This window comes from Epinephelus fuscoguttatus, linkage group LG3, assembly GCF_011397635.1.
Source record: "Epinephelus fuscoguttatus linkage group LG3, E.fuscoguttatus.final_Chr_v1".
Classification (NCBI taxonomy): Eukaryota; Metazoa; Chordata; class Actinopteri; order Perciformes; family Serranidae; genus Epinephelus; species Epinephelus fuscoguttatus.
The window spans coordinates 11,472,340-11,595,173 of NC_064754.1; the positions used below are offsets into that span (position 1 = coordinate 11,472,340).

General features: G+C 41.3%; 3 protein-coding genes across 3 annotated transcripts; all 3 read left to right on the plus strand.

Moving 5' to 3' along the window:
- Positions 1-6,740: 6,740 nt before the first annotated feature.
- rnf38 (ring finger protein 38) lies at positions 6,741-34,858 on the plus strand. The gene is made up of 13 exons (XM_049571863.1): positions 6,741-6,869; positions 7,848-8,529; positions 20,634-20,695; positions 26,746-26,948; positions 27,495-27,888; positions 28,157-28,321; positions 28,608-28,778; positions 29,117-29,299; positions 29,429-29,532; positions 29,653-29,737; positions 29,952-30,073; positions 30,190-30,289; positions 31,222-34,858. Exons 2-13 carry the CDS (start codon positions 7,929-7,931, stop codon positions 31,282-31,284), a joined length of 2,253 nt encoding a protein of 750 aa, XP_049427820.1. The 5' UTR covers positions 6,741-6,869; positions 7,848-7,928; the 3' UTR covers positions 31,285-34,858.
- A 15,835-nt stretch (positions 34,859-50,693) lies between these two features.
- On the plus strand, positions 50,694-71,724 carry chrnb5a (cholinergic receptor, nicotinic, beta 5a). The gene is made up of 8 exons (XM_049571182.1): positions 50,694-50,862; positions 57,115-57,260; positions 62,658-62,702; positions 62,796-62,905; positions 64,240-64,766; positions 67,010-67,500; positions 69,069-69,214; positions 70,814-71,724. Exons 1-8 carry the CDS (start codon positions 50,817-50,819, stop codon positions 70,827-70,829), a joined length of 1,527 nt encoding a protein of 508 aa, XP_049427139.1. The 5' UTR covers positions 50,694-50,816; the 3' UTR covers positions 70,830-71,724.
- Positions 71,725-87,355: 15,631 nt separating this feature from the next.
- On the plus strand, positions 87,356-118,054 carry chrna6 (cholinergic receptor, nicotinic, alpha 6). Its single transcript, XM_049572599.1, has 8 exons — positions 87,356-87,555; positions 101,993-102,132; positions 104,918-104,962; positions 108,387-108,496; positions 110,515-110,722; positions 112,177-112,788; positions 114,857-115,129; positions 117,835-118,054. Exons 1-8 carry the CDS (start codon positions 87,498-87,500, stop codon positions 117,958-117,960), a joined length of 1,572 nt encoding a protein of 523 aa, XP_049428556.1. The 5' UTR covers positions 87,356-87,497; the 3' UTR covers positions 117,961-118,054.
- Positions 118,055-122,834: the final 4,780 nt, after the last annotated feature.

Below are 122,834 nucleotides of genomic sequence, written 5' to 3' on the forward strand. Positions count from 1 at the left end.
GGTGGAAACAGACAGAGCTCGGAGGAGAGAGATAGAGAGAGGGAGAGAAACACTGGCTCCTCTCCTCCGTCTCCTCTGGTGGGTTGGATCTTGCCGAGGCCAAACCCTCCGACGCCGGCTTTGAGAATTGTGTGCGGGGGGGACACAGGAAGAGGCTCAGGAAAGAAAACGGCTGGAAGGATTCCTTCTTCCCACACATAAATGCACTCTTGATCACATGTGCATACACATGAAAGTACACTCACGCAGATAGACACACACACACACCAGAGCAAAAAGGAGGCTTTGGAAGGCTTCCTTTCCCCCCACTCACTCACACACACCCACTCGTCATCACGTTTCACTTCTTGGCATCCTCCTTTCTCCCCCAAGCCCAGAATATGACATGGCTTTGGGGTTGCATCTCAGCTGCATACACACAATCAGGCTCGCAACACAAGACATATGGCAAACAAAATCATGCAGCATTTCAAACTTTTGATAGATGAAGATAACCAAAGCGCCACATGGCGATTTACTTTGTGGTACCTGTTTGAGGAACTTTTTTGCTTTCCTCTGATATTGTCATTTGTGAAAATATCAGTTTTCACAATGACTTTTCCTTGCTTCTTTTGAATCACCAGACCATTAACCGCAGAAAGGGAAACAGCTTAAGCTTTTCTATCCAAGCCAAAGAAAATCTCTCACCCTTCCCTGTGTCAAAGCCATTGTGGTGCTCATCTGGCACAGCCGGTTGGATATTTTGGTGCACCATGGTGTGGCAAGCCATTTCTGGGGTATGTTTTCCACAAATATCCCCTCTGTGATGGCCTTTCTGGAGTCAGACGATCTAAAGGCTATAATCCTCTATTTAGGGTATCAGCGGATGGAAAAGTCAGGAAAATAAGTCCTTGTTTTTCACTATTAATCTGGCAAAGCCTATAAGTCCCCTCGTGCCTCTATGTGGTGATATGATTATGGCATGGCAACTATTACATGATTAGAAGCTGTGAGTAGCTGGGTCAGTTAGATTGCATTATGGGATATTTTGTTGTTTTGTATGGTCTGTGCAGAAACCAATGGAGGAATGTTCTTTGTTTGTGTGTGTGTGTGTGTGTGTGTGTGTGTGTGTGTGTGTGTGCGTGCCAGTGGCATAAATTACCCAGGTGTTGATGCCGCTCTGACTTTCAATTCTCTTTAGGGCTGATATGCATTACCAACCCTCCAAATGACAACAAACACAACACTTGAAATAACATACACACACATTAAAATACACATCATGCCATACATACCAAGAACTAAACTTCTACCCTCCATTTGTTGTTGACACACTATTAACTCCAAGAGCTGCTTAACAAAAGAGAGTAAACACAGTAAAGGCCAAGTTGAGATTATTTAATGCATTTTTAGCTCAGCTATTGGCAAGTCGCTCAGTCAATCGGCCTGTTCACCATTTTGGTCCAGACTGAAAAAACAAGTACTGGATGGAAGGCCAGGGAATTTTGTACAAATATTCATGGTTCCCAGAGGATGAAGGGCTCATTTGTGCTTAACGTTAGAGATGGAGACGGACAGAGCCTTCTGTCTGTACTCATTCTGGCTGCATTCATTTCATCTGTATTTGTGCATGCTTTCTGAAAACTTGAGAAGATCCAGAAGATCATGGAGGCAGCTCAGCGTAGTTCAAATGAGATACAACTGTAGGAGACAATGAAGAAATTGAATTAATGGTGGACCGGAATGAATCAGTAACATAGTGAAAAGAATTCTCAGTCCACATGTCAGGATATATGTTCATAATGGCCGCACAGACCACCGCCATCTACAGTGCTGCTTCCATTTAAAGGTACAATATTTCGACGTCCTCCACCATTACCTTGTTTGTCATTGTGTGAAACTTTTGACTCTGCCCTCAAGTGCCTTCTATTGGCTGTATCTAAGCCATCATAAAGGACGAATGAAAGTCTGAGGGCAGTGACGTTTACTTTTAAAACTATTTTTGTACATAAAGGGAGTATAAATTACCCTGAATCTTACTTACTTTGAAGATCCTCTGATATTTCTTCTCTAGCTGCCATACCTTTTAGTAAAACATCTATACAACTATTAGATGGATTGCCGAGAAATCTGATACTTCTCACTGAGTACCACCAGCAGGTCACCATTTTGACTTGTTCAGTGAAATACTGCATTATCTACCAGATGGACTGGCATCATTTTGGTACAGACATTTGTGCCTCCCTCTGAATGAATTACAATAGCCTAAGTGGAGAAGCAGAATTTTCTTCTAGCTCCATGATCAGGTCACATCTGTGTGCTATAGGCCTACTTTGGTTTATGACTAAATATCTGCAAACTAATGTCATTCCCATCAGCCTCAGCTAGCCTCAGCTATACTATTTTATTTTTACTGATTATATGTTAGCTTACTAACACACTAAACTAAGATGTTGAGCACGGCCAACAACATACTTGCAGAACATGATGTTAACATTTAGCTCAAACCATTGCGGTGCCTAAGTGCCATGGATATACTTTATAAAGAGAACTGGATACAGCATTGGAGGTGGGGCCCAGTTCATTCCTATGAAAGTTGCTCAGTGGTGCATGAAGCCAAAAAAGTTCAACTTTCTGGATATACAATTTCACGAATCTTCAGTATTGTTCATCACATAAAGCAAGTGCATTAGAGACCTCTGTAGGTCAAGCAGCTAACTTCCAGTTTAGCCCTTCACTAACTTGAATGGGAATGTTGTGATTTAATTGTGCGGCTCCTCTGGACTTTCTAAATGTTATCAGATCGAATGGCTCATAGTGAAACAAGATATTTCGCAAGATTTGTCCTGCTTGAAAAAATGCATCCACTGATTTACAGATATCTCTTTCCCAGTATAAGTCTGTAGGAAAAAGTATATTTAGGCCCAATGGCATCATGCGATAGACCTCAAAGTTGTAGTTCCACGGTTTGGCCACTATGTCAAATTGCCTTCAATTGGCTGGCACTGTTCTGGGGGGCTCGCTTAGTACAGCACACTAGTGTGGCTGCAAAGTTGCCTTGTTCTAACACGACACACACAAGGATATTTCCAGAGTGTAACAAATGATCTAGAACTTTTTCAGTGACACTAGAGACCACACAGTGTGACCGACTAGTTAGCCAGTCATTACAAACTCAGGCCATGCAGCGAACATTGATTAAACCTGCTGAACTTTACATTAAATTCTAACACTGCAGGAACCATTCACACAAATGTATGCACTGTGGCCAAGGCTACCACACAAGGTACAACCTGCTCATAAGATATCATTGGGAGGGGATTCAGTATCTTACTCAAAGATACTTTATCCTATCACTTCCGATTGGTAGACAGCCGCACTACCTCCTGAGCCACAGCCTCCCCTTATAGGACTAATGGAGACTGCAATATTTTGAGAGGCCCTCAAAATGTGAGACTGAGTTTGGTGAAAATGTGTATAAAATGATGAACAAGATATCTAAAATGTTTCCAGTTGACTGAATGATGAAGCCCTGAAAACACTTCTTTCTTTCTTCTTAAGTAAACGTCAAGCTTCATCAAGAGTTGGAACAATCAGATACAGAATATACAGTATATGACACAGCCAAACCGTTTGGAATAAAGTGATTTTAACAGCCTTAAAGCTACTTAGGAGAAAACAGAAAAAGGAAAACAGTATATAAAGAGGATGATACGCTTATTATACACAGTTTCAAACTTAGAGAGTCGACCTCAGTCACTCAGTAGGGTTCTCATGGCTGGTCCCACCTATTGTTTAGATCTGCTTGGGGAAACAGAGAGGCAGGCAGAAGGAAAGAACCTAATGTGTTGCTTCTTGCCTGTGCATTCTTGGCATAGCTCTTTGCCCTTTTCATTTTTTGACTGTGATTTTTTTTCTTCCTTGCTTTAATAGTGAAGCCAAGGGTCCACAGCCAGCCAAGTCCCACCGCTCCAGTCTGGCTAAGCCACAGAAAGCTTGGCTTCCTCCACTCTCTGCTCACTCTCTCTCATTCTCCATGTATGACTACAGTGTGCGTCCCTCTCGTTTTCTCTTTGGATGTTTGTCTATGTCGCTGTGGCTCTCCTGTTTGTCTCTTCTCCTTTCTGTTTCATTTTTGGTGTCCGTCTGCGTTGGTCAATCTGCCTCTTTGTCTCAATTTCTCTTCTGTTTTTCTCGTGTTCCCTTCTGACACACACACACACACACACACACACCCCACACACACACACACACACACACACACACACCACCCTCTCTATTTCCCTGCCTGTCAGTCTGTCACAGCCAGCGGACTGGTTTAGCAGGCGGGGTTCAGCTGGGCTCCACAAACACATGGCTCTCAATCTGCCTTCTTGTGTGTGCTGGAATGGTATTTCGTTTTCTATGCTGTTCGTGCGTTCTACTTAATTTTCTTTTAATTTATGGACATGTTTAAAGGCAGGTCAATGTTTTTACACTTATACATATGGACAAGGTAGATGCTGTAGAGTGTATGGCCATATGCTTTTCTTTTTGTAGTGAACTTTGTGTCAAAGCTCAACCACTTGGATCATTTGAAACGCCTTATTGTCACATATCGAATTCAAAAACATATTGCCTAATGAGTAGGCTAGGTAACTCTGGAAGGTATGAAAGGAATGACGTGTCACCTAAAATTCAGCTGCTTCTCAGAAGACATTCAGTCTTGTTCTACACAATACGAACAAATTTGAGTCCATAAGAGACAGTGTTGGCAATTTGCTTCTCTCTGTCTCTCAAGTGAAATTGAATTATAGATCAAGAACCCCTTATGCTCACCAAAAACAGAATTCTCCAACTCAAACAAAAGCCTGCGCCCTCTTCTACTACGCCCATTTCTATCTGATCAGCACCATTCATTCCGCCACTTAGACAGGAATCTAATTAGACCAGAATATCAACATTAAAACACATATCTGCCCCCCTCCCTCCTCTCTCTCACTCTCTCTCTTTGTTTCTCTGCTCTTCCCTACAGCTGGTGAGAGTATGGTTTGTGGCTGCCCCTCCCCCAGCGTTTGAACAAGCCAATAAGAGAGCACGTCAGCAAAATAACCCCCCCTCCACACACACACACACACACACACACACACACACACACACACACACACACCATCCCTCGTTTTCCCTTACCACCCCATCCATTCCCAACCCCATCCCCCAGAGCCCTCTCTCCACCCCATCCCCCTTTCCTACCACCCCTAACCCACTTACTCATCCTGCCTCCACCCTCCTGCACACCCACGAGACTTCCCCGCCCTCTCTACTTTCTCACCCGTGTTCATCCTCCCTAGCCTCCTTCCCCTCTCCTCTCACTCTGCTTCACCCTTTTTCCTGGACACCCTTTCTTCAGACTCTCCTTCATTACACCCACTCGCCATTTTCCTTATCCCCATCTCTGCTGCTCCCCTTCCTTCCCCCACCTCTCTCTCTCTCCTCCCTCCCTTTCCTCACTCTCTCCTCTCTCTTCTGTGGCCTTATCTTATGAATATCGGTAGCACACTGGGTGAAAAATTGATCCTCCCCGCCTGTCTGTGGACGCTGCCACAGTGCATTAGCCTGTGTGTGAGTGTGTGTGATGTGTATGTGTGTGTGCAGGCTTGCTGCTTGAGGGAGGGAGGGAGGGAGGAAGGGAGGGAGGAGAGGAGGAGTGAGGGAAGGAGGGTGGGAGGGATATTTGCATATCATCAAAGTAGGGAAAGGGAGTGTAATGAGGAGAGAATGTGTGTGTGTGTGTTGGGTGTGTGTGTGTATTAGGAGTGGTGTTGATGGGTTGGGGTTGAGTGTGTGTGAAATGAGAGAACAAGACCAAGGGAATATAGTATGGGAGGTGAGAAAGACTGGGATGGGTTTTAGGTGTGTGTGTGAAAGAGAGAGGACAGGCAGACAGAGATCACATGCATGTTTCCCTTCACATGTCATCCATCACACCCCTCACAAACTCGCACAGAGGATGCACAGAATATCAACACAATATGGCATACACATACATTTCTGTGCAGGCCATATCCTGACCTTTGACACAAAAAACAGTCTCTGGTTTCATTCATTGCTGGTGAGAATTTGCCATATCTCTGTACATTTCACTAATGTAAGAAGGAGCAAAAATTGTGAGCGTGGGGGTGAAGACACATGCACAAGCTTGTTCTATCCGTTGAGATATTTTGCTCACAAGCAGTGTGTCACACAAGCAGACTCGCCTCCCTTTTGCCTTGATGGTGAGAATTGAATTAGGCCAATATATTTCAGACGTGCTCTTTTTTCCCCGTTTGTCACTATGCTATTTATTTTCTTTATGTCTCCGTCTTGTTTTCTAGCCGCTGTAAAACGGCACGCAACTTTTGCAAACACAGCGAATAGTTATTCTTAAGGCGAACTTTCGGGCTCCAGAAGAAACAGCTGCAATGGGTAGGCTTGGTATTTGTAAATAAATAATTTAAAGCCCCTTTTAGCCTGCCTCTCTGCTATCCGCAGCTTCTGATTTAACAGGAAGCATAATCGATCGCCGATCATCCACCGGTTCACAATGCCGGTAAACTCGTGTTTCTGAGGCAAAGTGGGTGAAAACAGACCATAATGGACACTTTTAGATGTAGTTTCGTGTTGTTTTGTTCTCAGTGACTGTATTGGAGAGGCGTGTGCTTAAAAGCAACTACAAACGCTTTCTGTTTTCCAGTATCGATTGGGCATGCCTGGTGAAATCCGACTTGAGCGTTGACGGTCTGTCACATTTCACGCTGACACCAAGCGAACACTGGGCGCATACACACACATTCGCATACACTCACACGCTGGGCTCACCATATTATCGACAGATCCGAGTCAGGAGTACAGTCGAGGAGAGCACATTGAAGGTAAGTTGTTGTGAAAAACTACTCAGGGCAGGGAAATGAGACCGGGTTTCAGCGGTAGACTCAGAGGCGGGGTCATTCCTTAAGATCGTGTTAATTTTAGCCGTGGTTCTTTCTTTGTAATTTTAGGTTGACCACTTTTTATCTTCCTCTGTGCGCTTTGCTGTTCGCCCCTTCCCAGCTGGGAAAACATTACCGGTTCGCCCTAACTCAGTGAAATCACCCCGAGTAAGTTTTTTAAAAAGCCTTTTTGTTTTGTTACTACTAACCAAGCAATTTAAAGGGATTCGAGGCGTGGGTGGCTAGCTACGGGATTTTTCTGTGTGTTGGTCGGTGGAGGAGGAGGGGTTGGTTTGGCTTGCCAAGCTAGTGAACGACATTACGCAGACTGGCTAAACAAGTTTAAATGGTTGTTAAAGTAGGTAAAGTTGGCTTAAACTCATCTTGGGGAATGATACGGTTGTGAGAAAGCGATCGGGTATGATAACACGGTTGTTACACGGTTAGAATAAGCGTTATAACGCGTTTACCACAGTATGCTATGCGCACTAACGTTAGCATGTCCCCCCAGCGTTAGCCTCCTGTGAGCTAGCGAGCCACGGCCGTACTCGGTGCTCGGTTGTTGTGAACTAAACGTCGCCGGTGAACCATGATATTTAACGCTACTATCATGTAGAAGTAGCTGATATTTTTAAACCCAAGTTATTGCCTTTTGGTCACTGTAGAGTTCAGTTAAAAGTGAGAGAGTATCGATGTTTTCTCGAATGGACGTCGTTTAGTTAGTTGTTGAACCAGTTTGGGGAATCACGTTGTGTTTAGTAACGTTACTTCGACAAACTTGAGGGAAGTAGACACCTCCAAGTTAAAGCACACATGCTTATCTAAATAAGCAGAGGCAGTTTACGTTAAGTGTTTGTGTGAACAGCACCAAAGAGCCCAGTTTGACTGTTAGCCTCTCTCCAACTTTGTGTTTTCACACAGTGGCTAAAGAGCTTCTTCTGTGAGAGGAAACCGGAGGAAAAACGCAGAAAAAGAGAAACAGAGGAAATCCCCCGAAAGGAAATGCCAATCGCAGCCGCTGGACAGCCAACGACTCAGGAGCCTAGAGTGTGCCCCCGGCTGCCCTCCACCCCGGAGCCTGTCCCTAAAGGGGCTGATTTATTCGACGAGGCGGGGGCGGCGGAGTCGGCGGAGCGAACAGAGTACGGGGGCGCGGAGGGGGGCAGAGGACTCGGGGGCTATAGTTACAGCCAGAGCGGCGCTAGGGGCTTTGTACAGCCCGGATCCACCAACGGCTCTCCGCCACAGTCCCCAGCCGCGTCCTCCTCTTTTCTCTTCCATCCACTTCACCACCCCCACCAAATGGCCATGGAGCCCCCAAGGACTCGATCGCGTTCTCGGTCTGGATATTACCAGCAGTACGGTGGTGGGAATGGGAATGGAATTACCGGCAGCGGAGTCATGGGATCTAACCATCACCACCACCACCTCCACCATCAGCAGCAGCAACTACATCCACAGCAGCAGCACGGTGCCGGTTGCGCACCGCTTGGAGCTCACAGCAACCACCCGGAGAACCAGCCTCGAGCCCCAGGAAGTAACGCCTCTTCCGGCATTCAGAGGCTGCCTTCGGTTCCCGGAGCGCACCGCATCCCGGCGGCAGGTAAATGTCTCCACTTGTCATTGTCATAGACTGTGTATGTGGTAGTGTATCCTCGACCAGGAGAGGCAGATGAATCACACGTTTTATTCGACTTTTATCTATGCACAAGCACCAAGTTAAAGGGATAGAGGTCGAGGTGTTTAACACCATGGGGGTGTTTTTAGAGGCAAATTAAGAGAAGGAGGGGACTGTCCAGGGGCTGGCATGACAAAAGTGTCTGTGCATGTGTGAACACATTTGTTCTATTCTAATGAGACAGGGTGTTTTATGTGCTTGCCACAGAGCTGCAGTGTGGATGTGGTGCACACAGTTCACACATACAGTAGGTAAATGAACAACAGCAGTCTGTGGTGTGGACCGGGGTAGCCTCAAGCTTAGTGAACTGCTGTGCATAGTTAGTTACCCAGACTGTGTTTCTTAAGGCACTGTGGCATGTCTACTTTTAGTCAACTACACAAATATTGATGTAGCTAGGTAACAAGGCTTACTGTGGGAACAGGCTAATCTTTGTCTAAACTAGGCATAGGTACAACATGATGGCTAGATAACCCTGGATTGGCTTTCTGGGCTGTTAATTTAACTTGTGGGCAAGAAACAAGACAGAAATCTTCCCTTTTTATATCATTCTGGTGACACAAGTTCATTTTATAAACAGACTGTTTATAACAGACAGAATCAGCTAAGTGACAAAAAAGGAAGTGTGATGCTGTATAAAAGTAGATAGCCATGGCTTCTATAATAACAGACATACTTTATCCTAGAGCTTGGTATATTCTGTTTCAGACAGGGGGTTCTCTGCTGGTAACTATCTGAGTGAGCCATGCTTTGATATCTGTGCCTCACTGCCAAACAAAACTTAGCGAGAGTGTGCATGGACTGGTGCTGGGTGTAGAATACATGTGAGGGCACTCTGACACAGCGAATGCAGTGCAGTGAACCACACAACATAGAAACAGCGCAGCTAGAGTTTCGCATTCAGCAAGGCAATGGAAAAGCTTTTCTTTCATCACACCTAACAGGCTTCTCAGGTTAAGAAAATGCTTGGTCGGTAGTTGTCTCCTGCTGTGCTTTGGGGTAAGTGGTAATTTCTTAATGAAGCAAATGGAAAAGGTGAAAGAAAGATTTGACTTACTATTTTTGCACAGTTCCTTACAGGCATGAAAAAATAAAGCATAAATTTGATTTATAAAGAATCAAAATTTAAGGGCTAAATGAAAGGAGGGGTTTAAGAGGCATTTCTTATACGTTCTTACCCAAAACCTTTTGCTCTGTCCTGAGCAGACTCACTCTTCATACTGATTTTACATGTTGGGATAATTTAACATGCACTGACTAAGAACCCAGTCATTCCTCTCATTGAGCAACTCACGATGTAGATTAGTCACTACAGGTGTTTTTTTCTTCCAGGCCCACAATCCAACCACACAGTGAAATTATTACATTTGCATATAAAATCACAAAACTATTTTCTACCAGTCCAAATTTCACATTTACAGCTCCGAAAGTCTGTGTATTGACTGACACCTTTAAACAAAAACTGTTTGCATGTGTGCATGGGAGACTGAGCAGTTGTGTGTGGGGACTGGAATTACCTGTCTGGGAGAGTGAGAGTAAGAAAAAACAGCTGAACATACATAAACAAAGGCCCCTTCTCAACTGCCAGCCTATTGGTTATCCAGCAACTTGTGTGTTACGGGCAAGGCATAGCTTTGTAGAGGCTTTGCTGGCTTTGTGTTTGTGTTAGAAAGAGAGACCTGGAAGAACTGAGACACAGGATTTAAAAGACTGAATTAAAAAACAGATCAGTGTGGCAAGTCGCACTGCATCACCACAGACAGTGAACTAGTCATCAGCTGAGTTTATTGGTCTGCTGTGACCTACGACCTGTACTCTGTCATAGAAGCTTGGCTATGACATGTAGGATAGCACAAATCAATGGATAGAATGACTGTATTGTATTTCTAACCAAATGGATTTCGATCTAGAGGGGGAGGCACTGGCTAAAAATTCTATAGACGCTCACTCATTATCTGAATTAATTTCAATTAGACCTGAAATGCACAGCACACAAAAGAACAGTAATATGGGAAAAATTATAGGTGTGTGTCTTTTTCAGTGGAAATAATAAAGGCTGTAGTAAAAGAACATGAAAAAGGGTATGCGTCATCTAGTAGTTATGGAGCGCTTCAAATGTAAAGCAGTTGCTTGATATTGAAATAAAAAACAGACAGCATTTGAGTGCTATTAACGTTGTCAAATTAGCCAGAGGAAGCCTTAAGGCTAATTTATAGTTGAATATTCTCTTATACAAGTGAAGCAGCTGGCTAGCCGGACATCTCCCAGCACTACACACCTTTTATTAGACCCTCTTTCCATTTCTAGAATGGGTCCTGCTTGTTGGGAGAGAGTGGGAGAAAAGGAGAGATACTTAGTCCATTCTTTCTGTGCTAGTCACCTGCGTTGGGCATGAAAGCTAATGATATCCTGTACTCTTCAATCCCTCCCCTCTCTCTCTCTCTCGTAGTCTATTCTAAATCTTTTGGCCCCTTTGTGCCTCGCTCTTTCATGCTTGTTTTAAACAGTTTGTAGTGCTCACATTTTTTTCTACCCCCTTTTTGACATTCTATCTCATGTACCGTTCACACCACTTCGCTTACCATTTTAAGGAAATTAACATGTCTTGCAAGGTAAAAAAGACCCTTGAGAGCCCACGTCTGCAAAATTTAGACTCAAGGTGCAAAAGAGAAGCACAGAAAATGTACTTCATCTTAAGTTCCCAGCAGATGCTTAAAACTGCTGCCAAATTGGTCCAAGTGGATAAAAACATCCTCTGTAGCAGCTGATATCCAATCCTGATTCTGACCCAACTCTGTCACAGCCTGTCCCCTGCTAGTCACACTACCCCTCTACCCCCCACCCTGCACCAGATCAGTCAACCCTTTCTGTACCCCTCCGGTCCATTTTCTCTGGCCTCCTCCCTCACATTTGTCTAATGGAGGGATCGTTTTAATGGATTGCCCAAAGCAACAGAGGGGCAGACACTCCTGCCACTCTACCTTTACCCCTCCACTCCACTCCTATCCTCTCCATCCTTCTGTCTGCAACAGAAGTGGAAACATGCACTCTTTTTTTTTCTTTTTTTACTTTCCTTTGTCTTGTCGCCCAGGCAACCCCCTCCGGTTTGAAGAGAAAGTCTTTCACTTGGATCGACCAAGTAGCAGGGGTTCCCTGCTACTCCGTCACTCCAGATAAACAACAAAGCAGTCACTTTGGTCAGCGAGAGGAGATCCTGGGGGTAGAGGATGGTGACCTAAAATTGGCCTTAAACCCAATAGATGGGCTCTGCTTGGGTTTGAAAACAAGATGTACTTAAGAGGGAGCGGGAGAGAGAATACCAAAGGTCACTAAAAGCCTTAAGTAAGGTAAATATAGGGAGTATACAAGAGGGAGGCCAGGGAGAAAGCAAAAACTGGACTGGAAATAGAGACAATATGAGAGTCAGCTTTTAAAGAAGTCACGGGTTGGATTAGGCAGTTATAAGAGTTGATGTTTGGAGGAAGTGCAGTGTGTGAGATTTAGGAAGGTCAGGCGCAGAGAGAGGATGAGGAAGGAAAGGGAGGGATAATTAGATGGAAGCACAGGAGAAATGGCCAAAGGAGGAAGTTTCATGGAAAAGGGCTGGAGGGAGACGCAGGACATCATGAGTATTACTGTAAGCTAAGCAAAGAGAGGAAGCATGCTTCACAGACAGCAATTGAGTGTGCAACCCTTGGAGGAGGAGTGGATACTGTGACTGGACAGAGAAGGATGAAGATGACTGGGTGGGAGCAAATGGAGGCTCCGTAGAGGGTGGGATATAGGAGGCTAGAGCAGAGACTAGAGGCAGTTAAGTTTGTGTGTGTCGGTGGAACTATGTGTGTGATAAATGCATGAATGAATGTACGGAGAGTTAATGAGAAGGGAGGGAGGGGAAGGTTGTTTGCTCCTGCTGTTTGCATGTTAGCCTCCCATCCCAGTTGATATGACTGGGAATGTCCAGCAGATGTGGTTTGGTTGTGACATGGATGCAAATCCATGTTTCCAACGTTCACTGGATGCAGTTGAGAAGGAGCATGTCTTGGGGCAGCTGGATTTGTGTTGTTTTGAAGCTTGATCTCACAGCCTCTCACTGACTGGACTGTAAACTTCATATAGATTACCTTGTTATTATAATGTCAAAACCTGTGCTGTAGGTATCTGTCAAATTTTATTGGAATTTTCAGAAAATCGCCAAAAGAAAATGCGCTTTTCCATCCACTGCTGTTGTTCAAATGCAGGGAGTTGACTCATCAAGATAAGCAGTAGATGGCATTAATTCTCCAGTCAGAAGAAGAGGGCGCAAAAAGATTATGTAATCGAAAGAGCGCCAGTCAAACTATGGATATATAATAATGGAGAGTGTATGAAATAATGAAAAGAGAGAGTCATAACAAACTACTATTACAGCTCTTTGCTCTTGGAGGAGTTCTGGTAACCGCTCTGTGTGCATACATGAGTGTTTTAAAAGTCATCATGAGACGACAAAGAGAACCGGCAGTGGCCTATGTAGTGACAGTACGTCGTGATACTATATCATCATTTATAAAATGAGTCCATTTCCATTGTACTTAGTCATATTTCTCTTTAATAGACACACAACCTTTTCCACCTCCCCCAAGCTTAAAAACTTCTGAAATATTTCAAGGTTTTATTTTTTTGTGCATGCAATTTGAAATCCAACTTACTATAGATTTAATTATCAACAGCCACAGACACCAACAATTCTACCATTTGTTGGTCTCTCACTTTTTAATTTTAAGCTCTAGTTGCTTTTGTAGCTGTCCTGTGTCGCAGCAGTTTGTTAGCATCAGGGATGTGCAAGATTAGTGGACTAGTCAATAAAACACAGCTACCCTCCGTAATCTCTATTTTATGTAGGATAATGTCAGCTGCATTTAAGATAAGATTTGGTTATTAAAAAAAGAAAGGATTAATGATTTCAAATGGCTCTAATACACAATATTTTTCCGAACAATGTTTAAACTTAGAGGTAAGTTTTTGCTAAACTTCCAATTTGTCTTTGAGTGTTTTCTTATTTCTAGAGTAGTCAATTAGTCTACCTTTACACTTAGCGTTGAAACGTCAGGAAAATTATTTAAGAACATCCCTAGTTAGTTTCTTCAGCTTTTTCTTGTCATTTCAACACAACCCCTGTTTGTGTCCTTCCTTATTTCCACCTCTTGTTGCCCCTTTCCGCCTCTGTTGTAATGGTTATGCAAAGAGAGTTTGCACTGCTGCCATACCCAGACTGAGACTGAGTTCCCCACTGCAAGTCCGTGCTAGTCAGCTACTCTAAGTTTACACTTCTGTTTAAGCATCAGGAAAAGTATTCAGCACAGATGTATACATACTCAGTTCCCCACTGCAAATCTCTGTGAATGCTGATTTAGGTTGTAAATCATTTTTTGGTTGTTTTTTAGACTTTAAGTTGCAATAAAACATCCTTCTCTTTTTGTATTTTGGCAAATGAAGGACTGTTTAGAACATACTGACAATATCTTTTCTGATTTTCAATTCACTGATTTGGACAAACCTCTATAGACTGAATACGTGAGCATATATAACTGTTGTACAAAAGCCAATGCGTGTGTGTATGTTCGTGTGTCTTTGCTGTGGTTTGTCTTTATTCAAATAAAGTGACACCTACCTTTTATTATTAGCACCATAAAGCCGTGTAGTGCAGTATCTGTGGTCATATACTGAGCTAAAACTGAAGAATACCCAAGCAAAGAATGATCTCAGATTTAGAATAAATGATATTTTAATTTCAAGCTCAGCTTTCATAGATGTACTGCCACTGATCCTGGGGCTATAAATTGTGCATTTGTCGCCCCAAAGACACAGAACAAGTACATTTCTTAGAAGTTATTTCCATTTAGCTCCTTGGAATGTTGTTTCAATGAGATGATAGCTCAGTTTGTGGTTGTAGTGTGGAGATTTATGATTGAAAAAGAGAATTAAGACTGTCATCTTTCTCTGCCTTTCTGTCCATTACTTTATCTCCCCTAACGCTCCCTCTCAGCTGGCTTCTGTCTTTCAGTGGGGAATAAGGAGGGAGAGGGAGATAGTGAGGACAGGAGGAGGAGTGAGAAAGAGTAAGGAGTGTGAGGGAGTATGTGTATGTTCATGTTCTCTTTCTACTGACTGTGTGTCTGTATGTGCACAGGCCTTGTTTAGTAGCTGCCTGGGTGGGCTGGGAGCAGGAACAGGAGTGTCAGAAACGTATGCATACATACATGCAGATTGACGTCACCGTAGAAACGCTTTTACTGCACTGAATGAAGTTAACATAAGTGAAAGCAAGAGGGCAGAGGTAGGGTGCATGTAAACTAAAGTGTTCTGGATAACATGCATAGAAGCTACTTTAAAGGTTCCTTTTCAAATGAAAACATTTTGAAGGATTATTTTTTCATGTATTAGTGTTTTGTATGCCTACAGCGTGTTAGGACGAACAGCCGTCTCTATTGCTGCACACAGCTTCTCAGTTTTGTAGCCAGAAATATAACAACAAGATGATGAGGTGCAATGGGTTAATTTTGGGAGTCGCTAAAGACAGCTCATATACTGCCGCTATGAGTCTTAAAGATAAACTTTGCAGGCCTACGCACATAGGGTCTTTAAAGTGAGTAATGGAATATTTTTCAAGACCCCCTGAATCTAAGAATGTGCAAATGTTTTTCAATTCAGCAGTTCAGCTTCTGGACACAACATGCCTGTCATTTCACTGAAAAGTCCTTTCTCAGTGTGTGTGCGCACTGGAGGTTTCAGTTTTCAACATCACACTTGTGCACACCGCATACTTGATCGCGATCTGTCTCCAAAGAGGTTGTGATGCCAAGATATCGTCCTTGTATGCACATGTCTTAAACTCCAATCTAAGGTGAGCACAGAGAAATGTTCCCCTTCAGGAGATGAATGAAAAAGTGATCGTCTAGCGTCAAACTCTGCACATACACCCTTCTGCAAACAGTAAGTAAAATCACAACAAGCAGAACCGATTGTGGTGTGAACCAGGACTCTAATATTTTAAAGCAGTGTCTCTTACTTTGAAAGAAACATAATGAGGCAAACTAATGTCTTTTTGTAGGGTCTCTCAGGTAGGAGCTTTCTATAAGGCTATATAGGCTGTTATTAACCATGTGAAAAAACACTCCAAGCTTAGGTATGTCAGGGGTGTGTCAAAGGGCTCAAACCAAAACATCAAAACATGCCTCAGCAAAAATGACATACATTTATCCGTGTGAAGGGTTACATGAAAAGAGTTTCTCGGTAGTTCACGTGTGCTTTTAAATTAAATACCATGCTCACCTTCAAAATTTCAAATTCACATCATGTGTATTTGCAGTGCTGTGTGACTCAATCCAGCTGTGACTGGTTGGTCAAGGAAGAATTAGCATTACATTTATTTTCTCATGCATTTTATTTTATCTAGATTCTAGAGTTGAAAACAGGTTGTGTGTCTTTGTGTTTCCAGTGTTTTCTCAGTGCGGCCAAAGCAATATTGCCGCCTATAATAACTTTGCGATCAAGTATGTTGAGTGCGAGCACCTGCGCGTGTTCTGTGGGATGTAGAAGCGGTTTTCAGACTTGAGAAGAAGTGCGGGATGGAGGAGCAACCTCAAGGACTGCAGCAGTCACAGAACAGAGAGGAAGATAATGAGAAAGATAATGAGGAAGGAGAGAACAATAAATAGATGGAGGAGGACAATGAAGTGGGAGAGAGGTAGAATCAGTCCCAATTCTATACACACACATACACACACACTTGCCATCAGGCCCGTGCGAAGCAGTGTTAGGCAGGTAATGGCTGGGCAGGCGTTACATGTCCGCCTATTTTAAGCCTGTATGCCAGCTTGTTACTCGACTCGGCTTTGCACTAGGGTGTGAAGTGTGCTGTGACATGTGTTCAGGAGGCGGGGTGATGTGAGAGGTGCGTTATATGCGTGTGTGGGTTACACATATGCCCCACTGAAATTTGTCTTTACTTTCTTAATATGTAAATTGGTGCAAGTTCTGCAGCAGTCGGCAATGTTTCCACCCATTTGTTTCTGTTCACCTGGTGATTTGTTAAGTTAGCCCGTCACTTATCCATCATGTTATCTATCCAGCCATCCTTTCTATTCACCCCCTTCCCCCTTTTTTTCTGTATGACACGAGAAGGGAAGTTTAATAGAGAAAGACTGCAACAGAGAGGGTGATGGAGATCATGGACAGAGATGGTGCGATAGGGAAAGCAAGGAAATGTGGGTGCTGTGAGATAAAGCAACAGGAATATATGGAAGAGAGAGACAGGCCGGGCAGATAGGGAAATAGATCGGCGGCAGGAAGGGATGGTGATGAAGTGATGGAGAGTGTGAGGAGGAGGAGGAGGATGTGTGAGGAGGGTGTCTGAGCTGAGTGCAGGTGGGGTGGGGGGGGATGAGAAAGGGAGGGAGAGGTGGAGGAAATGGATAGAAATAGCTGATGCACTCTGAGGCTTACAGAAAATCAATAGCAGTCAAGAGGGGAAGCCACAACCCCCACCCTGCTCCCTCTTCCTCTCCCTCTCTGACTGCTCTCTCCCCCTCCAGTCGTCTTCCTTATGTTTTTTCCTCCACTCTTTATCTTTCCCCACCTCCCTTTCCTCCTCAGTGCTCTCTCCCTTTCATGTGCATTTCCAACCTTGTCCTCTTCTTCTGTACTGCCACTTTGCCTTCTTCTTGTCCCCCACATTCTCTTCCCCAGTCCTTTCTGTCTCCTTCACACCCCCTCTTCATCCACACCTCCCATCACTGTTGTGCCGGCCTTGTCTTTCACCCTCTTTCCAAGTCATCCTCGTTTCTTTTACGGGTTGCTTCACGCATTAGACGGAATAATCCGTGTCCATGATTTTCTTAATTTTCCAAAACAAACAATTGAAGTCAATGGCAATTTTCTGCAGCTGGTGCAAGTATTTCAAATTGTCTGGTTAATAGAGCAGAAAAGAAGATCACAATCGCATCCCTCGCTATGACAGACACCTTCTCATCCCAAATTTACATTTAGCTTGGCAGTCTGTGCTTAAAGCATGCACTCACCTTCTAAGCTTGTTAGAAGTCTTCAAATAGTTACTGTAAATGAAAGCTGTTCATTAAAAAAACATGTTTGTAAAGGCCTCAACACACCAAACCGACATCAAAGAATGAGCGGTGATGAAGGCCAAGTGTTGCATCGCCTCACTTCTCATGTGCCTCGGCCAAAAAGTTGCACTTGAACACAACGCAAAGACTACAGCCAGCAGTCGACCAGCACATATGTACTGTGCCAGTATGAGAGGAAATAACTCTCCGTATCGGCAGTCGTGATAGTCTGTATATTTCATTAAAAAAGGGAAAACTCAAGTTAGCACATTACCAACACATCCCAATGTTGACAGAACAAATGATATTTAACTTGCACTAGTGAACAATAACAATTAAGAACCATCTCTGCTAAAGAGCTCAGTACCTAACAAACAATCTTACCTAATATAACAAGTGTGTTGAGATCTGACACCCTCTTGACGGCAGACGTTTGTTTGCTTCCCTTACTTCTGTTAATCTTCTTGTGCGTTGAGCTAAACTGCTGATGAGAGTGATTTTTTAATCACAGATGGGTACCGTCATCTCTGATACGGAATTGGCTGAAAACCAGTCTACAAAGGCCCACAAGGGCTGACTGGGGCAAATGGTTTAGGACACACTGCACCAACTGGGGGGACAGATCCTCACCGATTGCCTGGCAGTGGCTGAAGGCCAACTGTTGTCTTGATGTGTCAGGGCCCTAAGGCATATGATTGTTCAATGTAATACATGTCCATTTCAGATGGGCTTTCCTTAATCTAAATCTTAAATCAACAATAAAATCTTAAATAACAATTACTTAACCCCTGGTTCCTCTCCTCCACCCATTTCCTTTTCTTCACTTCTTTTCACTACTTCCCACCAACATATGTGACATTGACATCGACTCTGCCTACAGTGTGTCTGTTTTGTGTGTGCATAAGTCTCCAGTATCTTCCCTGACAGAGTGTGTGTGTGTGTATTTAAAGTATTAACATATTTTAAAGTTTATAATATTCATGAAATCGCCCGTATTAGCATTTTATAAAATTTCCTAGATGTAGGCGAAGAAATTACCGTGTCCGCACACATTGAAATTCATACCGCAGTCCCACTATTCAACTTACCTTGAGGCCCTAAGTGTAGACACTAAACTGTGTGTGCTGTGCTGTGTGCAGTCTGTTAGTCCAACAGTGGACATGATGTCATCGAAACATTTTAAACCTGTTCTGTAGCTTCTGTGTCGCGCTCTATAGAGTGACTCCGACTGAATGACTCGTCTCTGACTCAATTTACCGGAGTCCGACAATGTGCAAGTGAGACCATATTCAGGGTAGGAGCTGGATTTTTGCCTATTGTCACCGGTGAATGAGTGTCGTACAGAAGAGCGCTATGCAGCCGGCGAGTCCCATGAATGCTTCACCAGTACTCCGTCCCAAATCATCTTGGTGAAAATAGCCTTTTAGCCGGTTTTCACTTCACTAATGTAAGCTTTACTTAACTCAACCTTTTCAATCCATTTATTTTGCCTGCTCTAGGGATTGGAGAGGAAATGCTTTTTTAAGGATTGAGGAATTCAGTTGTGAAAACCTCACTCTGTCTGCCTCTTCTTTCTCTTTCTCTCCCCCCTCTCTTCTTTGTTGTCAATCACAGCTTTTCTTCAAAGAGGGAGGCTGTGAGCAGGAAAAATCCCACAAACAAACAGCCGAGAGGTGAAAAATGCTCTTTTAAAAAGGCCTTTTTGCATCTATTCCCTTCTACTTTAGCTCTCTTCATCCCCATCGTAAAGGTAGCCTTGTCTGGAGTGCCCTTGGGAGTGCTTACCCTTGGTGTGTACACCACTGCCACCATCTGTGGTGAGGACGTCCCCAGCTAAAGACGTGCCCATGACAAAGGGAAAAACAAAAGCCAGAATGAATAGAAAAGACAATAAAAAGATGAAAGGATTGTGGAAAAACAAAAGAGTAAAAGTCTTAGCCGTGATGCAAGCGGCGGTATCATCAGAAAGCTTCTCTAATCCAGGATTACTGTGTTTATTTTGTGTGTGTGTGTGTGTGTGTGTGTGTGTGTGTGTGTGTGTGTGTGTGTGTGTGAACCCACATCCACTGCCTCTGATCTAAGACTATACCATATGTGTTTTAGTCACTTTTGTGCCATACACACGGTCAGCACCCGTTCTCACAAACATGTTGTCATTGTTTTTTGCTGCTGTGTATTAAATCCAAGTTGCACAGGAACAATAACAACAAAAGGATTAAACACACTGTGTGTAGATAAACAAGAGTCTCACCACAATGCCTGGGTATAATGGTGCTATCAGTTTCAACAAAGGTATTACCAAGATGTTTTGTATATTGTATTGTAAAATAATACACAGTACAGTGATAATTAATACAGGAGCTGTATCCATACAGGTGCCAGGGCTCATCTGTAAATATGGGGAAGTGTTGAAAAGCAACTTAATGGTTTCTCTGCTCACATCACCTTGAGGTCTTTGTTTTTATGTCAGATGCATCTGGTTGGTGGTCCAAATTGAATCACACTTAAAAAAACAACAGCTTATACATTTCTTCACACTGATAATTAATCATAATGTATGAAAAAATACACGTTTTCAACAATTTCCAGTTTTGTGTGGGGGGAATATAACTCAACTTACATGGTCTTACAAGCACTGAATGCCTTAATGTTCTGGCAAATGAGCGGATGCTCTGTTTTAATGAGACATATACGGTGATGAAACTTTTTTTTTTATATATTGATGTATTTGACATTCCAAACAAAATCTTGCATTGAATAAAAATGAATTCATTAATGAAAATCAGATGTGTAACAGTTATGAAATGTAGAGCATGTGGGGTCCCTGAGCAAGAATAACATTTTATATAAAAGCGAAGTTATAAACACTATGCTCTACACACTTGGGTATATGTCTCACTGTGTTTTCCCTTTACCTTCCCTGTGTAGGAGCCTCTGGCGGGTCCTACCACTGCCACCCCGATCATGCATACGGAGAGGAGAGCGATAAGGTAAGCCACACACTTTTAACATGCTTACATGTCATGATATGAAGTTAATGGGTGGTTTTAAGTTGCACCCTATGCAGCCTGATTGAGCTCATGCTGTGCAGTGACTCAATATTAGATAATTCTTCTCTGAGCTGTTGCTGGGTGAAGGACTGAGTCGCATACACAAAGAACTAGTTCCCAGCAGTGTGTGCGTGCGTTCACGACGTATATGCAGAGTGCAGTGTGTGAGTCTCCTGCTCCCCCAGTGAACTCATAGTTGTCTCAGAGAGTAGGAGGTTGAGTTGTAGCCAGTAAAAATGACTGGAATTATTTTGGTTGTGGTGCTGCCACAGCCATGAACTCAAGCAACCTATGGCTTTCACTCATTGTGGTGTGGAATATCCACTGTCAGAAAATGATGACTTCTTGTAAAATTTTGTCCAATTAAAGTAACTTGAGAATTTCTGCTACAGTTGCATCAATGGGGAAACACTGCTTAGGCTGAAGTAACTAAATGACAATGTAAAAATCTGAAGTTTTTCAGCAGAATTTGAGCTATTTTGATTGGAAGTTTAACTCTCAGGTTGTTAATCCTATTTATTGTATATATGCTTTTAACAGTAGTACCTCCTTGAGAAAATCAAACACAGCACAGTTTGCAAATCTCAACTCTGCTATATGTTTAGCAAATGCTGAAGTATGTTTATACAGTATACGTTATACACATTATACAAGCCTAGAGAGCCTGCATACAGAGCATGAGCCTGTGGCAAGTATGTCCCCTAAGGATGGAGAAATGTTAAGTGTGTAAGCACATTCCTTATGAGCTGCTGTGCTCACATCGCTCAACGCAGTTTTTGTTTTTCCTTCTTTTCATTTCATTAAAAAGGACATTGTCGGAGCTGACCATGCTTTTAAGTGATCAGTCAGTTGTGGAAACTTTTTGTTTTATCAGCTGATTACTGAAATGAAACATCCATGCACCCCTCATGTCTACAATGTCTACACTTAACATATAGTTTTTCTCAGACAGTGCTTGTTATTTATTAGACACTATGAAATTAAATTCACAAGAAAAAAGTTTACATATTGCACATTTTAAGCACAATATCACTGATCATTTTGAAGCAACCAGTGTCAGATCAATGTAGCTAGCTGGCTAACCTTAGCTTCTCTGCTTGTTTGGGCAGGCAAAATCCTATCTGAGTGGATACGATAGTTGGCTAACTTACCAAATAACTTCACCAGCTAACTGATCCATGATACTAACTTGTGTATTGTGACAAACAGTATTGATTTAGCCAACAATAAATGAAGCAGTGGTACAAAGCGCTTTCTACTTAAGCCAGCTAGCAATAAATTAGCTACTCAACATAGATCTGTCGTTTGTAGATTCATAATGTTAGATGATAAAGTAATTTGCAAACAGCAAGCTACCTAGTAACATGGAGCCAATGGTCCAAATGAAATATAGGAACACTGCCAACAGTTTTGTTAATCTGAATATGATTTTAACTAACTCTCCAGCATTCTGTCAACATGATGTTGATCTATCTGGCCAACTTGCAGGTCCTCTCTCATGGCTTCAGAGTGCGAGCACCGGAGCGCAAGCAATAGGATGATGACTACAGTTCACGTAGGAGCCTCAGAGAGAGAGGTGTCACTAATAACAAGGCTTTTCTGAAAGTTACAGACAGAACCTTTAAAAAGCAAGCAGACGAAGCAGAAAACAGCAAAGAAGGAGAAGAGGGGAGGCAGGATGCTGAGGAAGGTGTTGCAGAAAGCTTCGAGGGAGAGAGGGGAAGGGAGGGAGGGGGGGAGGGAGGTGAGGCCAAAAACAGGGAGGGGGTATTGCTAATGATTTCACCTCCAGCTGTGGGACTTGGTTGGAGTGAGGGAAGGGAAAGGAGGGGAGGGAGAGGGAGGAAGGGAGGAACAGTGGCAGAGGAAACAAAATGGGCTTTGAAATCTTGTTGATGGAAAGAAAATAAGTGGGGGAGGGAGAAGTGTTTGAGTGTTAGTGGAAGCATGTCTGCAAATATTAATGAATCTGTAAAAGCAAATGACCATATTTGCTCAGTGTGCAGTGTGCACATTCATGCGCAATTTCTAGGGCACGAATGCTGGAAAAGAGAAACCTGGGCTCAGTTGTATTTCTTAGGTGTGTGATCGCATACACTCAGTGGGCCTCTCTTTATTTTGGTTCTCAGCAATGACAGCGAAGCCACAACAGCTGCTGGCCACAGTTACAGTGTGTGTGTGTGTGTGTGAGAGAGAGAGGATGCATGCACATCCCAAATGTGGACATAGTGAACTAGAACGTGGTAGGGTGTGTCTGTACTCGTGCTTTAGGATATCTGCCCAGCCTGGTGTGTGCACATGCTGAATGTGGACACAGTGAAAGGAATGGAGGGTGTGTATGTATGTATGTGTGTGTGTGTGTGTGTGTGTGTGTGGTCTCCACACTGTGAGCACTGCAGAATGTGCTGTAATATCAGCCATAGAGCTGTTCACAATGTTTCTGGGCCGCGCCAGGAGTCACCGTGTGTGTCTGTTTGTGTATCTATGTATGTATGTATGTATGTATGTATGTGTGTGTGTGTGTGTGTGTGTGTGTGTGTTGAGCCTCTGAGAGTCAGCAATTTTTTTTCTCTATTTTTCTGGCTTTAGAGGAAACATGTTTGGACCAGACGTGAGTGTGTTTATGTTCACAACCAGCACTCTATTAGAACATAAGGCCACATTAAGGCATATTGCTTGAGGACACACACACACACACACACACACACACACACACACACACACACACACACACATGCACACACACTCCTTTGTCTGACACCGCTCCCCTCCAACTAACGCGGGTAGACAGGCCCATCAAACTTTCATACTAATGGGCAATAGTCTGCATGTGTTAAACCAGTGTGTGTATGTGTGTGTGTGCTTCTGTGTGTGCGTCCTGTCTAAGAACTTCTTGTCTTGTCCCCTCAGATTTTAAGTCGGGGTCTTGGACAGGATAGGACAGACAGAGGAAAAAGGGGGTGGGAGCAAAGGAAGAGGGGGTTCAGCTTATCTGATGGAAGGAAAGGGGGGGATGGGAGGATGTTGTTGAGGAGGTTGGGGAGTGTGTGAGGAGGCAATATGTCAGGCTTGGGATGGAGGGGGTGGCTTAGATATGAAAATGGGCACAGTAGATGTCCCTAGGGTGTTGATGTTGGGGCTAGGCTGGTACAGAGGTTGTGGGGTGTCGGTCGGAAGAGAGGGGGTTGTTGTTGAGAAGAGCAGAGAGGTTTGGGGGTTGGGGTGGATGGCTGGTACCCTCCAGCCTGTGTAGACATGGGCATAGATAGAATGCGCCTTCCATGTCATTTTTTATTATAGTGTGTATCATAGCTTTACTTAATGAAGAAGTTAAGTATATATCTTTTTTTTAATTTACCAAAAAGAATATGCAGAATTTTTTAAATGTGTCTTTATGTCCAAATCTCTTTGTGTAGGACTCATCCTATGCTCAGACACTGTACATTAAATTGCATTTTGGGCGAACAGATTGCAATCAGATTGTGTTTGAACACATGGAATCATGGATGTACTGTGATCACGCTTGAGCACAAGTGTAAATGCGATTGCATTTTCAAGCTACATACAACAACTACGTGGGCTGAAATACATAATTGCGCGCAACTATTCTAAACCAGTGAGGCAGCAGCCAATAGCCAGTTAGTGAGCTAAGCTACCAGCAGGAAAGCTTGGGGATATTCAAGACACTTGTGGATGGAGTGAAGACAGAAGTATACAAGCAGATCTCTGCAATTCATGAGGCAATTGCAAAGAACAGTTTTGAGCAGAGCGATCTGATCTCAGTGTGGGCTTAGCGCAGCCAATCACTGAAAGCGCTCTTTGATTTAATGGGATACGTGATTGGCCCACTACCGCAGCAACTACAACCCATACAGTCTGTGGTGGGTGAAGTCAGGCGCGGTGCATTTGACAGAGTTGGCAGTTCAGTGAGTCAATATGCCACCAAAATGTTTGCAAGTATGACTACACTACACCCCTGTGGTATCTGGTGACATTTTATGTAACCCAGATCTTCCATTCACATGATGGGTGTCAAATGAAGTAGAAATAAAAGGGATCAAATGAGGTGCTTTGATGGTATTTGTTTCACTTTAAGAATACTGGTTTTGGTACTGGTATCGTTTTTAAAATGACACCCCGCCCTAGTAACAACTATGAATGTTAGAATTGTTCAAGGCTGCGACATGTGGGAATGAACTGGAAAGAACTGTGTTTGCGCACAAACAGTATGAATAAAAAATAAACATAAAACCAAAAATCCTTGTCAGTTATGTAAAAAAATTTTGGGTCATTCCACTGCACTATTTCAAAAGCTGGCTGGTAAATATATTCTGCTATTACTTCCAGAAAGAATGAGGGAACAAAAATGTGTTTTGAACTACGGAAAGGGCAGGTGAGGATGCCTGTAGGTGTAATACAGTTTTGAAGCGTTGGGACAGGCTCACCAATGCATCAGTCATCTTAGAAAAAGAAGTTCAGGCGTGGTAATTTGGATAAGATACATCTTTATTGTCAGTGAAATTCAGACGAGCAGACATAGACAGACACGCTCCAAATCTTGGTGTGTAACCCTCGATAGGAGCCAAATGTGTTCTGTCATTAAGGGTCTGGTGTGCCCTGAGGCTCCACCAAGCTTCTCCTCTCTGTAATCTGTCTCACACACTCCTTCTATCCATACTTTTCCTTTTCTTCCTTTGTCCTTTCTGCTTTCCATTCCTCTTCTATCACTCAGTCCACTCTGGTTAAGAGTTAATGAAGTCATTGTTATTGTTTGTCTTTCCCATAAGCTGGTCAAGCCTAGGTCACATCCAGCACTACGAGCAAGCGATAGAGCCATTAGTGTACAGTGTGTTTAGGCCTTACAGTCAAAATACATTTCATCCACGTTTGTTAGAACAGCAGCGTCTGCCTCTAAAGAGCTTCAGAAGGTATTGTTCTTTATAGGCTGTAGAACTCAAACAGTGGCAGCTGCCCATGTGTGAATGTGAATTTGCGCATGTCTGCGGGCGTTTCCATAACTCTGTGTGTGTGTGTGTGTGTGTGTGTGTGTGTGTGTGTGTGTGTTTCTGCAGCCTGCTCTCCAGCTGTTTCCTGTTAGCTATCACACTGCTCTCAAGGTTGCTGAGCTGTGTATGTGTGTGTCTGTGTGTGTGTTAAAAGTCACAGCCGCTGAGTCATTTTTATCACACTTTTACAACGTGTCTCTCCCACGAAGAGGAGAGGTGGAAGCACGGATCAAGTAAGTGGAGGGGGTAAAAAGTGTTGAGATGGTAACTATGAGGAAATGTGTGTGTGTGCGTAGAGTCTCTGTGGTGTCTCTTAAAGAACCGATGTGTTCTTCAGAACACAGCTAAGGTCTGCGTTAGGGCGAATGACTAAGAACTGACACATGAGCGTGAGTGTGTGTGTGCTCTTGCCTCACCAAGTGCCAAGTGTGAGAGTCACTGCTTGACTGTAAGTGAAGTGACTCACAGATGAGTTGATAGGGTTGAAACAGAGTATATGATAACTCAGTCCAAACCTGGATGACTCTGTGTTCAGCTATGTCACAGTTTTTCTGCGTATCGCTGACTTTTTTTGATTCTCAGAGAGAAAGTATTTGTTGAGCTCTCCAGTTGAGGGTGTGTTCGTATGACTCGCACATGGACTTGTGAGTGCTTGTCTTGCGTTTGCATTTCCTCACTCCAAGAGGAAGTGACTTTGCAGCCTCAGGGCCTCTGAGCGCTGGTGGTGTAATATGCTCTCTTTCACACACACATGCACACAAATGCATATGAGCACACACACTCTGGATCATACAGGAAATGCCATGAGTCACAAAGGAACTTAGTGTCTATGCACTAGTTTGGATTGTAGGCTAGAGGGACTGTAAAGCATGGTGAAATTGATTTGATACGAGTGCTATGGGTCACTAACCACAACACTCATCCTCTCTCCCACTCTCCTTTCCTTCCCTCTTTTCCCCCCTCTGTTCTCCGCCTCCTCTGCAGAGTGAGGAAAGCCCCAGTCCAAAGCGCCAGAGGCTGTCCAGTCAGTCTGTCTTGGAACAGCTAACCTCATCCGCCCCCCCACCATCCACTCCATCTCCCCCAATCCGCCCCTGGGAGTCAGGACCCCCAAGTCGGAGACAACCGCACCCCCACACACACTACCACCAGGAGAGATGCCTCACTCCTGCTCGGCACAGACGCAGGTAAGTTGGTTTCTTGGTTTCCACAACTTGTGCCAGCCATACACTGGAAGACTTTGAAAAGACTTTGAAATTACTTAAAGTCTGAAACCCTCTCACATCTAAAGACAGTGTGTTTTACAGTTTGGATTTTGTCGCCTCAACTCTGTATTGGCCTCTGTTGTTTGTCAGTGCTATTTTAGTGGAAGAAGACGTGGAAATAAGAGGCAAACCTTTACAAAATTAAGATTTCTCACTAAAATAAATGCGGGCAGGTGGATCAGATACACACAGAAATAAACATGGACTCCTGTTCACTTCACAGCTCAACCGGTCTCTCCTCAGTTTTCACAGTACAAGAGAACCTGAAACTTGTTCACATTCTTGCGCCTCCTCAGAGTCCCCTCCATGTTTACTGTCCACTTGCTTTGCTATGTTTTGTTTGGTGAAAACTGCCTAAGATGGTGAAACCGTTACAAAAGTCTATGGTGTAAGGCTGGCCTTAGTTCCACTGTAAAAAGTAAACTGAGTATCCCAAATGTAAACCTGTCCCTCTCTTCCCACCTCCAGCCCGCCAGCAAGGCGACAGCGCGGCCGTCTCTCCAGACCCACCCGTCACTTGCCTCCCCATCACCACCCCTCCACCCAAGGCCCCGCACCTCGTCTGTCACCGTCAGAGCACCAGGATGAAAACTACCACCACAACCTCCATCCCTCCACACACCAGACATACCCAACCCACACGCCCAGCGCCTATGGCCAGCCTCCCACAACCGGAGGTGCGGGCGCAAGTTTGGAGGAGCCCCGAGCTTTCCACCCTCCCACCTTGTCGCCGCGACTACTGCACCCGGCTGCTCACCACCACCACCACCCCCATCATCATCATCACCATCATCATCATCAGCAACAGCATCACGCAACGCAACAACAGCAAGGAGCCATGGTCATGGACTTACATGAACAGGTAAGTCTGCAAATACTTTCAAGTTATGTGTGAGACTGACATGAGACATTGTGTGTGTGTGTGTGTGTGTGTGTGTGTGTGTGTGTGTGTGTGTGTGTGTGTGTGTGTGTGTGTGTGTGTGTGAGAGAGAGAGAGAGAGAGAGAGAGAGAGAGAGAGAGAGAGAGAGAGAGAGAGAGAGAGAGAGAGAGAGAGAGAGAGAGAGAGAGAGAGAGAGAGAGAGAGAGAGAGAGAGGCTGCATATTAACTGTGGTGTGTTTTCTCCCTTAGCTGCAGCAGGCCAGTGTACCAGTCTCCTACACAGTGACCCCAGTCCCTCCACACGGTCTCGCAGCACCTTTGTGTAGTGGCCAGCACCTTCCCCCTACCTGTTCTTCACAACAACAAGTCCCCGCCTGCAGTGTGGTCTTCAGCACTGGACAACACTACCACCCGGTGAGAGGAACACAGCAGCGTGCAGTTTGTAGGAGTGTGTGGGTTTGCTTGCTAATAAAAACAGTACACTATGTGCTGCACAGTCTTGCTTCCAACTTAACCACAGAAAAAGTTCTCAAAAGTAAAGTGGGGTAAAAGTAGACCTAGAGAACGGTTCCCTGTCTGAGGGGGCTTATTATCTTCCAGGTCTTGGCTGCCACCTTGTGGCAATATATGGCACATTACACATGCATTTAAAATGTTTCTCATTTTCTTTCCTTTCTCTTGTTCTCCACCACTTTTCCAGATGCTACCGGCGTGTTCAATGCAACATTTGCCGGTGCCGTATGCCTTTCCCTCGCTGCTGTCCAGTGACCCTCAGTTCCTGCTTCCACATCCACCCCACCTCTCCCACCACCCACCCCATCTCCCCACACCTGGACAGTTCCTGCCTTTCCAGACGCAGCAGCCACGATCGGTACGTGAATGGTTTATGTTTTTATAGTTTATCTGGTATTTATTTATTTTTACTTGCGTTATTCTGTGCGAAAAATAATGCCAAAACATGAACTTGGGTTTGTAAAAAGGAAACCATTAATATAGGTGAAGTTTTTGTTTGCTCACTAGTAATTGTAGACCTAAAAAGCAATTCTAACTAATAATGAATCCCCAGGTGTGATAGTTTTCTTGTCCGATAACAGCGGGTATCTTCTACCTAGAAATGATATTAATTTATTATCATTAAAATACCTTTGGCCCAGTTATTGTGCCACCACTATCATGACATAATTGATAACGTAGTGTGTTTCTTCTCAGCCCTTACAAAGGATCGAAAATGAGGTTGAGCTTCTAGGAGAGCAGCTTTCAGTGGGTGGAGGCTTCAGCTACGCCCACCATCACCACCACCATCACCACCAGCCTCCCTCCACTCTGCCGCCCTCCACCCCCCTCCAGTTCCTTTCACACCATGACCCCCTGTCGCAGGAGCTCTTTACAGTGGTGAGTACAAATTCATTACCATGACATCATCATCATTTGTTTGCATTATAATATACAGTTATGGTAAAATGAAGCTTTAACACTTGGTTGAATAAATTGATTTTCTTTTCTTTGTCCCACCTTTCACAGCCCTATCCCCACTTTATGCCTCGACGATTCACAAGCCGGCGATACCGCTCTCAGCAGGCTGTACCACCATCACCATACCACCCCAGCTTCCTGCCTTACTTCCTGTAAGTGTTTTTCACTTCCTCAAATTTATGTTGGAACTGCCCAGGTGAATTTGCAATTAATTTGAATATAGCACAGAGACGTAGCAAATTAATTTTGTGTACCTTGTCTTCCAAATACAGGTCCATGCTTCCTATGCCCCCAAATGTGGCCCCTACTATCAACCTAGAGCTGGATGTAGACGACGGAGAGGTGGAGAACTATGAGGTAAGACAAATTGTAGCCATAGCTTTCAGCAGCATTCAGTACATTAAAAAAATAGTAATAATAATACATGGTACAAGGTAGGATTTCATTGAAGTCTTTATAAGGGACTTTTGTTCTCATCCCATATATAACACATGTATAATTTGTTATCCAGTTTATGAACATGGCCAGAACTTTGTTCTCTAAACTTAATATTTCTGTGTGAACCCCTCAGGCCCTTTTGAACCTCGCAGAACGTCTAGGAGAGGCCAAGCCCCGTGGTCTTACTAAGGCAGATATAGAACAGCTTCCATCATACAGGTTCAACTCCAACAACCATCAGTCTGAGCAAACACTGTGAGTACCTTTCTGCCTTTAAAAATTCTCATGTGGTGAAGAATCTTTCATGTGGGTGGCTGTAGGTGTGTACAAGATGCTGTTTTAAATGACACCGACCTTGCTTTGTTTTCCAGGTGTGTGGTATGTATGTGTGACTTTGAGTCTCGCCAGCTCCTGAGGGTCTTGCCGTGTAATCACGAGTTCCACGCCAAGTGTGTAGACAAGTGGCTCAAGGTGAGTAAAGACACTCAGCTATTTGGGTAACTGTAAATGTATGGACTGTTTCCCACTTTGCCCTTAAAGCCAGGTCACACCAGATAGTGACACAGTGAAATTCATCCATGTGTCTTTGCATAACATTTAATTCTGGAAGCTTGGTAATGTAGCGACTACCCACAGGACTAGTTGGCAAACTACTGTAGATAGTGAGTAAATGGCTGACATGCTTGCCAGCTGGAACATGCTACCACTAGTCTGTCACAATAACTCTCTGGGCTTGTTTCTGTTTCATCAGTACAGGGCCCTGGTGTTTAGTTTTCAGGATATTACATCTTTTCATTTAATTATTGAAGGGAGAAAAAGGCTTTCTGAGTTAACAAGCTAGCTAACTGACAGTTAGCAGACATTTAGCTAGCTTCCATAGCTACCATCAACTCCTGTCTCATACTGATTACAAACCATTCCTGTTTGTGGAGCAGTTTTCACTCTGACATGTAATATATGTAACAGTTCAATAGAAGAAGATGGAGCAACACAGCTAATAAGCGATGATAGCTTCATGGGATTTAGACTCTTGAAATCAGCAATGTCAAAACTGATATTTGACAGATACTGGTGTAGCTATAGCTTGCTATTGGTCAGTGCTGTAAATTTGGGTGTCTACGTTTACAAAAATTGAAATTAGTGCAGATTTACTTTATGCTCCTATAACCAGATCCTTGATTGCTGCAGTGCAAGTGCAATGAATTTATTTTGCCACTAAATTTTACTGTTTTTAAATACTGGTGTGACTGGGCTTTTAATCAGCTGACTTCTAAACGGCTTCCATAAACAAAAATTCAACACTTTTTTTAACCGTGGTGTTCACATCTAATATGTATTCATATTTTAGATAAATGTGTTTTTATCGGTTTAACGCTCACCTCCTTATTTTTCGTTCTCTCCAGGCTAACCGAACCTGCCCTATCTGTCGAGCCGATGCCTCTGAGGTCCAGCGGGATTCCGAGTGACCTCATATCAACACCCTGAATCCCCGACTCCCCTTCTTGGATGCACCAACCAATCAATGAACTTCTCTCCCTCTGTCGTATGCCTCCGTTCACACATTCTGCCACATAACTGGGACCAGTGCTCCTATTTTCTTTCACTCTTTATCCCCCAGGACACTGAACAGTAACTCTCACCTGGGATCAGCAACTTTCTACTGACTCGTGCTCACTTTATCGCTGGACTTCCTAGGCCTTCTGTTTGGACTATTACGCCCCTACTACTCTGCCTTCTGCTCATGGTTACCCCTTACTAAGAATTGCCTTTGAAACACATACACTCAGTGTCATGTGCAGGTGGACATATATATATATATATATATATATATATATATATATATATATATATATATATATATATATATATATGTATGTGTATTTTTTTTAAACTCGTTATGAGCCCTTGACAGAAAGAAAGACTGTCTTTGAAAAACGTCTGTATAGTTGTACTAACAAACATTTAGGGAGAATTGGCAGTCCAAAGATTATAATAATTCCATTGTTATTGTTCTGGTTATGATTAAGCATTCACATCTTGGCTTGCAGAGACTGTCATTTTTTACTAAACCCATTATAATTGCAGTTGAACAGTATCAGTCCATTTTAATATCTTTATGTGTATTCTTGCATTCCTTGGCGTGAGAGCAGTCTGTATGGGGTGAAACAAAGATACTGTACACTGTGTATCAAAGAGTGAGCGACTTTGGAACAGTGAAAAATAGACTTTATTTTCTCTATATGTGTGTCTGTGTGCAAGTGTGTGCCAGTGTGTGTCCTTGGGCTTGTGTGTGTGCGCGTATGTGTGCGTGTGTGTTACTCCTCCTGTGGTATTTATACAGTTCATGTGGTACAGTGCATTGACTTCCTTAATCCTGTTTTTTCCACTCTACTTCAGATAGATTTAGACTCACTGGAAGCTGAGGGTAACTTCAGACCTTTTATAGCCGAGATCTGTTCAAAAATCAAAGTTTAAAATCAGAGTGTAGGACCAGGAACACCTCCACGGAAGTTAACAATGCTTTTATGTCATGTTTCTTTCTTTTTCTTTCTAAGCCACGCATCATTGACACACTTCGAATCCCATCACTTCATGTCTGGCCATCTGCATTGTTTTTGTCCCATATGAGTAAAGGAAACAGATAGGGACTATTTTTCTTTATTTCAGCACATCCACCAAGCTCTCCCTCAAGACACATTTATGTGAATATAGTTGGATCTTACAGGGCTGACAAGGTGGATGCAAAACATTCATGAAAACTGTCACCGAAATACTCACACATGCTCAGTTTACTAGCTTTCTTACGGGAATGAGGCCTTTGAAAACACGCATCTATATCTGTCTTATATCTGCACCCATACAGCGTTTTGTCGGTGTTGGTAGATATACATGCAATGATTTCTCCATCATTGACAGGGAACAAGTTTGAAGAGACTTAAAAGGTCACAGCTAAATCTACTGTTTCAGCAGATGGTGGATGTGACACTTCAGCACTTTAATACGTAGATTTAAGACCTACACGCTCTTTTCATTCTGAACAAACCACTGATCAGTTTCCCACAGTCCATGTTTGTATGAGAACAAACATTCAAACGCATTAAATACATGTATGTTCTCCACAATGACTTCCAGCACCTACAGTATCCCAGTATGTCAGTTCCTTTATATTCTCACTGCACATCTGTCTATTTTTCAGAGTTTTTGGGGCTCAGTTTCTTCACAGTTCTGTATTTCTGTAAGGCCCATGTCAGCATGTGATAATGTAACTCAGAGATGTTCACCTCATGCAAAGAGCAGGCTTCAAATGTAAACATGGCCGCAAGCAGCAGTCCTGGGTTCAGCAGCAGCTCAGTTGCCAAAAGCAAAGCCACAAGTAGCAGTGAATGGGTTTCAGGCTTCAAAAAAACTGAGCAAAGTCACTTTGGCTGGCCTAATTTTCATTAGTTTCTCACACAGTCGTTTCATTGTTACAATGTAAGCAACACTTAAATAATTGCACACTTAAAGCCCCACCTTTGCTCTGCCTTTATTGGATGTGAATGAACCTTTGGATGCTTGTTCAGGATGTAGTGCCGGATGTCTCCACTGAGTTTAATCGGGATTCCCCCAACACAGCTTGACTTATGGCCAATTTCCTGCTAAGCCCTGCCCTTTGCGAAGACTTTTTGATGGATGGCGGCCATGTTTTTGACAGATCTTGCTCATTTGTAACAGAATTGTGTCGCTCCGTCCTGCAATGCTGGATACCAAATTTGTATTGATACTGTCAAATTTTAAAAAGTAGATCTCGCATTGCTGTTTTTCCCTTGTGCAAATTAGCAACAACTCCGTCATGGTCGCCTTTATTGTCCGAGAGGCTTTTTGTTGAGCACATTGAGGTGTAGAAGTTATTCAGACTTAGGTAGTGTGGGGTGTGGTCTTTAAAAATGTTAAAATATGGGTCCGCCATCAAGCTGATTTGGATCAAATTTGATGTGAAGCACTGGGACATCGTTTCCACCATTGGTGCCAAATTTTGTGTCTCTAGCTTGTTCCAGCTCACAGCAAATTGAGCAGCACCACGAAAAAAAAAAAGACTAACAGGCCATGCCCACATGCAAGTATCAAAATGACAGGTCAGATCCTTGTTAATACTTGTCCCCACAGTATGTGCACAAAATTTGGTGAAATTCTGTCCCTTGGGTTTTGAGGTACACAGTTCTTGCATTTGTGGCACCCTCTATGGGTTGGGCTCGTAATGCCTGGGTAGGCCTCTTCCCCAACACATACTGAAGATATCCACCAAGATTTATGGTGATGAGTTATGGCCAATATCCTGCTCATCCCTGCCCTTTGCAAAGACATTTTGATTGGTGTGTCCTGTGCTACTATGAATACTAAATTTTCTGACACAAAATTACAGTGATGCTAATTTTATTTTAACCATTAAACATGGGCAGAGTAAAGTAGATATCACTTCACAGTGAAATGAAACATGTTCAGGAACATATACAGACATTTATTGACCATTAAAAATAGTTTCATCACAAACTACACTCTCCCATCTCATCACATGTGACAATACATTACCTTACCTTCATCTTTGCCTCCACATGTTGACGTCTGGTACGCTCTCCGGCAGTCATCAAAGTACCAGGCAACAAAAACTGCACAAATACTGTATTGTATACCAGGACCAACAATGATGTAAGAAGTGTTAATTATCTCTGGCTTAAAATACATTTAACGTCCACTCGAGGGGTGTGTCCAAGTGTACGTCCTGCTGGTGCAACCAATCCACTTAAGGAACCACTTTTGTGGGCTATGTGTGACACGTTCACTATTTCTCTACTGCTTCCCACAGGCTCTGGTAAACATTTAGGTGTTCAGAGTCATCCTTTATTTTTTGGCCTCAGGGTGGTGCTAGGGAAAGGTAATAAAGTATTTTATATCAGCTGTTTGTTTTTTTTTTTCTCACAGAAGTACATGACTTTCTCAATGAATTACCAGATTTTTTTTTTTTTTTTTTTTTAATGAACTGTATTATTCTCATATGCGTTTATCAACATGCTGATTGGATAAATCCATAAATGCAAAATAATCCATTTAGGGATTTATCAAATAAAATCTGTAAATGAAAAGAAGCTGTTTTTTTTTTTTTGTTTGTTATTACAATAGATCCTCATTAGTTGTTTACTTGGTAATGACTAACCCACTCTTCCTGGGTTACAAAACAGCATTGTATATTGCACTCACACTTCATGCAGCAGACCTCCATTACACAGTTACAGCGACAATTTCACCTCTTTAAACAATAAAATCACACACACAAAAAAACAAATTTATGACAGAGATATAAATAAAATTTAACAAAATAAAACAATTTTTACCATAACCTTTTGCAGCGGTAATACTGTTAAATTTGTCACACACGTTCCAGGATATGAGGGCTGATACTGATGATTAATGTCAAATATTTATCTACCATTCAAAATCATTTACAGTGTTTGAACTGAAACAACACTCGAGTGTCCCACAGCATCACCTGTTAGCTCAGGGAAGGTGATATAAAGCTGAATGGACTTCTAGGACAGCATTTACAAGTGGACAGTTTGAGTGCAGCTGACTTTTTTTTTAATCTGGTAAGTGCTTTTGACACAAAATTGATGCCAAAGATACAGAGAGAGTCACACGTTTTCACAGCAGAAACTGTCACCTTCTTTGTCAAGACCTACATTTCTCTATATTATAATAATTTAACAGCTGATGCTTTAATTGAAAGCGGCTTGCAACAAGTGCTTGTGGATATAATACCCTAATTGTAAAAATCATGCAAGTAACATTACATCAGTTTCTGCATGTATACTGAACTGCTTCAAGTGCTAGCTTACATTTAGAAACAAAGCTCTGGCATCACAGAGTCTGACAGGTTAGATGAGACTGAAGTTTTTGTAATTGTAAAATAATTCTATACTGTTTTAAGTTGCCTTTAAATGAACAGATAGTTCAAATAGGGGATGTAAAGGTTTAAGGGTTTAAGTTCAGAATGCATCTGTATCCCACCTCTAAAATAACCTACATAGTAATTCCAAGGAGGTTTTGAGTATGCAGTGTGGTCCCACAGGAGGAGCTACAACTGAAATGTGGCTATAGGCCTACTTAATAAAACAGTAAGTGTGCACATTAAACCATTTCAAAATTCATACATATTTTTGGTTTAACAGCCAAAAAATATCAGTTGCCTAAACATGAACAACTTCCTGCCAAATTCGAAAACTAGAGTGCTAAAACGCAAATTTGCTCTGTCATCAAGTGTAAAGTCTGGAGCTGCTCCAAAGACAATGAATTGGGAAAGATGTTATAGACAACACTGAGAGCACCCAGGGGATTGTTCTGAGCATATGGGTACATTTTATGTGTCAGGACAGAGCACGACAACAGAAAAAAGCTCATTTGGGTTTTTAAAAAATTAAAAACATTTTGTGGGTCCACAAAATCAGGTTCCCCTTCATTGTTTATGGAGCAGCTCCAGACTTTATATCCTATGACATCACAAGTTTGAGACTTGCTCCTCTGGTTTCTGGCTTTGAGAGAGTAGCTTATGATCACAATAGTGATGGAACTTTCCTAGCCTATGGAAATAACTTATTTGAATTCAGTGTCCCACAATATAGTGCGCAGAGTGAATGAGGGTGCTGTTTGCAGTTAAAAACACTGTGAAGAGTGAAACAGCTTGAGAAACAACAACAGAAAAGTATTAAATCTTTGAAAAATATATATATATTTTTTCTGGCAGTATGAACTGTGTACATAAGTGTACATATTTCATCATTTCCTGAAAGAACAAAATGGCAAAATACATAATTTATTGTAAAATAATAGCAAAAACAACGCTATGAATGCAGGCTACACACATGCTCAATATGTTATATGGACATCTGTCGCCCTCTGGAGGAGGAATAGTGCAGTACAGTGACCACAGCCTGCTGTCTTCAAAGATCAAGCGTGCATTCCCTGTTTAAAAGTAGCTCATAGTTGAGTTCCCTCAATGTGCTTTTTTCTGTGTACTATCTATCTGCTGTCTCAGGCAATGTCTGAGGTGTTTCCTTCTTCAGCTACCATAAGAATCCCATCATATATTGCATGAAAATCAATTTTTATCACTACTTCAAACAACAAAATATTGAATACAAAAGTCAAAATGAGTATATATGAGTGCTAAACGATGTCGCTGATTTATTCATGTTCGTATTTATTACTGAAGGAAATCACTGGAAATTGTTCTACACATCATTTATCCTGAGTGATGCCAGCCTGCTTGTCCTGTGCTGGATGGTCTGCAGACAGTGTTGTTGCTGCAGTGTTGTTCCCCACCATGCAAGGTGGGCTCCTGTCCTCTGGGACTTGTTTATGCTCCATTATCAGGTCCCCATTCTCGAGGCTCAGGTGAAGGAAAGAGAGGTGATGATGCTTTTAGTATCAGCCTTCATCTCTTAATCCTTGAAGAAGATGGAGTGTCATTTGATCTTAAGTAGCACATTTCCTTACAACACACCTTGGACTTGAACTGTCCTTGTCCACCGATGCAGTGAAGACAGGTTTGTGGGATGCCACCAGCAAGTTTGAAATCATGGTGACAGAGAGACTGTGAGAGTTCTTTTACCTTTATATGTGTTTGTGCATCAGTGTGTTTGGTGATTTTGGTCAGAATTACAGTAAAAGGATTTTACTGTTAACTGTGGACTCCCAGTCTTTGCTCAGCTTCCACATGACTGGATTACCAACCGGGCAAAGCGGGCAACTGCCCTGGGGCCACAGGAACCGGCTCTACCAGGTCTTTCTAAATCCAATTATGTAGGCTAGTTATGACGCATGTGATGACTAAGTGGAGATGAACACATCACTAAATTCAAACAGGTTGCACCACTCATGCTACTCATTTTAATACATGCTAGGTGAAGCAGTTGTTTAGTTAAGCAAAACAACTCACAAAGCTAATATTAGCTTGCTAATATATGACTCATATATTGGACCTGACATCTTATCAAATACTTGTTGATAATAATGCAAATCGGAAAGATTTTAAGTTACATTTCACAAAGATAACACAACACACTGTACCTCAAATTATAAACTTGTGAATAATATTTAGCTAAATAACCAAATAATGTTAGCTAGATTTATGCAAGGAAACTTTAAGGCAAAGGCAACTCAGAGTGCTTCAGAAATAAGTCAAGTCAAAGTTCATTATAGCCCAATAACAAAGCCTGAAAGGGCTGGCTAAATAATAATTGCAATTCAATTTCAATTTATCTTTAAAGTCCAATATCACAAATCACAATTTGCCTCAGAGGGCTTTACAGCATACGACATCCCTCTGTCACTGGACCTTTAAAAATGTTTGTTTCCTTGGGTTAATGATAGCATTAGGCCCATTATCATTCTAAATGGCATAAATTCTACTAACTCTAAAATGCACATACATTATTTCTACATGTATGCATAATAAAGTCACACATACATTGCAAATTATATATGAAACATAACTGTGAATCCTTTGTCAGTTTGTGATTCCACAGTGACTTCCTGTCTACATTGTTGGTTGCTTTTGACTGGACAGGGCTACAAATGTTTCCTTGCAACTGATTTACTTTGACTTTTATAGTTTCCGTGTAAGAGACCCTTCATGTGGTGCTGTAACAATCAGAAAAATTTGTTTCAGACATAATGGGAAATGCATGTGAATACCCTCTCTAGTTGGAACAGTAACTTGGAAATTTTGGAACACAGCCTAGATACAGAAATATGGCAGATGTTTGATTTATGGTTAAGAACTTTTTACTGATTTACCCATAGCACATACATTTTTGCTCACGAGTAACTTGCAATGTGGTATGAGGTTGTACCTGTTTGTTGCTGTCCACATAGCGTGACCTCGAGGACATTCATGTGAGCCACACTGGATCGTTTTGTGGGCTAACTTTTCAAGCAAGAGACTGTGAAATACTGTCCACCTCAGACACAAACATCATATAAAAATATATGAATCTGCCAAAAGTTATCATTTTGATAGCTTAGTATTGTATACACCAATGATTATGTTTATACATGGCACTTTATATGCCAACCTTCACGTTATTGTAAGCCCAGTTTAATATGCAACTCAATTTCATATAATGTAGGCTACAGTATGTAGTAGGGGGTCACTGCTCCATCTCTTTCAGCTAAGGGATCCTTGCCTTGAAAAACATGGAAGACAACTGGTCTATGTTGTTTGCACATTATGACTGTCACAGCTCATGAACGCACCAATGTCAGAGAAATGACATCCAAACTCAGGACATGGGACCATCTGAGGAGCACATGAATGCAGCATAAGTCTTTACTAAGTAAGAGATTTGTCAAGTTTTAATGGTGCAACCTGATTCACTAAATCAACAGTTTGAGTTACACTAAGATTTACACTAAGAATTTTACACACACATTTAGTGGTTTATGAATAGCTGGTGCAACGCAAACCCCCAGGGACCACTAAACACCCAACATACATTGTGTGGAAATAATAAAGTAAAAAGTCAACTAATGTTACAGGGACTTCAGATGGGTCTTATACCATGACCTAATCTTGAGGCCCTGTCAAATCATTCTTTATATTTCAGCTGATGCTGTGCTTACATGGGAAATATGTTAATTTGTGTTAATCTTATTACCACAAAAAACCCGGGGCAATGTAATATTTCAGCATAGTAATAATGTACACAATGCAGACAGAGTGAGAGGAATGGCAGGTTAATGGAGGCCTTGCTGCCTATTTTTGCCTAGGGTCCTCCAGCAGGATGACCAAGTCATAAACTTCCACATAAGTCACTACACGAGTGTTACAGGAACAACCACAGTCTGCCTTCAAACTGTAGAGCTATAACATTAATCATTAGGCTACTATGGCCATCTAGTGGTGATACAGTATATGCATGACCACATAAAATGCATGTATTCACTTCTATACCTCTTACCTTTGGCTTCAATGAGCTTTAATTTTTAGAAATCATATTTAAAGCATACAACAGGTAATGATAGAAAATATAAACTGTTTATTTTACCTGCATCTTTGGGAGATTTTGGTCTTGACTGTCTGTATATCCACCTTTACACTAGCCACCACATACAGAGCTGTTGTGGCAGGTCAAACCGAGTCATTAGCTGATGTCTGACCGAGATGACTTTGCAAGAAATGTCTGATTGTTTGAACCAGATCCAAGCTGCTGTCACGATGTATCAGTAAAGTGGTAGGTGTTGCACAAAGAGTCAGCTAATCTGCCTAATCTGAGTGACACCCTTCCATAACATCAGGAAATGTAATCAGCTACACTGAAACATCGTGCCAGCGAATGAGATAGATTCATTTTAAGGACCGCCTTTCAGAGACATCACCTCCGTTGCTACCTGAAGTGAACTTACTGCTGTTTGAGTTCTTAAATGCCATGGGTTATGATCTAACCTGCCTTGTGCACATATCCAGGTGCCACCAGCAAGTTTTTAACAATCTCATTGATAATCCAATCATGCTCCATGGTCACTGAGACAATATCCTCTTCCATTTCATTTCATGGCCATGAACATCATCTGTAACTTGCGAACATGCCTCAGTGAGCCAAGAGATGTGTGTTATTCAGACAACAGAGTGTGTTCAAGTATGTTGCTTGATTCAACTTTTGGAAACTTTTCTAGACCGTATTCAGTTTGTCCAACAACATAACAACACATTCATATATACATGTCTGTTCCTGTACTGTTTGTGTAATACAGGCAATGAGTACGGATAAGCATTTTATCCATCTTAAAAACCCTTGAACTATGTTGAGCGAAATGGAAAGGGAAGCCTGTGAAGAACAGAATCCGAAGGTTCTATATAACATAATATTCTGCAAGTTAAATGAATGTAAGTCAAAAATAGTGAGGTAGTGAGGAATTTTGCCAAATCAAATCAAATCAAATCAAATCAAATCAAAAAATAAAATAAAATAAAAACCTAATATAATAACTAGTAAAATGCACCCGGAAGAGTACAGATCTCCACCAGGCACCAGGCTGATCGCAGCCATTCTGGACAGTTCTGTTCCAGCAGCCATGAAGCCATGCACTTCAGCAGCATCCCAGAAGCTAATGAAAATACACGCCTTGTCTATTTATGACGGAAATGCAGCGGGTCACACAGAGCAAATTGAATTCCCCTGCTAACAGGCACTGCATGTGAAATATAGATACAATGTCCTTGAGCACGCAGTCATAAATGTGCATACAAAATATGAGATTGGTGCAGTAGTTTGCAGCTGATAAGCTGCGGAAAGACGAATACACACACTCACACACATGCACACACATTCACACACATAGACACACACACTCATATGACCATACGCATGATACCCTCCAGGCTCATGCCTGGCAGAGATAATAATAATAATTACACTCCCATAAAAGGCCACAGAAAGTTAAACACGTTTGGATGCACATGCACTCACAAAAAACCTAATGTGATGATGTAAGAGCACAGAAGGAGGACTAAATGCAGGATAAAAGCTCTGGGGGCTTTGATTACTGTGACATATTACACCTGTTACCCTTCTGTGTATATGTGTGTGTGAATGTTTGTTCCTTTGCCTGCTTGTCAGTGTCAGGGCTTTATCTCTGGACTGCAATGTGTTACTACAAATAAACTACCTTAATATATAATATTTTAGGTCCAAACATTTGACTTATTTTATTGCTTGTTTTTTTTTTTTTTTTTTTTAAATCCACAGGGTGTGAATAATCAGAAATACAGAAAATTGGAGATGCATGATAAAACCAGAGATCTGAACACAGAGGTTTGGCAGGACACCAGCAATTTCTTCCTCACACTTACCATTTGCACTAAACCCTGCAACTGTGCCATAAAAATAATTCCCAGATTAGCAGGTTTTGTGTTGACAAACAACATAAAATGCAGGTTTGGTGAGCTGGTGCCCTTGGGTCTGATGTTCTGTGTTTGAGCCGTATGATTACACTCATCAGATATGTGAAGGGGAGCAGTACATTTCTGCGGGCTTCAGTCTTTATCTGCTTCTCACTCCAGTTTACTTTATCACAACATCCCTCACCTCCCATTACTGTGCCAATGACACTCAAATCTAGTCCACACTTCCAGCCTCAAGCCCCCAGGCTGAGGTTTATGTATCTTATGCACCTCTTGCACTGATCCACTCTCAAGAAGATGGAGTGACTCTTCTCCGTGGAACAGTCTGCCCTGCACATAACCTCCACATTAAGACTTGCGAACCCGTAGTGACATCCTTTCAAAAATCTTGGTGCGATTTTGGAAGACAATTATCTGGTGCCTGGCTATTGCTTTTGGTCTGCACTCAAAAAATTTCCCCATACAGGTTACGATGGGAAATGGAAAATGGACTGGACTTTTTGATTAAGACCATCCCATCAATTTTTAGTATATTCATATAATTTCATGTGATAGTATACTATATACGACTGGTGTAATAATTTAAATTAATCAGCACAGCAGTTTAAAGGTCCAGTGTCTAGGATTTAAGGGATATATTGGCAGAAATTGAATGTAATTAGTGTAAAGAACCTTTTAGGGCCGACGTCACAATGACATAATTTTAGTAGCTGGAGGCAAAACACGACTCGCCCCCACAGGGCTGTAGGCTACATAATACAAGTCTTAAAATGTTATCTTGTTGTGTTTTTGGGAGCCAGAATAGAAGGAGTCATGGCTCACAACTGAAATTTTATTGCATACCAGCCGCCACTGTCCGTCAACAAAAATGAAGACAACTATGTTTAAATACGATGAGATGAAAGGACCGAACGGTGTCGATCATCAAAAATGCTCGTGTGTGTAGCGTACATTTCATATCAGGTTAGGGAAAAAGTATTCACTGTTGTAGGGATGAATAATGTTATGTGTATTAAGAGTTATCATGTCCACCTCATCAGAAATTGAGGAGGTATTAAAAGGAATATTGGATTTTCTGCAATGCTAACTTTTAGCACATTTGCTAAGTTAGCTTCGATAGCAAAACAAACCGGAGGAAACCATTCAAGTGTTGTCCGCTTTTGTAAGATTTGCACAGTAATAAACCACAAAGCCGGCCACCCCACCTTCAGCAGTCCTGTCAAATCATCCATCCACTGATTGAGAGCATACAGGTCGGCCAGTCTGGTCCCGTTGGTCAGTGTTTAGTTATTCAAGTAACGCTCGCAATCCCGGAGAGTGAGTGACCTGACATGGTGCATTCATGAATTCAGTCTGACACTCCACAGTAAGGTGAGAGCCCTGCTGGTTGAAGGAATGGAGCATTATACTTCTGTTCTATATGATTCACTCTCCTCGGCACTCTGCTGCTCCGTCTCCTCAGACAGAGTGCCCAGAATGCACTCTGCCACTCTGCACTCTGGTTAACCGAACGGTACATTCAGACAAAGCTCTGAATTTACGAACGATCCAGTTTGTCCTAGAGTGTGCTCCTACACTCAGAGTGAGTATTTCAGAATGCACCACTCGCATCTTCTTCCTCTATTGTCTAAAACAAGACAACAGAACTTGCTAGCTGATGTCTAGCATTAGCCTCCAGCTAAGCCTTAGAATGAGCCGTTTATATCGACATTAAGAGTGGCTCCTCTTCCACTGAGTCTGCCATGCTGTTTCTACAGTAGTCCAGAACAGACAAATGAGACACTGGCTCTAGATAGGGCCTTTTGAATGATCACGTTGGCCACCGGAGTACTCTTACATGCTTGGCACATTGGAGAAGTTTCAGTCAGTTGCAGTCTGCAACCTCACCACTAGATGTCACAATCTTTTAGGTTATGTCTCCTCATTAAATTATTGTGCAAGAAAAAGCTCTACATTGGTGGTCAGTCTCTAATTTGTTAATGCGAAGTACTAACTAACATGTCCGTAATAATAACCACTCATGCATAGGAATGAGCTCAACATTTCCAAAGTTTGCTGCAGCACATCAACCTTTTTTAATGTCCCACCCCATCCAGGCCGTGATTGGTCTGTTTAATCAAAATGACACAGACAAGCGCATTGACTTTATGAAAACTTGAATATGTTTTAATAAAAGGCACCTAACATTAACAGCCAGCCAGACAAATCCAAGCCTTACTTATGCTATTCCTACTGTCTTCCTATCTCACTGCTTCAGCTGCAAGGCCTTGCCTAGCAGTTGAACTGGTATCGCTGGGCTCATTGGGCCGTGCTGTCTGCTCTCCCTACTGCTGCCGGTGCCTTCAGACTCACCAGACTGTGAAGATTTACTGGCAATGCTGCTAAATAAATAATTAGTTATTTTAAAGCATTTGGGTGCATTAGCCTCAAGTGACTTCAATGTCTTATCTCAGCTTTTCAGCATCACCTTTTCGTTCATTTTTTTTTTCCTTTTCTCTGTACATCTTGCTCCATACTCCATGATTTCTCCAAATGTTACCTCCTAAGAGAGATGGGAAAGAGGCGGGATCCAAAATGACTGGACCATAAGTAATTGGCTGGGAGAGCAAAGCTGACAGATGTAATACCTGACCGCATTGGGTTGGCAGCCCACACGTCTGTGCCAGTCAACCAGACAGCACCTGGTTATTATTTTTATGTATTTTTTGCGTTGCATCGGTCCATTTGTCAAGCGGCCCACCGGGAAAACTCCCGGTGCTCCAGATGGCCAGTCCGACTATGCCCCCATATGACTCTTATGATTCTTTGGAATGGCTCATTGTTACATTTCATGCTTTGATGCACACCCTTGGTTGTTCCCTGCTACCTTTCTGTGTGCTCTGTTTCTATCCTCATGCTCCTCCTACTGGGCTGCATATTTACCTGCTGCTCTGCTGCCCATATCCCCTCCACCACATCTTAATGAATCTATATTTTTTTCTGCAGAAATTAGATATTTTTAATGACTTTATGAGGCACACCACTGTGGTGATGATGATGAGATGATGACGATGACGAGAAAAAAACACCTGATGATGTCATATACCAAATTTACACCTGACAATATCTGGATATGTTTTACATATTAAGATCCGATCAGAATGTAGGCACAGTCAAGATGACATGAAGCACATTTTAATACCAGGCCTATCTGCAAAGACCCATGGACCGCGTGTCAACATCCATACATACAGATGACAAAGCAGGTGTAAATGGAGGCTTAGTGATGTCATCAGGGTTTATCTAAACTTGGGCTTGGTGGCCACAAATTTATAACTAAAAACCTGCATTATAAACAGAGGGTGTGACAGTGTTTGAATCACATGGGTGTTTATAAATCATGGTGGATCTAATGAAAATATTATCTGGAGTTGCATCATGGGAAATGTACGATAGGCTTTAAATTGGGACTTAAAATCAGGATATCTTGTCCTCTGCTGCTTTAATTTTAACCATATCAAAAAAAATCTGTCTCTTGGACATTCCCCAATTTTAAAGAAGTGTGACAAACACCCTTTAAAGACCTGAAGTGCCCCTTTAAGACAGACTGACACTGGTATTGACAAAGCTGACTCATGTTCTGTTTGATTTAGGCTATGAGGTAGAGAAAGGTTTCACTCCCTGTGTATTTGTATTAGAAGGACTTTTAAGATGCTTTTTTGAAAGCTAACTATTGCATATAAGACTTCTACATGAATTTCCTGCAGTCTATCAGTTGTCAAACCAGTCAGTATGCTTCTTGCAGCTCAGTCACTGGAAGACAATGTTGGCAAACTGTGGATCACTGTTTGAGACCAGCCAAGAATAAAACCAGTTGTTTTTTTTAGCAAGTCAGTACTGTTTTTCCTATGGCTTTTAAAGCACCAAACGTGGGTGGTTTTCAGTGACCCATCACTGTCTTTCAAGGCGAGGATAGTACTAAGGAAAGCATTCATTATTTTTTTAACCAAGACATGCTGCTTTCCAGCATAGACAGTGCCCTCAAACCTGGGTATTTTAAGCCTGAACATGATCTTTTCCTAACAAAAATGGTTTTAGTGCCTAAAATAAACCACATGCTAACAACAGCCTTGTTCAAATATAAATAATAAATAATAAATAATAAATAAAGTTTTAAGGTATCCTCCAACATGGTTTGCAGAAATATAAAATGCCTGGTTACGTCTTGTCCCTCAGACATTTCTTTCTCAATCCTCTTGATTTATTAAGAATGCAGAATGGGCAGGTAACCTTTGGCACTGTATTTATTACTGTTAATAAGAGAATGAGGGTATCTCTTCAAAATGAAACTTAACAAATGTGTGCATTAGAAAAATAAAAAATAAAAGTAGATAAACATTCAACAGAAAGCAAGGACTGCTGGAAGGCTGTAGATGCACATTTTAGTTGACAAAATGATAAAACCTGTTTATAATTTGATGTATAGGCTATTTTTACAATTGGGCAATGTAAGAATCACTGTGGGCTCACAACAATTATAAATGAAAAAAAAAGTAATAAAATAACCATTATCCATATGATTTTCCCATAATTCAAAGCCACAGGGAGACACTGGAGAGGGGCTACCCCTTAGGATGGCTTTAGTTCACGCACCCAGGTGTGAGTGTGTTCATGAGTGGGAGTGGAGGCTGTTTGCTGCCGGCTCAGCAATCTTTCCAACATGCACACTCAGCAGACCTCATCTGGATAAATAAAGATTAAAACCCAACAAGCACAGAGCTCTAACAGAGTAACTCCTCCTCTGTAAAATACATTGATATATGGGTCCCTCCAAACAAAGAGTGTCCTGATTGTAAATATATAAATGTGTCAGGTATGATCTTGGCACTGTTATTTAGCAGCCTGAAGCTGCCTGGTGGTGATGGAGCAGTGGAGTTAGACAGGGAGGGGAGGGTGTTGTGAACTGTCGTAAGCTCTGGCGCACTTGTGCCTCTTAACTTGACTGAAGCAGACACACACGCTTCCATTATGGCGGATTGAAATGTCCACTGGGCCGTGTAAAGGAGTAATGTGTTAGCTATATGGCCTGGACTGTGAGGGATTTACGCACACGCTAAACCCATCAGTAACGGCACCAGAGTAAATCTCTTATCAGTCTTTGTTTGGACATCATTATTTCTGTTTTTTTGGAGTTTTTGTGAGAGCACATTCATTAGGAGATTGTGTGCATGCATGAGTGTGTTTGTATGCGAAAGGAAGTGAAAAATTGATTTAGATTCTCTTATGAAAATGTGTTTAATTTTTCCTTTTGGTTTTTGACACAAGAAGATCCAAAAGGTCATTTTTTGTTTTGGTTTGCTTTTTAAATAATCCATCTTTTGCATTGTATGTTTCATTGTCCCTCACAAAACAAAAGCAAACCTCTAAATCCCCCCTGGAGAGGAGAAATCCATGCTTGCGACTGTCAGCTGCTGAATCTGCAATGGGTTATTCATGAGCTACAAGCAGAAATATCTAAAAAAGGTGCGGCCTGTTCATGTCCTCATGTCTTTATTGCTTTCACACCAAGCCTCCCTCTCCTTTCACTGTGACTGTGCAGCAGAGTGGCCTGCGACATGACTCTCCTCTTAGTGTGATGGAAAATCATAGCCATGTGCATCCAGTCCAACTGTTAAAAATACACTTGGCGTGAGTATAAAGGCAAGCCCACACACACACACACACACACACACTCATAAATACACATAACAGCATAGTTACAGCATAACTGAGTACTCTGTATAGCAGCTCTGAGGTATATGATATAGGATAGTGAGATGAGCCAGAGACATTGGCTCTTTTATTTTAACAGAAACGCGTACAATAAATTCCTAAGAAGAGCTGATTAATATTCTTACAATAGAAAGTAGAGATATAGAAAGTCCGCTGATGGTGAATGAATAAATAAATCTGAGGTTACTGTGATTCATCCCATTGCTTTGGGATTTTAAAGGAATCCTTTATCTGCAAAATGACCATTTGTATAACAGTAATTCACCACGTTATATGGATTCATGAAGAAGCTTTGTTTTACTCAAATGCCAAAATGGAGAATCCAGAAGATGAACATTTTTCATGAATTTAAATAAATGAGGACTGCAGCATCTTATTTCAGCTCCTCATCATCTTGCCTTCATCATTTAAAAAAGGTTGTTGACAGACATTTTTCCTCATAGTTTTTATTAACAAACACTGGCAAGTACTAAGCATTCTGAATAACTGAGACTTGGATTATACTGCACATGCTGCACAAGTTGTGTTAAAATTTGTGAACTGTTGTTTGATAACAGGGCAGCATGGTGGGAGTTTGCATGTTCTCCCTGTGTCGGTGAGGGTTTTCTCTGGGTACTCCAGCTTCCTCCCACAGTCCAAAGACATGCAGGTTAATTGATAACTCTAAATTGTCCATAGGTGTGAATGTGAGTGTGAATGGTTGTCTGTCTCTATGTGTCAGCCCTGTGATAGTCTGGCAACCTGTCCAGGGTGTAACCTGCCTCTCGCCCAGGGTCAGCTGGGATAGGCTCCAGCCCCCCGTGACCCTCAACAGGATAAGTGGTTATGGAAATGAATGAATGAATGAATGAATGAATGTTTGGTAACAGTGGCGGATTTTCCTATAGGCAATGTAGGCAAACACCTAGGGCGCCACCCAGAGGGGATGGGCGCTGAACTTTTTTTTTTTGACACTCAAAAAAAAAAAAAAAAGAAAAAGAAATTGAACATAAGGGAACTGGTGGACGGGAGGGGAGGAGTCAAAAGTGTCATAGTGAGGGGAAAAGTAGGACTGATTACCCAGGATCCCAATGAGAGAGGGATCCCTTGAAAATCCTGAAATGAAAAGTTTGTCTTTGTTTGCAACTTTGTATTTCCAAGTAATTAGCACCATGACTGCATTCAGTTTGACTAAACTAAACTGTATGAAAAATAGTGGAGGCTCTCTGAGGCCTCTCTCACACCTTAAAGGCAAAAAATGGTCCAGTCTGTCCCTGCCCTAGGATTTATTTGTCTCTAAATGCAACTATACCCAAGTGTGTGATTGCTTATGCTGCAAGAGCACCAACATACACTGTCATGTTTTTCCTGACATTTCCAAAAAAGAAAAAAAAAAGAGACAGAAAAGGCATGTAAGAGAGACATGGATCGAGACAAGAAGGGCAGGGGGCCCAGAATTTGGTGCTACACCGGTGGGAAGTGTACTTGAGTGAGAGAAAATGAAAAGGTAAAAGCCAGGGAAAGCTTGCCTAGGGTGCCAAATGTGCTCGGCCAGGCACTGTTTCATGTAGTTTAGCTGTTGTTAAATGCCATCTATGATGACTTCAGTTTATAAAGATTGTTGCCTTTTCAAACTGTTCCATTCACCATGGAGGCACGTGAGAAAACTTACTAACACAAGGTGAGTAACTGAATTATGCAGGTGAAGTATTTGACATTTTTTGTGGAAGAAAACACATCAGACAATGTAGTTGAGGTAATCTTTAAAGATAAACATAATCAATCAATCAATCAATCAATTTTATTTATAAAGCCCAATATCACAAATCACAATTTGCCTCACAGGGCTTTACAGCATACAACATCCCTCTGTCCTTTGGACCCTCTCAGCAGATAAGGAAAAACTCCCCCCAAAAAAACCCTTTAACGGAAAAAAAACGGTAGAAACCTCAAGAAGTATCTAGGTGCTTACCAAACTGGTGAAGTGTGAAGCAATGCCTGAAGAGGCTGACTGACTTTCTGCAACACCATTTTTTTTAAATTATATGCTTTATTGTGCTTCTTTTTATTCCATTTTCACATTTTCAGTGCTTTTTTGGCAGAGCAGTGCAGAGAAATCCTTTCCTCACCCCTCCCTCACTCCCTCCTCTCTCTTATTATGAACACATCTGCTCACAGCTGGCACTCTGTGGGTGTCCGCTGCTATTTCAAAACATATTACAGTGATCAAAAAGCTTACATTCAAACTAAACTCACTTTGAGCTTAAACAATCATCTTAAAATAACTTGTGCTTCTTATAATGGCATTTGCAAGTACAGAATGGTGCACACATTTCTGGTTACAGTTATGTGCTGTTGTCTCTGGTGCGTTTTCCTCTCTGTATTGTTCAAGTTTGGGTTCACTTAATGCCATGAAAAGTAGGCTATGAAAGCACCACTGGCAGAACAGAGGCCATCCAGAGCAGACAGACAGCTGAACATCAGTTCAAGCCGTGACGTGAATCTTTTCCACTCCTCAAGGAACACACACACACACACACACACACACACACACACACACACACACACACACACACACACACACACACCTCCCCTCCCTGACCCCCACCTCCTCCTCCCGCTTCTCCTCCTGGCTTCACCTCCGGGCAACACGGACTTTCATGGGAAATCATCCCTGGCCTCTTTGTGGACTTTACCTGCAGGTAGTTACCCCGAGGTGACAAATGTACAAACGTCTTGTGTGCACTTTCTACAGCTGCGCCAGTTTCTTAACGCACTACAACTTGTCTGCGCTTCATCCAGAGGAGAGCGAACTTAACGCAGGTGAGCGGTGATGGTTTAATCCACAGAAAAGGAAGAAGTTCAGTGAGGATTTTCTTTTGGGCGACGACAACAACAACACGGCACTCATCTGGACTGCTGGATTTGGATCGAGTTTAAATGTCACCGCTGCTGGTTTGTGGCTGAGGCGGCGGCGCGCAATGGGCAGCCCAGCTCCTTTAATACTCGGCTATAAAACAAAAGACCAACATGTTGTCTTTTGCAAATAAACATTGTCAACAAATGACCTGTTTATTTTACTAGAGAAGTTTCTTCTTTTATTTATTTTTGCGCGGCTCAATATTCCAGCAAAAGACGACCAACCGGAGCAGGTGTGTGCCAACCAACCAGCGCAGGGAAGACAAGGGAGTTCAGCTGAAAGACAGAAGGCTTACTGTATCACGACGGGATATAAACATTGCATATTTCCGCTGATTACACTCAAGGCACTTTTTTCTTTTGGAGGATCAGTTAAAGAAAGTAGCGAAGTTTGTCCAGTGAAGCAGAGAGGAGATGACTATGAACACTGTTCTCCTGCTCTCCATCCTCTCTCTCACAAGTAAGTTCCTCTGTATTCTTTAAATTTGCCAAAGTATTGATGGGTATTTAAGTGAGGTGACATTGTACAAGTATTGCTTTGTTAAAAGTGTTTCCTCCAGACGTGGCAGGCATTTTCTGTGCGCTTTGGCGAGAATCTCTGCTTTTATCAAGACGTTAAGAGGCTGTCCAGGGTGCTGATGGACACACAAGTTAGCCATCATGCAGAAATCTTTTCAGAAAGATGAAGACACCCCCCACACCCTCCCTCTCTCTCTCTCTCTCTCTCTCTCTCTCTCTCTCACACACACACACACACGCACACACACATGGACAGGAGACTTTTAATTAGGTGTCAGTGAGCTGCAGGAGACATATCTTGAATGCAGTGTCATGTAGATAATCATGTACCATTCAGATGTGGCACTAGTTTGATTTTGACTTTTGATCCAGCTGTGCTCCATCCCAAATGCTTCTTTGCTGTCAGATGCTTATCAAATCTTTGAAATCTTCAACCAGACAGACTGAACAAAATACTACTTTTTTGGCACGATCCACCCATATGAATTGACTTTGTACGTACTTAGGTTACCATAATTAAAAAGGTGGCCTGGATGTTTCAGATATTCCAGAACTTGTTATTCCAACAAGCAGAAAGATACACAGGAGGAAGTCTGAACTGATAATAAGACCATCCAGAACTTAACCAGTCCTCATGTTCTCTGTGCTTTACTTTAGCTCTACCAAAAAAACATTTTGTCATTTAATTTTCCATCAGTGTAGCAGTTTGCAAAACAGGCAGTAAAATTGGATTCTTTTTCTTTTTAGCCTTCATTTAATTAGACTTTTACTCTGACCATTTTTATCTCTCTATGAGGGTTAAATGCTAAATCCAAACCTTTCTTTACATGCCAAGCCAGTCCAGTTGCCAGATAAAATATTGGCATTGTACATTGCTGCACTAATTGCACTACATTTGCATGTTTCACACATATCATGTCAATGTTACTAAAATGACGTAGTGTGTGAGCTCACTTTGTCATCAGGAGGTGGAGGGGAGTGATGGTGTGACAGTCAGATGCCTTTCAAGCTGCAGACCACTGCAAAGCACTGTCCAAGACCAATAAACAACAAAACTGGTTGTGATTTATTGAGTCATTGCTGTGTTTATAGCAGTTTTTAGGCACCAAACGTGGGTGTTTTGTAGTGACCTGCCACTGTTATTCCATGAGGGGATAGTGGCATTAAAAGCAGTTGTTTTGTTACAGAGGCATCCCTGCTTTTCTAGCGGGGAGCTAGATGGAGCTAGAGGAGATGGTGGATGCTGTGTCACCCCTATTTTAAGTCAAAACATAATCTTTTCCTAAACATAACCAAGTGGTTAGTGCTTAAACCTAACTGCACTTTAACCACAGCAATGTTGAAACACAAAGTTTCGATGTATTCACTACATAACAACGGGCAAATGTATCATATCTGTTGTGCAATGCCAACATTTTTCTAGTGATTGATCAAGCATATCATTGTGGTGAACTAAGTCACATTCTTTTACTGAAATTATGTTTAATTTATTTGTCTTCTTAACAGAAACAGGCAGATTTGAAAGTGCAAAAGGATTTCAGCATCAGCATTAAATAACCCATCATCATCACCCATCACCTCCTCTGGCTGCTAAACCTCTTAAATTTCCAGAAAGGATATCAAGACATGACCTCAGTGTCCTTAATGATAGCTGTGGCTCGGAGTTTAGCTTTGCTATGCTCTGTGTTGCATAACATAAGCAGATGTGCACTTTTGTTGCCTTGAAAAGCATTGTGAAAATGATCTTACACAACCTGTCTCACCTACATTTGTATTCTGTGACATCTAACTTTTCATTGTTGGTGTAGAGCTTGAAATTAAGTCTGATCCTTTTATGATTAATGACAGAGACACAAACTTAGAAGACCCTGGAGTATCCCAAAAGGGGAGGACGCGGTATGTCTTTGACAACAAAGTTGAGTATGTGAATCAAAAGCAGCCACAACACTCAACTTTTGCCTCAGAGGCAGAGTTTAAAAAACTGTGTGTAGTGTTCCTACTTTTAAAATACTTGTAAGTGAAAGCAGACGGGCTCTTTGAATAATTTACATAAGGCTATTTTATACTCACCGCCCAGAAAGCAATGTCTTCTGTCTTTTAGGGAGAACACTTGGATGTCTCCACCACTGTCTTAAAAGAATTGCTTCCCTTTATTAACCTGACCTTGTTTCAGGTTTTCTTCTACAGTGTTGATTTTTGTGTCCTTTCCCCATGAAATTGTGTAAGCTTGTAGGTTCAGCTTTAGCTCTGGACTTACTTTAGAAAGTAAAAAAATCAGAGCCATCAATTAAATTTCTACTCTACAAAAACAGCTGGACTCTGACATAGATCAGGTGTGACAGGCAACACAGTCGAGCATTATTCTGCAACATCCATCAAGGCAAAGATACCCTGAAATCTAGGTTTGAATTATTTAAATGATGTAATACACCGACAAGGCACATAGCACTTTACTGTGTCTCCCACTATGTTGTTGTGAGTGTTTGTATCTCCCTGAAGGCCTGGAGACTTGACCAGACCTTGTACTATGCAGCGGTGTTTGGCACCATTCCTCAGTCACAGCATCTGTGCTTTAACCAAAGCTGTCATCAAACACGGAGTTTAAAAGACACACCGGCTCAATAAACAACTTCATCAGTTTTAAACATCAAAGTATGTTTACAGGTCTTGGCAAGTTGTGTTAAGCCTTTCGTCGCTCCAGCGGGAGCCGTGTGAAATCTGATAAATTGCCTCAAGTGATGTGACTTGAGTCAGCGTTGGTTGGGGTGGAAATTACAAAATTGACAGCCTAGTTGCCAGTGGATAATGTTGGCATTGTACGTTTCTGCAAACCATAAATACATTACATTTGCACCTTTCATACAATGGAGGTGGAGGGGATGGTGGATGGTGAGCTAGGCGAGACACCTGCCAAACTGCAGACCACTGTTCAAGACCAACAAGCAAAAAATTTGTTGTGATTTATCAAGTCATTGCTGTGTTTCCAGCACCTTTTTAGGCACCAAATGTAACTGTTTCTGGGCAACCCATCGCTGTTTCCACTGGGAATAATGCCAGGAAAAGTGGTTGTTTTGTAACGAGACATTCCACTGGAATTGTGCCACCTAAAGCAATTATTTCAAGCCAAAACAGTCTTTTCCCACACCATAACTAAATGGTTTTTGTGCCAAACCTGATAACACGTTATCCACAGTGAGGTTGAAATGTTAAGCTTTAACATACCCACTGTATAATAATGTGCACATGTAATGTATCCTTGGTTTGCAGAAACATACACTGCCAACAGTTTCTGGAGTTTGAACATGAGAAAAAAAATCTGGGGGTGTGGAAAGAAGTGAGCTCAGCAGACCTATGCAGCCTGCTCCTCATCTCTGCTTGAGACTAGTGGCTTGAGGCTACTTTAGCTGCTATTAGGATGACACACTCAACCCAACTAAACTACATGAGGTCAAGTTGCATGGCGGTTAATGTGGACGCCAGGTTTTCAGAAGGAAGAAGAATGCATGGAATATAAGAGATGATGCCTCTGGGTCTACTGCATCGATTTTTGTCAGGAATCAGTTTAGGAAGTAGCCAAATTGAGCTTTAATGCAGCTGATAAAAAACTTTAGAACAAAGTCCAAATGAAAGCAGAACCAAAACTAAAAAGCAAATGGTAAAATATAATCTTGAGTAAAGGGATGAATACAGACAAACTGACAAGGAACAAAGGGAAACACACAGGTATATGTACACAGAAACCTAATCACAAGAGCGAGACACAGCTGGCGTGGGAGGACACGGGCAAAAGCAAGGAAATGGAGATTGGCTTACAACAAGGGTGTGGTTGGGAACACTAGGGTGGAGCAAACGAGACTAATACAGAACAGGTGTGAAGGGAAGACTCTGGGAGCAGGGAAGGACTAACGAGACAGGTGTGACAGAAAACAGGCGGGAAAGCACATAAAGACAGGAAGTAAAACCAGACACGACACATGAGGAGAGAATTTACAAAATAAAACAGGAAACGTATTAAACATCAATTAATGACATGAAGAAAGGAACACAAACAGAAAACTCCAAAACAAAGTCCATAGGATAACAGAATATAAACAAACCCAGGATCATGACAGATTTTGATATTGTTTTTATTGTTTTTTTATATTTATATTTTATACTCCATACTCCCTGACCCCTTGTACTCTTTCTCCATACTTAACATATAATCCTGCTATCACATTTCTAAAGTGATGTAGTACATGAGCTGACGTTGTCATTGTGAGGTGGAGGTGATGCTTGATGGAGAGCTAGACACATGCTAAGCTGCACACCACTGCAGAGCACTGTTTAAGACCAACAAATACAAAACTGGTTGTTTTCTAATGAGTCATTTCTGGCCTCCAGTGTTTTTTTTTAGCCACCAAAAGTGGTTTTTACTGCGGACATAATGTCACAAAAAGCATCTGTTTATCACGAGCCATCACTATGATTTCTGCCAGAATGATACCCCGAAAAGCAGCCTCTTTTTGCGGAGACATTGCTGCATTTTGAGTCAAGATTGTGCCACAAAAAGCGGGTATTTTAAGCAAAAAACAGGATCTTTTCCAACCATAACCAAGTGGTTTTTGTGCCTAAACCAAACCACTTGTCAACCACAGCGTTGTTGAAACATAAGGTTTTAACATATCTGCTACGTAACAACGTACAAAGGTAACCTATCTGTGGTTTGCAGACTCGTACAATGCCAACATTTATTCTAGTGCAGGGGCATCCTAACTTTTGTGAATGGGGGCTGGATTAGATAATGTGTATTAGCTGCTTCTCACATCATACTGGTTATCAAAAATATATGTCATACACAAACGAGACAGTTGCAACTCTTTAAGTGAAATTTTTTTTAACTTTCCATTGCTCCTGAAAGAGGTTGCCCTCACTGTCAACTTTACTCCTCCCTAGCAGAAAATGTCTACTGTTAGGTAACAGTTCATTTGCTTGTTTGCCATCTGTTAGTTAGTTAGTTGTGCTCACATTAGTTCTGCCTGTGTAGTTCTTACTTGGTGCCTGTTTACAAACTGAATGATAGTCCTGCCATCGTAAGGTAAAAAGAAAAAATACAAAGTGATCTTGCTTGATTAGTGGTGGTGGGTCACATATTTAACATTTCGAAAGACAAGCCGCAAGATGTTTTAAATAGGCTCACGGGCCACAATTGGCCCCCAGGCCAGACCTTACTGTTGAAGTGATTAGGTCAAAATACGAGCCAAATACCTAAAAGAAGGTCTAACTGCTGCAATAAGGTCACTTCAAATAGAGTCGAAATGCGATTAAGGCCTCTAACCATCAGTTAGTTATGTGCAAATACACCACTCAGGTTCTTACTTGATGGCAATTCATGTATCCTCTGAAGTTAAAATAAACTGTAGACTGATGTTCCATTAAGCTGTAATAGATTCTCTTGCCTGTCGTTGCTTTTAAATGGCTGAACACATTGGCGGTGACATGAAAACTTGAAACAGCAGGGTGCTGTTTAAAAAAAAGACCATCCATGCTCACTCAGCCTTCCCTGCATGTAATCTTACAAAAACAGACAATTCATGTGGCACAGAGGGGGCGAAGCATTCCAGATATTAAACGCTCCCTGCGCTGTTGTCAGTTTGTTTGACAATGTAGACATAATGGCTGTGGAAGCCAGGAGAGTGGGTCAAAAGCATTTTGCTTCTGACTTATTCATATGATCACTTTTACATAACCAATATTTTAGGGCTGAGGAAACACAAAGCTTCAGGGATCCTCTCGCAGGGATGGATGCATGGCTGGATTTTTGTTTGTTCTTTTTGCTCTAAAACCCTGCAGTAAAGTGTGAGACAGTGAGACGCACACCCATACACACACAGTCACATTTTAAAGAGGACACGTGATTCAGCCTAAATGCCCGTTGGTACATTTACTTCATTTACAGCCAACTTGTTTATTGTTCATCATTCATGGTGACACTGGACTGAAAACATGCTGTGACAGAGAGAAGATATTATGCTTTGAACTGCAGCCCACACACACACGCATGAAATGTGGTGACATTTTTCTATGCAACGTTACAGTGACTGCACGACTTGCTTCCCCTATAGACATACTAAAAGGGAGATGCATCCTAGGGTTTAAAGCTCTTTCAAAATAAAATGTTTTCCACTTTCTCCGTGTCTTGAATGTTCTGTAGGCAGCAGGGCAGAGAATGCAGAGGAGCGGCTGGTGAACTACCTTTTGGGTCCAGAGCGCTACAACAAACTGATCCGACCAGCTGTCAATAAGAGCCAACAGGTCACCATCTCCATACAGGTGTCTCTGTCACAGCTCATCAGTGTAGTAAGTATGTTTTTATATATATAAACACACATTTGTACACATGCACAAACACAGATGTATCACAGAAGCTTTGCGGCCCTGACACTAATGCTCATTATTCTTACATTACCAGTGACCTTTTGACTGAGACAAAATGTTTATAGGCACATAACCATACCCCTTTCCAGATATTGTAATGAATCTGACCTGACAACTTGGATTCATATTTCTGTTTCTTAGATTATTTTGGGGGGCTTTTTGGCCTTTTTCTTGATAGGACAGTGGTAGTGTGGTAGTGTTCGATTCCGATCTGCAGCCGCTGCAGCAAGGACGTAGCCTATGTACATGGGGTGCCTGTTCTACCAGGTGAGCTGCTCGGCACTCCAGATTCATGTCTCGTAAAGCTTCTAGTGTTTATTTTGCATCACAGCTCTCTATACACTCAGAAGAAACTTGTAACCTGTTGTAACAGCTTTACACTTTAAAAAAAAAATGATGTCATCATTAAAGGGATAGTTCAGATCTTTTGAAGTTGGATTGTATGAGCCACTTATCCATAGTCAGTAGATGTCAGCTGGCACACCCCCAGTTAGTAGAAGCAAGCTGGAGTGCATCACAGAAGCTAGGCAATACCGCTGTGGAGGGTTCAGCAACAAAAAGTATTTTTAGCCAGCTGAAAAAGCCCCTCTTAAAAAAATCAATGTACGTTTAAGTGTACATTATATTTAGAATATTACAGCTTCACCTTACCATCAGACAGTGACTTCTGATGGAAAAATGAAGCTGTTTTATCATTCTCTCTTAAGCCAGACTCCACTGAGAAAAACAATGACTTAAAAGTGTTGAACACAGGAGCTGCTCATCTACAACCGCCTCAATCAGTTATTTTGTTTGTGATATTGCGTGACTTCGGTGTTTAATGGTAGCGTATAGGAGAACTATGGTGGCTGATGTGGAAATGTGATTAGCCCTATCTAGAGCTAGTGTTTGGTTTGTCTGTCGTTCGCTACACCCTGCGAAAGGGGGACCACTCTGTATGATGTAAATGGTTCATTTTAAGGTAATGAAAAGATGACAATTCTTATTTTCAGGTGAAAATACACATAGTTATGAAAATTAGATTCAACTTTTGCCAATACGTCTATCTGAAACCTACACACAGGACCTTTAAAAGGGTTAGTTGGATTCACCAAAGTCACACAATAACACAAACAAACTAACTGATCGAGACAGAGGGTAGAACAGAAGCTCACTGCAGTCAGACAACTCATGTTTTAAATGTTTGTTTCAGCAGCAGAACGTAGACTTTGGCGCCTACTCTCAATATATTGTAAACTGAGTTTTTTTAGGGGGCTAAAATACTTTTTGCTGCCCCCCTCCACAGCAGTACATTGCTTAGCTTCCATGGCAGACATCTACTGTATGTAACACACTGACTATGAACTATGAAGGACCCCACACAGACCCACTTCAAAAACTCCAAATTGTCCCTTAAATCCTTTAGAGACAGCATCACTGGTATATTTGTTTTATAAAGTCATACTGGGCAGGCCAAAGTCCCTCACACACATGATTTCACTTATGTAACCTGATTATTGCTCTTCTACTGTGTGGATCTGTACCAACTGTACTTTTTCTAGTTTTGTGACATCGCATGAATCCAAGCACTGCTCTGCTCAATAGGCCCTTTTCACAGAGGACATGTTTTCACAGCAGCAACAGCACACAGGTGTTACTGATAACATTAACGATGGCTCCTTTTTATTGAAGTGTCCCAGTAAGCCATGACTTTACATACAGTACATACGCAATGTGTTGTAACTGCTCCAGTGCAGTCTCTTTTTACAGCTACATAAATATTACAACAGCACTGAATAAATATTACATTATCGTATGTGTTATTATAAAAACTTTATGATAATTCAAGTTAGGTGAACCGGCAACTTTAAAGTGCCTGTGGGTGTGAATAAATCTGTGGGTGCATCCCAAGTCTCTTAAATCATCCATGTTTCCCTCACTTGTGTACTTTCCTTGCATCTTAGTCCCTCCCACATGGGATGCATGAAGAGACACAAGGAATCCATGCGAGGAGAGGAAACAAGGAAATGTGTTTTTAGAGAAATGATTTTTTTCCTCTAACGTGTCATTGTTTCTGATCAGCAGAATCAACTGGCAGTCAGCTTTAACAGCTGCAGAGACTTTTGATGGAGTTTGTGTTTGTGCACATGTGCACTGTGCTACACTAATAAAAGCACCCAGTTATCGCTGGCTGAGCAGCAGTGTTTTATCTCTGTTTAACAAACACCTGCACATGAATAACAACTTTTATTCTGTATTTATACTGTGTCCCGCTCAGAGGCACAGAATGTGTTTATATTATTTATTCATTATTTGTGTCTGTATTTTTTGATATTCTGATTGTGAATTCATTATTTAATAACACAGAATATGATTATGGTGTCTTTTCAACTCTGGAAATTATTTAGTAGGCTAAATGTTTCAGGGAAAATTGAAATTATGTAACTCATCAAACCCGACGCTCGGGACTTATCAGCCTCACATGTGGCTGAATGGAAATGATGATAAATAATGTAAAAAGTGTTTCTCGCTGACAGACAGACTCTCCTAATCTCTGTCTTCAATTGTATCCATAATAGAATTTAATGGGGGAAATAATAGGTTGTGAGGAAAAAAAAAAGTTATAATAAAGCTGTTTGTGGTCCTTTAGTTGTTCAGGCCTACAATTAACACAGATGGTGAATTGAAAAATAAATAAAATATAAAACTTGGGAGTGATGCGCTTGAGTTTAATCTACTATCTGTCTTCACTGATGTATCAGATCAGTCCAATACCAGGGCATGTTGGCCAATAAAAGACTTCTGCGAATGCTGCTCTTGTGTATCCTCATGCATGGCCCCTCAGAGCAGAAATAAGAGCTTTGAAACAGGCACACCAGGACGAAATCTGGTTCAAGCAAGGAGTGAGGACATATCAAATAAGAGACATGCTCCCTGAATCTGTTTGTCTGTCTCTTTGAGCCTGTTTACACCTGGTATTAACATGTGTTTTGATGATCCGGAACATCGCTGTTCACACCTGTGCCTATCATGTGTCTCCAGCTGACCACTTGTGTTCAGATTTTGTTACTGCCCCGCGCACAGTTGTTACGTACATACTTTTGCTACCTGCTCTGTAGCATGCTTGCTACTCATGTGAGCCATTGTGTCAGTACATATCACTGAATTCAACGCATATCCTTCCATAGGGCAAAATGATGGATAGTCATGCAACTCATCATAAGATGGGTAAAGCCCAGTATACACAGTACGATTTTGGTGATGAAAGATAACCAAGGTGAAAATAATGTGGAGATATATTTGGTCGTGGCTCTAAAATGGTGGTTCTACCTCCACACTGAGTGAGATTCAAGGATGGTCGTTGTCACTGTCTTGCGATCAAAGACAGCCTGAAATAAAATTCTCAACAGTGTCAGAAATTTGGGATGACCATCTCCCAGTGTGACTGCTGTTACAAGCTACGAACGTTCTCGGAACCCATCGGCTGTATTCGGCGTCGGACTTCCGGCAGACGGCGATACAGCCTCTGGGGGCAGACCCCCAATTTTTTGGCATTCTGGTTTGATTTGGACGGAGGAGGCGAATTTCCGTTTCCGACTTCCGTTTATATATAAGTAAATATGCTGAACCACTGCGATGGATTCAGAGTTTGCAGTGATGCCAATTATGGTCCACCTCGTTAGTTCACTGCACAGAGCGTTTAACCTGGCAACAACTGCAGCCGGATCAGACGTGATTGGTCAATATCACGTGGACTACAAACAGCCTACACCCGGAAACCAGGGCTCTTCCGCTCTTCTTCCAGAGGCAAGATCTCCAGGATTTGCCTACAGACTCTACATTCACTGAATGTAGAGTCTGTATATAGAGACTAACCTATGTCTGCTAACCAACCAACAGAAATGCAGCATGAAACGACGCACTGCTGCTAAACCCAAACAAACAGACAGATAGCAGCTCACCTGGAGGCAAAACGTGCTAAAAGAAATGTGTGGGGTACTAGCAAAGAAGAAAACCTTGTTGAGTTGTGGCAGCAAAAGCCTTGCCTGTATGATGTGCCCTCCAGCTCTTATCATGATAGCGTAAAGGAGAATAAAGCATGGAAGGAAATAGCGGTGGAGTTGTAACTGCCAGATGAGCAACCTAGCAGCAGACACATCGCAGTATGTAGTGCCTATAAAACTTAAAGTTATTAATGTGACCCTCTATGTTGTAATTCACAGATGAAGAAGTAATAACCTGTGCAGCATCCTTGCGCACTCAGTATGGGAAGTTATTGCACTGTACGCCGTAGCCTGTGATTCCGTAGGCACTGTCTCTGTACAGTCTGCATACATCAAACTTGATGTCATACCCAAGTTCATTAGATCCATGTCGCACAGTGTAGCTTGCACTAAACACACAAGACTGCTAAAATCTCACAGTCTGTAGGAGGCTTAAGTTATAGCATGTTGGTGGGCTGTCACCAAAACAACCACCACGTCCTGCACATATGACATAGTCCTTGTTGGGGACACATCAGGACTCATTAATGAATACACTACAAAAAATATGTGGTCAAATGCGCCCCAGACCACCTCGGCAAGTAGTTTGAGTGATCGGTTCACATTGTGTCTTGGTTGTTGTTAACACTTGTGTTTAGCGCTTTCCACTTGGGATCGAATCACCCAAAATGCATATTAACACCAGGTGTAAACAGAGCCTTTGAGTTAGTCCTGTGACAGATGGGTGATCAAACCAGGATGTATGCCACTGCACACCCAATGCATGCTGGGAAAGGCTGCAGCCCTCCTGTAAACGGAATAAGCAACTAAATGGATGGATGGATAGTGTGGGATTTTTTAAAGTAATCTGTCTCTGGATTATCTATGATTTAGGAATTAATTCTATGCTATAGATATATACATGTACTCAGTCACATTACATTACTTTTTGGTGCAGCTCTGTCAAAAGTGTTTCCCAACAACTCAAAAGCCATCAATCTCACAGTCTCATTCTCTAGCCACACATTTCTGCTCTGGTTGAACACTCTGCACTCTGAAAGTCCTGCACAAAAAATACATGCAGCCCCATGTGAAGTCTAACTTTGTGACATTTTGTGAAGGTGTTGGAAGAGATGTGATTTCGCCCCAAAATGTTTGTTATTACATCCGCTCCCTAAAGGTATGCTCTGGTATTTAGGTTTGACCTTCAGTGTGTCTTGCTAAAACCACTGCCAGTAAACAGTGTGTTGGCTGCTCTGCTTGGTTTAGTGAAAAAATCCACCATTTTTAACCATAAAGTGAATTTTTATGGAAATGATACTCATTGTATAATAAGCTGACTATTGTTGTCTTGCAGAATGAGAGAGAACAGATAATGACGACCAACTTGTGGCTGTTTCAGGTACAGTACAATCTTTCTAACTGCCCATTGCACATACAATGTTCAATATACAGTACATACATATGTGGGAGTTTATAAATGCTCTATCTGCAGGAGTGGAATGACTACAGACTAAGATGGGACCCAGAGAAGTACGAAGGCATTAAGAAACTACGAATACCATCCAAACACATCTGGCTTCCTGATATAGTGCTCTACAACAAGTAAGTATGAGCATATCATCAATTTGACATTTAGATGATCTGGTTCAACTACATTTACAGCCTGCGTGTGTATGCATGTGTGGTGGCCTCAAATTAATAGATTACAGTACGTTAATAATGGAGTTACAGTGCAGCTTTCCACAGTACTGAGAGGTTTTCCAGCATTATCAGGGCATTGCAAGCAGAAAATCTGCTGCTAAAATAAGCATGCTTTTCTATGGGGATTTTGTAATTAAAATGTTCTCTTTCTTCCAAGCCTGTTTTTTTGCTGAGGTGAAGGGGATTAGTATGGGCTTAATCAATGTCTGCTTTTAGGATCACTTCAGACAATCATGGGGGAGAGTTTGGGTTTGTCTGATTATCATCATTGCAGTGAACGCAAAAAAAAGGTCTACAGTGGAGCCTCGAGAGTTAGCTGACTTCAAATATATCTTATTAAAGTTGGGGTAGGCAGGATTCTGGAAAAGGCAAAAAACAAACATACAAAAAATTTGAAAATACACCCTCCTCCTGCCTCTCTCCTCTCTCTGCTCCAAGCCCCTCCCACCAGACAACCACAGGACAAGCATGAGCATCACACAACAACCCAGTGTTTCCTACACATTGACCCCTCCAAGGTCCTTCCGCTTTGCTCCCTGTTGCTGTGAACTGCTTTCCCACGAGTAGAGCTGGCAGCAGCTTGGTAGACAGACCTTTGGTTGGTGGCTGTAGTGGCTTGAATTCAGTCAGCACAAACCCCTTAGCACCAGGTGTCACGGTGGGCTGGTGACCAGCAGCAGTACTGGGTCTAACCTGTGTAATGGCAGCAACAGAAAGTTTGCAGATCTGGCAGGGAGTCCAGGCTGTCTGTTCCCCCGGAGCTGGGTAGACTGGCTGGATTCAGGTTGCTATGGCCACTGACTGTGTCCAGCACTGCTGCCCACTCTTTTCCTGGTGAGTTAGTCTGTAGCAGTGGAGAGTGAGGCGGACGACACAGGGTGATTCAAGGCTCTAGCTAATATTAGCTGCACAAAACGTGAACCTCAAGCCGCAGCTGTGGGCCTCTGGCTCCGCTTAGCAGAAGGCTGAACTATTAGCAACATTTCCTCTCCATCTCTGAAACATTTTGCTTGACACATGTTTTTTTTGTGTTTATATGAAATGGCTGTGATTGGTCGAAGCCAATTTAGTCATGGGCTAAATTTTCTAAAGCCTGAGGACAGGGTTAATATGGGATCTTTGCGCAATGACCCAAAAAATTAAACAGCCTATTCCAGCTTTTAGTGCTGATTGTGATTATAGACTCTGGATCCATACTCTCTCTAATCTTCCATCTCACCCACCACTTCTTACAGTGCTGATGGTGTGTACGAGGTTTCCTTCTATTGCAATGCTGTGGTCTCCAACACCGGAGATATCTTCTGGCTCCCCCCAGCCATCTACAAGTCGGCCTGTGCCATTGAGGTGCAGAACTTCCCTTTCGACCAGCAGAACTGCACTCTGAAGTTCCGCTCCTGGACCTATGACCACACAGAAGTGGATCTAATCCTCACGAGCGACTTTGCCAGCCGAGATGACTTCACGCCAAGCGGAGAGTGGGACATAGTCTCGCTCCCAGCGCGCAAAAACGAGGACCCTAATGACATCACCTATCTGGATATCACCTATGATTTTGTGATTAAGAGGAAGCCGCTGTTTTACACCATTAATCTGATCATCCCGTGTGTGCTGATCACATCGCTGGCTATACTGGTGTTCTACCTGCCGTCAGATTGCGGGGAGAAGATGACACTGTGCATCTCAGTGCTGCTGGCGCTCACTGTGTTCCTGCTGCTGATATCAAAGATAGTTCCACCCACCTCTCTCGCAGTACCACTCATAGGTCAGTCATATTTATGTTCTGATAACATTTCAAATGATCAAATAATATCACAGATACTGTTGCTGATGCTGATGTTAAGAACCAAACATAATAAACATATCCTTCAGTTAGATTTTGCTCACATAAATCAGAACTTTTAAACTGTTATTATGTCTTAGATTAAAAGTTTCACAGTTGGATAGGAATTCTTCAGCTATATTTATGTTTGAATGACACATCTTCACATAGTTCCTTGGTACTGAAAGTGTAGTTTACATTAGATCATATTTTGGGCAGTAAGCCTATTCGCTTTCTGTCAGAGAGTTAGATAGGAAGATGAAAACAACCAGCCCGTTTTTCTAACAACACCTCTAATGTTCACTAACAAAGACATTACATCTAATTTGTTTAATGTAAACAACAACCAAAAACTACAAGTGCTGATTTGAATAGGGGGTTAGGTAGTAGACTATATTTTGGCGGGGTGCAGCAACTTCCTGGAGTCTTGACATTACCATGAGGTTGCAAGGCTAACAACAAAACTTCCAAGAGGTAACTTATCCGAGGTAAGAACTAATCCGGCTTTGTTAACTTCTGGTAACCTGACAAGAAGGCCAGAAAGTAGCCAAAATGTAGTCTGGCTCAGACAAGTAGACTGTTAGATATATGCCGGTCATTGGCCACCTATTTTAGATGGTAAATAAGCATGGGAAGCATGAAACCATTTCCAAAATCTCATCTTTACATGACACTAATCTCCCCAGACCTATCTCCAATCTACATTTTAGCACTGTGTGTAAAACAACAACCTCCAAGCTAGCAACCTACACACTAAAATGTCTCTCAACGTATCCTCATACAAAGGTTCATATATCTAACCAATTAGCACCCCAGATTAGTTTATGTTAGGTTTAGGAAAAGAAGCTTGATTGGGCGTCACCATGTTACGTAAACCTTATCGTGAAGTTACACACTTACAGTAACATAAGGTTACATAGGTTAGACTTAAGAAAAAAAATGTCATAACGACGTACCCTAAAATAACTAAAATTTTGCCTGGTTTCACTCAGGACATGAAGTCCTGTGTTTGTCTGACCCATTCACCACCCCAATCTGTGTCCCTACACAGACTTTTGCTCTCTATACTACTTTCTTCATTATTACTGTCAGTGCATCAGCCTTTCCCCTTACATGGCTTATACACAAACTCTGATGCATTACTTTTCATAGGTATATATACAAAAAGTGCATAAAAATAGGCTGCATTTTTCAATCTTTTATGTGACATTTTCGTTTGCAGGGATTTAACCATTTTAATGCCAGGGCTCACCTCCCCGTATGCAATTGTTCCACCAAAACAAGTTCCCTCCCGACACTATTTTGCAAGTGCCCCATCGCTGCATCCAGGCTTAGTGCCACCCAAGATGATTGTAACTAGTTTAAATAATAAGTTTGAATGAATAAATAATAAATACTAACAACCAAGAGCACTTTTTCCCCCTTGTCAATGTGAAACAAGTGCTTTATAAATTTCAAGTTAAAATGTACAACCAGGTGAACGAAAACATGGAAAATGCCTGCCAGGGTCATTACAGTTAAATCCTTGTGTTGCATGTGCAAAAAGTGTGAGTACAACTGCAAAATATAAACCATGATAATACATAAACAGTGTCAGTATTTACTGTACCTGTACAGAGAGCCAGGCCTTTATCTGAAAAGGGCGTATATTAGAGACAGACCTTCATTACTATTTTTCCCTGATTTGTAAATATATTTTATCATAAATCCCAATTGCTCCCATTTTATTTTGCTATTGATGTTATTTTCTGTTGCATTAAAAAACCCAAGGGGCATAATCCCTTCCTTTCCTGGTAGACTTTTAGTGTAAACCATGCAGCGAGTGCTGACCTTTATTGACAGTAACTTCACAGCGATCAAAAGAACAGTAAACTAGAAGCCCTTTGGAATAACTCAGTAAATGAAAACAGTATTTCTGCTCAAATTGGAACCTCAGAGCAGCAAATTGGTGAGATCGACATGATTTTGTTGGTGGGCTGATGGTATAAGTGATGTGGAAACATCCTGAAAAAAGTGAGGTGTGTGGGACCTTGATTCATGTGTCCGTGTTGGACATGCTGCCAGCATTATTTAAGACTTAGCCATAAGAATAATGAGAAACAAATGACTGACTGAGAGCAGTGTGATTAAAGGCAGCAACAATATTTATTTGTTTATGGTGGCATCTTGTCTTTTCTCTCTCAAAGGTAAATACTTGATGTTTACCATGGTGCTTGTCACTTTCTCCATTGTGACCACCGTCTGTGTACTCAATGTGCATCACCGCTCCCCATCCACCCACCACATGCCCGACTGGGTCAAACGTCTCTTCTTGGTCCGCCTCCCTAACTTCCTCCTCATGAGGCGTCCAGGCTCTTCCAATGTCCGCGATAAACTCCGCAGGAAATATGCCAACCGCAGCACTGTCGGGAAAAACAATTTCCAAAGCAGCACAGACAAGAGGCAATACTCCAACATCCGACTTGGTGGGATCCGAACAGACGCAGACTCTTTCTACGTGAATGAGGACTTGGCACACAAGTTTTGCTGGAAGGTGGACGACATCCCAGATGGGGGTGGTGGGTTTTCAGACTTCCGGAGGCGTTTGGCTGTTCAGTGGGATGCAGATGTGGAGGAGGCAGTGGATGGTGTGAGATACATTGCTGAACACATGAAGACAGAAGATGACGATGAAGGGGTGAGGAGATAAAAACTGTGCTTAGAAGAATACACAATAACTTTAGAATTTTTGTTTATACCATCTATAGAGAGTGAAAGAAAGGAAAGACAATATATTATTGAAAAGAATAAGGGAGGAGAAGACCTATGAGAGCAGATTATGAAGATGAGTGATTAAAAAGATGCGACAGGGGGGAATAAGGAGATTTGTTCATGAAATAAGGACATTATCAGGACCAAACGGGACACACTGTGTTTAAAACAATTCAGTGATTATATTTGTCTTCCTGTGACATTATTCCAACCTGTCTGTTGTCTGTCTTTTTCTTAAAATATCAGATAACCTCAGAAAACCCTGCCCACACTCCCATACAAACACAAACCCTAACCCCAGATTTGTGGCTTTGGGCTCGTAAAATTCCCCCAAACTCCCACACTTAATAAATATTACAAACAAGGTTTGCAGCTGTAACTGCTCATGGCAAATTTCATTAAGATGCCTCTCTCTATCACCGGCTAGTGCAGTTAAAATTATACCCTGATATGCATTTGGTGTCCTAGAAGTTTCACAGACACCACAGAAGTTAATAACACACTGCTTACTAAGCTAAAAGAGTTAGCTCCATGAGTTGGTTATGGTCAGGAAAAGTTTAGAATATGGCTCTAAATACCCACTTTTTATGGCACTGTCTCTGCTGAAAAGAACTGCCATGGGTCTCCCCAAAACACCCATGTTGGGGGGCTAAAAAGACAGAGGAGACACAGCGATGGGTCTCTAAAAAGAAACTGTTTTTTTTGTTTGTTGGTCTTGAACAGTGGTCTCCAGCTTGGCAGGTGTCATGCCTAGGTGTCATGCAGTCCACCATCCCATTTGCCACTTTTAGTGGTTAAAAAGCCACTGGAAATGCAGGAGTGACTTGCTAAAACTCACCTACAGTAGGTGTCACGCCATACACCATCCCCTCCTCCTGATGACAAAGTTGGCTCATACACTACATCACTTTAGAATTGTTGATATGATATGTATCATATCATATTTTTGAGGTTTGCGCAAATGCAAACATTTCCACAATGCAAACATTTTCTTCTGACCACATGGTATGCACATGGCACCTGCCAATCTCATCTTCTGAACTGCACGGTCGTGGGTGATAAAGTAGGAAGGCAGGTGAAAGGGTCCTTCTTGACATTGTCTCCAAACAATAGTGGACATAATCCATAGTATGGGCTTGGGATCTTGCGATTAGTGCTCTCTTCTACACTGCAGCAACAACAGAAAGTAATGACAACTAGATGATGACACAAGCATATCCTGCATGGAACAACATTACTAATGTGAAAACTGCACTCAGTTTTCACATTAGGAAATGGAGAGGGGGGACAAGCTTACTCAATCACATTACAAATCAATCATACTTAATATGAGAACACCCTTGAACACCCCTCAGTGAGCTCATGTTCTCCTGAGTCAAACAGTTAAAACACGATGCTGCAGGTCTGTTCGTACACACACAACCTTTATGGTCATGATTTGATCACTCTTAATTAACAAGCCGTAGTAATCTAACCTTGTTGGTTTGGTTCCAGATCATAGAGGACTGGAAGTACGTAGCCATGGTGATAGACCGTCTGTTCCTGTGGATCTTCATCCTGGTGTGTGTGGTGGGAACTCTGGGGCTCTTCATGCAACCGCTGTTTCAAAGCTACAATACACCCACCGCTGATGATACAGAGTGAGTCACATACACACTCATTAAAGCACTCGTTACAGTCTATGCTCACAACACACCTTTTTAGACTGTCATTTGTTGACTTGACCCCATTCTTCTGCACAAAGATGCTCTGCATTATTATTTTATTTGTTTTAACTGGTAACATGCCAATTTACTTTGTATTTAATCAGTTTTATTAGTACTATGCCATATTTTTTTTTTCTGTTCTGCTTTTGTCACTGTTCAGCCTATCACTGTGGGGCACATTAATAAAACAGCGGTTCTGGTTTAGATAATCAAATTTGTATGAACTGGGTATTTGTTAAGAAAAGTGATTTTCGATTCTACTCATTTCTCCCTGAATTTAAAGTCTTGACCTGCTACACTTTACTACTTTGCCAGTTACAGATAGTTTTTACAGTAAAACCAAAGTACTGCTGAAATTGTCTAACTGAACAAAATGTAATGGTGTGAGTGGTTTTCCATACAACAAGAACAACCCTCAGTGTGACATGTTGAGGGCCTGATGTTCACCCACAGTAAGTACCTGCTGCCCACATCGCTACACATCTGTCATCAGCTCGTGGTGGACACTTCTTTTGACAAATTTAAAACTGATCTACTGATGAAAAAAACAACAACCCAAAAAACACTGCAAAATGTCTGTATCAGGTAAACCTGTTTTTATGTACCGTAGATTTAGCAGTCGCTTACATCTGTCCACAGCTGCTTCACAATAAAAGCCTTGCTAGTTAGTGGAAAGCTTTAGGACCCTGACACACCAAGCCAACGGTCGGCTGTTGGTCAGTGTCAGGTCTTCGGTGATTGTCTGTTGTCTGTTGTTTTTGCAGTGTGTCCCCCACTGATGCACGCTAGTCGGCCCTTATTGGCTTTTTTGTGGCCAATCCAGCATGTTGAATTGGCGTTGGAGGCGGTTGAAGCCATCAGTGAATGAAATCAGTCTTATTGGCAGTTCAGCACAGTGCACATAAACAACTAAGTCAAGAGGCAGTGATAACAAACTTATTGTATTAGGTAAGATTATTTTTTTGTCATTGGGCTTCCCTTTTTGAATGATGAATACAGACTACCGCCACCTGCTGGTGTGGAAAATTATTATTCCTCTCACACAGGCACAGAATGTACGTGCTAGCTGGCCCTTGGCTGTAGTCTTTGTGATGTGTTCAAGTGCAACTTTTTGGCCGGGACACAGGCAACTTGAAGTGTCCCGTGAAAAGTCGGCCTTTGGCACCACTAGTTCTTTGATGTCAGTTTGGTGTGTCTGGGCCTTTAATTGTAAAGCTGTAAGATATATTTTACTAAACTGGATCTAATCTGCGTCAGAGTGTTTTAAACCATTTAGATTAGTGGTCACTTGGAACACATACAGTAAATGATTGTTTATGGCAACTTGAATCTGATGGAAAAACAGCTGAGTATTGCTTTAACAGTTGCAGGAGTTGATAGGAAGCAAAATCATTATGCAAAATCCGAATTGATAAAGCCAGTGCTAACATCTTAAAATATTCTCTTCATTTCAAACAAACTGGAGGATTATTGCAGAATATGGTACGTATACATTTATAATTATATCAACTTTATGTGTTTCTCTTTTCACAGGTATGGAGATTTCTAGGATTTCTGTGACATGAAATAGGAAACAGCCAACTAATCGTCACTCATAAACACTATAACTGTGAAGCTGCACCAGGTCCGGATCTGATCTGTCTTTGCTGGCTCGGTGAGATACATAACAAGCCTAATCAGTGCAGCCAGCTTCACCGTTGTGTTTGCAACAGTGGACCTCAAACAAACAGAAAAATACTGGGACATTTTTTTTTTTTTTACTGCATGGCCTCTTTCTGTAACGGACTATGCCTCCATCTAACTTTGCCATCAGCACAGACGTGGCGGTCTTGATATACTTTTGATAACTCATGTGTCCAACAAGAGGACGGTCCTGGAGCCAAGATGCCCGTGCAGTGCACAACATACAAGACAGATTTAAGCTGTTTTTCCAGTGTAAAGATCAACCACAAACCACAAGACTGAAAACAAAACTGTTAATTTGTTGTCTTTGTTTTGAGCTGGCTGTGCTGCTGATGGAACAGTTGGAGCTCTTTACAGACTCAATGTGCAATAGAGGCACAAAGGTTCATTACACATAACGACTCCTACAAGGCCATGAGGTCTGCTCGCCTCTGCAGCACTGTTGACGTGCAAAATAAGACATAAAAGACATTATATCAATTGTTCATGTTGGCACAATACAATGGACCATAATTTCTCCTTTCTTGAACCAAGCTTTATTGTAACAATGCAAGGACAATCCGTCCTATCCACCCTTTCTCTTCATAAAAATATTAATGCATCTACTCTCTCGCTCTGTCCTCTTCATGTTCTGTTTCAGAGCTTTGTGCCTCATCTCCACCATCCACCTCCTGAGCAGTGTTGTAATTGTTAATGCATTGTCTTATTTTGAAGAATGTGCATCTCCGCCTCCTTTCTCTTTCTGTCTTTCTCTCACATTTTGTTTTTCTCGTATTTTCTTTTTATGTGTCACATCACATCACTTGTAGCACTACCAGGTTACATACAATATTAACCATAAATATGACACTGACTGTGATCTAATACATGTTGAATAAAAAGCTCTGTATTTTATGTGCCTGTCCGATACTGTTCCCTCTGTTACATGTTCCCCAGTTTCTTTCTCACATCTTGTCTCTTTACTTAAAGGACCATACTAGTGGATTTGCACAGTCAGATCAGTAAACCCTGTGTGCTTACACCAATTACATGATTGACAACCATTTCCAATTGATGCAAGTGGCGCTGTAATTTTTTAATGCTTCCAGGGGCCCATTGGTTTAAATTTAGTATATTATCCAAATCAATTCGCAGAGTCTTGAATCTTGCTCAGCAGAGCCAATGCACCACAATGAAACAGACATCTGCACTAGTTTTCAATAAATTAAATCATATTTCTGCTATGGAGCACGATTTGTTTTTTGAGTGGAATTATAATTACCATAAATTATACAGATTTGGATTGTAAAGCACTGGATCCTAAGGTGGATGCATCAGCTAACAATTCACTTGAAATGAAAACACTTATGCCAAATATCCAAAAGTTTAGATATGGCTGCATGCTTTGGAAAAATACTGGCTCTAACGGACGGATTAAGTTGACAGTCACACTTGGTTTAAACATGAAAACCCACTGGTATGGTCCTTTAAGTTGGTCTGAGTCAAGGTTACAGTCATGAATATTTAGAGTTGCACTTTATTATAGTAATGTTGATAAATCACTGTTATTGCCCTTCTGTCTGATTAAAGTTCCACATATGTTCCTTTATTACCATGAACATGGCAGCTGCAGTTTATTTTGACTCAGTCATACATACACCGTCCTGCTGACGCAAATATTCACTGGTGCATTAAATGTGTATCAGTCCACAGCTGAAAATAGTCTCCAAAAAGTCCACTTTTATTTGTCTTTGGGTAACATGCAAAAGCCTTCAGTTGTTGAAGAAAAGTACTTGGCTGTTTTAGAAAATGAAACTGTATATTCATGAGCTGTTTTTAGATATTTAGAACTCCGGTACAAACAAATAGGCTTGGATGCGAGGCTACATACACAGGGGAAATCAGAGAGTGTAAGATGAACTAATGCATCATCTAGAGAACAATATGTGCAACCTTTAAACTACGATTCACCAACATAATGAGCAACTTTGTCACAAACCGAGAATAACATACGACCACAAGGACGATGGTGACATGAATCTGTCCAGACTCATGTAGCATGACAGTTGACAATGCTTTGAATATGGATGTTGCTGCAAAGAAGCTAAATTCTAAAATGTGAATGCGTTGCACACATCTTCAACCCGGCAGCACAGAAGATCCATAAAATCATCAGTTTCAAGGCTGACGCTCAAGTTTAGGGTCACCAATTCTTTATCCGACCAAGTGTCAATGCCATGCCATTGTTCCAACAGCCCATAATCTCACACCCCATTAGCCAAATAATGGACCGAAAGCCCATTTTTCCAACAGCCTGTTATCCCAAAACCCAAAGACCCACTGTTCTCAGTTACCTTCAGCTGGGTTTCAGCTACCCTGCTGCGTTTGAGCCACTGATTCTGGGTCTTGTTACTGACCCATTGCGTCGTTTGAGCCACCAATCCAGGGTGTTTTCCTCGACCCATCCCTGATTTTTCAGTAATTTTGGTACCACAAAACGTGGGTGTTTTAAGCCAACACAGGATCTTCTCCAAACCACAATCAAGCAGTTTTTGTGCCTAAACCTAACCACACATTTACCACAGCATTATTGACAAATGTAACGTATCCATGGTTAACAGAATCATAATGCTACAATGCGAACCACATGCAGACTTTGAGGCAATGGGTGTTTGTTTTTGGGATGAAGGGCTTTTTCCAAAAAATGGGCTTTCAGTCCAATAGAACATTTTTTGAAATAACAGGGCTTGAAAATTTGAGCCCTTGGAGGAATGGGGTGTCCCAAAAATGTCCTTCTGTTCCTGAGTTATGACGTTTAAATATGACCAGAGCAGTGTTTTTGCAGAGCATCACTGTGAAGCTGACCTTTGACCTTTTGCATACAAAATGTCACTTTATCATTTTATCCTATTAGACATTTGTGTGGAAATTTGTTATAATTAGCATATTAAAAAGGCTTAAAACGTGTTTTGTGGGATCACAGTGACCTTTGACCAACAAATCTAATCAGTTCATCCTTCAGTCCAAGTGGATGTTTGTGCCAAATTTTAGGAAATCATCTCAAAGCTTTGAAATAGTGTGTTCATGGCCATAGCTGTTGCCATTGTGTCAATAGAAAAAAATTTGAAAATAAAATTTATAATGACTCAAAAAATAAACGCCTCTATCTACAATCTCAAACTGTATATTTTGCAGTTTCGTTTTTAAGTGCATTTTAAAAGGTGATATGCAGCCCTAGTGAACATAGGCCTGAGCATCATATTACCAGCTCAGAATCTTTTAGACCCTGTCCTTATGTTGATCCCAAAGGCGAGTTTATGTACTAAATAGAATACAATTCAGCGTCTGGCCAGATTTACTCTGAGCTGAACACTGACAGCAGGGGTTCTGTACTTGAGGGTAAATATAGTTGTGCCACTCTCTCACTAAGAGAGAGGAGCGGAGACACTATTAGCTGCTGTCTTGCTGTCTTGACCAGGACTCTCTGGAAGAAGAGATCTTGTATCTCAATGGGACCTACCTGGCTAAATAAAGGATAAAATAAAAATAGTGGAAGAAAAATAATTATATTGCTTTTATGGATGGGATAAGTGACATTGTTAAAAGACTCTGACAGGACGGGATGAAAGAAGGTGTTCAGCACTCAGGAGGGGGCAGATGGGGGTTGACAGAAAGTGGTATAATTATTTTTATACTTTTCAAACGTCAAACTTAGTGCCATTTGTGTTGTATTTTATCTGGATGACCTCAAATACATTTTGAGCCTTTCCCAAACTTGTTTTCATCGTGTGATGATCAAACAGCCTCAGCAGACAAGCAGTTGTGTGTGTTTTGTGTGTGTGAGGTCTTGTGAATGTATGTGTAAGTGTTGCTCTGAAATACATATTCAGACAGCATGCATTTGTCCTGTTTGATTATTGTTCCTCTGTATTATTGGTGGGACAACACACACACACACACACACACACACACACTTGAAATAAAACCCCTTTTAAGCCCTTGTTATGGTCAGTGGATCTATCTGAAGTGGAAAAAGGTTGAATCCACATGCAGGGTCACATTGTGTTAATGGACATTCTGGTTATTGTGTGTCTCTCTGTGTGTACAAGAAAGCCTTCCTCAATTTGACAGAGGAGGAAATGTGCTCGACAGCACTAATGCGCTTTTGTTCCATTGGAGGCACGTGTGTGTGTGTGTGTGTGTGTGTGTCTGCATGCTGGAGAGTGCATGTGCCCAAATTTGCGAACTCCATCTGCCAGCAAAGAGGTAATATCAGGTGAGAATAACATCACCTTCCAACTGTCAGCAGCCTCTAAAGACAGAGCACGGCACTGATACTTTTTATGTACTACTACTGAATGAACACGCACACACACATAATAGACTATGATAAGATTTAACAGGCTCAAATTCTTTATCTCAGCAAAAGTGAAGCACTGATTCCTGAAGTGAGCACGTCAGCAAAAATACTGGGAGCCTCTGCGGTGGTGGACAGCTATCGACAAAACGCATATTTACTGTGCTTTCTCTGGCGTGTGTGTGTATGTGTGTGTGTGTGTGTGTGTGTCTGTGTGTGATATTTACCAGGTGCCCTGACCCATCAATACAAGGTTGGCTGGAGCATAAAGGTGACAGATGTGACGTTGGTGTGTCTGGGTGAAAGGCAGATGAGACCAAGCAGGCCAGCTCACATATAGTATTGGTCTGTGTATGTCCTGTTGTTCTGTGCAGCTTAGCAAATTCATCAGACACATATTACCAAGGGGCTGTAAATGGGGGGCCTTTGGATTTGCATTAAAAAGCAATACGACATAAAAAGGTGACAAAACACGTATTATGTTACACTTTGAATATGCAAGTAAATCTGTCACTACATATTTCATTAGAAAATGTGTTAAAATTGCATGTGTAACTCAGAACACTGTTGCCTGCTGTCTGACTGTCATTCTGTGTTGCTGTGAGTCTGTAAACAGTAAGAATTTATGAATGCTTTAAAAAAATAGACATAAAGAAACAATGCACCCCATATACAATGCAAACAATCATTTACTTATTATTTGTAAAATATGGTGACGCACTACAACAGTCAGGAGTACTTGTAACCTTACTCCAGGGTGTACCATATGTGCAGTTTCAGAGATATTTGGAAAGCTTGTGGAATGGCTCAACCAGAGTCTGTATGATATAATGGATGTAGCAACTGTGACGCCACCCATTGGTTTGTGGACTACTGCTTTGAGGCCATGGATGTATAAAGAGACCTGGACACAGTGTTGGAGGCAGGACTCTGAGTTGCTCAGTGGTGCATGAAGCTAAAATTATCGGGATGATCGGCACTGCTATCACATCATTGTACCCACAGAGCAGGCACACTTGGGACTTCCAACAGCTGAGACAGCTACTTCTGGTTAAGCACAAATTGGAATAAAATTATTTAATTGTGTTGCTCTCTAAACTTTCTAAATGTTATTGGACCGAATTAATCAGATCCTGATAGTGACATAATTTTGCATGGCTTGTGATGCTTAAAAAAAAAAAAAAAGGAAAAAAAAAGTATCTACTGATTTACAAACATCTCTTTCACAATGTAAGTTTAGGGTAAAAAGTCATTTTGGGTCCCATGGCATCATGTGACAGACTCAGGAGTTGTAATTCCACTGTTTGGCCTTAACAAAAATTGGCCTTAAAGCCTGGTGCACTTCTTGGGGACTTGTTTGAAGCCTTGAATTTGGCTTTTTGACCCTCACTATCTTGAATTAATGGAGCCCAGAAGTGACCATATTTGGACGAGACGGTGGAGATGACCTTGTCACTAGCACTAGCAAGAACTTCCGACTCCTTAGAGTCCCTTATTTTAGGCAACCACAATGTAACAATTAACTTTCATGACCTAAAAACACACTGAAATAGTAACAGCTACAGCTACACCTATACTCTGTTGGTTATGTTACCTAACCAACGTTGTTGCCGTATTAGCAACCCAATCCATCGGTCACTCAAAATAGCCATGCCCTTATGCATAAGTTTAAGCCTTAATAACATTTAAACTGTGGAGTTATTTAACTCCCTTTGTACCTGGCTGTAAACATATTTAATCATGTTTAATTCTGCTGTGATTTTTTTTTTTTTTTTACAGATAATTTTTTAAGGGTTTGCCTTTATTATAGAACAGCTGTAGAGTGACAGAAAAGAGGTAAATGGAGAATGGGGATGACACAGCAAAGGGCTGCAGGGTGAAATCAAACCCAGGCCACTTCAATTAAGGAGTCAGCCTATATGGGATGCACACTTTACCCGATGTAGAGGTCACCCCAAAGTTGGATTTTTTTTTTTTTTTTTTTTTTTAGAGTATTTTTTTGGGGCATTTTGCCTTTAATGGACAGGACAGTGTGAGAAATGGGGCATAGAGAGAGTGGGGGGACGACATGCAGCAAAGGGTTGCAAGCCGGAGTCGAGCTCGCAACCGCTGCAGCTAGGCATCGCCTCTATACATGGGGCGACGGCACTATCCACTACGCTACCGACGCCCCGAGAGTTGGATATTTTAATATGGTTTTCTATTGGTATTGACTCTTGGAACCAGCCTGAAGTAGCCATTTGTGAAGCTGCGATATTTTCAGCACTTCTGGGTGGCATCATTTTTCAGCCCCAGAGATTGCTGCTTGAGCTCAACTAAGTAAAAAAGAAATAATGATTGGATTGAATATATATATATATCCATACACAGAGTCAGTTGTAACACCTGCATTGCAAATGAGAGTGCATAAAAACTAAATGAGTAGAAGTCTACACAGAAAGCTATAAGTAATGAATAAAGAGTTCAAATAGTTAGCTAAACTTAAAGATAGGCTATTGAGTTGGCTAAAAGTCAAACAGACACACAGGAGATTGTTACGATGGAAAAAATTGTTTGCGAAAAGTAATGAACAAACATTTGAAATTGCAAAAAGGAACGGATAAATGATTGGCATGATGAGATAAAAGTAATTTAAAAAGAAACAGCTATTTGTTGCTATAAATGGATTAAATTCATAAAGCTAAATTAAACTGTTTAAATATCTAAGAGTGATGGTTAAATGGTTGAAACATCTGGCTTCTGCCAAGACGTAAAGTTTGACCAAAGCAACCTGAGCATGTCATATGAATTAAGGCTGTTTCTTATTGTACTTGTGGCCAGACTAACTACAACGATGAGTTATCTTCTTTCATTTCTCTTCTTAGTGTGACTACGATTTCTGAATGGTGTCACTGTTTTTCACAGAGCAGCACTTTTCCAGGACACTGCTTTTTAACCGATCTCTTTCCATCTCTCCTTTTAGTGCTACTCTACCCCTCACCATTCCCTCCCCATCTGATCTCTGCTGCAGTGTTAATTTAAGTGAACCCAGCTTTTCAGATCAGCAGTTTTTATCCAATACACACGGACACACTGAGCCTTTTGTCCATTTGTTAAGGTACAGTAACTGTGGTGACTGAAGTGCATTTGGCACTTTTTAATGGGCCATAGCTTCCAGTGAATATCCAGCGTGCTGTCACGCAATGACACAAAATGCTCTCAGATTCAAGCTCTGTAGTATTCCTTAACTATTATTTTAACTTGGAAGTCACGTGTCATTGCACTCATGGAAAACTTTTATCAAAACTTCTTTTCCTTAATGAAAATTCTGCCTTGGAAATAATCTCCTGCACTCACTTTTCACTGTTTCTTCATCTCACTTATCAATGCCTCGAACCACACAGCCATCATATTTATATTCTTATGCCCTGCGACGTTTGCCAGTGTTAACAGATCATGGTGGATAATCTGGCTCCCTGTGTTGCTCAAGTTTCCTACGGTTGCTCTCCTAAATAAGCAGCGTTTGTCAGATACCCCTGCAGTCATCCAGAGGGCTCGTTCTGCTCTGTCTACCCGCGCTGGTGCCTGAGGGGGGAAACACTAGTGCTCCTTCACACACACACTCCACCAAACTTGGACACATGCCAGGCTCCATCTTTGTGGCCCATTCCTCCTTTCTCTTCCCTTTATTAACCTCCATTCCTCTTCTTCCCCTCCTCCTTATCCTCATCCTCCTCCTCTCTCTATTTCTGCTCTTCCACTCCTTTACTTCCTCCCGCCCCTATTCAGTCTGTTGTAAATTGCGTGTGGAGAAATGGGAACTAAAAATACGCCAGTGATAAACCCAATTATCTGTCCTTTTTCACGCTACACGCCCAAATAGCTTAGAACATGGGACAGGCTGTGTGCCAGATACCAGCCCTCACTATGTGTTTGTGTGCCTTCACCTGAGTGAAGTCATTTAAGAGCAACTGAGTGCTGCTGGCAGCGTGGAGCTACCAATCCAATGACCACGGCACCATGGGCTGATTATGAAACAATGGGCCCCTGGGCACAGACATGCAAAGGCCCCGACAGCTCTCTTACATAAGAGCAAGACATAGATACTTTGTTGTGGTTTTGCATGGTTGTAGTTGTTATGCATCGTTTTTTGTGGTTTTGTGTCTCTTTTTGGTCGTTTTGTGTCTCTTTGTAGGTGTTTGTGTCTCTGAAGTAATTTTGGGTCTTACTGAGGTCATCTTGTGTATCTTTGTGGTTAACTTGTGTCTCCTTGTGGCTGTTTTGTAGTCGTTTGGGTTACTTTAAGGTAATTTTGTGTCTTATTGAGGTAGCTGCATTTTTTTATTGGTCATTTTGTGTCTCTTTGTAGTCATTCTTTGTCTTCTTGAGATTGTTTTCTGTCTTTTTGTAGTTGTTTGGGTCTCTGAGGAAATTTGGGGTCTTACTGGGGTCATTTTATGTATCTTTGTGGTTAAATTCTGTCTCCTTGTGGCTGTTTTGTGTCAGTTTGGGGTAATTTTGTGTCTTCTTTAGTCATTTTGTGTCTCTTTGTAGTCACTTTTTGTCGCCTTGTGTTCATTTGTGCCTTTTTGAGGTTGTTTAGATTACTATGAGGTAATTTTATGGTAATTTTGTGTCTCTTTACAATCACTTTTTGTCTCCTTGTGGTTGTTTCGTGTTTCTTTGTAGTCGTTTAAGTCACTCTGAGGAAGTTTTGTGTCTTACTGGGGTAATTTTATTCCTTTTTTGGTCATTTTGTGTCTCTTTATAGTCACTTTTTGTCTCCTTGTTGTTGTTTTGTGTGTTTTTGTAGTCGTTTAAGTCACTTTGAGGTAATTGTATTTTTTTTTTTGGTCATTTTGTGTCTCTTTATAGTCACTTTTTGTCTCCTTGTGGTTGTTTTATATCTTGTTTTAGTTGTTTGTGTCTCTGCACGGTATTTGTTTCTTATTGAAGTAATTCTGTGTTTCTTTGAGGTAATTTCGGGTCAGTTTTTGGTCAATTTGTATCGCTTAGTATTGTGTCGCTTTACTTCTTTTTGGGGTCATTTTGAGTCTTCTCTTGGCCAATTAAGCTGAATGACACTTTGGACCAGTGGGCCTGTTGCTGGTAAACCCATTCAGTAATCCATCCAAGCAAGGCACTGATACTCACTGTGAGAAACTGAAATTGATTTTTGATACAATTACTATTTTGGACCAGAGAAGAACAGTGTATTCTAAGACTCACAGAGAGAGAGCAGCCAAGATAAAGTTGTGCCAGTGCAGCAGTGGGCTGCTCCCTGATGACCCTGCAGTATTATACTTTCTGAGTTTTCACTGTGTCTTTGTGGCTCCTCTAGATATCGCCTGCTAAGCATGATGGCTTAAGTCAGCTTGTCCCAAAGGATAACCCACTTTCAGCAGCACACAATATTTGATCGCTCTGTGCGTCAGCGTGTGTGTGTGTGTGTATGCGTGTGTGTGTGTGTGTGTGTGTGTGTGTGTGTGTGTTCGGCTTGCTGCCTGAAGATGACCAGAAAGGACACCAGCTTAGAAACACTTCACTGAGAAATAAATTCAAGACAAAAAACGACTGCCAGACTTTTCTGTCCCATGAACAACTCTGAATATTTAAAAGACTTATCCTTTCAGATATTTCACAGTCTGCACAACACTGATGCTCTGTACTTGGCAGGAGTTTTAAGTTTGGCTTTTTACTTCGTTTCAGATTTCCAAAACATGTAAAAACATCGCCAGTGTTGACAGTACGCTTGGTCTCTAATTATACCCCGCTTCCCCTTCTGCCGCCACAGTGATGAATAAAAGATATCCAGCTCTGCAGACAGTAATGAGAGCGATGCTCTTAGACATCACTTATGATGTACTAACAGATTTTTGAGCTTGTTTAAGTATTCCTCTTGCCTGTGGCTTGAGTACGTATGAGTGTCAGATACTCCTTCCCTCGCCATCACAAGCTGTAACAGTCAAAGTATTGCCAGACTGCTGAGACTGCCACATTTATTTCACATTTATACCCATCAGTTTACAATCCCTGACTTGCAATCTCATCACACTGAGACCTGTGGAGTGAAGTGATTTGCATGAGTGTGTGCATGGGAAGACTAACATGAGCCACATATGGGGACATTTCAGGACTTTAAAGTAGTAATCTGGGAGTTTTATATTTCATTTGGGGCAGAAATGGGTGTCCCCAATTTGATTTATTGCAGTTATAGTCAGCATAAGCTAACCCATTTTTGGTCTACATGCACCAGACCATATGACATTTACTGTCCCGAGGGAAATTAGTTTTGCAAGACCAGCATGTGTGTGTTTCTGTGTGTACCTTCACTTCTGGCTCCAGTGTAAAATATGGTACCTGCTACTGACGTAAATCATCCCGATGTAGGTGTACTACACACCCTGCTGTATGTCAAGCTACACAACAGTACCCTCACACTGTGAAGCAATAGATCTACGTGGGCAGAGCCAATCAAATTATTGCTCTCTGTAATCAGACAAATGAACAGATGTATTTGTGTAGGTGTGTGTGTGTGTGTGTGTGTGTGTGTGTGTGTGTGTGTGTGTGTGTGTGTGTGGTGTGTGCGCGTGTGTGTTTATATGTGGTCTTCCACCTGCATTCATCTGTGTGTGTGTGTGTGTTCATTAAGCTGATAATCCTTCGTTCAAGAGCAAGATTGCATCTGCTGGCAGACCTCATGTCATTTTATGTAAACAACAACCACATAGAATTTATGTGAAGTGTTTACTGAGGTCGTTTCTTGTGGTCTGAATACATATTCTGCTTAAGTGTTGACTGCTTCTTTCTTTGAGAAAACAAATGAAACAAAAGATTGTTCATGTAAAGACGTCAGATTCAATGGGTGTACTTAAGCCGCCAAGCAAAAAATAGTCATTTATTACATTCATCATGGTGTTTTGTTCCCTATACACAGACACTGGAGCACTTTGCGGTTCATTGTCTAGCTCCAGGATGATTCAGGATGTGGACAAGAGCCACAGCCGCCTAGTTTCATCATGACTGAATAAAACACTTCATTTAGGCATACTTTTTTATTTGCATTAAAACAGTGGTGAAGATCGTGGGAAAGGTGACTTTTAAAATAACTCTATTTACCGTAACGCTGCAGAGAAATTCTATTTGACAGTTACAGTAATCACCTACAACATTCAGATCTAGGAGGAGATAAGTTGAATTAAAAACTTTTTAAATAAACTTATTTGAATCTACATTGAATCTATATCTATGATCTCAACCAGAAAGAGGTTGGAAGAGTGCAAAGAATGACACATATGGACTGCCAACCCAATCGCCAGAAACAGCGCTGGCATTGCCTGTTCCTGCAAACCACTGATATGTTACATTTGTATGCTATTATGTATGTAATGGATAATGTATGGTTAGGTTAAGGCCCAAAAATCATTTGATGATGATTAGAAAAAGATCATATTTTGGCTTAAGATGGCTAGGCATGCTGTCCAAGCCCAGTTGCTAGAGGAAAATGTGGACATTGTATGTTTCTGCAGAGACAGATACGTTACATTTGCATGTTTCACACAAAGTTATGTAATGTCTCTAAAGTGATGTAATGTGTGAGCTGACTTTGTCATCAGGAAGTGAAGGGGATGGCGTGGCACCTAGGTGAGTTTAATGAGCCATCACTGTGCTTCCATCAGGTTTTGTTCATTAGTGACCCATTGCTGTTTTTCCAGCATAGTGCCATGAAAAGTTTACAGAGACATTGCTGTGATTCCTGCCAGGATAGCGCCACAATATGTAATTGTTCTTTACAGATACATCACTGCATTTCCTGCCAGGATAGTGCCACGAAAAGTGATTGTTTTTTACAGATACATTGCTGCATTTCCTACTGGAATAGCGTCATGAAAAGTGTGGAGGATGCAGCTCTTTACACTTAACAAAGAACAAGTATTTAGACAGTCAAAACTATATTTAATCTTCTACTTATGACCTCATTGGACCAACTAATAAAGTGCATGTATTGTATCACCGTGATATATTTCACTTGTGTTGTGCATTGCATCACAGTCAGCCATTTGTAGAACAGACTATTGTTTGGTGAGTCCGACTGAATGATTTCCTGGATGCAGCAGTGCTGAACCTCTCTGACAGTCATGCATTTTGCTCTGTCCATATTGCAACCCTGACCTACTATACTATACCACCACTCTTATTTCTTTTCTCACCATACAAGGAAGACATGATATCCACCTCCCTGCCTCCTGGAAGCTTCCAGAAGCCTCTGATCACCTCCGCTCCATTAAACCCACCTCGGTGAGATGATCATGCCAGGGAGAATAAAAAAGGCCATCCAGATTTCATTACTTGGAGATGAAAATAAAAGCACTTCTCTCGGGGTCAGGGATGTGGCGCAGATATGCGGATGTGAATAATTCAGGATGGTCTAAAAGTTCTAGCGAGGCAGATAGATATTTTTATATGTTGTGTTTCACTTGAGGCAGAAAGATGGCACCAGTGTACGTTGTATGAATAAGAGGTGCAGGGGGGAAAAGCATGTTGGAGGTATGTGAGGTGAAAGGAGGAGGGTGACAGAAGGCATGGAAGGGAAGATTGAGCAAGTGAGGAGAATTGAGTAAAACAAGAGGATTGAGATGAAAAGAAAAGTATGAAAAGGGGGGCAGAGATTGATAAAGAAAGTTATTGTTGGGATGACGACTGAAAGGAGAGGAAGTGCAAATGGAGAGATGACACTGCGGAGAGAAAAGAGGATGACACTAATGGCTTTTGGGCTTGGCGCATCCAGCTTTTACGAAAAACATGAATTAAACATCGCCCAGGGCAGAGCAGCAGCACAGGCCATGGTGCGTCACGCTAAACAATCCTGGCAGAAACATTGATTCTCACCTAGTTCCTTCTCCAAACCGCTTCACTAATAAGGCTGGTGAAGACAAGCGTGTCATGACGCCACACTGTGAGCTCAGCACTTGTCAGATGGCGACACCAGCAACAGCAAAAACACATTATCCCCACCGTGCTTATTCTGTTTTTCCTCATCTGTCCTTTTTATGCAGCGCTTGTCTGCCGGGATTAAAATCCTTCGAATAGCTAAATAAGGAAGAAGAGGAGAGATGCACACTGTTTTGATGTTTTTACTTGTGTTGGAATGAGGGGATTGTGATGACAACACTCAGACATTGTTGTGAAGGTTGATTGTGTTTGTCCTGGTGATATGGCCTGAGGGTGAAGGGGGAGGTCCTGTCATAAAGTGTGTGTGTATAGACAGTGTACACACCCATACAGTATGCTGCATATACTCCCAGGATATTTATATCCTACATCTGGTAGAGTTTCACTTGAGGCAAACACACCACCCTGTTTCACATAAGTATCGCAAAAGTAATAATCGTTTCATCCCGTCTCTTATTGCAGTCGTTTCATTATCTTGGTAATCAATTTAAAAGATAATATTAAACTAAACTGAATTGATTAATGGGTGTATCGGACATGTGGCTCAGTGATTTTCCTTTTCAAATTATGGTACATTTAAAATAATAATAGGTCACTGAACTATGTGACAAAACAATTCAACATACTGAAACATGTATTTGCATCTTTAAGATCTAATACAAAATATACTAGTAAGCATGGATAAATATTTAACAGGCCTACCAGCATGGATGGATTAGTGAATAGGCATACCGAGCACAGGCCCAGGGGCCTAATATAAGGTGTCATGACCCTGCCCCCTGGCCTTCACCTGTAAAATGTCACTCAAATTAACTTACCCACAAGGAAGAGACTCAAAATGAACACATGGCGACACAAAAGACCACATGGAGATGCAAAGGGAACGCAAAGAGACACAAAAATACCTCAGAGAGACACAGAACAACTACAAGTAAGAGTCTCAGCTGTCTCACAATCCACCCGCACATATGAAAGGGGGGCTTTGGGGGTCCTTCTCAAGAAAGTTTTGATCTTCAACCATTTAATTTCTTGCATTCTGATAAATGTTTATGCAAAGTTTCTCAATTTATAGTGTAAATGTCTTTAATTTTGTCGAAAGAAAAGTCCCCTGCTACTTTCATGTTTTTGGTAGAATGGACAAATACACATGCTTATATATTGAGGGGGACGTGTCACCTACATGACCACCTCCTTCCCCCCCAAAAAATCTACACCTATGCTAATGGCCGTAGGCTCAGGGACCCGAGAGAACCAGGGAGCCCCCTAAACCTCTGAGTGAGTTGTGAGAGTTATTAGGGCTGCTGTGGTACTGTGCCTACTTGGAGCAACAAAAAAGTTTTTCTTGGGTGTGTTGGTACAATAGAAAAACAGGAAATGATGGCAGAGGAGATAACTGCCATCGACAGTTAAGGACTGAAACATTTGCTGCTGTTTTTACTCACCTTTTTGTGCACTGATGTCTTGATAAATTGATAAATTGACTATTTTTGCACTGATCTCAGCCCATGAACTTTTATATGGCTTTCTAGCCCAATTACTTTGGTGTCAGGCATCTCCTCTGCTGTCCTTTCTTGTGACAGTTATTACCATTTTCTATGGAAATTCACAGGACTCAGTCTGGAGTAGAGTCTGAAAATCTGCCCTCACCAGTAATTTATCAATGTCAACAGAAATAAGCACCTTTGTGTGTTTGTGTGTGTCCTTGGGTGTGTGTCCTTGAATAAGCAAGTGGGGAAGGGCACACACACAAGGGTGTGGGTTTCGTTTTAAAACTTGAGGGGGCACACATGAATTAAGGGGTTTGACAGAAAGTTTAGACCATCAAACACTTAATTTCCTGCATTCTGCTGAATTTTCTGCACCAATTTATAGTGTAAACGTCTTTAATTGTGTCCAATAAAGGTCCTCTGCTATCTTTATGTTTTTACTGGGGGAAACAGATGCACATGTTCTATTGAGGGGGGCGTGTCCCCTGCATCTACACATTTGCACACACACAAACAAACATCGAGTTAATAGGTAAATCCAGTCCCCCTCTCCCTCTCTGTCCAGGACACATCCTCTAGTTCTGTCTCCTTCACTTTCCAACCACTCACTGAAGGTTTTTTGTGTCGGCTCGGCTCGGCTCGCCTCGGTTGAGCATCATTCCTTTAATTACTTTGTTGGATGACGTCAAACCAAGCGTGGAAAATCGCGGGCTAAAATTAAACATAATCAGCGCGATCCGGAGGCACCTGGGGAGCATATAATACGAGCAGCGCTTCTCAATGAGACATGAAACGATGTTTCGGAGCAGCTAAACTTTCCTCCTCAGCGCAGCGCAGCGCAGTGCTGCAGTTTAGTGGCTGGGAAAAGACACAGCAGCACGCTGAACGGTCTGTCTCCAAATGCTGGATGTGGCGACGCAAACAGTCTGAAGTGATGCAAAGATTGTACTTAAACTCATCAGAGTACACTGACATGATTCAGATAGATGTCTTTCAACATCTAATTTAATGTGAAACACACCTCTAAATAGAGTAAGCTGACTTCAGCACCACGGGCAGCTCTCACTGAAACACGCTGGCGCTGTCCGTGGTGCTGAAGTACTGCTGTCTCTACACACATCAGGGGCGAGAAATCATTCACTCCTGCCTTTTCCATCTCATAGAAACTTTGTACCACGTCTGTATCAGCCGAGAACCTGGTATAAAAGCGGAGCAGCTTCCTACTTAAGACAATCTGCAATTAAGTCAGACATTAGTCTCTTTCATCATTGTGGTTACTGACCTTTCTGACTTGACACAAACAAATTAAGAGCCATTTGAATGCTACCAAGTGTGAGTTTTGGCTTTTTTGCGCAATCCTAACATTGTTTAAACCTATAAAAACATGGTGAGTGCAGTGACTAGTCACCAGTGCCAAACATCCCTCATGAATTTAGGCTCATATTTATTGTGTTTATGAATTAATTTTCTCTTCCTGCCATCCAATGAATCAAATTACGTCTATTATGCTTCCAAGTGTTAGGGCGGCTCTTCCCTCCCTGTGTGGAGTCCGTATGGATGCGCCAGGGGGGAGCTTTGCGCTCGTAGGGGAGGGACGAGCGAAATCAAGTTCGGATCAGATCAGGAAGGAGCGCACCGGCAGAGCGAGACAGGCGGCACCAGGGGAGGGACGCGCGTTTTCGTGCCATTACACTCAATTATTTCTTTGCTCATCGATTGAACCGACAGAGTTCCCTCTGAAAAAAAAGTGAAGAAGATCCCCAAACGACACGGGGGAGAGATGCAACCGGCGGCGAGATGGACTTTGCTGCTTCTTCTCGTGGGTTTGATGGCACAAGGTAAGAAGGATTTAACCCAGGTAGGCTTGTATAGTATGTGGATTTGATGCTTTCAGAAACATAAAGATCATCAGATCGTTTGGGTTGTAAGAGTAGGAGATGATACCGTGTGAGATTTGCGCGCCAGTGTCCGGACAGTTAGATTTTGTGATGGTTCAGTCAAACGCTTTTCAATAACTTTGTCTCAGCAGCAATGTGCTGGAGTTTCTACCCTGTGCGTAAAAGCCAAGAAGTTCCTCAGCCATTAAAGCTGGTCACAGATAATCAGCCACAACTATTTTTCAGTTTTATCATGATTTGAAAATGTATAAAAAATAATCGTTGGTGTCCTAAGATTTGATGCCAAATTGTCCTTTTCAGCCACTATGAATTCAAAGTTGTTGTTTTCCTCGCGACATGATCGTGTCGTAAACCTCATCCATATATACACATCCAGGACTTGGTTTTGTGTTAACTAGGCCAACAAAATGAGATGTAAAACAGATTATGAATTTGTTTACAGGATCTGTTTCGCAGTTTACGGCTGGTGAGAGAGTTTTGTAGAGTTACACGGGGCCTGTGCTAACATTGTATTTTTCCAGACAGAGGGCAGATAGGCGGATTTCAGGCATGCCGTCTGCAGACATTTGATAAAAACCTTTCTCAATGCCATGTGCGTCTTTGGATAAGTCTGATAACCTTATTTTGGTTATACCCCAATTATGGTATGATTAAAAAAGTTGTATTGACTTTTTTTATACGTGTGTTTGCTCCTGTATGTCTTTGTGAAAGATGGAAAAAGTTTTAGAGTGAGGATATTTATTGAATTGGGGTCATTTAAGGCACATTTTGATGGATCCTCACCTTTTCAAAGGGGGTATTTTAGGGTTACAAGCTGTGTTAAGCTTAGTATTAGGAAGAAGTTAATGTCAGTGCAACATTATGGATGTATTGGTGGTTGAGATTAGGTTAAAACAAGATGAGAACAGCTTTGTCTGTGAAATCGATGCGATAAGGAAGGGCGGAAGGAAGAGAGTGACAGAGGCAGAGGGTACAGATTAATGGAAGGAAGCAGGAGGAGGGGGAGGAAGGGAGGAAAGGAAGGAGGGAAGAGGGAAGGAGGGATGTGGTATTATTGAAATGCACCCAGACTTAATCACTGACCGCAGCTGAGGCAGAGAGCTTGGATGTGACCTGGAGCCACTCTGTGGAATAGATGCAGGGGGAGAGTAATTATGCTGCGGCATTTCAAAGCGGTAACGTAAACATTTGCTCCACGGGCATAAATAGCAGCATATCTGATTTATGCAAGGTGGCAGATAGGCTCTTTTATGGTTTATCAGACTCCACACACATATTTTATACCATGCATGACCCTCCTGGCTGGGAGGTGTCTGTGTGTGAGTGTTTATGTGTGTGTGCGTGTGTGTGTGTGTGTGTGCGTGCGTGTGTGTGTGTGTGTGTGTGTGTGTGTGTGTGTTTCTCTCACTCCCTTGTTTCCCACATTTTCAGAAGCAAAGTTTGCATCTAAACATTTATAAATGAGCGTGAAAAGTTTTGAACCTGAATCTCAAGCTGAACATGTAAATGTGAACTCAGACACACTGCTAAAGTCAGAGGGACTTCTGGGAAGTGCGTCAAACCATCTTAAACACTCCGCTGCTGAGAGAAGATTTCTTCCAGGGCTGTCTTCCATAAAGGGACTTCTTGCTTAAGGTTAGGGGGATAAAGGGTTGTGGTGTGGGTTAAAATCAATAGACTTGAAAGCCCTCAAGGCAAACGTCTCCCATGTGCGAATACTCCTGAAGTTACTGGTATTTAGTGGGGGATTCAGCTACAGTAGCTAATGGTAGCCAGCGAGCAGATGAGCTTTTTACTGATATCTTTCAAACATCTACTCTGAGGCTTAGGACTTTTTTGTGCAATGAAGTTTAAAGTGTTATGTTTGATTTATATTTCCACAAATCGTAGTAAAATTTACAAGTCTCACTGCACATTGACAGATTGCTTTGCATCATTATAGGTTCAAGTACTCTCACACGTCTGATCATTTTACAAATTCACAAATTTTAGACAACTTATAAATCTGAGAATATCTACACCTTTACAAATTTTAGAACACTTGCAAATCTCACAGATGTTTTTACCCGATAACAAAACAAGCTATTTCATCTGCGAAAGAAAAAACTTCACTTGCAATAAAATGAATATGTGTGTTTTGGAGGAAATGTAATGCTCACGTATTGAGGAAAATATTATACTGAATGTATGTCTGTCCTGATTGTATGTGCAAACTGCAAAGACTTGAATTCTTTGTCATGGCACCTACAACATCTTTGCTTATGTTTAGGCAACCCAAAGCACTTGGTTAAGGTTAAACAAAGATCATAGTCTTCATTAAATGTTCAACATCAACGCTGATTTTAAGTTTTTTTAGAAGCCTAACATGTTGGACGCTAGACAAGAACCCTCGTCAGAGTTGCCAATATCCTGTGCTTTGTGCATGCATCCATCCACTTGGACCTCCTCCTAATGTGCACTATAGGGATGTCACACTCCTGGTTTAGAGGAAATTTTGCAAATGAATGTAATCAGGGCAGCAATTATGTTTCCTCTGTAGCATATTTGGCAAAGCAAGCGTGTGGTATATAAACATATTTTGTATGAGACATGTTTGAATTGAGGACACAAAAATCACTTTTTCACTACACAAACATTTTGCTCTGTCTCCTGTTTATTTCTATAGAGAACCATGCATTCCCTGTTTCTGTGCAATCCACAGGCAGCTCTGATGGTCACACATATCAGAGTTCACCTAAATTCAACTTTAAACTTATGGATGTGATCAGTCATCCAGTAAAAACACTGATGCACTGTGTCTGGAGCTTTAAAAGTCACTATTCTGGGGCTGTATCACCACCATGTTAAGTGCAGTATACCCGACTAAAAACTGTAGCATTGCATTGCAGAAACAGACTGATTACAATTGGTAATATCTCTAATCAACATTCATATAATACCTACATCCTACCTACAAAACTGTGACATCACATCCTTTTTCAGGGCTGATTGTGGGGTAATTGTGACAAACAGCATGCCGTACCTCAAGACTTTTAGCCTAATACACATCTACACCAACTCATATACACTCAGAGGTCCCTGTGCCTTCAAAATGCATAAACACACAAGGATAATATAATAGCATGTACACATACATACAGTATACGTGTTGCTTCCGGTGGTTTAAAAATGTGCTACTACTAATGTGTTACTTCAGCCTGTAGGTATTTTCATCACGCTGTGCCTTGTTTTCAAATAGAGGCTGCTGTGTATTTGAATGCATGACTGATGATCCGGTCACTGAACTGTGGTTATGAGGTGTGTGTGAGTGCGTGTGTGTGTGTGTGTGTGTGTGTGTGTGTGTGTAGCTGCGTGGTAACAAGGCTTATATCACAGTAACATTTATAGAGCAGAACACAGAGCAGAGGGGGCGGGGCTAAACACAAACTGACTCACAGATAAATGTATCGAGAACACCTCACACTGCAGTGTTCATTTCACAACGCTGTAATCATCTGCCTGTTGTCATCAACACCCAGCTGCCCGTCTAACTGGAACACATAAAGTTTGGGAGTGTTTTCTTAATTTCCACAGAACACACAAATCCAGTGTCAGTCAACAGAAAAGCAATATTGTAATAAATAACATGCGCCAACAGAGGTTTCTGTTTTAATGCTTTTTGTAATAATATAGCGTATAAATAAAGAAGACACATTGTTGATGCCTAGTTTTTTGGGCTCTAGCTTCTCCAAGTTTAAAGGTCCACTGTGTCGACTTTAGGGGTCTATATTAGTGAAAATTGAGTTTTCTTAGATGTATAATTATTTGAAAATAAAAATTATTGTGTTTTTGTTACCTTAGAATGAGCCATTTATATCTACATAGGGAATGGATCATTGACTGCGGAGATCACCATGTTGCACCGTCACGTTTCTGTAGTAGCCCAGAATGTACAAACCAAACACTGGCTCTAGATAGGGCCATTTGCATTTTCCCATCAGCCACCGTACTTAGAAGCCCCTCCGAGATAAGCGTTGGAAAAACACTGATTTTTTAACGTAAAACTGCTTTTTTAAGTGATTTCACCTGTTTAAATCACTTGGTCTGTTTATTTTGAAGATAAGGACACGTCTGCGGATAATTAAGCTCCCGGTAAAAACTTCCTGAACATCTGGATCTTAAGTAATCACAGAAAAAAGGTGAGCACACAGTGGCAGGTGCTGGGCAAGTGGCCCTTCTCCGACATGCCAAACAGTGTCAGAGAAACACTGATTTGCAAAGTCAAACTGCTTTATTCAGTGTTTTTACTGATTTAAATCACCGCGCTTGTTTGATTTGGAGAGATAGAGACCTCAGTGGATAATTTGGTTCTCTATAAATGCCTCCTGAACATCTGGATCAGAACTAAAGTGGGCACACATTAAGGTATCAGGGAAACAGGTGAGCACACTTTAGTATGTGCTAGGTGAGTGGCCCATCTGTAATGTGCCAAACGGTGTAGGAAGAACACTGATTTGTAATGTGAAACTGCTTCCTTCAGTGTTTTTAACAGTTTTAATCTCCTGGTTCATTTGTTTTGGAGAGAAACAGACCTCTGTGGATAATTCAGCTCCTGGTTCAAACCTCCTGAACAATTAACACTGAAGGAATTCTACCCAGGAGAAATTTCAGCTGTTTGTGATCTGCAATTCCCTCTACTAGATAAATCCCCTTAAATCTTACACACTGGACCTTTAAGATGACATTTCCTTAAGTCCAGAGATAAGAAAATGGCCACTTCAGGGTGTCATTTAAGCCTAATCACTACAAAAATGTTCATTTCTAAACGAGGAAACGACTGTTGAGATATTAAACTACAGAGATTGAACGACTCTTATAATGAAACATATTCAAATTCATGTAACCCACTTTTTGGGGGAAGCGCCTTGAGGGAAAGATGTGCAATTTCTATTTGATCTGCTCATTTTGGATGTTAAAAATGTTCATTTTCTTTCTGCATGAAAATGTGTGAGTGCGCAGAGACGTGTGCGGTCTTCTGTGAATGTCATGAGCCTTTTAATAGCACTGTATTGGCCCTATATTAGTGCGTATATCTCATTTAAAAGAAGACAAAGACAGAATGAAAGGAAGTTGTTTGCGGAGGTTTGATACTGATGACAAAGAGCATTCTGCTGTCATAGGTTTCTCATCTCTTTCTATTCCATTTACTGGACACACACACACACACACACACACACACACACACACACACGCACACAGTCACACACAGTCCTATCCCTGCTCCACTATCCTATCTTCTCAGGCTCTTTGCACCTGTCTCCACACTTTCTCACTCACAAATCTCTCAGGTTCTGTTGCTGTCATCAGCTTTCTACTTCATCTTACTCAGTTTTATCTCCGTCTTTTCTGCTGTCTCTCTCCCTCTCTCTACTATTCTCTCCCCGTTTAATCTCTGTCAGTTGACTCCGGCTCATTTCAACTCAGCTTTACAGGCACAAAAGGAAAACAAACAACACGAACAGAGCATTTCGGCTCATCGCTGAGCAATTACTCCTTTATACAGTGTTTACCATACAAGCATTGTACATGCTGAAGATGTAAAAGTAAAAACACACTTTCTCTTTCACCCCTGCCTCTCTCTGGTTTCCTCTCTGCCTCTCTCGCTCACTCTCCTTTAAAAGCATTTGCATGCTCAGGGGAGAATGAAGGCTAAATGGCTCTCTAACAGTATCCTCTCAAACAGCCCATAAAATGGTCTCTTCCTCTCCATCACTCATTATCCGTCCTTCACTCTCTGCCCCATCTACTCAAACTCACTCTTCATCATCATCCTCAATGACAGTCATCCCTGGACTACTTTTTTTATAGTATGTAAGTTGACCTGAGACCCTCGTGTCTCGGGTGCATTAAATATCTCACAGGATCTATATTTTAACTAAGTTGCTTTCTAAGTGGTTTTTGACAGATTCTGCACAGTGACTTCAATAATTGATACTGTGCATTTGAGTACATTACCAACACATTCAGCTGAGTTTACTGTAATCATGACCTCCTCATATTTCCTCAATCATGAGCTGCAGCTGAATTTTGTTTTAAAAAAAGTCTGATTGAAAAAATTAGTTCAACCAATGACTTTATAGCTGTACAGTGATGTCAGAAGACACATCAGACTGCTTGTTATTCATTCATTCATCTTCTAACCGCTTCATCCTCTTGAGGGTCGCGGGGGGGCTGGAGCCTATCCCAGCTGACATCGGGCGAGAGGCAGGGTACACCCTGGACAGGTCGCCAGACTATCGCAGGGCTGACACATAGAGACAGACAACCATTCACGCTCACATTCACACCTACGGACAATTTAGAGTTATCAATTAACCTAGTCCCCAATCTGCATGTCTTTGGACTGTGGGAGGAAGCCGGAGTGCCCGGAGAGAACCCACGCTGACACGGGGAGAACATGCAAACTCCGCACAGAAGGGCTCCCACGCCCGGGATCAAACTGGCAACCCTCTTGCTGTGAGGCGAGAGTGCTAACCACCACACCACCGACTGCTTGTTATATTTGAATTATTATCATATTAGGACGGATATAGTCAATAACCATGCCTATATTCATGCAATAGTTGGAAAAGAAATGCTGAAAGGACACAGCCTCTCCATACCTGACATGACAGCACAGAATTAGTACAAAAAAGTTGCTAAAATTAAAACTACATGATGCTATATTCCATATAACATATGGCTTACAGTTCTGTCACAGTAGTGTCATTGTATTGGTGCTGATTAGGAGCCAGTTTTACCAACCTTGTAAGTGGTTATTTATACATAAATTAAACCAGGTTGTACCACATAAGCAAGTTCGTTTGCAGAGATTAGTTGTTGCTAAATAGAGTTAGCGTCGCCCTGGTTACCGCATGGAAAAGCAAAATGGGATTTTCCCATTTGATCTCTGATTTTGCAGATAACGAGCTCTGTGTCAAACAAATGTTTATGATACTTAAATGTGTTGTTTAGCAAGACAATCCTCAAAACTGAACACCACTTTCATGATTTTTTAAGTGTAGATAAAATTGCCAGAAGTAAAAAGCTAATGTTAGCCTATAAACAAACTACACTATAGATGCATAACTTAACGTCACCACCACAACAAGGCTGTAAAGCCGAGTTCTATGTGATGACATTCTGTAGTCCGTTGGCTACTTGTTGGGAGCGGCCTTTTTTAAGACACCTAAAGGGTTCAAAATTCACAAGTGGGGTAATTACTGGCATATTTTATGTCATAGAACAAAATGCAAAAGTCTCTTAAGCTAACCACAGACCTTATTTTAGATACCACACCAAAAACCCATTCACAAAACTCATTGACCTCTAGACGAGGGAACCGTGAGTATTATAATGCTAACTTATTTCTGGGTTTTAGGACTCATTGCTGCATCATTCTAAATTTACACCAGTTAACTGACAGGTGTAACTGTTCCTTAGCTAACTGAATCAACTGACAAACTAACATTAGCTTGCTAATATTTAACCCACTTTGGATGAGAAAGTTAAGTCCCTTTCCCGCTGCACAATAAACCCACTAACACTCACTAACATCTGACTTTTGCATGCAATGGGAAAGATTCCAATCTACATTTACAGCCGGGTCAGATGACTTTGTAGTGGTCATGGGTATTCATCAGCTCTGGCTCCAATCCGCAGTGATTGAAATACAACACCTGCATCACCCCATCACAAAACACAGTCCGTTTCCTTCCAAGCTCAAATATCATTCTAAATTAGTGGATAAATAGTATAATATATAACATCCATCCATCCATTTTCAACCGCTTTGCTCAACCTGTTGCCCCTGCTGTTGCTCTCCCCAGCAATGCTTTCCAGCTCCTCCTGGGGAACCCCCAGGACAGACGAGATATGTAATCCCTCCAGCATATTCTGCCTTCCAGTTAAACGTGCCTGGAGCACGTCTAATAGGAGGCGCCCAGGAGGCATCCTGATCAGATGTCCGAATCACCTCAACTGACCCCTTTTGATTCGAAGGAGCAGCAGCTCTACTCCGAGCTCCCTCCTGATATCTGTGCTCCTCACCCTATCTCTAAGGCTGAGCCCAGCCACCCTTCTGAGGAAACTCATTTCAGCTGCTTGTATCCACAGTCTCATTCTTTCAGTCACTACCCAGAGCTCATGATAATAAGTGAGGGTTGGGACGTGGATGGACCAGTAAATCGAAAACTTCGCCTTCTAGTTTAGCTCTCTCTTCACCACGACGGTCCAGCGCAGTGCCTGCATCACTGCTGACACCGCAACAAACCGCCGTTTCATCTCACTCTACCCTCACCTGTGAACAAGACCCTGAGATACTTAAACTCCCTCACTTGGGGCAGTAACTCACTCCCGAAAGGTAATATGAAACAGCCTATGGTCGACAATCCTGATTGAACTTGATCAGAATTCAGTTTAATGAGATGTTGACTGGGGAGTTTTCAAATTAGATTTCACAAAGATAACACAACAGTCCGTTTTCACAGAAGGCATTTTGTCACAGTAGGAAAATCACAGGTGTGAATAACAAAATAATGATACCTGGATTTCATGAAGCTGCTTCAGGTTCAGAGTCCTTATATCATGCATGCTTGCTCACTGTCACACTTACTGGGACACTTGAATAAAACTGGGCCATCGCTGACATTATATGTAACACCTGTGCTTTTCCCACTATATCAGTACATATGACTGCTTTAGGAAAGGCCACTCACATTACTGTTAAATGGTAAGCTAAAAAAGGGTGAAAAATGTTACAATAGAAGAAACAGATTCACAAATCCCCACATAAGAGCCAAGCAGTGCACTATAATATGTTTCTCAAGGCATTTTAGGTGCAAAGTAAGCAATGCAGTGACAGAATTTTGGCTTATATTTTGATCAGCCTGCCTAGTTTAATCATTTGATCTGAGCTTTGCCTAAGTTTGACAGATAAAGAGACAGAAAGAGGAAGAGGGGTGGGTCTCTTTCAAAATTTTGATTTCAGAATCTTGTGGCTTGTGTATAAATCACTGTGGCTAAGCGCCCAAATATATCTCTGACATGCTTGTGACATATGAACCTTCTAGGACCGTGAGGACATCTGAGGCCGGCCCTACTGATCGTCCCAAGAGTTAGAGCAAAACATGATGAAGCAGTGTTTTCTTATCATGCAGCACAAACCTGGAATAACCTCCCAGATGATGTTAGACAAGCCCTGACTCTGACTACACATTCCTTTTTTACACTGCCTACTTCGCTTAATTTGAAATCATTTAAAATAATCTTTTTATTTTTGTACCTCTTGCCTACACTTTTGCAATTTTTAATGGTGATTTTCTTTAAACTGGAAATCAATCAGTAATTAATTTTACCTTTTGAACCCCTTTTCATTACTGTTTTATTGAAAATCTGTATCCTTCATTATGTGTTATATTTTATAGCTCTGTAAAACACTTTGAATTGCCCTGGTGTATGAAATGTGCTCTACAAATAAAGCTGCCTTGCCTTGCTTTGCTCTTACGTCATCCTCATGTACACTGCTTCAAAAAGCCACAACATGACAGACCTGCCTTGTCTAGTACGTTTCTAAGCTATGATTGGACAACTGCAGTGTGGGTGAGGTGTTTACAAAACTGTCAATTGAAAAATAGTTGAATGCTCATTTAGTTGGTTAAGGATAGCAAGATGCAACATGTTTTAGTTAAGGCATTATGTAAAACATTTTCACCTGTCTTCTATATACTTTTGTTTTAGTAAATAATTTTTCACCCTTTACCTTTTTGCCACGTGATATGTTAATCCTGGCAAGATGAAAGCAGCCAGTGAAAACTGGCGAGTGAGATTGGTAGAGTCATAATTGGAAACACGGAGAGAGTGAGAGGGAGGGAGAGAGGACAGAAATGTGACAAATCCAGATGAAAGTGGGGAGAACCTGTGGCTCATTTTCTGTCATAATTGGTTCTTTTATGATTCCCAACGTGAAATGCATCTGACCATGTTAAATGTGTGTGTGTGTGTGTGTGTGTGTGTGTGAGTGCAGTGTCCTGTTATGATCAAAGAGCTGGGTTAGTCAGTGGTGTGTAACAGAGAGCAGCTCTGCCTTTGTAATTATACCAACAAGTAGACGATGCACCATTTCAGTCCATTTAATTTCTCCACTCTTTTTCTTTTACCTTCTAATTAGAATTACCTTCTCTTCTCTTCTCTTCTCTTCTGCGATCAAGACAACAACATACAACACTGTGTATTGGCATAGGCTATTTACTTTTTTGCCAAACATGGATCAGATGTTTGGTATCATGCCCCCTTTAAACTCTATTTAGCATAGCATTAGTGCATGCTAGGCAGCTACTAGATACAAAGCTACAGTCTGGATTCACATAATCTTCTGAATGACATTTTAAGAAGGCTTTGCTTTCAGTCTGCTTTCAGTCTCCTCTCCTCTCCTCTCCTCTCCTCTCCTCTCCTCTCCTTGTATTTTTTTTAATTCCTCTTGTCGTTCTCTCAGGAGGGCTGTCAGCAGGAGTTCAGCACCAGCTGGGTTTCTGGTGTCATTGTTGTCTGCATGAACAGGGTTATCTCTTGCCTTTGAGGAAGGGATCTTGATGTAATAGGGTCAACACGGTTTCATCATTAGGATTTCAAGGCCTCCTCCAAAGAACTCCACTTTAATTAAGATATTTTTCTCTCATCTATCCCAAATTCAGTTTTGCTGGTTTTAATCAAATGAGGATCGTATTTGAAGAAGAGTTTAGGGTAAAACAACAAAAGAACCTCAAGGCAAAATCTGCTCTGAAAAATCTCTGCCTTTGAGGTGACAGAAATTCTGCAAAGTTCTGCTGAATGGGAGACGTCTTCTTTGTCTAACTGCTTCCCATATTTCTTTGTCTTTTTGTCTGTTTATTAGAAACATAAAGAAAGAAAGAAAGCAAGAAAGAAAAAACAAACATAAGTTTGTTTTTTCTTTCTTGCTTTCTTTATCCCTTCTGTGCATTCCCAGCTCCCTCCTGCATCCTCTCCTCCATTCAACAACCTTGAGAGCTGCCCAGCAGAGAAGAATGTGGTATTGATCTGGATATTTATAGAGGATGATTAGGGGGGAGATGTAGCAGGGTTTTTGTGTGAGAACTCTGGGAGCACTGGGGGTCTTGAAGGAGGAAGAGTGGGTGATCACCCTCACAAACAGCGGGAGGCATAGCCGTTGTGACTCAGTTGGCCTCGAGGCAGCTGTGTGGGGAACTTTCAACTTGTCGCTTTGATATGGTTCACTTTGAAAACTTTCGCAGCTTACACGACCAAAATAAACTGGTTTGTCTGGTAAAGTGTGCAGTTTCACTGTCATTTAATATCATAACTAGATTTGGCAACATCTGTAGTAACCATGGTAACAGCAAGTGTTGTTTAATACAAGATATCCCAGAATTTTAGAGATGGCAAACACTCCTTCTGCAGCTAATTTGTCAGTTTACAGTGCAGCCAAACAAACTAATGCTGTCAATGTCCCTTTCCTATCAAACCACGAGCAGCCACAATCTGATTTCATACTGCACACAGCACAAGTAATTCTTCACACAACAGCAGTTGATTGAGTTCAGACCTTTGAATCTGCCCACTCCACAAGTTTAAGTTTAATGATTTGTCTGGCATGGTGACATGAAACAGCAGTTTCTTGGTTAAAATAAAAGGACAACCAGTGGGGGACTTGATTAACCAATCAGGACCATGAGTGGTAGTAATGATGCTGTCAAGCCAGAACCAATGAGGAATAAAAATAACAATGGTGAACTCTATAGACAAGATAGGTGCTGCTATCTAGGCCGTTCTAAATCAATACAGAGATGGGATGTCTTCTCTATATTGCCCGACATCGTAGTTTGTTAGAGCAAAACAGGTGGGTGAGCATGGCTACGCATCAGTGTGGACTTAAATGAGACAGTCACTCTGAAGTTGTCAAAATCCAGCACTTTGGCTGTGACTTCCAACGTCAGACATCGACAAAAAAGCCATCCTTTAACCTTGGCATGATACGCGGCCGGTGGTCGTTACAGTTTAATGGTGGCCGTCAACATCAGGGGAAAATGCAGCGGGAAAAGAATTAAAGTTAAGGCAGCAACGAACACCAACTTTCACCCAGGAGAGCAGTGTTCACGTGCCTTAAGATTCTAAAGCCAAACCCTGCTCTTTGTTCCAAAACCCAACCATGTGCATTAGTTGTTGAAAAAACAAGTCAATTTGCAGTGCTGTACCAATGCAGTGTGTTTATTTCGAAAGAGACTGTATGTAAACATTAATGTTCCTGTGAAAATGGAAGTGTATTTTGAAAGAAGACAATCGATGTAACAGGCAGAACTTGACATGGAGTCCCAGAACGTCAACAACCAATGCATCCAGGGTATCTTTCATGTCGCATCTAGTTGTGGAAAATCTATGACTAAACGTTGATTTGTGATAATGTCAGAGTGAAAAAATGTTGGTTGGTCTCCAGTGATTGGTTAGGAAAAATCAACCTCCCCACCCAACCACCCACCCACCCAACAGTAATTGGTTAGAGTTAATGCAATGTCAAACTGAAGATGGAAATGTAGAGTAAGCAGTTGATAGTTCTGGCTGATATTAGGCAGGTAGTTTGTAGCTTCAATTGCTTTCCTGTCTTGATTCATTACTGTTTTGTATGATATGTAAAACGTACCCGCTCTTAAACAATGTACAAAATGACTTGTGTAAAATAAATGCATTTGTGATTCATGATTGCGGTTACCACAAACTACAGTAACATTGTGTGTCCTGTGGCTGCTTCAAAATAAAAGCCCCCACATGATAAATGCTCTAAATGTGAAGCACTGGCAACAGGAAATGTTTGGTAACTTAAGTTACTGTTACGTTACAGCGCCAGGAGAGTGAACCGAAAGACTGTATTCCTTGAAATCAGGACAGTAATTTGAATGCTGGCAGAAAAGGTGGACTCTGCCACTTTAAATGAAAAAGTCTCAACATTAATAGTATCAAAAATGAAGTTTGGTCTTTTTAACAATTATGACTTGAAATGAATTTACTTTCAGGGTCAATTTTGGGTCAATTTAGCACCTATGGGACGGTGTTCTGAATTTGCCACAGTCCTGATTCCCGTGATAACACAAACCTGTACCAGTGTTACGTTATCTGCAAGAGTGAAATGTTTCTGACACAGAGGAAAGGCAAATAAATCTGAATACAGAGTGGGGCAAAAACACTAACAGAGCGAGAAGCTCCTCCTGCAACTCGACTCCTCACCTGCGCTCAAACAGAAAAAAAAACTTTCAGCACTTCATCTCCTGTCCTCAGGCTACAGCCTTCAGTTCCTCTGCACTAAGTTAAAATAGCTTGCCGTGCATTTTTCACTAGGTAGACATGCTGATACTGTGCCTCAGGCCTTCTAGGTTCCTTCCTGGGTAATTAGTAAATAAGGCCCTACTTATTTTGGTAATGTATACAGCACGTAAGCCGCAGTCCAACCGAACGCATACCTATATTTAGGTAAATTATAATAAACCATGTTCTTATACAGGATGAGCCCCCTCAGCTGCCAACACCTACCTAGAAAAGAGGACATGCTTGTCACTGCGATTTATCTCCATTTAGATTTTTTATTTAAGCTTGAATGAATTCTATTCTAGGACATCTTGGATATGGAAATATACCACCTGCCCGAAATGCTATCTAAATAGGCAGACAGCATTACTCTTGGGGTTTTTAAAGTGACACTGCATGAATTGCAGTGCTGGTCAGTTAATTTATGAATTCAGGTCAGTTACAATCGTTTTCAGTGATGCCTGTTAAGACTAAAATAAAGCAGCGAATGACCCTGAAGAATACAAGATAACAGATCACATATTATGAAACCATATCATTCAGATTGGACATGGCTGCTTTGTGCTCCCTGACTTAACAGTTTTTAACGCTGTGACTCCATTTAAAGCCGTCAAATCACACAAAGAAACATCTCTCAAAAGTTAACTCATGTCACTGGCTTGTTCAAAGTAGACTTCTAACTCTGATGATCTGAGCAGAGAAGCTATAATCCTCAGAGACTTCTTTATAGATGATTCACCAAATATCATGAAACATTAATCCACAAACTCAAAAGACTTATTGATGTGACGCTGCATTAAAACTGGAAACGGATGATGTCTGTTTTTCTCACAGTTCCGTGATTTATTAGCACTGCCGGCATTAGCCTTCTTAGAGACAATTAGATTTCCAATGAATTAGTTGCATTTTCTTCCCACTCTTCTTTTTATTCACATTCACTCACTCATCCAGTCAATGATCTCTTTCTCTCCGTCTCCCTCTGTCTGCCCCTCTCCTCTTTGTCTCTGCTCCTTTTGTGTCTGTCCAGACTGCTTTTCATCCAAGGCAGAAGACCGGCTCTTCAGGAAACTGTTCAGAAGATATAACCAGTTCATCAGACCAGTGGAGAATGTCTCTGATCCCGTCACTGTGGAGTTCGAGGTTTCCATCTCGCAGCTGGTCAAAGTTGTAAGCTAAACACCCAAACACACACACGAACAGGAGTAGTAGGCCTGTCACGATAATTACGTTATCAGGTTATCAAGGTCTGTTAATAATGATTAAGGTCATGTATGATATTGCCTGTTGTGTTTACATACCTGTTTGTTTATTGTCCCTAACATTTTAATTAATTAATAAAAATAAAACCATGCGTTTTGCTGTCATTTCCACTTCTGTCCTCTTATTTGAGTTTTCACTGTGGGCGGGGCTCAGCTCCTCCATACATAAACAAACACAAAAACAGAAACATTTATTTATTTAGGATATTTTTTAAAAAGTTCACCTTCTAATTCCAATGTCTGAATACTCTCAAGAATTACAACTTAATTTCTCTTTGAATGAGTGTACTTGCATGATTATGCTAGTATATTATCATGATGTCAGGAGCAGTAAATGGTCTCAAAATGACAATAAAATTGTTTATCGCAAATGTTTGCTAGGACAATTTGTCTTCCACCGAAAGTAGTTATTGTGACAGGCCTAAGTAGTAGATGTTGTAATCATAACATGCGCACAAAGCTTGCAAAGACTCAACAATATATCAAAGGTGTTTTAAGCACCTTTGCACTTTCATTTCCTCTCTGTATGTCTGGGGTGAAATGTTATTTCACTAATAGCATCCTCTCAACAGTATGTGAGTGTCTGTGTGAGCTGAGAGACGTCTTCCAACAAGCATCTTGATCATATTTTCTACCTTTGATTCAGAAAAGGCAAAAGATAAGCCGTGGAACGCGAGAAGTGAAAGCAAAAAGTGAATGCAGTCTTTATTTAGTCTGTTCAATTTCACGGATTGTGAAAATGTCACACAGTGTTGTTAGACAGTGCTGTTTTGCTTTGGCAGTGTTAAGTTTAATGCGGGTGGGGGATGGTTCGGGGGGTTGCAGCACATCCCCCGGTGAAAAGAGGTTTTCAGCTCAGGATGGAAATCCTCAGATTAAGGGAAAATTGCCTGCAGGAGCCTTTTTCAGACTGGACTGATATGTAGCTATATCTGCTTGCTTGGCAAGGTGAGATTAATCTAAAGGTGAGTGTGTGGATGTGTGTTCATGGGTGCACTGAGTGAATTGTGCCAAATTGTGTCTGTGCACATATTTTCATACGTCTGCTTGTATACAGTGTATGTGGCTGATGCATTTCCTGTATGTGTTTCTGTGGAATTCTGGGAATCACAGGACTGCAAATCAAACTGAATAAGGGTCAGAGAGAGAGGTGGAGAGCATGTGACATCTGTAACCTCTCCATCTATTATTAACTTACTCACAGTCGACCTTTTCAGTCAATCAACTCCAGCTGTAGAGGACAAAGATTAGAGGATGAATTCCATTTTGAAAATGTTTTGTATTTGTATTCCTGGCTTTATTTTTATTTTGTCTCTTTTTTTAAAGGCACAGTTCCCCCCCAAGTTGAAAATACACATTTTTCCTCCTACCTGTAGTGCTATATGTTAGTCTGTTGTTTTGATGTGATGGCAAGTGTTGGTAATATTGGCCATAGAGATGTCTGCCTTCTCTTCAGTATAATGGAACTCGACGGAACTCAGCATGTGGAGCTCAAAGTGCCAAAAAATGCATTTGAAGAACTCAACAGCAATGTCTCTTTCCTTTTTGTGAGCAGTTTGATATAGGAACTATTTTCTTCTACCAACAACACAACACCCACCAACCACATCACCAGGCGCTAATATTGCAGCCGTCGTAATCCAGCACTTGGGCATTGACTTGCGGCGTCAGACACTGACAAAAAAAGCCCCTCTATAATGTCGGCATGATACGTGACTGATCACCGTGATAGTTTAACGGTGCTTGGCGGCTTCAAGGGGAAAAGCGGTGGGACAATAATGACCGTTAAGATGGCGAAAGTCCAAGTAGGGTGGGTGGGAGTGGTGGTGGATGGGTCCAACAAGCACCAAGTTTCACCTGGGAAAGCTGCGTTCGCGTCCCATAAGAAGTTGGGTCCCATAAGATGTTCTTTTTGCCTAAACCTAGCCATGTATTTTTGTTGTGTAAACCCAACCATGTGGCATTACTTGACACGGCGTCCCAGAACATCAACAACTAATGCACCCAGAGTACCTTTCACATCGTATCTGGACAGGACGGTCCCTAACCAAATGTTGATATGTAACGACATTGGAATGAGAATGTGTTGACCACTGAGCTAGCTAATGCTACAACTCAGCCAAGGAAGATGCAATTAATGTTTATATCTTGCTCTGTCACAAGCACAGGCATATAATCAATGAGTAGATGCATGCTTCCGTCCAGGCAATGATACGGCTGATGGGTGTAGTTTGGTAGAATTCATTCACTGTCTTTTAATTGTAATTGTGCTTTCGACACACATATCAAATGCCATGCCAATAAAACCCACTGAACTGAATTTAATTAAAACTAGTTCCTACATGAAACTGTTCACAACAAGGTTTGTGGATCATCTTGAGTAACCAGGTCATGATTTGTGGAAAGAGACATTGCTGTTAACACTCAGCAGCTCACACCCAAACAATCTACTTTGATAAATATCACTACAGGAAAGAGATTTTGGGATGAACTGTCCCTTTAAAACTCCATATGGCATGCTCTTGTAGATATATCAGCTGCTGTACCTACAACACTTTCACACACACACACACACACACACACACACACACACACACACACACACACACACACACACACACACACACACACACACACACATACACACAGTTCTGCTGGCTAACAAGCTCTCTTCTTTCTCCTTTTCTTTGCAGGATGAGGTGAATCAGATCATGGAAACAAATTTATGGCTCAGACATGTAAGTACACACACACATGCACAAACAAACCCATACGCACACCCACCCACCCATCACATACAGCATTTATTAACTATTTCATTGACCTAACCCCATCTCGAGAGGTAAGTGAAGACTGTGGAGGGGTCATGTATGTTTGCACATTCCTATAGGCTACATACTAAGCAGACATCAATATGGGATGCCACACTCTGTCTCTCCCTCTCCCTCTGTGTGTGTGTGTGTGTGTGTGTGTGTGTGTGTGTGTGTGTGTGTGTGTGAATGAATGTCATACATCACCGAAATGTTAAACAGAGTAAAAAATAAAGGAGATGAGACGAGTGAATGAGAAAACAAGGATATCTCAGATAGACACTTGAATGCAATCAGCTGGTGATCAATGGTGGTATTATTATGGTTGGTCACGCTCTGTCTCCCTGCAGATCTATAGCCATGGACCCTGAACTCTGGCCTCCCACAACCAGCTATTCTCCCAAATACCATTTGTCTCTGTTCTCCAAACTGCTATGCTCCTGATTACCTTGTAGTTATTTTTCTCTTCCTTGTCTCTGCACTAAATCTGTATTTCTCTTTGAAAAAAATGTATAATTTGAGCTGCAATTCATAATAAGCATTATAGTTATTGCCCATTTAAATCAGTGACTAATGGCGGCCAAACAGCTGCTGGATGCTGATGCAACTGAGTGGTGAATACGATGATACTGTGATCTCTGAGCTCTAAAATTAAGGTGAATTGTAATGCCTGTATAGGCTGATCTTGTTTGTTGTTCGTAATGGCTGAGCTGTTTATTTATAACAAGGCATCACTAATGAGAAGCTGTGTCAACGCCACAGTCACTGATAGAGACTTTGAACCGCAACCAATGGGTTTACAGTGTTAGCCATTTTAGAAAGCCCCCGTTGATGAATTTACTGCGTCTGTTCTGTAGTAACACTGCAGGGGATTCCTTCTGTAGCAGCATACAGTGTTTCTAAATGCTTTAACTTTATATTCCTTCAAACCAAGCTTCATTCATTACTTTCATGAAAGGGATAAGAGAACTTCATTTTAGACAGTACTGAATGCTGTTCAACTCATCTGTGTGCTCGCAACAAAGAAGAGGCAGAATGTAAGAATCATTTCACTGTCTCCTCACACTAACCATTAAGAATTGTATCATTTTACTACTGTTCATGACTTTTTGTTTTCCTTTTTTGTCATTTTACTTCTTTCATTTGTCTTCTTCATAAGTCCATCAATACTGATCATGCACACTGCGGATTGTAAGAAAATTAGAGGGGTAGGAAGGAGGGCTGAACCATATGTTTTTGTTCATTTCTTTGTTTGTTTTTTAAGACTCGTAAGCTATACTGATCATAACTATACTGATAAAGTAGACAGCTGAAAATAAATAAATCAGGTAATTCATATAAAAATTACATATAAAACAATTATCTGTGAAATGTACTAATAGGGAATTGAATAAACATAAAAAGAAAAATATTATCATGAAAATACCTAAAAGAAATTAATAATAAAATCAAAAAGTAAACAGTGAAATAAATAAATGAATAAATAAGCAATGAAATATATACAAATAAATCAGTGTCAACTGAATGAATATTATTTTAAAGCTTTATTCAAACTTTGTTGTATATGTATTAAATAATACAGGCTGTCAATTTGCAGACTGTATTTTTATTTATTTCATTGCAAATATTTGTTGACACTTGCTTGTTAATCGAGCAACCCAAAAGTCAAAAATGTTGGCATTGAATGTTTATGCAAAACACAGATATGTTATATTTGCATGTTATTATTTGAACAGCACTGAGGTTAACATGGGGTTAAGTTTAGGCACAAAATACACTGGTTATGGTTAGGAAAAGATCATGTTTTGGCTTAAAATACCCCGTTTGTTGGGCATAATAACACCAGGAAAAGTGGCAATGTCACTGTAAAGAAAACGACAACTGCTTTTCGGGCCTAAAAAGCCACTGAAATATCAGCAATCATGCACTGAATCACAACTGTTTTTGTTGTTGCTCTCATCTATGCAGACGTCTTGCCTAGATGACTCGCCACCTACTGTCCCCTTTACCTCCTGATGATAAATCCAGCATTTATATTACGTCCCTTTAGAAATGTTAACATGATGCATATGAAATGTGCAAATATATTGTATTAATGGTTTGCAGAAATGTGCACTGCCAACATTGTCCTCTGGCAGCTGGGCTGAATCAACCCCTGGGATGGGATCAACACTTATGATCGGCTTTTCTGTTGCTTTGCAGAGATTAGGACTAAAAGTATTGAATCAGACCTTCCCCCCAGCGTCTCAAAATGATAAAGCATATATATGGTACAACTCATTTCAGTATTTATACCTGAAAGAGGCAAAAACAAAGGATTTAAGATGGTTTATCCTCATTGAAACATTGCAAACAAGCGAGCAAGTTAATTTAGCAAATCCTAAATTTGTGGAGAATATAACAATATCTACATCCTATTTAGCTACTATTTGATTATGATGGGGAAAAAAATGAGAGCGCTCCACTGCTCTCCCATACAGTTGGTGTACCCTCCCTTTAACAGCTCTTTTTATTATTTCTTTTTTTTTTACGATTTGTTCAAAGATGTTCATACATCTGTGAAAACTCTGTCACTCTGTCTATTATTGTTATACTGCATTTACCAAAAATACACATGATCACAGAGAGTGAAAGTAGAATCGTCTATATTTTATAAACAATAAGCAAAATTCCTCGACCTACCAGGAATTATATCTCCAGCCTCTCACACTGTAAACTCCCTGGATAGATAAATGAAAAAGCCAGTGTAGCATGAAGTGGTTAATTAAACAGCTCCCAGGTCATAACTGGATATTAATCCGCCTTGCTAATGAATGAATTCATCTTGAATGACATGCAAATAGCCAAGACTAATGGATCTACGGCTCATGAAATGTTACCCTCAGGTTTGTTGACAGAATAGCAAGCGATGGCACTGTCAGTGTTCTGTCATTGAGCTATTTACTCATAAACTCCCCTTCTCTCTGAGCCGCTCTTTATTCAGATGTGACTGCTGTAGTTTTTATCATTTGCTTACTGAAGCTTTGTGGCTCTATTACCAGGAGGAACTGCATCAAAAAAATAGATGTTTCCTGGATTTTCTGTGAAAAAGCAATGAAAGCACTCGGGAGCTCCGTCAAACTCGTGTTCCTGTCTATAAACATTAGATTTTTTTTGCTGCCTTATCCTTATTGGCTCTACTGTAAAACATCAAAGGAGGTTCTGCCTGCAATATAAATATGTATTTCAAAATATTCCCATCAAGGGAAACATCTCCAGTGACTAATACTGTCTGCAGTGTACAATGCAAAACACAAAACAGATGGTTTACTCCCCAATATGCTCTCAATGTTTTCCTCTTATTCTCTTCCAGATTTGGAACGACTACAAGCTGCGATGGATGCCGTCAGAGTTTGACGGCATTGAATTCATTAGAGTTCCATCGAACAAGATCTGGAGACCAGACATTGTGCTCTACAACAAGTGAGACTGTCACCATTATTACATCATCATTACCGTTAACTTGCTCACTCTTTGCAGTCATTATTAGATATTTATACAAAGAGAGATTAGACACCAGAAAAACAACAGCGTTGGTCATTTTCCTGATGAGTGACCTCTTATGAATTATGTTAAGAGCAGAAGTATCATGATATTATAGTGCTTCAAATCCCCTGAAGGAGAGGTCAAGGTAAATGGTGCTGTGAAGTGCCTGACTTTGGCACCAGAGACTTTGTTCCAGAGCTTTCAACATTCTGCTTAGTTCGACTTTCACTGCTCTCATCCACCTTGTGTCCAGCAGCAGCAGCAGGAGGCAACTGATTTCAGCAGCAAAAGCTCTGATAAATCCACTCTGCACTACCTACCTCACACAATATAGAAGACAGACAACGTTAGCAACTAGCTGGTGAGCATGGTGGAGCATCTAGCAGCTAAAGAAACAGATATTTCGCTCAGCCGTTTTGGCGTCAGTGTGATATTAACAGTTAGGTGATGGGTATAAACCACTGCTGCGAGGCTTATGCCTGAGTGGCAAAATATGAAGAGTAGGAATTGGATCACATTGTGCTGTGTTAGTTCATGCTAACCAGGTAGAGAGAGCAGGAGGTGAGCAGCTCAAGGAGACAGTCCCTCAGCTTTGCATCGAATGGCGTCAAAAGCTAATTGTTGGCAATCAGCTGTCAGCACCCCCACTACCATCACAAAGAAATTCTAAGTCTGTGTGAAACACTTAATGCTCATAATAATGAACTCCCAAACCATGACAACATCACAACTATTTAGAAACACCTATAAACTTTGCAACAATCACATTTTTTTGGAAAAGCTGCCCTAAAATGCCTCAGGCATTTTAGTCTGCAACAATCCCCAAAACAGCCTGCAAATTCCTGGAGAGACTGAAAAAGGCTGTTTGCAAATAGGAGTATGCATGGACATCCAAATAAATAAGGGTGCTAAGCTGTAAGTAAGCAGATATTAAAATGAATAAATTGTTCACACACTGCAGAGCTCCACTGTCCTTTATTTATTTATCACACCAAGGTGGTGACGTGTCGAGCGCAACTGCTATTCATCAGACTCATCTGATAAAGAGTAGTTGTGCTAGAAATGTCATGTTATTTGGTGTAATAAATTAGTGGACATTGGAGCGCTGCAGTGTGCGAGCAATTCATTTATTTAAAATGGGCTGCTTGCCTTGTCGACATACACGTTTGCAATAAAATCTTGTAAAAGATTTGTAAAAACATGACAGTGTTGTGTTTACAGCTTCTGCTGCCCCCAAGAGGCCAAAAAAACAAAGAAGCCAAAAAACAATTGCTGCGGTTTTAACCACATAGTTTTTATTTTCCAAACTTAATTAGAATTTATCCATAGAGATGGTTTAAAAGAAACCGCTCATGTGAATTATTCTTTAATGGTCATTTGGAAGGCACTGACAAAAAACCTATTTTGTCATTTCCACATGAGAACTCGTGTTGCTAAATCATCAAAACATTACGTTAATGTCCAAATTGCTTGAAGCACAAATGTCTTTTATATCTCGCTGCGCAACAGACTATACTATAATTATACAATATGCTAATGTGGTAGTCTATTGTTCAAGGTCAGTTTGTACTGTGCTCTATCTTTTAATTTCGATTCACTTAATTGTGGCCTAATTTCTTCTTTATACTTACAATAATGACTCACAATACTAATCAAAGGCAATTATGTATTTCACAATAATGCGTAATGCGGTTTCATTGTCCTCCGTCTTTTAATCCTGATCCTCTCTTTCTTACCTCCATAACCTCCCCTTTTTATCTTCCCCGCTCTCTTGTGTTCCTCGCTTTCATTTTCTCCTCGCCTTTCCTCTCATTGTTTGACATCTCTGCCTCCCTCCAACCTTTGTGTCCAACTCAAAACCCACATTATGTATCATATCTCCTCATACCTCCTCTACCATGGGACAACTGTGCTTGATTGACACAAACGCACGCGCACACACATGTCATATACAGTGCTGTAGGTGATTTCCTGGTGGAGGATAAGACCAAGGCTCTGCTGAAGTTTGATGGTACCATCACCTGGGTTCCTCCAGCCATTTTCAAATCCTCCTGCCCCATGGACATCACCTACTTCCCCTTCGACTACCAGAACTGCTCCATGAAGTTTGGCTCCTGGACTTACGACAAAGCCAAGATTGACCTGGTACTTATTGGGTCTAAGGTCAGTGTTTGTAACGGTGTCCAAGTCTGGCGAACTATCAACTATTTCATTGTTTTTCTGTCTGTTTTACCTACAAAAACACACTGCTTACACTCATCTGTTTAGATACTGCATGTATTCAGTGTAGGGATCATTATTTTTGGTTTTCAGTGAAGGGGCACTCCACGGACTTTACACAAAGGTTAGGTTACTTGTAATGTACAGCGCCAGTGATAACTTAAAGATAATAAGATAACTTAAAAAAAAAAAGTCTTGTGTCCTAACAACCCATTCTCATTCCCAGGTCAAATACTGGTACTTTATCACGCCCCTCAGCGTCTCATAGCAATGCACAGGGAACTTAAGCATCTGTGACACACAGCTGAAACACATTGTAACACATGGCTAATGTTGTCAAATGGTTGCGATTGGGTTCAGGCAACAAAACCACTTGGTTATTTCTAGAAAAAGATTAGAAAGAAAACTGAACGACTGTACATGTGAATTGTATTGTATAAAACCTGTGCAACTGTACGTAACATTACGTTAAAACAACACTGATTTATGAATTCACACAGGACACAAACAGTAATCTTTTAGGTGAAAGTCTCCTTTTGTTTCACCCCATCCACCTCCCCTTGCACCCACCCTGTGCCAACTGTCTCGCCCTTTAAACTACATCAGTTGCTCTTAGTGTATCAAGTATTGCTGTGGATGGGTGTATATTGGGGTTAGTCAAAAGCCTGTGGCGTCAATATCACATACTGAGGGATGTGGAAAACCGTTGGTATTTGATGACCTGGGAATGAAAGCGGGCTGGTCATAAACTTGTGGGAAGGACTTGGATATTTGGGTGCAGAAAGGGTCTAATGATAGATGGTATTGAGTTGCATTATGGGAATTGTAGGATCCAACATTTTTTAAGCTTTACCCATTTTTATCTTTCATTTTAAAATCTTTGTCTTGTTAGTTCCCCAACTTTATGAAAGTGCAATAAATCACTGGAGTACCCCTTAAAACATATTTCATTGGTGTTTGTTTTGGATATGAATCTAGCACAAAGGTGAAAATTTTATTTTAAAATTAAGATTTTCACATAAGTATTCTTTAGTTTAACAATGTTGCGTTTTTTGCTCACTAAGAGGGACTCAATCACTAGCTGCAACTGCATTTTCTTCTTTTTCTTCTTCACACTCTGTAAGATTTTCTGTAAGAACAGCAATCATAGCAAGACAGCAAGACAGTGATCAGAATCTTGCATAACACAGTGTTCTTTGGGTGCATGTGGACATAAATCTACAAGTTGCACATTCTAACAAATCCATATTCATGAGGAGAAAACTGTCAAAACCAAAAGCATTAGCCTTCTATGTGTTGTGCTGACTGACAGGGGCCTTTTAAGAATGATAAGTTGACTCTGGCTTTTTTAAGAATCATTGCATGATTTCATTTTAAGATCTTTATCCGTCACCTAGGTGAACCTCAAAGACTTCTGGGAGAGCGGCGAGTGGGAAATAATCGACGCTCCAGGCTACAAGCATGATATCAAGTACAACTGCTGTGAGGAGATCTACCCAGACATCACCTACTCCTTCTACATCAGGCGCCTGCCACTCTTCTACACCATCAACCTCATCATCCCCTGCCTCCTCATCTCTTTCCTCACAGTGCTGGTTTTCTATCTCCCGTCCGACTGTGGAGAGAAGGTCACGCTCTGTATCTCCGTCCTGCTCTCCCTCACTGTGTTCCTGCTCGTTATCACGGAGACCATCCCCTCCACGTCGCTGGTCATCCCGCTCATTGGAGAGTACCTGCTCTTCACAATGATATTCGTCACGCTCAGCATCGTCATCACCGTGTTCGTGCTGAATGTACACTACCGCACGCCAATGACCCACACTATGCCGGGTTGGGTGCGCTCTGTGTTTCTCAAAGTGCTGCCGAGGATTATGCTGATGCGGAGACCTATTGATGAAGACAGCAAGGCTGGGGGGTTGGACAGCAGTGGGGAGGCAGGAGGAGCTGGAGGGGGAGGAGGAGGCGGAGGAGGGAAAGGAGGAAAGAAAAGGAAGAATAGCTTGATGCAGGTAAGGCGTCCCCATCCCCAAAAATCAGCTGCGTTTCATTAGTAGTTCCACTTCCCCTCATTCACTTCCCCTCAGCCCTTGGTATTACGCACAAACATATGTCACAGGGAGGCCACTTGGAGAGCAGAGGGAAAGCCAGTTGTATTCTTAGCACTACACCATTTTTTACAAATCATCAGAGATACCTGCAGACTCTTGTCAGTGAGGCAAAGGTGTCTTCTGAGGATAATGACAATACATCAAAACCTGGAAATAAGTTAGAGCAGTTTCTGATATCGAAATTTCTGTTTGTGGTTTGTATCATAACTATTATCACATTAACAAAACTAATATTGCTACAGGTTTATGATATCTTGCAAAACAGCATAATACCTAGCTCACTTGGTACAGCACTTATGTTGTGTTCACAACGCGCACGAATAAAACAATTTGTGCAGGTGAATTACATGTAAAGGCAAAGGTGCAGTTAGACCCGACGCAATGTGAAATCTGTGAATTGAGTTGCACGAATGAAGCAAGTAGTGTGATTTCGCATCATACGCTTTTTTTGCAAGAGTTGGAAAATCGCAACTTCAGCGACCGATTCGCACTGCGATAGCCAATCAGCATTGAGATTCTCCGAGGATGTATGACACCGAGGATGGACTGGCAGATGTTCAGTCATAGATTCAGTGATTTCGCATGCATATGACGTGAGTTATCCGCACATATGAAGCGAGTCAACACAGAATATTCTAGCGTTGCGTTTGGTGTGAACACAACATTACAATAACGGAAAGAATTCCCACGAGGGGAAGTCAACAAGGGCATGTTGAACGACTAATGAAATACAGCCATCCAGTCCACTCGAGCAAAGCTCTGACCCAAGTGTCATGTCTGGACCTGTTATTTACCAACAGCAAGTTTGGGGGTTTATATCATCTTGATGTGGCTACACTGGACCACACTGCTTGGTGTAGGCCAACGAGAGGCAAGAAGCAGTAGCACTACCACAACAAGCATAGTTCAGACAGCTAACAGTCACAGTATGTTAATATCCTGGCTGAAAAAGCACAATGTCAAAAAACAACTGCTTTCATTTCCTAAAAAGTCCCTCGAAACACAATAAAGGGTCCCTCACTCTAAGGGGTGAAAAGCTGCAGGGAGAAAGTGTTGGGTTGCGTTTAGTGCCTTAACATCTGCTGGAAACGCAGCAAAACCTCACTAAAACACAACCAGTTTTGTTGTGTGTTGATGTCAAACAGTGTTCTGCAGTGGGCTGCAGCTTGGTAGGTGTCTCGCCCAGGTGACACACTTTCCACCGTCCCCACCTCTTCTCAGTGACAAAGTCAGCTTATGTATCAGGTCACAAATGTTGATATGATTCATATGAAATGTGCAAATGTAACATATTTGTGGTTTGCAGAAATGTACAATGACACATTTTCCTCAAGTGACTGGGCTGACACTATAGCCTTAACTTAATTCTGCAGCTCTGAAAGACAACTCAATTTACTATCTAAAATTCAATCAGGTGTGTTTCAGCTGTGGGACAGGAAACCATCACAGTGGTCACTGATTTTGCTCGATCGCATGAAAGACCAGCCTGGGGAAGTTACTGAACTGTTTCCTACAGTAAAACATTTTCTGTATAAAATGTATTCCTCCTTCTGGGAAGCAAACTTTGGATTACCTCCGCCAACAAACTGAAAGTGTTTCTAACCATTTGATAGCTTGCTTATCAGACCATACAACAGTCTTCCATCTTTGAGTGCTATTCTAAAACCTTTTGGGATCTAGCTACTCACTTCTGTACTGCCAGGTGAATCAACTGAAAAAAACTTTTCTCCACTGGTAAAAACTTTGATAAAGTTCTCAAACACAGAGCTCAGGAGAAGCACTTTCTTTATTTTCCTCCCCAAAACACTGGAAAGAATCAGGTCTCTCCCTTATATCACCTTGTTACTGTTGCACTTACAGACGTTGTGCTAGAGATCCCAGTGTTTTATATGAATCATTACCCAACAATGTCGACTTTGAGTTGAAGCAGAGTGTGAAACTTAATCCAAACTCTGGTTGTGATCCGCAGCAGGTCGGAGGAGGCTCCCTAAACTGTCTGGAGTTCGGGGATAGTAAGCTCTCATCTGTGGAGGGATGCACTGGAAAGAAATGCCCTTGCCCCTGCCAGCATGGGAAGGAGACCCCAGAAACACCAGACATGGGGAAGATATCACGGCAGCTGAGTCCACAGAGCATCAACACTGTGGTTGCCTTTTCTGTGGTGTCACCTGAGATCAAACAGGCCATTGAGAGCGTCAAGTACATCGCTGAGAACATGAGGAGTCGTAACAAGGCCAAAGAAGTGAGTCATTTCTTATTTTCGCTGTATTTGATCACTCCGAATGTCATTCTATGATAAGAGTCAAATCAAATTTAATGAAAGCTTTTCATCAAGAGCCACCGCTGTTCAAATATCCTCCCACGAACACATGCAAAAATTAGGGCTGGATACTGGTACTCTATACCTTTAAGGAATCGACCCAGATAACCCAGGTAATGTTGGAATGTCTTCAGTCAAATGATACCTGTAATCAATCCTGTTCAAGCTGTTTAATCTGATCCTGGACCATCCCGACTAGGTGATGTTAGTCATGTGACACTAACAGTTCGTCCTATCACTGTGTGTGTGGGGTGAGGTGGACTCAGCTGTTCCTGGTGCAGAGCTCACACCACTGAAACAGCAGCTACAACCCATACAGTCTGTGGTGTTCTGAAGTTAAGTGCCATGCATTTGACGAAGCTGGCAGTTTAGCATGTGGAGATGCCACAGAAACATTTACAAGTATGATACTGTAATACACTACTCTACATTATGGGTATTGAATGAAGTATTCTATTGGTATCTGCATCACTAAAAGGGCACTGGTATTAGTACTGGTACCAGATTTTAACTGATTTAGCCCTTGCAAAAATACACGCACAAGGTGGTAATTTTTTTGTTTTGTTTTGCTTATGTTCATACTGTGAACTGCAAAAATAAATTAAATAAAAAATGAATAAATGTAGTAAATTATTCGATAATTATTCAAGCAATACTGCATGTTGCCCAAAATAATGAAAATAAAAATGGTTTTGTAAATAAATACAATAACAGAGTTAATATCATTTTAAGCTCAAATAAAACCACAACTAATGAGGGTGACAAATGGAAAGGGTTAAATAAAAATAAAAACTTCAATTAAATACGCCAAAATGTTTAATCAGTTTAATCATGGAGATTGGTTAAAAAAAAAAAAAAAAAAAAAAGATTACTACTAGACAGGTGGCGTGATGTGATATTTCTAAAAAAAAATATGCGGACACAGCACTGATCTGTTTGGGAACTATGTAGTTCCTCTAATTCTGGGCGAAATCAAACTCTTGTTTCTATGGACTTTAAATGCAGTTTGGGCAAGAGTGTTGTTAGAAGCATATTCCTGTGTACTAAAAGTAGTGAATACTGAAATAGTGAAATTGAGCAAAAAGGTTTAAAGTTTTAATACTGGCTGGTAAATCGCGTAACAAATACAATGTGGGGCCTTTGACATCAGCTTTAAAGTGGTTTAGATCAGTGGTTCCCAACTGGTCCAGCCACGGGGTCCAGATTTCTCGTCCACACAGTTTGATATATTCAGCGTCATACTTGCATTTGAACATGTTGTCGAGCTAGTTTGCTGTCTCTGTTAAGTGGCTGTCCATTAGTTGCTCACTCTACAGAAGGAAATGGTACTTGAAGGTAAAAGCTCTGTGTAGGAAATTCACTGTACTTCAAAAAGTGTGTTTTTTACAAACTTGGCATGTTTGCAAGTCACTTAGTCAAACACTCATTTTTATGACTTTTTTTAGAGACATATTAACACTTTACAAACAGTATAACAGTCTACTAATATAAAGTCTAATATAAACTATGCAACACTCATATTTCATTCTAGTTTTCCATTTGTTCATACACTCGAAAATAATGAAATAGTGAGACATTAGAACCAGAAGATTACTTCTGGTTCTAACATTATGCTATCAGTAATGGCAATTTGTTAAATTTACGTCTATTAAGATTACATTTGCTCATCCTTATTTTAGAAACCAGTGTGTGGTTGCTTTAACAATAGAGCAGGGGTGGGGGTGGGGGCATTTTAAGCATATTTGAATATGGATCCTTTGGCAGGAGCCCCAGGTTGTCCAATACAGACTAAGCTACTGTACTGTATGTGTTGATTTAACACCGTGCTCATACTATGCAGTCTTATGCAGTCTGTGAATACAATTGGACTATTTTGAGCTTTAACATTTTAGGAAATACTAAAGTTGAAAACATTTGGATCAAGTCACATAGGAAGTATCTTATCCCAGTGTTTCTAAACTCTATATAAACCTACAGCCTCTCATAGAAAGCAGACACACTGCCTGCGTGTTGATGCATAATGTATTTATGCAAAAACACTGGAAGCGGCGCCAGCCTGGGAGAGCTGTGTAGTGATTCTGGGAAGCATTGTTGCAGATCCTAACCTGCTCCGTAAGTTAACAATAGATTAAGTTAGAACCAAATAATTTTGGATGTGAGTGGAGAGCTCTCTCCTCTGTCTGTTATGAACACAGTGGGTGAAATCTCCCAATGGGAAGAAGCAGCCTTTGATATGCAAAACCCGTGGCTCAATCAGCTTTGTCTAAACGCCTGTCGCTTTTTTTTGACGCTGTGGTTTGAATGTGATTATCATAGAAATTTTCCCCTGTGTAAATTATGTATCAGTTTTCTGCTGGCTTACAAGAAATGTTCAACTCTCAACTTTCTCTCTTCCTCTTTTTTATATCTTATCTTATATCTTTCCTTGTTTCCATCGTTGCTGTGTAATCCTCACCTCACCCCATCGACTCCCACAAACCTCCCACCCTCTGAGATACGAAATCACCCGTTTCTTTTCACTGTGCACCTCTCCTCACCTCTTTCTCACTTTTCATCTTTCATTCATCACCACTGACACTTTGCTCTGTCTGCTCACAAATGTTGTTTTGTCCCTCACTTGCTCACAGGTGGAGGATGACTGGAAGTACGTCGCCATGGTGATCGATAGAATCTTCCTTTGGGTGTTTGTGACCGTGTGCGTCCTGGGAACCGTGGGCCTCTTCCTCCAGCCGCTTTGCGGCTTCGTCTCATAACTGCTAACCGATCGGGGTTCACTGACGCCCTGTGTCGACCAATCCTGAACAAGTGACTTACTCTCAGTTCTCAGTTGACCAATCAGAAGACAGAGTTTTGAGTCCTAAAGCACTATTTGGTGTGCTGGTTTTGCCTCTTGCCTTTTGCGGAGCGAGGTAATGTAGAAACAGTGAAGCTGAGAAAAAAGGTTTAAAGTTTTTGGACTAGCTGGTAAACAAAACGATAATAAATATGATAATGCCTTAATTTTATGGTCTTTAAAGGAATATTTTACCCACAAAATAATTACTTATAAATCAGTTGGTTATGCAATGTTACCTCGAATTCATGAAGAAAACTTCCAGCCTCCATGGAAAACAGCAAACATATCCATATACTGATTGATTGGAGACCAGTTTTAACAACATTTATCTACATACCAACACATCCATTTACAATCTCTCACACAACTCGTGCAGTATAATCCAAGTCTCATTTATCCAGCTGTATGCTCAGTACTTCCAAAACACATGGTTTCTGTTATAACCTTACTCTAAGTAAACTGAAATATGTGCTCACTCACCAAACTCCAATACTAAGGGTTTTTAGCTAAAGTTTTAGAAACGAATGCCTTGCTATACTTTCCTGTTGTTAAACATGGTCACCAATCAATCAACAATTAAACATATTCACCATTTTCCTTCACTAATTCAAGGTAACACAGCATGACTAATTGATTTGCAAATGGTCATTCTGTGGTAGGGCTGCTCAATTATGGAAAAAATCATAATCACGATTATTTTGGTAAAAATTGAAATCATGATTATGCAAATAATTATGCAGCGCATGTGATGACTTATATTGTTTACACGACGGCATGTCATTTCTATCTCTACATGGTCGCGTGTTTCCAATTCTCCTCTGCTCTCTGTACCGCACACGGCGGAGTTTGGCCCCGATGCGCGCACACACACACAGACCGACCTGTCTCACTCTCCCTCTGCCATTTGCCACACACTGTTTCTGAAATCCTCCGCAATCACTCTCATCAACCCTTCACATTATTCGTAGTTCACATACTTGACTGGCTCGTGGAGTGAATAGAGGAGAGAATGGGAGGGGTGGTATTGCGCATGCACGGCTTCCGTAGAAGACAAAATAACATCTCCAGGTGTCCGTGACCAAAAATCGTTTACCCTCGATTTCATTAATTTTGAAATCATTTGATCTAAAAATTGTAATTGCGATCACCAGACGATTTTGCACAGCCTTATTTTGTGGGTGAAATACTCCTTTAAGGCTGCATATTTTCTCTAAAAAATCATCGCCGTAGAACCTACATAATACTTAAAAACACTACACTCTGCACCTGGATAAACTTCACAGAAACAAGGGAATAATGTGGTACATATCTACAAAGTGTGTTCTTTCAGTTTTCTTGACCATCTACACAAGCTTAAGACAATAAACATATTTGAATTATTTTTTAGTTAAAAAAAATTATGTATCTGTCTTGCCAGGTTTGTTGGTTTGTGTGACCACACGTTATAGAGCACAGAAATTACTGAACAGTGTGTACATACTGCAGCCTAGCCAGCAACACAGAGCAGCTACTGTGGTTTGTTTGTGGTTTACTTGTTGTCTTCACTGAAATTACTTCTGTGGCATATGAGGAAGGTCTCTGTGGAGGCCCATTTCTGCCAGTGTGGCTATGCACACCCTGTTGTATATAGCATCATGGCAGAGGCAAGCACCCAGGATTCTGTAGCTAACAATGCTATTTACACACCTGCATGCAAGTGTATACCCATAGGCGTCCTAGAAACGTTGAAATATGACAATAACACAAATGGGTCCATTCAGCTGTTCTTCTAAAGATTATGCACAAAGTGTGAATTCAGCAGCTTTATACATTCTAAAAACTGAAAACATTAAGTCAACTGAGTCTAAAAATAACTAGCCAGTGTTGACTCACACAGGACAGTTCTGTGCCTGACACATTAATCCACCACATCTAACTCCCTCTGTGGACTGTGTCGCTGTTTATACTATGTCCCCTGATTGGCTGACAGTGCAGTTGTGAGTTTTTTTCCGCCTAAATTTACCTCTTTAATCAGAGAATATCCAAGGCAAATATTAGCCCTAACCATGACTTCCGACCTCATGCCCTAATCCTGACCCCAACTGACCTTACTGCATCAACGTGATGAGTATTAGCCATTTACAGCACACAGTGAGGGTCATAATAAAGCGTCATCGGGATGGGTGTAAAAAGTTGAATAGTTAGACAGCCTATTGTTTTTCACCATACTGGCAGAAGTGGGCCTCCATAGATCTTCATTTAATTTTGACCAAATATTTAGTTACTGTGTTTTAGTCTTGTATGTGATGTTGATTGGTTCTTAAGAGGTCTATCAGAATTCATCTGGGATCAAAACTTGGCACATCCAGTAGTCCTTCAGGACTGGAACCTGAGAATTAACATCCAACTGATGCGAACTGGGAACTTTGCACATCCAGTAGACGTGACACAAACTCTCGACCACACTGAACTCAACCCTGCAGCAGTTGGTGAACTCTTCCCCCATTGAGCCGACTGATGACTGTCGTACCCGCTCCCCAGTCTAATTCATCAAACTGCTCACAGTCAGAGCCGATTGCGCTCACCGCTTTTTGTGTCATTTACAATTAGAGTTCCGATTTCTGCCGCAATTGGCAGTGCTTTTAACAAATAAGGGCAGGCTGTTATTCTTTTTTTTTTGTAATTAGAAACCATGTGTTTATAAATGTTCTCTCTGATTAATGTTCCACAAGATAATTGGTTGGCCTGGTAATTAATGGATTAAATGGTACTTGATTAGTTGCTCCTGAAATAGCATTACATTTATTTATGCGTGAGAGGATTCTATCATCCAATTCCATGGCTGAGAATTTCATCTCTTTTTTTTTCTTGTCACTTTTGATTACATTTATTATTAAGAGCAAACATGCAAAGCAAGAAACATGCATGACAAACATTTTGATTGCTTTGAGCACAAATATACTGTCAGATTACAGCACTATAAGGGTACTGGTTGATTTCATTGATTTGGTTTATCCCCGTGCTTTTTGTTATATGATGAAATGCACAACTCATGCTGAAAGGGAGAAAACATGTTTGTACAGATGATCTTTGCCTTTCTTTTGTCTTTTAACTTAAAATAAATGCAATATTTGTTCAAATAAAGTGAATACCATTGGCTGGTAGAGATTTTAAAATATGCCACAGAAAAAAAACAATAACTTCCTCGTAAAAGACATTACACATAAACATTTTACATGCGCGCACACACACACACACACACACACACACACACACACACACAGACTCAATTGCACAGGAGGATTGCTTTGATATTTGTGTTGCCATTACGCTCAAAAAAGCCACCAGAGGTATAATTAAGGCTCCAGTTGCAATGTCTAATTAAAATCCGGACATGTTGGTGCTATTCAGACATAATTTTAGTGTTAAGATAAAATGCATTATTGTGCATGACATTGCCAAATAATAACAATTACATATCAGAGGGTCAGTCACACAGCTGTGGCCCTCATATGTAATTATCAGTTGCAGTGACAGAGTCAGCTGTTGCAGGTTGCAATAAGTCAGTACATGTTGACATGCATATTTTGTAACAGAAGACATTATTTTTACTGTTCCCTGTTTTGTTTCAGGATAGATACATTTGGATTACATGTGCTACATTGTAGTATCTCCAAGCTCCCCTCTCCTTATAAATTACAATCATACAGTATGCCAAAAATATTTGACCTTTCTACAAAGAGTTTGTGGAGGTTTGTATCAGGAATCAATGCAGGAAGGACCCAAATGCAGAGCAGCAGGCAGGTCTGAGGTCAGACAAATGAGAGCATAAATAAAGCGAATGAAAAAACATCTAGGTAACAGAAAGTCCAAATGACAGAAGAATACAATGAACTTAGATTAAAAAAAAAATCAAAACAGAACAAAAGATATCAGGCAAGAAACAGAGCAGGGAACAACACCAAGAACACAGCGATGTGCACCCCATAAATGAACACAGACAAACTGACAAGGACAAAGGGAAACACACAGGTATATATACACAGAAACCTAATCACAAGAACGAGACACAGCTGGAGTAGGTGGACACAGGAAAAAGGGCAAAATGGGGTTTGGTTAACAACAAGGGTGTGGAGGGAACACTAGGGTGGAGCAGACAAGACTAATACAGAACAGGTGTGAAGGGAAGACTCTGGGAGCAGGGAAGGACTAACGAGACAGGTGTGACAGAAAACAGGCGGGAAAACACACAAAGACAGGAAGTAAAACCAGACACGACACATGAGGAGAGAATTTACAAAATAAAACAGGAAACAGATTAAACATGAATGAATAACATGAAGCAAGGAACACAAACGGGAAATTCCAAAACAAAGTCCAAAGGATAACAGAATATAAACAAAAACCCAGGATCATGACAATAGGCTGTGTTGGAAATCACTTCCTTTGACATCAATTATCAAACATCAATTAATCATTGCCATTTTGCCTTTTCATTGACAGATGCAGAAGAGTTATGATTCATTCATGATGTGGAGCCACACTAGTAACTAGTAATATTTGCATTTCTTTTCTTTGGGGCTGGCAGAAAGTAGTGTATATGCAGTGGACCTTTTTCACTCAACTGTGAGGAACTGGAATTTCACACAGCACTCAAATGGATAATTATAGTGCAATATATAGTGAACAAGGAGTGATTTTAGGCACACTTTAGATTAAGTATCACTAAAGAGTCAGTCCTTGTAGAGACCGAACACAGCTTGAATGTTTTGTGTCCAGCAAACCTGCTGTCGTGAAGCACTAATCATATGT

Bases quoted from the DNA above. Each gene is read 5' to 3' on its own strand.
- rnf38 (XM_049571863.1), top strand. From the start codon at position 7,929: ATGCCAATCGCAGCCGCTGGACAGCCAACGACTCAGGAGCCTAGAGTG. The intron at 8,530-20,633 runs GTAAATGTCTCC...TTCCCTGTGTAG, and splicing joins GCACCGCATCCCGGCGGCAG to GAGCCTCTGGCGGGTCCTAC. The intron at 28,322-28,607 runs GTGAGAGGAACA...CCACTTTTCCAG, and splicing joins CTGGACAACACTACCACCCG to ATGCTACCGGCGTGTTCAAT.
- chrnb5a (XM_049571182.1), top strand. From the start codon at position 50,817: ATGACTATGAACACTGTTCTCCTGCTCTCCATCCTCTCTCTCACAA. The intron at 62,703-62,795 runs GTACAGTACAAT...CTCTATCTGCAG, and splicing joins CCAACTTGTGGCTGTTTCAG to GAGTGGAATGACTACAGACT. The intron at 67,501-69,068 runs GTGAGGAGATAA...GTTTGGTTCCAG, and splicing joins CAGAAGATGACGATGAAGGG to ATCATAGAGGACTGGAAGTA.
- chrna6 (XM_049572599.1), top strand. From the start codon at position 87,498: ATGCAACCGGCGGCGAGATGGACTTTGCTGCTTCTTCTCGTGGGTTTG. The intron at 87,556-101,992 runs GTAAGAAGGATT...GTGTCTGTCCAG, and splicing joins CGTGGGTTTGATGGCACAAG to ACTGCTTTTCATCCAAGGCA. The intron at 104,963-108,386 runs GTAAGTACACAC...ATTCTCTTCCAG, and splicing joins CAAATTTATGGCTCAGACAT to ATTTGGAACGACTACAAGCT.